The sequence below is a fragment of the Phaseolus vulgaris genome, chromosome 5 (genome assembly GCF_051622355.1).
Source record: "Phaseolus vulgaris cultivar YP4 chromosome 5, ASM5162235v1, whole genome shotgun sequence".
Classification (NCBI taxonomy): Eukaryota; Viridiplantae; Streptophyta; class Magnoliopsida; order Fabales; family Fabaceae; genus Phaseolus; species Phaseolus vulgaris.
In genome coordinates, this window is record NC_143502.1 from 40,387,480 (window position 1) to 40,510,326 (window position 122,847).

General features: G+C 31.0%; 12 protein-coding genes, 1 long non-coding RNA gene and 6 other non-coding genes across 32 annotated transcripts; 15 read left to right on the forward strand and 4 right to left on the reverse strand.

The window, feature by feature from the left end:
* Window positions 1-1,830: 1,830 nt before the first annotated feature.
* On the reverse strand, window positions 1,831-4,680 carry OEP16-1 (outer plastid envelope protein 16-1). Of its 2 annotated transcripts, none has more exons than XM_068620197.2 (6): window positions 4,133-4,680; window positions 3,998-4,049; window positions 3,749-3,780; window positions 3,405-3,438; window positions 3,245-3,312; window positions 1,831-2,086 (listed from the first exon to the last, which is right to left on the reverse strand). In XM_068620197.2, exons 1-6 carry the CDS (start codon window positions 4,235-4,237, stop codon window positions 1,946-1,948), a joined length of 432 nt encoding a protein of 143 aa, XP_068476298.1. In that variant the 5' UTR covers window positions 4,238-4,680; the 3' UTR covers window positions 1,831-1,945. The 2 variants fall into 2 exon arrangements, with proteins under 2 accessions (XP_068476298.1, XP_090159029.1); XM_090302903.1 differs by having other exon boundaries at window positions 3,749-3,818; window positions 4,133-4,529.
* A 3,047-nt stretch (window positions 4,681-7,727) lies between these two features.
* LOC137836250 (U5 spliceosomal RNA) lies at window positions 7,728-7,844 on the forward strand. The gene has a single exon (XR_011085229.2). It is a non-coding gene; the product is annotated as a U5 spliceosomal RNA (small nuclear RNA).
* A 1,182-nt stretch (window positions 7,845-9,026) lies between these two features.
* On the forward strand, window positions 9,027-9,179 carry LOC137836247 (U4 spliceosomal RNA). The gene has a single exon (XR_011085226.2). It is a non-coding gene; the product is annotated as a U4 spliceosomal RNA (small nuclear RNA).
* Window positions 9,180-10,026: 847 nt separating this feature from the next.
* Window positions 10,027-10,143, forward strand: LOC150027639 (U5 spliceosomal RNA). Its single transcript, XR_016521288.1, has one exon. It is a non-coding gene; the product is annotated as a U5 spliceosomal RNA (small nuclear RNA).
* Window positions 10,144-13,598: 3,455 nt separating this feature from the next.
* Window positions 13,599-13,726, forward strand: LOC150027640 (U4 spliceosomal RNA). The gene has a single exon (XR_016521291.1). It is a non-coding gene; the product is annotated as a U4 spliceosomal RNA (small nuclear RNA).
* Window positions 13,727-14,696: 970 nt separating this feature from the next.
* On the forward strand, window positions 14,697-14,814 carry LOC137817092 (U5 spliceosomal RNA). Its single transcript, XR_011081918.2, has one exon. It is a non-coding gene; the product is annotated as a U5 spliceosomal RNA (small nuclear RNA).
* A 3,275-nt stretch (window positions 14,815-18,089) lies between these two features.
* On the forward strand, window positions 18,090-21,278 carry TPI (triosephosphate isomerase). Its single transcript, XM_068620181.2, has 9 exons — window positions 18,090-18,284; window positions 18,801-18,876; window positions 19,367-19,490; window positions 19,721-19,805; window positions 19,913-20,045; window positions 20,214-20,308; window positions 20,568-20,646; window positions 20,764-20,846; window positions 20,935-21,278. The coding sequence occupies exons 1-9, from the start codon at window positions 18,246-18,248 to the stop codon at window positions 20,980-20,982; spliced, it is 762 nt and encodes a 253-aa protein (XP_068476282.1). The 5' UTR covers window positions 18,090-18,245; the 3' UTR covers window positions 20,983-21,278.
* Window positions 21,279-23,707: 2,429 nt separating this feature from the next.
* Window positions 23,708-24,379, forward strand: LOC150027641 (uncharacterized). Its single transcript, XR_016521236.1, has 2 exons — window positions 23,708-23,769; window positions 24,164-24,379. It is a non-coding gene; the product is annotated as an uncharacterized LOC150027641 (long non-coding RNA).
* Window positions 24,380-29,967: 5,588 nt separating this feature from the next.
* On the forward strand, window positions 29,968-33,034 carry LOC137817034 (putative serine/threonine-protein kinase PBL9). The gene is made up of 6 exons (XM_068620246.2): window positions 29,968-30,487; window positions 30,946-31,271; window positions 31,537-31,672; window positions 31,746-31,888; window positions 31,974-32,097; window positions 32,207-33,034. Exons 1-6 carry the CDS (start codon window positions 30,436-30,438, stop codon window positions 32,692-32,694), a joined length of 1,269 nt encoding a protein of 422 aa, XP_068476347.2. The 5' UTR covers window positions 29,968-30,435; the 3' UTR covers window positions 32,695-33,034.
* Window positions 33,035-38,538: 5,504 nt separating this feature from the next.
* Window positions 38,539-39,168, reverse strand: LOC150027642 (flowering-promoting factor 1-like protein 2). The gene has a single exon (XM_090302904.1). The coding sequence runs from the start codon at window positions 39,069-39,071 to the stop codon at window positions 38,682-38,684; it is 390 nt and encodes a 129-aa protein (XP_090159030.1). The 5' UTR covers window positions 39,072-39,168; the 3' UTR covers window positions 38,539-38,681.
* An 8,384-nt stretch (window positions 39,169-47,552) lies between these two features.
* On the forward strand, window positions 47,553-55,838 carry LOC137817063 (factor of DNA methylation 4). Of its 2 annotated transcripts, none has more exons than XR_016520933.1 (8): window positions 47,553-47,775; window positions 47,937-48,003; window positions 48,350-49,538; window positions 49,748-49,950; window positions 50,061-50,129; window positions 50,230-50,511; window positions 51,156-51,394; window positions 55,351-55,838. XR_016520933.1 is itself a non-coding variant. In XM_068620288.2 (8 exons), the coding sequence occupies exons 1-8, from the start codon at window positions 47,654-47,656 to the stop codon at window positions 55,573-55,575; spliced, it is 2,376 nt and encodes a 791-aa protein (XP_068476389.2). In that variant the 5' UTR covers window positions 47,553-47,653; the 3' UTR covers window positions 55,576-55,838. The 2 variants fall into 2 exon arrangements, 1 of the variants encoding a protein (XP_068476389.2); XM_068620288.2 differs by having other exon boundaries at window positions 51,176-51,394.
* Window positions 55,839-57,929: 2,091 nt separating this feature from the next.
* On the reverse strand, window positions 57,930-59,062 carry LOC137816991 (expansin-A6). Its single transcript, XM_068620182.2, has 3 exons — window positions 58,845-59,062; window positions 58,440-58,758; window positions 57,930-58,350 (listed from the first exon to the last, which is right to left on the reverse strand). The coding sequence occupies exons 1-3, from the start codon at window positions 58,984-58,986 to the stop codon at window positions 58,041-58,043; spliced, it is 771 nt and encodes a 256-aa protein (XP_068476283.2). The 5' UTR covers window positions 58,987-59,062; the 3' UTR covers window positions 57,930-58,040.
* Window positions 59,063-69,584: 10,522 nt separating this feature from the next.
* Window positions 69,585-72,557, reverse strand: LOC137816992 (RHOMBOID-like protein 1). Its single transcript, XM_068620183.2, has 6 exons — window positions 71,950-72,557; window positions 71,579-71,742; window positions 71,235-71,398; window positions 70,850-71,118; window positions 70,245-70,371; window positions 69,585-70,021 (listed from the first exon to the last, which is right to left on the reverse strand). Exons 1-6 carry the CDS (start codon window positions 72,270-72,272, stop codon window positions 69,896-69,898), a joined length of 1,173 nt encoding a protein of 390 aa, XP_068476284.2. The 5' UTR covers window positions 72,273-72,557; the 3' UTR covers window positions 69,585-69,895.
* A 1,488-nt stretch (window positions 72,558-74,045) lies between these two features.
* Window positions 74,046-74,117, forward strand: TRNAG-UCC (transfer RNA glycine (anticodon UCC)). Its single transcript has one exon. It is a non-coding gene; the product is annotated as a tRNA-Gly (tRNA).
* LOC137816993 (uncharacterized) lies at window positions 74,062-76,788 on the forward strand. 6 transcript variants are annotated; one of them, XM_090302326.1, is made up of 8 exons: window positions 74,062-74,276; window positions 74,363-74,558; window positions 74,688-74,750; window positions 74,840-74,926; window positions 75,180-75,420; window positions 75,705-75,778; window positions 75,957-76,055; window positions 76,220-76,788. In XM_090302326.1, exons 1-8 carry the CDS (start codon window positions 74,272-74,274, stop codon window positions 76,301-76,303), a joined length of 849 nt encoding a protein of 282 aa, XP_090158452.1. In that variant the 5' UTR covers window positions 74,062-74,271; the 3' UTR covers window positions 76,304-76,788. The 6 variants fall into 6 exon arrangements, 4 of the variants coding, with proteins under 4 accessions (XP_090158452.1, XP_090158453.1, XP_090158451.1 ...); XM_090302327.1 differs by having other exon boundaries at window positions 74,067-74,276; window positions 75,175-75,420; XR_016520971.1 differs by having other exon boundaries at window positions 74,138-74,276; window positions 75,705-75,829.
* A 2,392-nt stretch (window positions 76,789-79,180) lies between these two features.
* LOC137817079 (oxysterol-binding protein-related protein 3C) lies at window positions 79,181-85,133 on the forward strand. The gene is made up of 10 exons (XM_068620309.2): window positions 79,181-79,661; window positions 80,470-80,563; window positions 80,844-80,960; window positions 81,050-81,122; window positions 81,405-81,523; window positions 81,724-81,845; window positions 82,296-82,472; window positions 83,316-83,460; window positions 84,249-84,427; window positions 84,791-85,133. Exons 1-10 carry the CDS (start codon window positions 79,564-79,566, stop codon window positions 85,035-85,037), a joined length of 1,371 nt encoding a protein of 456 aa, XP_068476410.2. The 5' UTR covers window positions 79,181-79,563; the 3' UTR covers window positions 85,038-85,133.
* Window positions 85,134-88,690: 3,557 nt separating this feature from the next.
* Window positions 88,691-94,520, forward strand: LOC137817030 (telomere repeat-binding protein 2). 7 transcript variants are annotated; one of them, XR_011081907.2, is made up of 11 exons: window positions 88,691-88,965; window positions 90,192-90,390; window positions 90,487-91,408; window positions 91,507-91,722; window positions 91,815-91,868; window positions 91,966-92,045; window positions 92,226-92,467; window positions 92,818-93,144; window positions 93,309-93,372; window positions 93,475-93,832; window positions 94,017-94,520. XR_011081907.2 is itself a non-coding variant. In XM_068620243.2 (10 exons), the coding sequence occupies exons 2-10, from the start codon at window positions 90,310-90,312 to the stop codon at window positions 94,108-94,110; spliced, it is 2,085 nt and encodes a 694-aa protein (XP_068476344.2). In that variant the 5' UTR covers window positions 88,691-88,965; window positions 90,192-90,309; the 3' UTR covers window positions 94,111-94,520. The 7 variants fall into 7 exon arrangements, 5 of the variants coding, with proteins under 5 accessions (XP_068476344.2, XP_068476341.2, XP_090158533.1 ...); XR_016521005.1 differs by lacking the exon at window positions 93,475-93,832 and having other exon boundaries at window positions 92,226-92,628; XM_068620243.2 differs by lacking the exon at window positions 93,475-93,832 and having other exon boundaries at window positions 94,012-94,520.
* A 3,774-nt stretch (window positions 94,521-98,294) lies between these two features.
* Window positions 98,295-100,807, forward strand: LOC137817090 (scarecrow-like protein 14). Its single transcript, XM_068620323.2, has 2 exons — window positions 98,295-98,422; window positions 98,571-100,807. Exon 2 carries the CDS (start codon window positions 98,571-98,573, stop codon window positions 100,620-100,622), a length of 2,052 nt encoding a protein of 683 aa, XP_068476424.2. The 5' UTR covers window positions 98,295-98,422; the 3' UTR covers window positions 100,623-100,807.
* Window positions 100,808-112,867: 12,060 nt separating this feature from the next.
* On the forward strand, window positions 112,868-115,767 carry LOC137817089 (scarecrow-like protein 34). The gene is made up of 2 exons (XM_090302201.1): window positions 112,868-115,386; window positions 115,509-115,767. Exon 1 carries the CDS (start codon window positions 113,173-113,175, stop codon window positions 115,339-115,341), a length of 2,169 nt encoding a protein of 722 aa, XP_090158327.1. The 5' UTR covers window positions 112,868-113,172; the 3' UTR covers window positions 115,342-115,386; window positions 115,509-115,767.
* The last annotated feature ends 7,080 nt before the right edge of the window (window positions 115,768-122,847 follow it).

A 122,847-nucleotide genomic window follows, 5' to 3' on the forward strand; every position in this document is an offset into this window, starting at 1 on the left:
CAAAAATTGCTTGAGGGAATTCTGTGTGTTATGAAGCTTCCTAAGTCTGGTAGGTATCTGGCTTCTGCATCTCCATTTCTTGGCCTCGTAACCTGGTAGGGATATACTTATCTGTCTGAGAAGGTCAGAAATTAGTTTTAGCTTTTCTATAATCTCATAGTAGCGTGGTTCTTATTGTGACAATCTGTACAACTCTATTTCTGCCATGTCAAAGTTCTTATTTAAAAAATGTGCCATATATTCATGTTATAAAGTTGTGATATCCAATTAGGAAAATTATACTCTCTCTATTCCAAAATGATAGTCTTTTAAGGTATGACAGGCTGATTCTGAAATACTCAATTATACAAATTTAGTAAAAAATACTCTCAATTTTTCAACTACACTTGTGTTTTTTTTCAATATTGATTACTCTAAATTATATTTAGGGATATTGTTGGCTTTAGGGTTTAGGGTATTTATCCCTGATCTGCAAAGGACGAAAATATGTTGATATAAACAAAATATCCATAAGCTATAGAGGATTGGCAATGCAGTAAACGCCTGCAAATACTGGAGCAGCAATTGCAATGAGATGCAGATACCAACACGAACATCGGGTCTTTTCTGATGCGTTGAAACCCCAGCTAACCACAGATAAGGCCACAACAAAAATTCATGAAGGCTGGCAGGTGCCATTCTTGAGATGTCCATCGGTTTCAACTTGCAAATATGTACAAGATGGTGGAACTGCTTTGGATGCTGAGATAGCATTACTTGATTGTCGAGCTCAAACCATGAGTTCCTTTCTGCCTGATAGTTAAGGATTTCTCTTAACATTCCAATCATATCAATGTTGTTTGTTCCTAAGAGCAACACAAAGTACCCATAAAAAGGGTCATATTCAAATGATGTAATAGCTAGGACTAGTTAAATAAAGTGTTAGATAAAAAAAAAATATATAGAAAATTATAACAGCAAACAAACAATAATATTATCCATGAAAATAAAAAAACACAAATAATACTTGTAATAATTAACATGAATAATAAATACGAAGACTTTTCTCAAGCCACCTATATTTATGTGTATTATCTGGAGTTTCAAACTCTGTTTGTACCTGTGTTTGGGTGAAAGTTTGACAGGTCCAACATCATATCTGTGGAAGAAACTCACTCCTTGTTAAGCGTTGGGGTTTCATAAAAATACGCGTTACGGTAATTTATACAACTACCCAATCATGCATGAGAAAATCTCTCAATTTTCCTTCTTCCACGGCATTTTTTTTGTCAAGTTTTGACGGAACTTAGTTTGACTTACGTATAAACACTTGAGAAATTTGAAGTTTTATAATAACACTTGAGACTGAGGCGAGACTGTTGTGCTCTATGTTTCAATGCATGTTATAATTCATTTTGTAGCTGCTGATTACAGTTAGATTCCCTCATAATCAATACATTTTTTACTGATTATCTTCAAAGGATAAATTGGAAACTGTATTACACTCAGAAAATTTTCTTCTTTGATCTTAAATATACCTCAATTTGATAGATTGACGTGCCTTCCCTTTCACATTGGAAACTGAAGAACTTCGTACCAAAATTGTCTATAACTGCAACTGCTGTTTTTAAGCATACACGAATTTGATTCACCGGTCAGCATAAAAGGGTTAAATTTGAAAACCTCGTCATCCTGAAACCTTCATTATTTTCAAACCCAAAGACTAAGTCCAACTGAACATGCATTGACACAACTGCACGAGGCAAGCTATTACCATGCAGAACAAGTAATTGACCGATATAAGATCAAAACATAGGTTTAACTGAAAGCTAAGTAAATAAATAACACATCTTAGAAATAACTGCATCAATATCAAGATCGAACTGTTACAGATGACAAAAAAAGACAGTGTGCTATCCCTTCCAAAACATGCTAGAAAACTAGTAACACATCCATTTTCATTCATTCAGGTAAGGTAATTTATGAACTCTGCAGCAGTAGCAATTGCTGCCCCCGTAATGGCATCTATCGCAATCTTGTCTTTCTTGTTGTTACTGACTGCAGATACCAGGGCCCCGGTTACTGCCCCCCCAATCATGGCATTCTTCTGCAGTACATCCAATCCAAGTCAAAGAAGTGTTTCAGTAAGAAATTAAGTAAAAAAATAAATTGCAATTGAACAATGGAGCACATCTAAATCAAAAAGTTAAAATCCCTTTGACTTCCAATTTTCACAAATTCCTTTTTTAAATTGTTATGTTTAATTCTGAACTAAGTCAACTTTGGGAAAAGCTAAAGTAAAAGAGGGAACTTTTATAAATAATTTATGGTGAAGGCTACAGTGTACCACTATTATTTAGCATTAGATTATTTAAAATCTCAACACATATCCTACTTCTCCCATTAAATCGTGTCTTTCTACTTCTTCACCGTTCCCTTCCCAACAATTCTTCCGACCACCATTTGCTACTGCCAGAAGCGATTTCTAGGGGCAACAATTCTTCCCTCTTCTTCCACTAATTTATCCCTTGGAATTTATGTAATCTGTACAAGAAACCGACAAAATGGAAACTTGAAAATATAGAATATATTGTGAGAGAAGGTTGAGAAGAGGTCAGGATGCGTATGTGCATAGCGTGAAAGAAGTTGGTTGCAGAGTTGTGGGTGATGGATTTTCTAAAGAACAGGGTGGATGTGGGCTCAATGGGGGAAGAGGAAGAGGAAGAGGTCAGAAAAAGGGAGATGAAAAGTTTTCTGGTTGTGAGGAAAAGAGAGACAGGGATAGGGGAGAGATTCAGTGCAGGTGGTATAGGATGCAAACAAAAAGATCAGATGAATCTAATGATAGATATAATTAGTTCATCATAAACCACATAATGAGATTGTCCACAGTAGTCTTTGCCACAACTTATCTAAAAGTTAATTTTAACTTGCCAGAAGTTTTTACTGAAAAGCTTAGCTAAACATAATCTCTATATATTGTAAATTTCCAGCCACTCAAGCTATACCGAAGTGGGTATTTTTCTAAATCTAATACAATACCCAGAGTATAGTACTAGATTTATTGAGAGCCAAACATGCTGCTTGCTATTGTTAATAAAAGTCGAAATTTTGTTATCAAATTCCTTGCCATCATGCTCAAGGCAACCGCATGAAAAAAATGTGTAACTCCTAGCATGGGGTCTAAAATCTTAACAGGTCTATTTAAACTGTGAAATTAGACTGCTGTACATGGGAAGTTGAACAATGGTGTGGAGAGAGTTACCCAGTCTCTAGTGCCACGGATTCTCTCTACCCCATATTCGGTTCCAACATAAAGGCCAGCTACAGTTCCTGTAAGCATAAAAAAAAGTGCATCAAATGGAGCTATTGCTTTTCCAAAATGAATGTACCCAATTACATAGACCTTGCAACCCAAGTCTTACCCCAATATACACCTTCTTTACACATCTTCTTCAACTGCAACAAAACAACGACACCTCGTGAGCAGGGAATGAAAAATGTCTATTGAATAGGTTTCCCAGGTACCCTTTGGGAGGTTACCCCACTTATCATTTTCCGCAAGGACTACTCGTCCAACACTATATTTTGAAAGAAGATGCACAAGATTGATAGCACGATTGAAAGTTTTGGGAGAAGAGAATCCAATTTGACAACAATATACTAATCTACACAGTGAAATTGGACTGAATGTCTACACATGTGAAAACATCAATTTCACCAAAAAAAAAAACTGATAGCGAATGACAACGTTAAATCGTGAACTTACCGTTTTCTCAAAATCATGACTTGAGATATTCCCTGGAACAGACATGTTGAATTAGTCTCACAGAGGCCTTCTTCACAGACGAAAATAACAATAATAATTCAAAACTAAAGAAGTAGGAACTCTGAAGCGATGCAGCGGAAGAAGCAAAGTAAAATACGAAATTGCCATGGGTGTATAACCATAATCCAAATTCAACAAGGAAAAAACTAAAACCGTGATTATAGATAGAGAAAAAAAAAAGTTACATACTCTTTTGGATAATATGATAGGTATCTTCAACCCCTGAGCGTGTGGCTGCGATCTGGAATACAAAATAAATAAATAGCGAATTAATTAATTAATTAATTAGGTAAGAAAAGAAAGAGAAAAGGAAGAGAAAATTACGGTTCCGATCCTGAGGAAAGCATCAACAGTGAGATTGAGAAATGGATTGCCCATGTCAATGGCTACATCAACCCTAGGAGACCCTGAAACCTTCACCCATGCCATCTTTCACTCTAACTCTTCTCTCAAATTTTTCTGGTTTGGGTTCATTCAATTCACATGCATAGACAGAAACACAGATAGAGTGCAGATTCAACTGTCACTTCATTGCCTCCTACTCAAGTATCCTATCACTTCAAACCTTTTTTTTCTTTTCAAGTTTTTTATTGAATGAATGGAAGAAAAGTGACGAAGAAAAATAGCTTCAAATTAAGCTCACGCCAAAAAGTATGTGTTCCATCTTGAAGCTTATCTCTGCAGTTAAAATTTATTATTGATTTCTCGATTTGAGTACTTCACCTACTTCTTGTTCATTAAATAATTATAAGAGTTTTTAAGTCTGTTTTTTGTTTTTCATTTTTTTAATTTTCAGAATCTTTCTCCGATTCCTGAATGTGTGAAGATGGCCGAGAAGTATCTTCATAATTGTAAAAGTATCACAATTGTATGAATTAACCGTTTCGAGAACAAAACTTTATAGGTCAACAATTCTCACTTTTTTCATTTTAACCATTTAATATATTCATTTCAAAATTATTAAAAGAACTATTTAGTCATTTTATATTTTTTTAAGTAGTTTTTAAATTTTATTTACGTAATTTATTATTTGTATTTATTTGTTACTGTTGAATAATTTTTCAAATTTGATTTACGTAGTTTATTATTCCTATTTGTTTATCACTATTAAAGCAACTTTCAAATTAATTTACATAGCAGTTTTTATTTTTTATATTCTTGAAATCTCTCTCTGATAACTGTGTGAACATAACCGGACGGAAAGTATCACAATTATATTAAGCAGACAAATGAAATAAGTATAATTTTATTAATATTTTTATGTTTTATATATTTGTGTGTGTATTTTTTATGATTTTTTTAAGAAAATTTAAAACAATATATGTATATATATATATATATATCTTTAATGTAACAATATTTATAAAAATAAAATATTTTATATGTATATATCATAAGTATATTTATACTTATCAGCATATGTATCATATTAAAGAATAGCTATCAGCAATGATTTAATGTTTAATGTTTATGTAATTGCCTGTACTAATATAATTCAAGAGACTAAAAATAAAAGTAAATAAATTCAAGAATCTGAAACTAAATAAATAAATAAATAAAACAGAATAAATCTTAAAAAAAATAGAAACAAATAAATTCAAAATAAGAATTAAAAACAATAAAAAAATCTATTTTAAAACAAAATAAAAACAATAACAAATATAAACACAATAATTAAAAAATAAAAACAAATTAAAATATTCACAATATTAAGAAAATTATATTCTAAAAATCAAATTGTTCTCCGGCAACCAACAACATAAAAAAATTGTGACTTTTTACGGCAAGTGCACCGCATTGTCATAAATAATAATGTGTCTCCATATTGAACAGTTGAATATTCGAGTAAGAGATTCGCTAAATATAAAACACAAAATAGTTTGTTGGAATTTGTTGTGATGACAATGATTAATTAAAAAATAAGACAAAGGATTTGTTGCTTAAGTTGGTAAAATAGGGATTGAGTTTCATCTTTCTCACTTTTATGTATTTTGATTAGCATGTTAACATTATGTCCTTTGATTGATATGGATGCTCGTATAAAATTCATTTATATAGATTTCTCACATATAAAATTATTAAGATGCTTCCTAAATATCTATTCTTCGCATATTTATAATAACAATTTATAATCATCCAACTCAAAAGTTGATAGCAATTAAGATTTCAAGTCTATTCCTAACACTCAAATATATTAAGTATTATTGTTTAGGTTAAAACCATAAAAATATTTTTCAGTCAAATTTTAGATTTTAGATCAAGAATTAGAAACAAAACAGCAATATCAATAATCAATCAAGAACATAATATTATATTCAAATATCACCTCAATACACAAGAGTTTGAACAAATTACTCCCAAATTCACAAGGTAAAATTAGTCACACATCTTCTAACACCTTTTATCCTCCCAATTTGGTTACAAGTCATCCAATGGTGTTTTCCTCTCAATCTTGCACACTAGGGTTGAGCCTCAAGTCCCTTATTTAATCTAATTTGCTAGGGTTAACTGACTTCTTGATGAAATCTTTTTGCGTTGATGGGCTCATTTGGGCAAATAAAACATAAAAAATCAATGTCTCTGGCGTTATCCCGCTCGAGAGAGCAAAATGTCGATTTTGTCCAATGCTTCTGGAAGATTCTCGCTCAAGCGAGAATGGACTCGCTTTAGCCCAGTTATCTTCATTATTTTCTAAAAACCTGAAATAAACACTAAATTTGGAAATTGAATAATCTTATTCAAATAAATATTACAAAATATGTAAAAATGTATAAATTTATAAATTAGAGTTTAAGTAGACAAATGATAAGTAAGTTTATTAGTATTTTATGTTTTATATATTTGTGTATCTGTTATGCAATTTTTTAAGAAAATTTAAAACAATATATGTGTATATATATCTTTTATGTAACCATATTTATAAAAAATAAAATATTTTATGTGCCTATAGCATATGTATATTTATATTTATCAGCATATGTATCATATTAAATCGGCAATGATTTAATGTTTAATGTTTATGCAATTGCCTGTATTAGTATATAACATTTCGATATGGTGAAATATCATTCATAATTATACATATTTATCATTCATAATTATACATATTGTAATATGTCGGTATTAATGTTAATACATTAATCTTGTTCTCAGAGGCACGTTTTTTTTTTATCGATACTATATCTATATTTTTATTATTAAAATTAATTATATAATTATATTATAATATTTTATTTTAAAAATTTATGTGTATTTGTATTTTTAAATATTTTGATAAAATTTATTTTTATTACAAAAAAATTATATTAATAAAAACACAACCAATATAATAGTTCTATATATTTTTAAAAATTAATAATTATAAAATTTATTTGAATAAATACGAATAGATGTATAATAATAGAAAAATAAAAAATGTGAATTAGATCGATCACTGACTGTATTTCTGTTAGTATTAAATTATGTAAATTTGGAGTTTCATGAAGGTTACTTATAGTACCTATAGTATTGTATGACAATTTCACTTTATAATATTTTATTATAAAACTATATTTGTGAAGAAAAGTTAAAATTACATTGTAACTATTATGAAAAAAATTATAACATATTTTTCTGTTTGATAATGTTTCATTATAAAATATTTAATAATATCTTTATAAAAAATGTTTTGTAACTTTATATTAATGGAAACTGAAAAATTAATCCAAACTCAAAAACAAAATATTTGATTTACTTGAAAGTTTACATTAAATGAAAATTAAATCATATCAAATCATATCAAATAAGTGCAATCGAACAAAATTGATTTATAAAATGACTAAGTTTACAGTTCTTACCAAAGTCCACATCGAGTATGATATTGTATGAACAATTGTATGATCATAATATAATATCAAATGGCATGTAGTTAATTTCACGGAGTCATGTGATAAACACATAGCGAATTATTCTTTCGCCTTTTACTAAAGAATACCGTGTGTTTATTACTTTAAGTGACATACGCCTATTTTTGAATGAGTTCTTTTAGAGGAACTCTCCATCTATAGTTAAATTTTTGCTTATAGTTAAATTTTTGCTTTCTCTAATATGTGAGGGATTTGAATTTAAGAATGTATAATAAGTAGGTGGAGAGGATATCTCACTCATATTAATCATATTTACATGCTTAATAGTTAAGTATAGGGTGATATTTTGATATGTTAGTGGTTTAATTTTGTTTTTTTATTTTTAATTTGAATGATTTCTCCAAATTTCTCTTATAACTTTTCTTACTGGCAGAAAATACATTTTATGTACACTATAGAAGATCATGAAAGTTCATCTATTTATAAATAGATTTCTCTACAAAACTTCTAAAGTATTTCCCATGTAATAAACTTTTTTTGGCTGAACTTAACTCTTGTTAGTTTCTGTGTGTTTGATCAGAAATGTTCTTTTCCTATATTTCTTTGAGCAATATACGTTTGTAAAATGAATGTCACTGTCCTTCAACAAAGAGAAAAATCTGAAAACCTCATGCACTCTTGCCTTTGCCCTTGATTATATTATAAAACTATTTGAAAACCTTATGACTATCCATTATTGATTGTCTCAGGTTTCATCATCAAAAAGTGTACACCTCTGCATGTTTTCTATGCTTCTAATTGTTAAAGCTTTACTTCATGATGCATTGAGTACATTACTTTATTGTAAACTGAAAAGGAACCTTCCAAAAAATTGTAGTCCAGAAAAACCAATAGTAAAAGTACTATAACAACAAAGAAGTAACCTGCATTTCAAAACTAAAATTGTTTTGTGGGTGTTTCATGTTTTTAATTTTTCTTTAGTAATTCAGAAGAAGACATGTGTCAAGTTTATGTTATTCAGTCGTAACATGAATAGATATTTCATTTCAAGTTCATGTTTTCAGTCTCTCCTGAATAGGTTGATTAAGTGTGTATACGCAAGTGATACTAATTAAGAATTAACTGTTATGAAGGACAACTATGATTTGCTTGTGTTTTTTAATATTGAAAAAACATTCAAATATCTTGAACAGTAGTTTATGGGGATTTGATAAGTGACAAAAACTTAAAAAAGTGAAAAAGAAGGGATAAATGTTGTTGTGGCAGTCACATTCCAAGTAAGCCTCTGGAACTTAAGTCCCACATCAATTACAAAAATTGATGAGAATGACATAAATTGTTATAAAACAACTTGACAGACTCCAGAGATGAGCATCTTTGCGCTTGGGGCAATGACGCAGCTAGTGAGGTTCTAACCGAGGCGCGTCTATTGCTGGTTGAAAACTATTTCCAAACCCCCTCTTTGCCCTAAGTCTATCTTAGGCCTTTGAGAATTTCTGGAAGGGCTTCATTTTTGGAGTTAAGCCCTATAATTGTTAGTTAAAAAGGTTTATTAGTTTTGTAGAGGTTCCCAAGATAATTTTAAAACTAGAAATTTCATAATATTAGAGTTTATAAATATGTTAATAGATTTTATAGGATTTAGTGTTTGTTTAAATAATCTTCAAACTTGACAATACATTATATTAAATTTTTTTTTAAGTTTGGTCATAGAGTTTCATGGGATCAATTGTACACGTAATTTGTAGTGTATTGAAATAATGTTGCAAATACATTTCATAATGAAAAATATTCCTTTTGGCACTCCAAAACTGTGTGTTAAAGTATTATTATCCTTTTATAATATTAAATTTTTGAAGTTTGACTCTCCATACTATTTTTGAAGTTTGACTCTCCATACTAGTAAATTATGTAAGTTTAATAGAGTCTCATGAAGGTCTCCATATAGTATCTTTATTGCACTAGATATTGTAACACGAGGACAATTTCACTTTATAATCTTCTACTATAAAATTAAAATTATATTTGTGAGAAAAAGTTAAAATTACATTGTAACTATTATGCAAAAAGTATATAACATTTTTTTTATGTTTATTAATGCTTCAATATTTAATAATATTTTTATAAAAAATGTTTTGTGAATTTATATTAATGAAAACTGAAAATTTAATCCAAACTCAATAATAATATTTGATTTACTTCAAAAAAGTTTACATTAAATAAAAATTAGATGATATCAAATAACTGAAATAGAACAAAATTGATTTATAAAATGACTAAATTTACATTTTTAACCAAAGTCCACATTGTATAAGATATTGTATGAACAAATGTATGATCATAATATCATATGGTATGTAGTTGATTTCACGGAGTCATGTGATAAACACATAGCGAATTATTCTTTCGCCTTTTACTAAAGAATACCGTGTGTTTGTTACATTGAGTGACATACGCCTATTTTTGAATGAGTTTCTTTTAAAGGACTCTACATTTATAGTTAAATTTTTGAATGAGTTTCTTTTAAAGGACTCTTTAAATTTTTTGTCGTATTTTTTTTATAAAATTGAATTTTTTCTCTTTTAGAAAATATATTATTATTCTAACCCCATTAAGTTTTTAATTAATAAATGTTTATTAATGATAAAACATTATTCATACTAGCGGGCTGTGTATCCGCATTTTTTATTTCTCTTTCTTTAGTATTTTTTTATTCTTCAAAAACAATTTCTCTTAATAACATTAAAATGAGAAGTTAAAGAGTATATTATTAAAGAGTAGGTTAATAAAATAGTGGAGAGCGGTAATTAAAAGTTACATATGGCAAAGAGAGAAAAGAAAGTGAGAAGTATGGTAAAAAAAGAATGTGTTATGTGTAGTGGAGAGAGAAAGTGGGGAGTAGGTACCTATATATGAGAGAGAAAGTGGGGAGTAGGTACCTATATATGAGAGAGAAAGTGGGAAGTAGGATACGTGGATTATGTGTAGTGGAGAATCATAAAATCCGTTTCTTAACTCAATTTTAAAATTCTACAATTTTAATAAAAGAGAATATCAGTTTAAATAAAGAGTACCGTAACAAATCTCCACTCTCGTGCTAAAGTGGTCCACAAAATATTATAAGAGGAATAAGAAATGACACAATGACCATAATACAATAATAAAATTAAATATTAATATAAGGATAAAATAGGAAAAAAATTAAGAGCAGTTAATAGGGGAATCTCCTTTATATATAGGTATAGATTAAAGCATTTTTATATATTTAATCATAGATAATATTTTGATATATTAGTATTGTATTTTTATTTTTTATTTTTAATTTGAGTGAAAGCAGTGTGGATAACCAAATATTTGTTTTTCTAACTACTAATGGATTATTTTTGTTCTTCTGATAACTTTTTTTTTTGCAATGTTCTTAAAAATAGCACTGCAGTAGGAAGTTTATGGGATAATTTGAGTGAGTTATTACAGAAATTGATAAAAATAATATTTTAAATATAGACTTGTCATCATATTCAAATCATGTCAAGTTGAAATAATTTTACTTTTAAAGAGATGATGAAATTGTGTAAGAAAAATATGATTTTAGTTAAACATTAAAGTGGTGCGAGATTAAAGTCACGTAAAATTAAAATGATTTTAATTAATATTTAATTGAAGTGGTAGGATTTCCAAGACTTTAACTTTTAATTTTGTTTGATAAAAATTTCTTAGATGGTGAATCAAATCTTAAAGCAAGTTACTAATAATATTATAATGAGACATTGAAGTTCCTAGGACCCATCTAAGTTATAGGAAGCACGGAACATATGAGGTCATAAGGCTTGTTGGGACTCCATAGTAGTTCTCAATCTGCATCATTTGTCCATTTAAGTAAGACATTGATCTTTGAAGGACTAAGAACAACAATGGAAAAGCCAAAGAGGTGGTTTGATTCACTCTCTTCAACTCTTAACCTTTTCATTATTTGATTAGAATTGAAAGATTATGAAAATACGAGGACAATGGTGGCATCGGTCTAACAACGACAATAAAAGATTGGATCTACGTACGTAAGTTCTACTTTCACTTTTGTTGTAGCTTTCTCAATTTTCTTTTTTTTCTCTCACTCTTCCAATAAATTAAATTTCATCAGTATTAATGATTTTTAAGCACTATTCATATATTTATTGTTAGGTGTTTATTTTATGGGGATTTTTAATTATACAAAAAAAATTCAGTCAAAGTTAAGAATCATCTACGACTTCAATTAAATATTAACTCCATATAGTTGTGTGATGTTATTACGACTTATTTATATTAGAATTAAACTATATTTTTTTTATCCATTTTCGTAATAACTCATCCAAATTACTCTTGTCAAATACATTTTCTCATTGTGGCAGAGAACACATTTTATGCATATCACCGAAAATCCATGAGAGTAGGTACTTGGAACATTAGAAGATCCATGAGAGTAAGTACTTGGAACACTAGTTGAAAATCATATTCTATTAGAAACCAAGAATTGAAAAGAAAAGAAAAAGTAAATTTTTATTGAATAGAATGAAAGAACAAGAAATAAGAGGACATTTTCTCAAAGGATTTCCCTTCCCCAAAGAGCCAATGCTCAAAATAAACATCTTCTTTACTCTAGTATCCTCCTATATCTTTCTAATAAGTAACTACTATAATTTCCTTTATAAACTATCTATAAACAAGACCACAACCACTTTCTCCTAGTATGCTTCTGCATATATTATTGTTTCAGAACTGAAGGACGTTGATCTAGAACCTGTCATGCTCAACACTAGCATGCTTCAAATATATTCAGTTTTATATTTATAATGAATTCTTTCAGGTTAAAGAAGAGAAGATGTCAGGCAACATCCCACCTTCCATTTGCAGCATATATTGGACAGCAGCATGATGCTCACTTCAGAGTTAGAACTTGTGATGCTGTTTCTTCTGCAATATCCATGTCTATGTACATTCTACATGAGTTTAAAAGAGCTCCCCAAATATACTCGTTAGGTTCAATAGACATGTTTCGAACAATATCACTTCCTCTTAGTCCAAAATTTGATGTTCTAAAAATATACATGTGATTGCTATGAAAGAAACCTCTGCGTTTTTAGTGTTTTAAAAAATCTTTTATCAAACTTGGATAAGTAGCAAACACTTAAAAAAGAACAGGACGAATGCTATCTATCATTGGAATAGCTGCGGAAGTCAGCAAGTGGAAACTGGCCCTGCAACCAAGAACATTGGCTGAAGTCCCACACTGAATAATATAACATTTTCTGAGACGGACAAATCCTAGTATATGACTTGACCGACCACATTTAGTAAAATAATAATAATATATATTTCTTACTCAGCGTACCTTAGATAAGGCTACTCACAGTTTCACAATTATTCATTTGTAAAATAACAATTTATCCATAGAAGAAGTGGTACTACAGCACAAATTCAAAAAAGTAAAAGTAATATATAAACTCTAAAAATAAAATAACAAGTAATGTTATAAACTCTGATAAAATAAAATAAAATAAAAAGTAATATACAGTCTAAAAAAACAAGTAGTATATACACTGATAAATAAAAAAACTATACAATCTAGAAAATTCAAAAACTTTTTCAGTCTCTCCTGTATAGGTTGATTAAGTGTGTATATCAAGTGATAACTTTCAGAAACTAATTAAAAATTAACTGCTATGAAGGACAACTATGATTTGCTAGTGTTTTTTAATATTGAAAAAACATTCAAATATTTTGAACAGTAATTTATGGGGATTGGATAAGTGGCATAAACTTAAAAAAGTGGAAAAGAAGGGAGAAATGTTGTTGTGGGAGTTACAGACCAAGTAAGCCTCAGGAACTTAAATCCCACATCAATTACGATAATTGATGGGAATGACAGAAGTTGTCATAAAATAACTTGTCAGACAACAGTGTAAAGTATCTTTGCGCTTGGGGCAATGACGCAGCTAGTGAGGTTCTAACCGAGGCGCGTCTATTGCTGGTTTGAGAATTTCTGGAAGGGCTTCATTGAGTGAAGCCCTATAATTATTAGGTAAATTTTTTTATTAATTTGAGGAATTTGTTAAAATAATTTTGAAACAAGAAATTTCATTATATTAAAGTTTATAAGTTTGTTGATAAAGTTAATGACAAGAAGATTTATTTATTTATTTGTAGTGTTTTTTTAAATGTTAAAAAACATTATTACCAAACTTATAAAAGATTTAATACTATGATATATTAAATTTTATAAGTTTGACTTTTCATGATATTAAATTTTATTTATAGTGTTTGTTTAAATATTACAATTTTTTATCACCAAACTTATAAAAAATTTAATATTATATTATGAAATATTAAATTTTAGAAGTTTGACTTTTCGTAATATTAAATTTTATTGGTAGTGTTTGTTTAAATATTAAATTTTATTATTACCAAACTTATAAAATTTTTAATAATATTGAATGTAAAACCTCTAAATTTAATATTATGAATTATGACTCTTCAAAATATTAAATTTTAGAAGTTTGACTTTCATAATATTAAATTATGTAAGTTTAATATAGTTTTATGAGAGTCTCCATAAAATACCTTTAGTACAGTTGGTATTGTAACCTGAGGACAATTTCACTCTATAATCTTCTACTGTAAAATTAAAATTATATTTGTAAGAAAAAAGTTAAGATTACATTGTAACTATTATGCAAAAAGTATATAACATGTTTTTCTGTTTATTAATGTTTCATTATAAAATATTTAATAATACTTTTATAAAAAAATGTTTTGTAACTTTATAATAGTAAAAATGGAAAAATTAATCCAAACTCAATAACAAAATGTTTGATTTACTTCAAAAATTTATATTAAATAAAAATTAAATCACAGCAAATAATATCCAATAAATAGAATCAAATAAAATTTATTTATAAAACGACTAAGTTTACATTTTTAAACAAAGTCCACATTGAGTGTGATATTGTGTGAACAAGTGTATGATCATAATATAATATCAAATGGTACGTAGTTGATTTTCATGGAGTCATGTGATAAACACATAGCGAATTATTCTTTCGCCTTTTACTAAAGAATACCGTGTGTTTGTCATCTTAAGTGACATACACTTATTTTTGAATGAGTTCCTCCTCTTGAAGGACTCTGTATCTATAGTTAAATTTTTTTAATGTGAAATTTATGTGTGTTTAATGAGGAGGTTTTAATGAATGTAAATTTGGGTCTATTTTTTTACAAAAATTGACATTCTTCTCTTTTGAATTGTTAGTAGAAAATATGTTATTAATCTAATCACTATTTTTTAATTAATAATGGTTTGTTAATATGATAAAAATAGTATTCATATTAAAGATTTTTATATGTTTATAATTAAGCATAAGATGATATTTTGATATTAGAGGTTGATTTGATTTTTTTTTAATTTGAATGAATATTTAATTAGAGTTCCATGATATTACACATTGAAGTTGTGTGAAATTAAAATAATTTTAATTAATATTTAATTAGAGTTCCACAACTTAAACTTTGTCTCATGAAAATTTCTAAAATGGTGAATCAAATCCAGAAGTTGCTAATAATATTATAAAGAGTCATTCAAGTCACTAGGACCCTCTAAGTTTGAGCATAGGAAGCACTGTAAGTTCTAAGATCACAAGGTCTATTGGGGACTCCAATATAGCTCTCAATCTGCGTCATTTGTCCATTTGCCTAACACCTTGATCTTTGAATCTCTTCCATGAAAACTTGGGCAAGAAGGATCAAGAACAACAATGAAAAAGCCAAAGGGGTGGTTTGGTTCACGCTCTTCAACTCTCTACCTTTTCTTTATTTACAAGGACAATGATGACGTGGGGTCTAACAACGAACATAAGAGGTTGGATCTACGGTTTTATTTAAGTTTGATAAAGTTTCTCAATATTTGAAATCAGATAATAGCTTATAATAAGTATCATTGTAAGTAGTTTTGTGTAAAAAGAAACTTGTATTTTGAAAGAATAAGCCTTATTAAAATCTTACCTGAAAAAAGAAACCCTTCTTAGGAATTAAAAAATGAACTAAGAAAAAAAAATATACTTCATCTATCAAAGGATATTTTACATTCCTAAAATGGATGTACGAAATGACTCTAATACTATATTAGTAAGTGGACTTTTAGTATAAGTCAACCCCATAAAATCGACTCATAAGGTCGAGGTTTGCACTCACTTATATACCATGAATTGTCCTCATCTCTAGTCGATGTGGGATCTCCATCACACCCCTCACGCCGAGAGTGATAGATAGAAACTCGTGCGTGAGATAACATATTATGGGTGGTGGCCTGATAAACCCAATAAATACTCACTAGGATAGGATCAAAATGGCTCTAATACCATATTAGAGGGGGGTGTGATGGAGATCCCACATCGACTAGAGATGAGGACAATTCATTGTATATATGTGGGTGCAAACCTTAACCTTATGATTTGATTTTATAGAGTTGAGTTAGGCTTAAAGTTCACTTCGTAATATGTTATCCCCTCGAATTTGAATTTTGCATAAATTTGATAATAAAATCTAAAAGTATGTTTAAAATTTGTTCAAAAACTAAAAGTATTTAACATATATTTTATCCGTAAAACAAAATTAAAAGTATCATGAAAACTTTTTATTTATTTTAAATTTATAAAAAAAATCTCCAACACTTATAATTAAAGAAACTAACTTCTCAACTTTCACTTACTTACATCTCTTAAACAACTTTTGAGCTGCAACTAATTTATCACTTAGTTGTATCAAACATGGCATCACTTAATATATACTTAACTATGTCTTGGCCAAAACAAAACACACTTGTCTTCGAATTTTGTGTGTGTGGCATAATTTAGTGAAACATTTTCCATTGTGAAGGTAACGTCACTTTCTTAGTAATTGAATTTTATTTATAAGAGCCACATAAAATAAAAGTAGTTACAACGACCACAAACCACAAATTGTTGGGACCTTCACCACAACCCTGTGGATTACAGCCAACTCTTAAATGCTTATCTCTCTCCTTTTCTTCCTCACCACAATAATATAAATTCTCCTCAACTTTTTCTTTTACACTTTTTTTCTTTAACACCAACTTAAGGTGATTCTTTTAAAAATTTGATGTTATTAGATATTAGAATGAAATTGATGTAAAATAGAGCTTTTTTTTATCATTTCTTCGCATGTAACTGCGGTTGCATTCAAGTAATGTCCTTTGATTTCACCTATTTTAATCTATGCTTTATAAATCGCTTCAGCACAAAATAAGAAACCATCTCTCCAACACATAAATGGTTGGAAATTCACATTTTCATCATCTTTCGTAAAATCAAGTCCTCCACGAAGACATTCATAAACTGTCTATAAGTCAATTTTATAAAATCCAATTAAATTTAAAATTTACTTTTTAATATAATATTAAAATTATTTTAAATTTATTATAATAAGAGCTTATTATCTTTATAAACCATTATCATCATCTTCACGAACGAACTTTTCTTAATAGATTCAGGTTATTTTTTACATAGTATTTTCTTTTATTAACATTATATATAACTTTTATGTTATCCAGTATTAATATTGGTTCGTGATTTTGATATTTAGAGAAGGAGATAAAAAAAATGAAGGTAAAATAACTCCAAATTAATTCATTTAATAAAAGATGAATGCGACGCTTCTGAAATAATAATAAAAAGACGAATAAAAATACGCAATAGTACATTTTTATTTCAGTGATGGCCAAATCATATATATTTTAAACTATAGTGTCCATTATTTACGTTGACTTTGCAGTTTTGACATTTAATAGCCTTTTTTACCTGTTATAATAATATAGTATACTTTAAATAGATAGTTCATTTGAATTAGTCAAAGTACATAAAAATTATTCGGATACTACATTAGCATAATGTTTAAAAATCTAAATCCTTTTTTGCATATATATTTTTTATAATCCCTTTTCTTTAAAAAAAAAATGCTTTTATCTGATGGGAGCATATACCTGGTGTTTCATTTATGCTGATTATTGTAAGCATTATATATATCTAAGAAAATGTAACAATTTTACCGGCAGAGATTGATTTATGTCATGTTAAATATTAGATTAAAAATTCCGACCATATAAATTAATTTAAATATTAAATATTTTTAAAAAAAAACTTAATACACATGAAGATTTATATTTTATATACCCAATACATAAAAGTAATAATAATTTATATTTGATATTAAAAAAACTGGACTCGTTATTTATGCAATTTGTAAGAACTAGAGTCATGTCTGAAACTTTAAGTGCTACTAAAAATTAATTGAAGCCTAAGATTTTGGTGAGTGTTATATTCAATTTACTTAAACTTTTTAATTAAAAGAATTAGTGTTTAAAAATAGTTTATTAAAAAAAAAGATGAGAGGCAAGGAAAATGCCCTAAAGCATATTCCGTTTGTCCGCATTATAAAGTGATAAGGGTGTGTGGACAGTCACTTTGAGGTGTGCATCGTAGAACAAGGGTTTCTCTCTGTTGCTTCACTTTCTCGTAGAAATCGAAATCAAAACAAACAAAATTATGGGCAGAAAATTCTTCGTCGGTGGAAACTGGAAATGCGTATGTTTCAATCGCCTCTTCACTTTCTTCATCGTTTACCTTTTTTTTTTTGCATGTGTGATTTTGTTTTGATCTTGACAAACGAAATCGTGGTAGTTCTACACGATCAACTTCGAAAGTTGGTCTAATTTAGAAAGGCTGGGCTCTGAAATTACGAGATCGGAAAGTTTTGATTTTGTCTGTGAATCATTTCATGGGTGTTTTCTTTTTTTTTTCCGATCTAGCCAGTATGTAGTAGTGGTGACACTCTTCGCACTAAGATCCTTACTCTCTTTGGGGATTTGTAAAAGAAACATGCACTTTAACATTATGTGATGATCTTAAGAGTATTTGTGTGTGTGAATGCTTTATTTGTAATCTGATGATGGCATTTCTAATTGCTTTGTATACCTTTTTTTATTTTTCGTGGATCTTTCTTGGCAATGCCGTGGGGAAAACTAATTATTGAATCAACGTTTTTTGAAATCTTTAGTGATTAATCGGCGTAACTGATGCTTTGGATTGATTTTGTTGCAGAATGGAACCACTGAGGAGGTGAAGAAGATTGTTACTACTCTGAATGAAGCTAAAGTCCCTGGAGAAGATGTTGTGGGTGAGTCTTGGCTAACTTCTTATGGGATTGTCTCTTTTTCTGCCGAACATTTCATACTTAACACACTCTTGTCAATGATCTATCTTGCTTAAGTTAATTTCACTTTTAGTATGGATCATTTTTTTATATTAAGGATTATTATAATCACAGAACTACTTACTTCTCTAAAGGTTCTAATTCTGTCTCTTTTAATTCAGAACCACTTTTTTATGTAGCGATGAAGCGGGTTGTTATAACGATACCTAAATTGTTTATTTAGATGTTGTTTCTTATACTTGTCAGTTGTAGAGTACGCAATTGCATCATAATTTTTTTTTTTACCAAAGATATCAATCTCCTGACTCCCTTAAACCTATTACAATTCTTCACTGGCTTCATATATCCATTGTTGGTGTCTCCAATTATTTCTTTTGCATATAACATCATCCAATTTTTATTGCGTGATGATGATCTTTTGGCATGTGCTAATAAATCTGTTTCTCTTTTACAGAAGTTGTTGTGAGTCCACCTTTTGTGTTCATTCCTACTGTAAAAACTTTACTGCGCCCTGATTTCCATGTCGCGGCACAGAACTGTTGGGTTCGCAAAGGTGGTGCTTATACTGGAGAAGTTAGGTATGCTACCTCTTTTTTCTTCAATATTTTTCATTTGGTCATGTGCTCTGCGTTTAGTTATTTTGGGCTAATGGCCTAGTTATCTTCATTTGCTTCAGTTGAATTGAACCATGAAATAGAACTGTCTACTCCTCCCCCTTGTGTTAGTGATTTATAAACAGTGAGGCACACATTCTCAAATCTTTTACCCACCTTTTAATGGTTGTACATTTTGTATTTTGCATTAACAGTGCTGAAATGCTTGTTAATTTGGGAGTTCCTTGGGTTATCATTGGTCACTCTGAACGGAGGCAGATCTTACAAGAAACAAATGAGGTACAAAGCGTTCTGTTGTCTCTTATTTACATTCTTTTTATTACAAGTTATTTTTGGAGTTTAATATCATACATTATAACATTACTACGTGCTTGACTGTCTATCAGTTTGTGGGAGATAAAGTTGCATATGCACTTTCACAAGGTCTGAAAGTTATTGCTTGCATTGGAGAGACTCTTGAACAGCGTGAAGCTGGTACAACAGCAGCTGTTGTTGCCGAGCAAACAAAAGCAATTGCAGGTACCTTTTTCCCTCCACATATACAGCTTTAATTTTCCGCATACTCATTAAGTTGTTTTTCTTATTTCTTGTTACAGAACTGTTCTAGTTGCTTTAACATATTATCATTATTCATCACTTACTATTGTTAGCAATCTATATTTTAGTTGACCTTAATTTTATTTGCAGCTAAAGTATCAAACTGGGACAATGTTGTTTTGGCCTACGAGCCAGTTTGGGCCATCGGAACAGGAAAGGTTGCAACTCCTGCTCAGGCTCAAGAGGTATGCTAGCCTATGTTTTGTTAATACCATTGTTTTAGTGAAAACTTGCTTGTCACTGTACTGATTATTTGTTTTATAAATTTTATTATTCTTTAATATTCTAGATTGTGTGACTTTGTCTGATATCTTTTTGTTCTTTGATCTTTTGCCAATTTAGACATTTGGTACCTCATCAATTCTTCCATCTAATTACCCCCTATCTTGTTAATAGTTGTAGATTGTATTATGTTGATGATGTATGTTGGGTGTTTGGCCTTAGGTTCATGTTGATTTGAGGAAATGGGTTCATGATAATGTGAGTGCCGAAGTTGCTGCATCTGTAAGAATTATCTATGGAGGTAATCTTGCATGCATTTTACCCCCCCTCTATTGTATAATATGTAGTTTACTTGTAGTTGCATGTCAAAAAAATAAAGTGAGTTTCTGATCTAATGAACGTTATTCATTAACTACAGGTTCTGTAAATGGAGGAAACTGCAAAGAATTGGCAGGACAGGCCGATGTTGATGGATTTTTGGTTGGTGGTGCCTCCCTCAAGGTAATTCTTTTTACCCATTGTTTTTATTGTGATTGGTTTAAATTACTTTGCATTTAAGCAACTAACTTTTGTTCTTGTCTGTAATTAGGCGGAGTTCGTGGACATCATAAACTCTGCCACCGTGAAGAAGAATTGAAATTCGTAGTTAGGAACTGATATGCTGCTTTTCAAGCTGCTTCGGAAATCACTGTTTGAGTTTTGGTTCTGTGCTTTGTGGCAATTGCTTTGAACTTTGCGTTTATTACTGCCGAATAAACACGCTTTCTGTGATCTCATCCACAGGCGATCGATCCATTGGATTTTGGTTAAATTTCTTAATGCAAATAGTGTTACTACCATAACATTTGGTGGGTAAATAATGTTGAACACTAGTTAACTGTAGTCAATTTGGTTACAAATAATGATGCACGTGCCACCGTAGTTAAGTGTCCATTCTAATTGACCCAGTGATTGGATGAACAAATTAACAGGTTAGAACTGGTATAAAAATGGTAGAACCAGCAAGAACTGTCAGATTTCTAGTTTGCATCGTTCAACATCATTCTCGTTCTGGACCTCATACCTTGTTTCTCTGACGATCTCTGTTATTATATGTTTGTCTCTGGTAAATGTCAATGGTGATCTGTGTCGAATGCTTGTGTTTGTGGTATGTGACTTCACTTTGTTAATGAGAGATTAAGGAAAATGAAATGATATAAAATGGAATGAAATTAACCTGTTGTATGTTTTTTTATCTGAAGATTCTTAAACTGAGCGAGTAGAAAAGAGAGGGTTTATTTCTTATACAAAATCTCTCTCAGACACACTTAAGAGTATTTTAACTTTAATTCTGCAAAATGTTTTGATAAGAGAGGTCATATTAATTTTGTAAACCTAATGTAATTTTCAGAACTTCTAAATTTTCATTTTACATTTGTAATTGTGTGTTAAAAGTTGTTTTTCTCGTATTTATAGCATATGATTTTAGGGAACTCCTAATTTTTGAATGAAAACAGTGAGTCTGAATAAAAAAAGGGTGCTTCTAATTTTGTTTGTTGGTGTTCGGTTGTTGGTTACCTCAAATTGAGAGGAATAGGATTATTAAAATTCTTAGATTTTTTGACAGATTATTTCCTTTATCATTAAATACAATCTTTTAAATATTAAATGATATTTAATAATTCAAAAATGAGTTAGTGACATTTTTTAGCCTATGAGACTTTTTTTTGTTCAATTTCATAAAAAAAAATTATCTAATATTGAGAAAAAAAATAATTCTTATATGACATTAACCAATATTATTTTCAATTACTATTAGTCATAAAATTATTTCAGTACAGGTCAGTTAGAGTTGTTTTTTCAACGTGTTAATTGAAATTATCTTTTAGGGAAAAATTGTTCCTAGTTGATACAGTCTAAAAATAATATTAGAAGCTTGGTTAATAATAGTAGTCTGCATTAAAATAAATTCTAACTACTTTCTTACAAAAATAACACTATCGAAATTTATTGAAAACAATATCTGCAAACATAAGAAAAAATTGTCCAGAAAAATGTCAAAAAAAAAACATGTTGGCTTATATATGTTAAAAACAACTTTTCTATTTGTTGAAAAAATCTTTACTAATGTCATTTTAAAAATAAATTTTGCATATATTGAAAAAAAATCTTGAAATACAACTTCTATAAAAACATTAATTAAACAAACCTTAATTAAATTGAAAAAAAAATAGTATCATTAACACCGCTAAAGAAATCATTAACACCACTAAAGAAATCATAGTTGAGTCAATTGAAAACTAATTTTTTTAAAAAAATATTGAGTAACATTGATCAATAAATACTAACATGTATTTTTGAAAAAGAAAATTGTAATAGATATTAGCAAAACACATTTCTACTAACATTGGTTGACTGATGTTGAAAATACTACCAACATCCAGTACAAAAAATTATAAAAAGAAGAAAATAGATGTAATATACAAAAGTGCGTAAATTATAAAAAAAAATTAGGTAAAATATGAAGTTTTATAATTTTAAGTAATTATGAATTTATAATATTTTTAATTTTCTATTAAAATAACATATTTTATCATTAAGTATTTAAATTCTATAAAAACGAATTATCTTCTAAATTTTTTCTAACTAAATATATAATAAACATTGCATGGGTGGATTTTTTTGAAGGAAGAGATACTATGACACCAAATTTCTAATTTTGTTTAGATTGAACCTTGTCAAATGTTTGAATGATAAGTTTAGAAATACATCTTTATGTTCAAAACCTTATCTTTTTACAGGGAAACCCTTAATTTCTTCTTCTGACTTCAAAAGCAATTAATGGTTTCCCAAGAACATGATGACTTTGTTTTATTAATTCACAAGTTTTGATCCCAATGGGTACACAACACTACACTTAAAAGTTAAAAGCGATTGAAGCATAAAGCAGAGATTAATAATAACATGTTAGAAAGAGAAGTTTAAATTGATTGAATAAGTTTCTTTATGTTCCAATTGTATTCATATATACATGTACTTCTTACCAACTTTGTTTAAGTCTTCAACATTTGTAGCCTAGTTGGTTGAATCATTTACTTGTTTCACGGTTCACAATTTTTTTTTTCATTTTTCTTTTCTTTTCTTCTTTTGATAGCTACAAGTTCTCATCTCTTTTTATCATATTAGTTAATCTCATTATTTGATTTTGGTTTGGTCCCACTCATCAATTTGAGTGAAGTCATTGCTTCAACCACCTATTCACATTTCACAACTCAAAACCACCTTTTTATGTTTAATTAATACTTATATTTATATTTCACTATTGATTAGATTTAATAATATGCGTGTCCTTCGATAGGGTGGTAGATGGGCTCGAAGTATTCGTCTTAGTACAAGTAAAGGTTTGGTCGTGGATTTACGCAAAGTTTCACTGTGCTTCCTTCAGGTACTCTAATTGGATTTTGAACCCAGTGGATTGTATGAGGATGGTAATTTAGTGTTTTCCTGTGGTTAGTTTGGTTGTTCCTTAGATAATCAGGTAGGTATTTCGTGGTAGGAGTATGTGAACCACCCCTGAAGTGGTTTCCATTTATTTATTTTTTATTGTTGATAAAAAAAACATTCAAATTTTTATATTATTGTTCGCTTATTTATTACCAATAGAATAATCAACCATTAATCAAATTAAACTTCAACAAAATATTATTTAATTGTATTTGAAAGTTTTCCTTTAATGTGTGATCTATTTTTTATTTTTATTTTTAAAAAGTTTGCACATCGATTTTTATAATTGGTTGTTTTATCGGAACATTTATTATTCTTTTTTCTGATCCGTGCAGTGAGAGAATGAAAGACGACAAAAGGAAGTGAGAAAATGAAAGACGACAAAAGAAAGTGCAGAGAGTCATTCATTCAATTTATCTTCTCTTTTGACGTCAAACTCCAACTTTTGTTTTCCACTGTTAAGTCACATCACATCCATCTGTTTTGCTTCCGACTTTGCAGTTCCATGTCACGAGCTTCTTTCATTTTTCATAAATTAATACAAATATTTTTTATTTACAAAATTAAATTTAGTTAAATATACTAATTGTATATTACTTATATTCAGTAATAAGATTATCATATAGTAAAAAATTATTAATTTTTACTAATTATTTGAAATGAAAGTTATTGTATATTCACACTGAAAAACTGAACAATTCTAAAATAATTGACAAAATTAAAAACTCCTGACACAAAAGTATTCTTTTTAAAATAACATTATAAAATATTTTAAAAATTTTATCAATTAATAAAATTGTAAAGTCCTAAAAAAATGAAAATAAATCTCTTAGAAATAAGAAGGAAATTATATATTATCTAGGAATTATCTATAATATGATTATTTATATAATTGATATTTTTGAATGATTTAGTTAATTTGAATATAGTTATTTATATAATTGATGTTTTAGAATCATTTACTTATAATAAAAATATTAACTATTAGAATTATTAGTTGTTTGATAATAACTTCATCATGTGATATTTATAGATAATAGTATATCATTTAAATGGTGAGTTATAATTGTATACATTATTTAATATTTTCAGTAATATAAGTTGAAGTGATCAAATTTATATTTCAAGTGTGAAAATTTATATTTTGGGTAAGAGAGAGATTGAGATAAGTTTATATAACACTTAACCAAGAATTTGATTGTGAAGTTTTGTCAATGATTCATGGGTTTTGAAATATGTGAGACTATGAATTATGTATTAGCACTTAAGTGATAATATTGTTAAGAGAACTTATTTATGTTTCTAAAACTTATTTTGTGTGACACAACATGTGCATCACTTAGTTCAAATATTGTGAGAATGCTTAAACATGGAGTGAACATTTTGGTAAGAGAGACAAAATCAATTGTTATTTAGAACTATCTTGCTCAAGTCAAGGAAGAAAGTTTTTCTTAGTTGTTGGAAACAAGGTTAAACAAACTAAACTTATATATATATATATATATTTCCTTTTTATGAATATGTATTTTGAATATACTTTAGATAATATTGGTCCTTAAAATTGTAAAATTAAGTATTGAACTTATTAGAAAATAAAATATTATATGATTTATTAATATAGTTTTATTACATAAAATAGACTTAGTTAGTGAGAAAATGAATGAAGTTTTTGTGTCACTAATACTTATATAACTAACTATCAACACATAAGATAATGAACTAAATGTTAGTCTTTTTGGTATAAAAATGTTTAATATGAATATTTTAAATAAAATATTAAATATGACAAATCATATAAAATATGATTAAAAATTCATTAATTTGATTAAAAATAAGTTCATTGTAGTTTAACAAATATATCTTGATAATAATATTGTGTGAACAATATATATGTAATATATACTCTCATTAATTATTATTTTTACAAATTAGGTCATTTATATACTATTGTATTAAGTAGAAATGAAAACATAAGATATTATGAATATGGTATTGAATGCTAAACAAGAAATATGTTTTTTTATTTATTCACCTATTGTTTGGTATTCTATATATTTATTTGGAACTAGCATTCCAGTGTTTTGTAAAAACACTGTATATGTATATTATTATTATTATTATATATGCTAATATATTAAAATGTATTGCAAACTGTGAAGTAGTTGGCCTGTAGGCAATAGTTTATACTATTTAACTGGACAACAAGTTTTGTTTTTTGTGGAAATGAAATGAACCCATTTTAGCCACATATTTTATGTGAAAAATATTTAAAGAAAAGAAAAAATGTTGATTTGTGTGAAACAGAGAGCAATGATCTAATTCTACAAGCTTGTTGCTGCATTTGTCAATTCACTGAGCATCAAACACCAATCTGTGACCATTCCTTTCTCAAATCAACATACTCTGTTTCTGTGGCCTCTCTGTTTTTCTCTGTAAAATCTTAATTTCTTCTGTTTGAGAAGTTCTTCATATTTATTAATGAGCACGTGATCACTATTAATGAGCACGTGATCACGCCTAGTACCTACCTCTACCTCTGGAACCTACTGTCTCCCTTGATATGGTCGCCAAACATCTTCCTTATTTTTCGCTCTTTTTGGCCAAAAATATTTACACATCATAACTTCTTGCAGTAATAATACGACAAAAAAAAATACAAATATTTTTAATCAAATATGTAATTTGAAAATAATGTTCCTCATTATTCTCCTGATTAGAACTTTATAGGGAATATACCGTTAATATATTAAGGATTTCAAAAGGATGTAAGGAGTTCTGAAATAAAAATAAAAATGCTAAATTATCAAGAAAATGGTTTTTTTTTTAAATGAAAAACACACATTAAAAAATAATTATTTGATTTTGTTAACCTGATTAAGAAAAATTTGCAATGGGATGTGGGACTCCACATGCCACAGTAGTCTAATTTCTTTTGCTAAATTTGGATATATTTTAAAAAGAAAAAGTCCAAGTTATGCCTTTTTGGTAACTAAAAATGGACAGAAAGAGAAATGAATCAGAAAGAGAAAATTGAGTGCCTTTATCCCTTTTCATGTCAAATTTCAATAATATATATATATATATATATATATATTAATTATAAAAATTTATGAAATAAAAAATAATTTTAGAAAAAAAAATTAAATGTTATTGTGATTAAATTAGACATCATTTTAGATATTAAAACATTTTTTTCTAAATTAATTTATATTATTATTAAATAGTTTCTAAATTAATATTTAATTAATTACCAAAGTTTTAACTACCAATTATTTAGATTTTAAATTTAATAACAAAAAAGATTTTAACTTTAATAACAAAAATCTTTATCATTAATTAGATATCAATTTAAAAATTATTTAATAATAATATAAACTAATTAATTTTTATCTTTAAAATTAATTTTTTATTTCATAATTATATATATAAAATAAGGTGGATATGAATCTAACATTTTGAAACATTAAACCAGAGATGTGTTATACTTTTTATAATTGAAAAGAAAGTAAATGGAAAAGTATTCTCTCAATGTTTTCCTCACATTTAAGTATCATTTGATACTCCAATAATAAGGATAATGTAATTAGTTTAATGGAGTCCATGCATTGGAAATATTGATTATTAACTTCGAGTTTCCTTCTCATTGTTATTTATGACTTAAAAAGTGCTAATGAATTATTTTTTGTTAACATATTTATTTACTATGAAATAATTTCATGTCATCAGTAAATAAATGTTTTCAAATGTCTTCTTGTTAGATGCATAAAATTTATCATAGTGATTATGATAAAAAATAACAAAAAAATAAATTTAATGTAATGTTTTATTAATATAATAATTTAGTTTAAAACACCTAAATTATGATAAATTGTATGCTCGTAAATATACTTTAAATAAACTATATTAATTTGGGCACAGTGCTTTTGCTTGTTAAATAATACTTACACCATTTTAATTTTAAAATAAACACACATTCTTTTTTCATTCTTTTTTATCAGCTATTTTTTCATATTTGTAATAAAATAGCATTTGCTTACAGAGCTTAAACAAACGCTTGTATATTTCATAATACATTCATTAACATTCAAATAAATTTTAAATTGTAAAAATTAAAGATTTTTTACAAACAAAAAATTATATTATTTAATTGTAGAGAAATTGTTACAATTTTTTTTAATATCTTCTTAAAGGATGCTTATGAGAACGATGTACCGAAAATTAATTATTCTCACAATTTGTAGGGATCTAGAAAATAACCTTAGTAGAAGTTATATATTTTAAATGACACCTGAATACTTTATCATTAAAATTAAAATAGCATATAAATAGAAAATTCAGTTATTCATATTATATTTTAAGATGATTTTACGCATGACTGTATGGATTCACATTGAGTAGTATGACAGGTGCAGGTCTCTAGATACTAATTTCAATACACGAGTCTTCAGAATTAGAGTCAAGTGTTTGAGTATGTAAGTCAGTAGAAATCTAAAAGGAATAATGTGGATGATAGATGTGATAGACACATGGTGACTTTGAGTAAATTATGAGAATTTGATGAATTATGCTTGTTCTTAAAAGTTAAATTTATATTAAAATTATTTAAAATAGTTAACTTACCCTATGTTTTGTTTTGTATTTATTTTATTTAATGTGTGATGATTGTGTTAAATTATACGGAACATATAAAGTTTCAGGTAGTAGAGCTCCACAGAAAACAAATGTTTTTATATTATAAACTTTTGTATATATATTAAAATTTCAAAAAAATATATATTTTAAAATAAAATATTAGATAATAATATATATTTATATGTTAATTACATATCACATACATAATTTATTATGAAATATGGATAAAATGAGAATGTTACAACCACTATATATATAAAATTGGATAGTTAGAAAAATTCGCTATCACTAAAATAGAAATCACATTTTAACTTTAAAATAAACATTCTCTCAATAAGGTAACAATCATACTTTTTATTTTATTTATATTTATATTTGTATCCAAATAATAGTAAAAATTAATTATATATTTTATAGCTATTTAATCATTTTATATTTTATAAATTTATAATTTAGTAATAATATGATTTTTAATGTAGAATAATTAAACCTTTTTTATAAAAAGAATCTATAAATTTGTATTTTGATATTTAAATTTTAATTAATATATTATTTTTAAACAAAATAAGATAACCGAGTGCCATTTTATTTAAAAAAAATGCAAGGATCAAGCCTAATTTAAAATTAGAATAAATAAAAATATGATTTGTTCTTGTAGACTGTGTTTGAAATTGTTGTCTGTCACTGTAATTATTGGTTAGATGGATAGTGATTATCTTTAGGGTAATAGTAGAAATAGTTTAACATATTCTAATTAGATATTAGTCTCATTCTTAAATAATAGTATTTTTTTTTTTTATATATTTGACATTGTTTTCGCAATCATATCGATTAAGTGAAACTAGATTTTACTTAGATTTTGAAACAAATGTTATTGATATCTCATGTCAGACCTTATATGGCATAAGTAGTCTCTATCATATGCTTTATACTATTTTATAGGAGACAATGTGATTTATTTTATTTCAAAAGAAGAATAATTTAAATGTGACATGTTTGTTATTAAACCTTACCTTAGCTTAGCTGCACCTGCAACAATTTGACAAGCCTTCAATCAATCAAGCCTCCAAGCATTAAATTTTCCAATGCAACAAGAAACATATAACTCAACAAGACTACTCTGATTCATCTTGTAATCTCACAATCACCCGGAGTGTCTTCTGCAGGTACCACCTCGTTTGTGGAGTTAGACGACCGAAAAAAAGAAGGCGAAACAGGAAACTTGGAGAATCGACGACCGACCGAAGATAGAAGCAAAAAGAATCGTTCTCTAGCCACTAACCCGTTTGTGAACATATCTCAAGAGTTTTTTTTGTCTATATTATAAAAAATAACTAAATAAGAAACCTCAAAATTTATTTTTCATAACTAATTCAAAAATACTTTTAAGATGTTTTTTAAAATTATTAATGGTTTACAAATTAATCATAAAAAATTTAATAAATGGTGTAGGATGTTAAAAATCCAGGGACAGCTGGAAAATAGTATTTGTTGTTCTTGATGATAGAGGGTTGAGACAGGAGAGAGATGATGAGGTGTGTGTAAACCATGTATGAGATTGGAACTTAGTATTGTTTGTTTGAGGAACTTATTACAGTTGTGGAACAGTATCTAGGAAAAGGGGGGTCCATGTTTCATGCTTCATACTTCATTTTCATACAATGAATGCCACTGCTTCCTCTCACTCACAATTCACCTCCTTCCTTCCTTTTTCTTTTCAACTTTCTCCTTTTTTTCTGTTCCTATTTATTAATTTTCTACTCTACTTCCATCCATCCATTCTTTTACCCAAATCTCCCTTTTTCTCGTCTTTTCTCTCAGCCAATGTAAACACACACACACGCTTCCACTGCAAACAGTTTCTTAGCCTTCTCCTTTACCAATCTTCTGTCTTTTCAATCTCCTTTCCTTTTCTTCCCTCTGTATTCAATTAAACTTTCATGCTTTCTGCAACATCTTGCGTTCTCTAGCCAACATGGGTGTTTGTTTGAGCGCCCAAATTAAAGCTGAAAGCCCGTATAATACTGGTATGCAACTATGTGTTTGTATCTCAATTTTTTTTCCCTCTTCAACGGGCCCTGTTTTTTCATTCCACTCTGGTTTCGGTCTCTGTTTTTCTATAGTCCAAGTTTAGTCCTTTCCTTCCCCCTTTATTTAAAAAGAAGATTTTTTTTTTTGGTAAATTGATGTTAGGTTTCTTTTCCTTCCTCTTCCAGTTCCTTAATTACACTGTCTTGTTCGCTGCACAAATATCAAATCAATTTCAATTTTTGTTATCTGAATTAATATTTTGTGCTTTCATCTCTTAGTAAGTAGTCTTTAAGCTTAACCTTAACACAGTGAATCGTTCTCTTCACATATACCAATGTGATCCGTGTGTAAACATGATTTCCGAACCAGTTGTATTGTATAGCTAGGTGAATGTTATATTTGGGTTGGCATTGATAAAGTTTAACTAAGTAATGGCTATGGTTTGATTTGGCAGGGTGGAGTTCAAAGAATGGGAGTACAGATGGAAATTATCTTGGCAGCACAAACGATAAGAATTCAGCGAACTCAGTCCCTCAGACTCCTCGGAGTGAGGGTGAGATCTTGCAGTCATCCAATTTGAAGAGCTTTACCTTATCAGAACTTAAGACGGCCACTAGGAATTTCCGTCCAGACAGTGTGTTAGGAGAAGGTGGTTTTGGATCAGTTTTTAAAGGGTGGATTGATGAGAATTCATTGACTGCTACAAAACCAGGCACTGGCATTGTTATTGCTGTGAAAAGACTTAATCAAGATGGCATCCAGGGTCACAGGGAGTGGTTGGTAAGTTTAATCTAATCCTTTCTTCACACTTCATACTAATTAAGAAACAAATGATGCCGACGCTACACCGTAGTTAGTAGTGCAATGCATGGTTAATGATTTAAGAAGCAAGCAAATCTCAATTATCCTTATGTTGTCCATGTTCTGCTAAGCTACATGATGATGTTGCTTCATTGCATTTTTAGACCTGTTACCACTTCAATACAATTATACAGTATTATTTTTGGTGGTTCGGATGTGCTTGCCTTATGTGTTTCACTTTTAGGCTGAAGTCAACTACCTTGGACAACTTTCTCATCCTCATCTGGTGAGATTGATTGGGTTTTGCCTTGAAGATGAACACCGCCTTCTGGTCTATGAATTCATGCCTCGCGGAAGCTTGGAAAACCATTTGTTCAGGAGTAAGTTTCCCATCTTTTCTCATAGTTTTAACTTGAGAAGTCTGTTTAACACTGGCAATATGTACTGTAACAGGAGGCTCATATTTTCAGCCACTTTCTTGGAGCCTCCGTTTGAAAGTTGCTCTTGATGCTGCCAGAGGGCTTGCCTTTCTACACAGTGCTGAAACAAAAGTGATATATAGAGATTTTAAGACTTCAAATATTTTGCTGGATTCAGTATGTGAACTTTTAACTTTTTGTATTCAATATGTAGAAACCGTTTGGCTGTCAGATCTGAAACAAGTATGTTGTTTGATCACAGAATTACAATGCAAAACTTTCTGATTTTGGGCTGGCAAAGGATGGACCAACCGGTGACAAAAGTCATGTCTCCACCAGGGTAATGGGAACCTACGGATATGCAGCTCCTGAATATCTAGCCACAGGTATTGTTGGTTTTATGATACCAGATCATTTCATGACCTTTTCCATTTCTGAGTTTGTTAAGTTATTCTAGTTTCAGCTCTTTGGTTAATGGCTAAATTGTTCCTGTAGGTCATCTCACGTCCAAGAGTGATGTCTATAGTTTTGGAGTTGTCTTGCTGGAAATGTTATCTGGAAAGAGAGCAGTTGACAAGAACAGACCATCTGGACAACACAGTTTGGTGGAATGGGGTAAACCATTTCTAGCAAACAAACGTAAGATATTTCGTGTGTTAGACACCCGACTTGAAGGACAATATTCAACGGATGATGCCTATAAGGTAGCCAACCTTGCCTTGCGGTGCCTGTCAATAGATTCCAAGTTCAGGCCAAACATGGATGAAGTGGTTACAACATTGGAGCAGCTGCAGGTTCCTAATGCAAATGAAGGCAATCAAAATCTTTGTCGTGTTCGAAGAAGAAGTGCTGATGTAAGTAGAGGCTATCAAAATCCTTCTGTTAATGGATCTCGAGCTCGTAGAAGAAGTGCTGATGACTTTAGCCGCATGGAGACTCCCTCAACTTATCCAAGGCCCTCTGCATCCCCTCTCTATACTTGACATTTCAAACACAGCCTTCAAACTTAACATGATGCTTCTTCTCATCTTCTCCATGACCTCAGCCACCTGTGTAGCTATTACACTGTACATATCATATTTCACGCCATATATTATTCAGTACCAAACTACTCTCACCACCATTAGTATTACTCCTATTCTGAGATCTGTCAAAGTGAAAGTGTGTGTAACTACTATTAAACTAGGTGGGAAGGCAGGTAGATTTGTATGATTGTTCATTTTTGTTGTCTATAGATTTCCTAGGCTATTTTGTAACACCTCATTGCCTTATAGGACTTCTACACACGAAATACATTGAAAAGCTTGTGCTATATTCTGTCCATTTTCTTGTCAATGACTCAATTGTATCAATGAAATTTTGCAATGTGTGAGAACACGATTCAAAACTTGCAATGAAAACTGAAGCAGTTTGGTTATAATCAATCAACTGCACCAGAAGACAAAGACATAAATCTAAGCTTTTCCATTTGAAAACGCATGATTATGAAAGCAACTTTTTTCTGGGATGCAGTTTACTGCATGTCGTGTTACTTGTGTTTCATTACAACAAGGGAAGGCAAAACCCTGAATCAATCCTCCTCCTAAAGTCTACAATGGTGGCCCACTGAAGAAGATAACGTTGTAGAATGTTTGAATTTTGAGGAATGCTACACATGTGTTGTACTATAATCCTGTTAGAATTATTATGAAGCCGTACAAGCAAGTACCTTTTCAATTAAGTTCCCACTTGGTAACCAAAATGTCAAAACTGTACTTGATTCATCGTTCCTAATGGTGGATTATAAACAGCATTGACTTGCTTCCAAGAAGCCACCATGTCTATGTCTAGAGTAATTGCTGTGACTACATACTCACTACTGAATGAAATGAATACTCATTGATCACTCTTTCTATCTTTTAAATAAAACATTTTTTGGACATCCTTCAAGCAATGTCCAACTTGGACTTCTTATCTGCCATTCTAGGTAATCAACCTTTTAAAAATGTCTGAATCACATGTTTGGTCCAGTAAAGTGTAATTTCACTTACTAAATAAACTTTTGTTTAAATTTAGAGCTCTTGACTTGTTAAGTCCTTACAAATTTTTCTGATTAATTTCCTTTTTTACATGAAGTTCATACACACATCTTTATTTTATCCTCAACTAATTGAGGTTTTAGTATAAATATAGGATGTGAAATTATTCAAAAATGTTTACAAGTCAAACAAATTAATGATATTTATTGGATTTGTGTACACTACATTAAGATTCTAAAGAATAAATTCTTTTGGAATTTTATAATTTTGGAATTTTATAATTTTAGGTGGAATATAATGTTAGTATTGATAAGTTTTGAATGAAATAATGTTTAAAATAGTTTGGTCCATTTAGTTCATAAATATTTTGATGGAAAAAAAAGGAAAATTTCAATTATACGAAAAAGAATACTGGATAAAGACTTCACTTAATTGTAACAAGGAAATAAGAAATATTTTTTTAAGCAGGTATACACCAAGCAATAATCATAGAAAAAAATTTAATAAAATGAACGTAATGAAGACTTAAAAATCATTGAAAATTATAATGCAACCTAAGTCCTCATGTTATAGTATTCAATTTTTAGCTTCCAAAATTAAATTTAAAAGCAAAACCTGTTTGCATTGAAAATGTTAAATTTGGAAATAAAGAAAAAGAAATTCTTAGCTTTGAGAGCAGCTCTTGGAATGGAGTTGGTTGGTTAGAAGAATCATGTCAGGTGACACAGTTATCCTGGCAATTTTAGGCCAGTTATGATTGCTTAGACCCACCTGATTAAATAATATTAAAATGTGGGTCCAATGTCTTCAACCCTAATGATCTAACGGCTATTAGACATTTTCTGTAGCGGTGTAAGGTGCTGATCACAATTCATCTGGTGCAGGGGAGAATTAGTCTTATCTAACCACATTCTAATATTTTGATACTCTCATAACATTGATAAAATCTAATAATATATATTTAATTTTCAAATTTATTTTAATTTAAAATAGATTAAATCTATTTTGTATGATTTTTTAAAAGTACACTTGTGTCTCAACTCAACTTGACTTGAACTCAACTTGAATTTACATGACTTTTGATCTTTCTTAACTTGGACACAATCTAGGCCAAACATAACTTAGTTAGACTTGTGCTTAAGTCAACTTAGCTCTACTAGAGATGAAATTAGGTTGACTCGACCTAAAGTGGAATTGACTTGACCCGATTTGGGCATGAGTTGTCTTAGCTTATCCTAGGTCAAAATCCCACTCAACTTGACTTGCCATGGTTTGCATTGACTCGGCTTGATATAGATTAGGAAACTTGACTTGGGTTTGGGTTGACTCAACCTAACTAGTTCCAAGCCAATTCAACTTGACATTGACCTCAACAGACTCATCATGACCTAAGAACAACCTAATGTAGACCTTGCCTAACTTGACCTGAGGTAAACCCAGGCTAACTCATCCAGACGTGGACTCAGACTGATTCAACTTGATTTGGGACTGATTTGACCCCAAGTGGACCTAGGATGACTCGACCCGACCTTATCCTGGGCCAACTCGACCCAACTTGTCCGAGTCCTGCCTATACCTAGTTTGACTTTGGTGTGTTCTTCCAGGTTTGTCCTAAACATGCTTAGTCCAACCTTGTATGACTTGACTTCAAGTCGACTCGATCTTATATGAGTTGGGTCAAACCTAACCTAATCTTGCCTTGCCTTAAGCGTGAAACATTATAAAGTGATTAACTCAAGGTTATAGAACACAAAATTTGTCACCTAACATATTCACCTTCAACATAAAAATATCATCTCTATCTGATAGCATTCTATTCCAATTAGAGAGCAATACAAGTACAAAACACACTAATTGTGTATTGTAAAAAAATGTAATTTAGAATTATAAAACAACCTCAAATCTATAGACTAATTTTTCTCTTATGTAAAAATAATAAAATTTCAATTATTTATCTCAGTGGTTGAGATTAGATATAATTAAACTTAAATTGACCAAGTTTATAAATTTTAACAACAGTCCAGTTATACTCTTTTTATGTTTAATGATTGTATGAGAATGATAACCTTCTGCTCTATCTTAAAATCTAATTAAAATATTTTCAAATTCAAACAAAAAGAAGAAAAATTAATTAGGACTAAGGATGTTAATGTAATTAATGATATTTATATCATCTCTTTGGTTATTTGATGATTGTCTAAAATCCTAACTTATTAAATTTACATTATGAAAATATTACTAATTTTATTTGCATTAATTGTATTATATAAATTACTTTATAAAATCCTAAATTATTTTTTAGAGCATTAAAGTTAATAAACGTGATTTTATTACTTGGAAATCTCATAACTCAATTATATTATCACTTGTAAATTTTAATCACCTATTTTTCATAAAAATAATATTTCTTTTATATATATATATATATATATATATATATATATATATATATATATATATAAAAATGAACAAAAGAACCTATTCCAACTCTAACAGATAACATCCACTTTCACTATATACAAAATTTATTTGATCTTTTTTAACAGCGACCATAAAGATGAGGATATAGCTACAAGTTCCAAATCCGTGTCATTACTTTTTCTTTATATAATTTTTGTAGACAGTACATGTATGCACAAATAAATTATATATTATATAAATAAGATTTTATTATCCCATTTTTGTATTAATAATTTTTAAAATATAAGTTAATTATTTTAATAGTTAAATCATTTGTTTAATCTTTTATAATTTTTAGAAATATGAGTTAACTATTTTAATAATTAAATAATTAAAATTATATAATAATTAAACATAAACTTAAAATGATATATTTAACAAAAAATATAATATCACATTTATTTTTTATTTTTTTATGTATTGTGTGAACAAAATAAGTTAAGATTGTCTTTAATCTTTCATATGTCCTTTTAAGTATCACATGTACGCTACTGTGAGGATGAAAGACAATTTTTTAAATTGTATAGATTAACAACATTTTTGTAATTCAAGAAATAGCACATTTTTTTATAAATTTTAGAGATATAATAATGAAATTTAGAATAAAAGGTTCATTTGATTTAATAAAGGTAAGTTGAAAGAGAAAAAAAACACAAATACATCTTATTTAAACTAGTTAATAACAATTAAGTTCCTAAATTTTATAACTTAGTAATAAATTAATTAACTCTATACCTTAATAACAACTTAATCTCAGAACCTTTTATAACTTAATATCAATCTAATCCTAAAAGAATACTACCTTCCATCCCTTATGAGAAACAAAATAGTCTCTTAAATACATAACAAATAAACTTAAATGATTAATTATTAGAGATAATGTAAATAAAATAACTTACTCTCTCTTTCATGTAAGCAGATACATTATTTTTCTATCTAATACATTCACTTTAACAAACAAAAACAAGGGATAAAACTTAACTATAAAGATAATTATCACACACACATCTTACACAACAATGAGATAAAACATGTATCTGATTCTTGTAAATATTAAATTATTTTGGTTTTGCAGAGAAGAGTATCTGGTACGACAACATAGCAGGCAACGATATTATCTAATATCTATGCAAATGCATGTATATGTATGGTTCCTTTGTTACGTCTATTCAGAAGGTGTGATTCTCTTCACTTTCCTTGTATTCTACTCTGTCATTACAAATCTCTCTCGTTCTCCAAAAGCTCTTATCTCCAGTGTGTCATCAACCCACAGAAAACCCTACTCTTCCATTTTATATTATTATTATGATATAATAAGAAATGGGACCACTGAATATCAGTCAGCAACCGTGGTGGATTTGTTTTGACCATACGATATACGTGTCATGAATCTATACACAGTTCATGTAGAAAATAAAAAAATTTCTCTTTCTTTCTCTCTCTGTTGTAGGACCTTCACTCCTTCGTCCTTCCCCACGAAACTTAGCTAGCTCTATGACCATCTACGGTTGCAGGAGAGTTTCTATAGGCTTTATAGACCCAATATGATGGTCCCTCATACAAAGATATATAAGATAGTACAAAAGGACACTTGTGTAGCAGCTTTGAAATTGACAGCTACCAGCTTATCTAAGATATTGCATCATCTAATTCAGCTTTTTACACCAGATAGTCTGATTCACTATCACCAATTAATCACACGCCATGCCCTATGAATCATTCCTCCACATAATTCCACTAAAACGCTCCTCTCTTCTGTTATTTACTCCCGTGCCACTAGTTCATTTTCAACAACACATCTTTCTATAACTAGTTTGCTATCTAGTTATGCAGAACAGTCACAAACCAGTTCTTACTAGTTCCTAGTTCCTCCCCCACATTAATTAATGAACAACATCTTAGGGTTTTAATGGAACTTCTGCATGCAATGCTCAGTCACCGTAATTAATACATAAACCAAAAAGGTGAGAACCTAGCTACCCACCTGAACTCATACCCACAGAATATTACTCAACTATGGTGCAGTCTCTTTCAATACTCGTATCGAACAACTCAATAAACAGATAATTAGTTGACAAACATGAATTTAATATGAATTTAATCCACAGTTAATACAATAATAAAACAGTGATGTAGAGTTTGTTTCAACGTTAAAAAGAGATCTTTATCACGTGCAAGTTTAACGATTACAAGCCTGAGCTCAACCAGCTACTACAACAACTCTACTCTACCAAACCGTGAACCAAGTGAAGAGCAAATAGAAATACATTTAGAAGGAGACAAAGTGAAAAACAAAGAAAGAGGCATGAAAATGCATGCTAGGGTAGGGTAGTAGGGAATGATAAGGACTTTCTGAAGCTAAAGTAGGGAGAAAATAAGAACCGTTAGGGTGGATTTTGTGGTAGGAAAATATGAAAATATAAGTAGTTTGCATGAAGTTTTAGATTCACACTGTTGTCACCCTTATATCCATAACAAGGAGAGATGATGGTCTAGTCTTGGTATAGCGCAGTGGGGTCACGAACCTGAAAGAAAGCGCGATTTTTAACGACGATGTCGTACAAATGGAAGTTCTTAAAGTTCGAAAAGTTTCTGGGGAGGGATATGAGATGTGAAGAGGTGTCAGAACGGTGAAACTGGATGAGGTCTGAGCAGTCTGAGTCATGGTAGCGAGTCCAGCCGAGTTCGGTGAGTCGCTCTTCAAGCTCAGTGTATGAACGAATGACCTGGTTGCTCGGGAGGTAGACCAAAACCCTTGGTCTAGCACCGGGTGCGGTGGCTGTACCAGGATGTTTGGGATCTTTCTGCTCGAAGGATTCCTTTGTAGGGTTTGATATGAGCCTGGCCACTCCGTTCTTGTCGAATACCCACACACCAGACATTGTCACTCTCTCTTTCTCTCTGTTCTACTTTCTAAGCAATAACACTCTCGTGCTGTATGTAACACGTGAACACCTTCTTCTTTGAATGGTTTCACTCCAAGAACCACAATCATACATATATATATATACACATACACAACACCTTATAGGAGAGTTGCACTTTCAATTTAACCTATTTTTACCCTATTATCTTCATTTTAAATACTTACTAAAATAAAATAAAATAAATAAAGACTACCATTAAAACTCTTTCTCTCCTCTGCTCTTTCTTTTCCTAAATGGGCACTGTAGTCTGGAACAGAAACATTATTAAATAAATTATTATTTTAGTCCCAGTTTTTAAAATACACAATCTTTTATATTATTATTTTTCCATTTATTCTTTAATTATGTATTAATGCTTTTTAATATTTGATTAATACATTTAGTAGTAGTATTTAATCTTTTATTTAAAGTGATTGGTATTATGTAATGTTGTTCTGATCCAAATATTAAAAGGTGCTTTATGCATGTTTAATGGGATGATTTATACTATATTAATTTATTATCTTATATGTAATCAAATAAAAATTAGAAAAATAATACTTTCAATGAGTGTGAACGGATATTTATATTTTTAAAACTTTGTAATTTCTTATCATGTATAGTAGATTGTGGCATAACATAAAATTGAATTAACAGTGATTTGATAAGGTTTGTTAATTTGGGTTGTAATGTATTTAATATTATGATTTTTTAATGTGTAAAAAGTAAAGAGTAATTTTTTCTATGATAGACTAAAATGAAAATATAAAAAACAACTTTGAAATTGTCTTTGTTAAATGGATCTTGGTCCTAGATTACAAGCATCTTTTAAGTTGGGTTTGGACTTCCATATATGAGAATCATTAGGGTTTATTAAATAAATTATGATACTAGCAGACAACTAAATTCTATTTGGTAGGTGAAAATACTTTAAAAAATTGTTTTGAAAATTATAATTTTTATAAATAAAGAAATTATATTTCATAATTTTTTTTAGAAATAGTTAAAAATGGGACACAACCTCCTCTTCCCATCACAAGGATGGAAATTTTTCTTAAGTAAAATTCAGAAATCTAATTTACATTTCTCTTAATTTCTCAAGCTGTTTTATTTGAAGAAAATAAGGTTAATGAAAGTGTGTGAATACAAACATTGATACAATTAATTTTCCATTAAAATAAATTAAGATTTGTTGAATAATTAATGAGTTTCACCTGTTGTATTTAATAGGAGATTTAATTTGAAGAAGCATGGTGAGAGAGCATGAAGATGAAGCAGTTAAAGGTCGCTTTAGTGACGAAATGTATCAGGAGTTTATTGTCATAAATGGAAAGATATTGATGTCAAAACTGTATTTTTTGTCACTATTATTATTAGCTGCTCAAGTGGGCATGCTCATGCTGAATCAAACTGTTCACTTTTTTTGTTCTATTACTAGCATTTTGGGATCAGACACACATTTATTTACTCACTACAAAACTCATACTTCTCAATTTTGTTTTTTTTCATGTTTCTTTGTAATGCAATTAAACTAAGTTATGTCTTCACACTACTTTTTATTTATTTATGAAAATTAATTCAGGACTTTTACATCAACACTTTTTAAAATAATTTACTTACTTTATTATTTGACTATTCTTATATTATCTAACTAATTCAATCACACTTCTGTACTTTTTAAAATCAGATTTAAATAGAAGTACAAAATGAATATTATGCATCACAATAATAATTCTTTATTCATTTTTGTTATTTGATTTGATTAGTTAAATTTAATTCAATTTACCATCTACCATTGTTTGATAATTGTCTTGGTAGCACTTACCTTTTAAGGCATAATTTTCTGTTTTTTATATACATTTGCAAGACATCAGTGTATGTTCTTTATATTCATCAATTGTTTATATATTTTTATTATAATATGTATATGTATATATTTTTTTAAAATTTAATCACTTTTTTATAATTATCTTCCGCATATAAAATTTCAATCCATAGACAAGACAAAGGATAATTTTAATAAAATGAAACAAGGAAATATAAAAAAATAATAATATATCTCTCCTATCAAGTGCTCACACTTGAGAAACACCAATATAATTAAACATATATATTTTAGATGTAATTTTATTATATTTGTATGATTCTCTTCTAAAACTTTTTTTTTAATTGTTCTACAACCTATTCTCAACATTCTCGTTATAAAAAAAAAACTTAAAAGAATAACTAAGAAAGGCTTTTATCCTTTAGATCACAACTTTTTTTATCACTATTTCTTTTTTGTGTGATTATGTTCATTCTATATTTTTATCTTCTTTTCTAAGTTTTATCATATAGTCATGGACTTATTTTCTAAATTTTTTCATTAATTTTTTTATGATATTTTTGTCTTGATTGTGAGGAAGTCAAGTGTTAAATTAGGAGTATCACATTTAATTTAGATGAATCAATATATAAGAAGATTTACAAACCTAAAATCTTAAGTTTTTTAGTTTGAGATTATGTCAAATCTCTTATATATAGGTTGACTCATGATTCGAGAGTTGTTATTATCTAAATATTCCAGTTGTGAACTGACTCTCTCTGATATGTCCACTTGAAAAAATCAACAATTGGTGTCAGAAATTTGTGAGAAGTGTTATACGAGTAAGATACTTGTGGGTGAAACACTTGGATGTTGAGGGGAGATTTTGCAATGTGTGCATAACTCACTTAAAGGGGAAGATTGTGAAAAATTTGAGTAAGAGGTCAATAGTCCCACATTGAGTGGGGATGAGCAAAATGAAACAATATATAAAGAGAAGGACCCACAAACCTAATGTTTTAAGGTTTTAGGTTGAATGTGATGTTAAATATCTTATAGATGGGTTGACTCGTGACTCAATAAGATGATTTTAATGGTAAAATAAAAAGGTATGATACTTAAACAAAATTAAAAAATATTTTGATCACTCAATAAAATAAAAATTTCTAATAGAGACTCAATTGAAAATATTCAAATTTATAAGGAGTTAGAACTTAATTAATTCATAAAATAATTATATCAAATTATTTTTACTGAGTGATATATATTACAAATGTTCATTGATGTGATTTAATTGCTTTAATTTCACTATCGTTCTTTGGTTGGTTAAGGAAAGAAAACTACAATTAGAAAATAAGTTTACACATTTGTTTAAATCTATAAGTAATAGCATGTTTAACATATCTTCTTCAACATATCTAGCCGTTAGGTTTTACTTTTATTTTGATTGCAATATTGTATGCTTTACATTTAAAAAATAATTTAATTATTATAGTTGTTTTGCTTTTACCTGGTTGAAACTCTTATGATTATCTAGCTGAAACTATTAATTTTATTTACAAATGTTTGGTTGATGTAAAAAAACAACATTGTATTTAAAATAACTTTACATAGTATATTAGTTATGTAACCGACCTAGAATGCAAGGTTTTTTCTTATCTTACTCAATGCTAAAAAGATCAATTATGTCATTTATCCAAGAATGTAAAATAGTACCTTTTTTTTTATATATCACATGTATCTTTGTCGATTATGAAAATGACTATTTGACCAAAATAACCAACGTGAAAAAGATCGTTTTGCATTAATAGTATGTAGAAGAAAACCATCAAAATAAACATATTTAAAGATATTATATAGTATAGAGTCTCAACTTTAGATAATAATACACTAATTATCTGCACGCTATACTATACATGGTCTACGTCTCGATAATACACTACTGATCTCTATACAATATTTTGTATAAGTTTTATATTAGACAAAACTACATCTACGTTAGGTGATGTATATTCTACATAGAGTAAAATACTTAGTGATTATAAATGTTATTTCATATTATTCTTCAAACATTCATACATTATCCTCTAAAATTTATATAGAAAAAGTTTATTCTGAAAAAGGCATAACACATTCTTGGATGAAGGACCACCCATTTGTGTGTTCTAACCATAAAAACATCAAAAACATCAATCGTAATGCAGTTATAGATAACTACAAACTAAAGATGAATAAGTGAACAACATTAGATTGTCAAAGAATCAATATTGGTGAAGTACATTAAATTTCATTTAATGCACAATGCTAGTCTTGTATGTTCTCACAAGAAAGTATACAATAACCACTCTTAATGTCGCATACAAAAAGTTAATCAACCAATCCTCAACTTACTATTACATAACCCAACAAAGTGCATATTAGAATGTCTATGATTCACATTTTATAGAGGAGTTTGTCTTAACTAACTACTATCTTATTACATAAATCTTCAACTTTCCACGACAAGAAGAAAAGAGAACAAAAGAAAAATGATAACATGGAAGGACTTGTACACACCAAACACCCTTTTGAATTACATTCCTAAGTGACAAATGACGATGATGATGATTAAACAACTCCTGTGGGTTTTGTGGACTCTCTTTGAAAATATTTTTTCAAGTGGTATCCAGCGTCGCATTATAGTGTTATTATTTGTGGTTTTGGCATAAAGTTGATGTTCCCAACATAGTACTTCCCTACAATCATTGCATTTATAATAATTAGCACCAAGTACTAAATCACCATGCATGAAGTATGACAAATCAAATTGAACTAACTCCAGGTTCATGAATAAGGGCATCCCTTATCGAATCAATTGTTGATCATTTCCACCTAGTTATAACATATGTGAATCTCATGTCAAAATCACAAGTTACAAATACATTATGAGTTGAGCAATATTTTCTTTTGTGGAAGCGAGGGCATCTGATCGTGGGACCTTCACACATACATGAGTGTCATATGTGGCTTCTAAACAATCCTAAAGGATAGCAAAATCACAATGTAGTTAAAAATCATGTCATACATCATGTATGTGAAGTAACACTTGTCACTGTTACCTTAAAGTATGGGTATAATCAGTGACACCTCGCTCTTGGGTGGTTGAATTAAAAATTCTTCCTTCGACGCCAAAGTTGCATTATTAAGAGATTGTTTCCCATACCTGTGAAAAAAGAATGAAACACTTTGATTCTTTACCGTGTGCAATGATGTGTAAAAATTTAGCAGCTTATTCCTCAACTGTTAATCAAAATATACCTTTATTAACCCAATTCTTCATAATCGCTGACATAAGTTAATGAATGCTTTTGTTCTCATGCGAATAATGTCACAATATTGTTCAATATGCACCAAACATATGATAACTTCTACCGATGTCGCTCTTTTTTTAGTACAATATCTATGATATTATTTGTCGTACCATTTGATAGACATGATATATTCAATTCACAAGTAACGGTGCAAATGATCATTCTTGTTGTTATTCCGTATATTTTTGTAATATTTTTGTAAGTGTGGAGTTAAATTGAAGTTTACAATAACAAGATTATTGTCCATGTCTCCCTCGTCCAAATATAAAAAAGGTCTTTCATGTGTCATGTCAAATATCTTTCACAAATATATTCATAATATTTAATATTTTATAATTAAGTAAATTTAGATATAAAAATTTCATTTAAATATAAATATGCAAATGATTAGTATAATATTTAATATTTTTCAATTAAATATTTTTTTTCAAAATTCATGTAAATATTTCAAATGTTTATATTGTAACATGAGGAACGGGGTAAAGGAGCTTAATAATTTTTTGTTACGTTTTAATGTTTAATAAAATTAATTTAATCAGAATTTATGTTAAAAAAAATTTGTGTTTGAAAATGGAAAGTAAATACCAATAAGAGTATAATTATAATTTTTTTCAAATAATCCAAATTATAATTAATCATTTTTAATAATTTTTTTGGCAAATGCACTTCTAACTTTTGTCTGTACCTCTATATATATATATTTTTTTTTTATTTTTTTTTTTAATTCTAACCATTAATACTCTTAGGAGTATGGTCACTACAAATTATAATTAATCATTTTTAATATTTTTTTCAAATGCACTTCTAACTTTTGTCTGTACCTCTATATATATATTTTTTTAATTCTAACAATTAATACTCTTAGGAGTATGATCACTACAAGAAAATCATGAAATAGAAACCAATTTTTAGAGACCAAAATAATTAGTTGCAATAGTAACTAAATTATAGATCATTTTAGAAACTAAAAAAAAAATGGTTTCTAAATTAGTTTTTATTATTGATAAATAATTTATAAATTAGTATTTAATTAGCAACTAAGGTTTTAGAAACCAAATTTAGAAACTAAAAAATTGATAGTTAGAACATTGGTTGTTAATTAGATACCAATTTAAAAACTATTTAACAATAATATAAACTAATTTAGCAACTAATTATTTTGGTATCTAAAAATTGGTTTCTATATCATGATTTTCTTATAGTGGGTGAAGATTATGGTATCTTCTTTTTCATTTTCAAGTGGTAGTGGTGGTTGAAGTAAGTTTTGTGGTATTTACAACGATAGTGACTATGTTTTCGTTCATTTTTTTTAAATTACAATTAAAAAAATCCGTGCAAAAATAGAGTACACAACTAAAAAATAAATTATCTTCGTACTGTTGGATAATACAAATCTTCTCACCCACTCAAATAATATAACTACTCTCTCAAATGCTACAACTAAAAAGAATGGAAAATACTCAAAAGAGGGATATAATACAAAGATGCAATTGAGGTTATTTAAAATTTTAAAAAATTAAAATCAAATTTTCACAAATTAATATGAAAGTGAATGGGAAGAAGACATGGAGATGGAGAAAGAATTTCCATAATTCTTTTAAGTCTCCTCACCATTTGATTTAATAGATGAAGTAGATGTGTCAATATTCATTAATATCTAATTTTTTTTGTCTTGGTATATTTTAAATAGATCATAACTTTTTAGTCTATTTTCATCTTTTCTAAAAGAATAAAAAATAGATTATTTTTATAAATTTAAATTGTATTCATAAAATTATTTTTAATTTTAGTTATAATAATTTGATATATAAATGATAATTTATATATTAAAAAAATAACAATTATTAAATTATTTAACGTTATTGTACGTAATTAACTTGTAACAGAAAGTCTCCTATACTATATATTTTCGCAGAGTGATGTAAATAAAAAAAACAAAAGAATAAAAAATTTAACTTTTTTATCATATTTTTATATATAATTTTTTTTTATGTTTTTCATATTTTTTTTACCATTTTTTTATATATAATTCTGTTATGTGTATGTTATAGGAATTTGAATTCACTTTTTCTTATCATACGGTGCCTAATTTTTTGGCACGTTCACTGTGATTTATATTTTGCATTTATTAATTTATTGCAAATTGCACATGCTTTTCTTTTCTAGCAAATGTTAACTTTTTTATGGATAATGGGGTTTGGCATCCAAGAATTGGTTATGGATCACATAGAACACGTTTTTTCTATAAATGATGCACACTAATCACATATGAATAGAAATTATATTATATTGGGCTTACCAAAATAATGAAACACAGAAATACTAAGCTTCAACCTAATTGAATATGGGAGGAAGGAGATTTGTAAGAATCAAATTTCATGATTGAAAATTTGATTACATGTGCTTGAAATAACACTTTGTGTGCACTTTTTTGTCTTCCACTAGTGATGCATGGCTGGGTTAGATATCTGAGATTTAGATTGGTTGATGCAATATGAATATTATTATGGTAAGTTGAAAAATATAGTATCATATTATTTAAGATTTAAGTTAGAACAATTTAAATATATTTTTTTTAATTTGATGTTTTTTAAAAATAAAACTACAATAAAATTTAAAAACTCCAAAATAAATAAATATAATGATTGATGCTTTGTTTCTATTCCTTGTAATGAAATTACCATTCTCTCCGTAATTTATTGCCTGCGAAATACTTTTTTTTATTATGTTTCTAACATTTCTATTTTAATTGTTTTTAATCTTTTACTATTATGAAATTGACCGTTTAAGAAATTATCAACACTTCACATTAATGTAATTAAAATTTTTATTTGTTTCAAAATTACCCAATCTTTGATTATAAGAAGAAATGAGAGAAAATAAAAATAAAAAAGAGCAATTTTTTTAAATATTAACTTTAAGGTTTAATATTTTAGTTATGGTAAAATTATAATTGAATAAATATTAATAAAATTTCAATAATAGTACAATAACATTAAGTAAATATAATATCATAATTCACTATATTAAAATTATAAATAAAATACCCTTTTATTATAAGTTTGTAACATTAAATAAACATAATGATTAGAATCAATTATATCATGTACTAAAATTATAATTAAACATAGGAATACTAATTAATATATTTACATATATAATCTATAATAAAAAAATATAAATTAATATCATACAAAAAAAAGTTGTAAATTAATAGTGTAAATGGGTAAATTAACGTTTTCTAAAAGTATCATAATAATTGATAAAATAGTTTATACGTCTCGTCTACTGTATATTTGAAGTAGTTTATGGTATTCACTTATCAGTCTTTTCAACTACAACTCAGAGATTAAAAATTACTGTAAAATGGAGCGTAGTTGAAAAAGAACACCCAATCGGAGTGCATGCGCTTTTCCTGCAACTACTCAGAACGGAAAACCGCTTTCTCCCTCTCACAACCTCTCCTCTCTAACTTCCATTTTCAACTACAAACCCTAACATTTCTGTGCTTGTGGTCGAGCCAAGGGTAACAATGTTTCCGCCTCTACTGTGTTGTCGATTAATGATTTCTTTAGTTTTTTTCTATTCTGCAAAATTTTGTTTGTCATGAAAGGGTTAAGGGTTTCATCGTCCATTTCTGCAATTCTATTCTAACATCGTTTCTTGATTTTCTCATCTGGTCTTCAGGTTTGGTCCACGTCAGAGTTCGTCACTCCTCCGTTGCCAAACACTATTGCGATTCTTCCTGCCCAAGGTATTGCATTCTAGGCTTTCGTCTTGCTCAGAAAATTCTGCTAGTTTAGTTTTAAGCGTGACATGTGTTATTCGTACTCTGCGAGTTGGCCACCTGCAACATGGGAAGTATATTGATGAATAGACAAACTCAAAATTTCGTTCAGGAAAATAATCGCCTTGCCTTTTTTCCATTGTATGTTTTTTTTTATACATATGGTGTTGATTTTAATTTTAATCCTCTCTTGTGTTGTGTACATTATGCGGAAGATGTGTGGGCGGACTTATTTTCAGAATAAGCTATTATTTGTTTTTTTAAGTTTAATCGGCACCAAGCTTGCGGTTAATCTTAAATTTCTCATTTGCAGATGTCCGGTAAACCAGGACGAGTCCGGGAGTCTGACTTCGACTACTATGAACGCGAGTATTATAAAGATTTGAAGAATGGTTACTATAAACTCGAAATCTCCAAGGCATCATATAGGTGTCCCTTTTGCCGGGACAATGATTACTCGTTGAGTGAACTTTTGAAGCATGCAGTGAGATTTGAAAGGTACTCACGGACCATGAGGATTAAAGAGTTAGCCAAGCACTCTGCTCTTCAATTATACATTGAAAGATATCTTGGTGTCAATAATAGATCTGAAAAAGTTGCCCATGATAGGCCAAAGAATGCCGTCATTGATAGACCAAAGAATGCTGATAGACCAAAGAATGCCGTCATTGATAGACCAAAGAATACTGATAGACCAAAGAATGCCGTCATTGATAGACCAAAGAATGCTGATAGACCAAAGAATGCCGTCATTGATAGACCAAAGAATGCTGATAGACCAGAAAATGCTGTCATTGATAGACCAGAGAATGCTATCATTGATAGACCAGGAAACGTTGTGCATGATAAATTAAGAAATGTTGTCAATGATAGACAACTAAACATTGCCAGCAATAGACTTGGAAATGTCAATGATATATCTGAAAATGTTTCCAAAGAACATATATTTGTCTGGCCTTGGATTGGTGTTGTTGGAAACATTGCCACTGAATTTAAAAACGGAAAGCGTATTGGTGATAGTGGTGCCAATCTAAGGGATGAGTTTACTCGGAAAGGATTTCATCCCACGAAAGTTCAGCCATTATGGAACCGTTATGGACATTCAGGCTATGCGATTGTAGAGTTCACCAAAGACTGGGAGGGTTTCACCAATGCAATGAACTTTGAAAGAAGTTTTGAGGCTGAACACTGTGGTAAGAGAGATTACTACATTTCGCGAAACCGAGGGAATAAACTGTATGGATGGGTCGCCCGTGATGATGACTACCTCTCCAAGACTATAATCGGTGATTACCTTCAGAAGAATGGAGATTTGCAATCTGTTTCTGGAAAACAGGCAGAGGAGAAAAGGAAAACTTCACTGCTTTACTCTGATTTAGCTAATACCTTGAAAGTGAAAAATGAGAAATTGGAACGAGTATGCAGCGAATATGATGATGTTAATGTGTCCCTGAACAGGGTTATGAATGAGAAAGAAGTAATGATTGAATCATATAATAATGGTACGTTGAAGTTTGAAGTGAATTGTTTGCATTCCTATTTTTTGCTTCTGCTTTTTTCCTCATAGCTTATTTGTTGTTTCTGTGTTGAAAGGTGAAACAATCTGGTTGTGATCATATCTATACTTTCCAGATAGCCTACCTTTTGTTTTACTTTGAAGTGAAAATTTTCTAATCTTTCTTGGTATCTTCGTGTTTCACTGTTCAATTAGAAATGAAAAAAATGCAGCAAGAAACCCGAAAAGTTTGGGAGAAAATTTATGTGGCCCATGAAAAGGCCGGATTGGATCTGCGTGCTCAGGGGAAAATATTAGAGGACCGTGAGAAGGAACTTCAGAGATTTGAGAAGGATCTTCAGAGATGTCAAGTGCAAAATGAGAATGAGAGAAAAAAACTTTACCTTGAAAAGAAAAACGTAATCATTTTTGGCTGCTTAAAAATTATGGATATTGCCATTTTTTTATTTGAAGTGCAAATAATGCTGCATTTATTTAAATAATTCGAAGAGTGATTAATTTATCGCAGAATGGTATGGCAATGATGGAGCAAAAAAAGGCGGATGAGAGAGTATTGCATTTGGCAGAAGAACACAAGGCACTGATTGCATGTCCTTCTTTGTCCAGTGATTAATTTAATTCCTTTGTATGTAACCAAATAAAGTTTTGACAGAGTCATTTTTGTGTTTTAAATGCAGAAAGAAAAGGAGAAAATGCATAAAAAAATTCTTGAACTACAAAAAAAACTTGATGCCAAACAAACATTGGAATTGGACATTCAACAGTTGAAGGGATCTCTTCAAGTAATGAAACACATAGGAGAGGGTGACGAGGAGAAAAAAAAATTGGATGCAATTAAAGTGGAGCTTGAAAATAAGGAAGAGGACTTAGAAGGACTCGAAGATCTTCTACAAACTCTTGTTGTCAAAGAACGTAAAACCAATGACGAGTTGCAAGATGCTCGCAAGCAGTTAATACATGTATGTGTATTTTTCTAAGCTTAAATGTATTGTTTGATGTTATTTCAACTTTAGTCATTTGATTAAAAGGTCTCTTCCAATTAATCATTTTAGTCACTGGGAGGGAGGGCTTTTATTTGTCTAGGTAAAATTGTGAACAAAAGTTAGGTTTGTCTTGATTTTTTTAATTGACATACAACTGGTTGTATATTAATCGCAGCATACTGTTCATGTTTAGCCGTCTACCTATTATCAATGTCATCATAGTCTAATAATTTGTATCATTTTCAGAATATGATATTGGTGATTAGCTGCAATAACTTGAACTCATCTGTTATCTATGTTGCACAAGCTACACATACCGTGCTTTAACCTTTATCTCAATACTTCAGAATTGCAGTTTTGCAATGGTATCATCTTCTTTGAATCATGTGGTTGCTTACTGGCCCTTTGTCAAATGGCTATGTATTTGTTGGTGTCTACTGGATATGATTGAAATCCGTGTTTAACATTTTTGAAAAAAAATGGCAGAATTAGGTCAAATCCATTGTCTATAAAACTGCTATGATGCTTAAGCTTGTAGCAAATATGTTCTATAGTTCGGCTAGTTTGTTGTGTTACTTATTGCTACAGTTGTCTTTCTGTTTGTATTTTTCTGTATGTAGTATAATTTCCTTGTTCACAGTGGCTGGGGAAGACAAACAGTTACCGGGCTATTATTTGTGTTAAAAGAATGGGTGAGCTTGATGGAAAGCCCTTTGTGAGAGCAGCCAGGAGAAAGTTTTCTGCTGATGAAGCGGATGTCAGAGCAGTGGAGTTGTGCTCACAGTTCGAGGCTTATCTTAGAGATCCAAGCTGGTTTCCATTTAAAGTTTTAACAGATAAGGAAGGAGAAAAGGCCAAGGTACACTGATTTCCAGAATTACTTGTTCAAATTGAAGCCATCTTTTTTTATCCCTAGAACTGTTCATGTGGTCATTTTAATTGCGAAAACTACCTGATTTCCTTATTAGCCTAGCTAGAAGTACTTTAAAATTTCATTGCATCATTTCATAATAGCTAAAACTGTGGGGAAAAGGTTTGATACCTTCGTTCATTGTTTTTCGTCTAGTAAATAATGATTGGATTATTTACATATAATTACTATTCATAATTACAAATATCCTATTGTTTGATTTGTTTGTAGTCTATCTTAGGAATAGTATTAAATAGAATTGAAGTGAACCAATATCAATTATTGATCAGTCTGGCTTATTTTTAAGAGAACAAAATCATAAAATTAAGGTGACATATTTCCTTCTTCACATCCACCCTCAAATTGATGTGTCTGGTCAAAGAACATTAATTTGCTAACAAGAAACTTATGTCGTGGGTGAGGAATAGCTTTGGTGAGATTATTTGCACTGAAACTAAGTATTGATGTGAGAGATTGATATAATATGGTTCTCACAATTCTCGTGAATAAAGTGACAATCTACTTTAATATGCTTGATTCGTTCATGGAACATTGGATTTGCAAGCCTAAAGAGGCGTTGGATCTACTTGAGGAAATCCAAGTTCAGCCAAAAGACCACAAAGCCAAATTACTTTAGAACAAGTAGTAGACATGACACAATACGCTGATTAAGTAGATAATTTGGTGATTCGTGCTTGCTTTCTTATTTTTTTGTGAGATCAACAAGTTGTTAAGAAACATGCACCAACCAATAATCCACTGTCGAGTATCAGAACTCCTAGCCCCATCAACATCACTATAAGCAATCAATTCAAAAGTTGTCTCAATGGGAAAGAAGAAATCGCTTCAAGAGGTTTCTTTCAAGTAGTGAATTATACAAAGTATTACCTGCTGAACAACAAACGATATGTCTGGTCGTGTAAAAGTCAAACAATTAAGACTACCCATAAGTTGTTGATATATTAAAGGTTTTGACAAAGGACCACCTTCACCATAGTGATATTTGACATTAACTTCAAGAGGAGTATTCGTTGGATTAGCTGATTGGAGGCCAACCATAGAGATTAAAATTGTGGTATATTTATGCTAATGGAGAAATGTACCTTTAGAGGTAGAATGAATCTCAAGGCCAATAAAATAATGCTAGTGACCTAGGTCTTTCATATGAAATCTGGTTTGTATTTTTTGTTAAAGTTCTTGGATGAATGCCTGATCTATGCCAATGATAATTATATCATGAACATGAAGTAGAAGCACAATGCTTGTAGGTATGTGATAGATGAATAAAGAGGAGTCATATTGACAATGAGTAAAGGAGAACTCACAAAGAGGAGAACGAGACCTGCCAAACATGCTTTGGGAGCTTGTTTCGGACCATATAAGGATCATTTGAGCTTGCACACACTACTGAGAAGCACAAACGTTGAGGAGGAGTCATGTAAATATCTTTAGTTAGGTCACCATGTAGAAAGACATTTTTTACATCCATTTGATGAAGAGACCATCCATTAGTGGTAGACAAAGAAAGGATAGTTCTAGTAGTTGTCATTTTGGCAACGGGTGTAAATGTTGTTGCAGGGTGTATCGGTTGTCTCGTGGGTGAGTCAAGTCACATTTGAATCGTGACACTTAGGAAGCTACACTCTTTAGTAGAAAGAGTTGCTTTAACTATTACCTATAACTTTTGGCCTAGTGATAAATGTTCGATCCAACAATTGGTATTAAAGCTAAGGTCACGAGTTTTACTTCCAATGAGATAATTGTTGAGACGGAGATTGTTACAAGTTTCATTGATTGCTCTATGGCGGAGGCTAGATGGGTGAAATCACAATCAAAGAGTTCGATTCCTAAGAGGGCAATTGCTTGAATGAGAGATTATTGCAAGGTGTATCAAATGTCTTGTGACAGATTTTGTGGGTTAAGTTACAATCGAATCGTGGTGTTTAGACTGCTATGCTCATAACTAGAAAGTGTTGTTTCTTGATTATTACCTATAGCTTTTGGCTTAGTGGTAAGTGCTCGATCTAACAAATGTCTCGTCTTAATCAATTTTGTACTTTTGCTTGTTACCTAAGGCAACTAATTGAGCCTTGTAATGAAGAGAACCATTAGAATTTAGTTTCACAAAATACACCCATTTACAAACTATGGGTTTTATATTAGGAGGTCAAGAGACAATATCCATGTGAAATTTTCTTGAAGGGCCTGAGGTTCATCATTCATTGCTTTTACCCAGTGTACGTCTTCAACAACATGTGAGTAACAAGTACGAATAAATGTGTTAGAGAGAGAAATAGTCAAGGAAGTATGGGAGGAATCAAACCTGTATGGTGAATATTTATTATGTGCTTGAGACATTCTACTAGATTGTTGTGGTGCGACTAATATTAGGTTGTATAACACCATTATTGGTTCATCATGGTTAGGAGGACAAATCTTGTCACTGGTACCCAATGAAATGCTTGTTCTGTCCTTTTTCGATTTTCATGGGGGACGAGGGGAAAGTCAGAGATATGATGACTGTACTGTTTGCAATAATGACAACTTCTTACTCTAGTTACAAGCGATGCCCAAACTGTTTGCAGGAAAAATATTGGACCTGTCACAAATCTAGTCCTTTGTCTTTACTTTGGGCAACATATGCTATTGTCATGGATTCTAGAAGGACAACATCATGAGAAATGAATCCTTGGGTAAGTCTCATAAGTTCACCAATGCATGCATCCAAAGAACGAACAAGATTCCTATTAAGCAAAGCGCCGGAATAAAGTTGGAGAAATTGATCTCCCTCAGCCTAAAGTTGGAGAATGACAACATATAATATGGTAGATTGATCTGTGCACAAATTCAAAAAGAGCCGGAATAATGCTCTTGAATGGACAAATTACTTTCCAGGCCATCTAGTTGACCCCATAATTCTTTTCTTTTGATGTACATTTTGAATTGAAATTCCCCAGTTGTATAATTCTTCCCATTGAATCACATTGTTTTTAACTAAAGTTGTCATGATGATCGAGTAGCACGGTTACAACAAAACAAGGAAAACTATGAAAAAGTAATGTGAAAATGAAACAAACTTGGTTGAAGAACTGTGAGCGAGAACAGAAATACACGGACACAAGCAAAACTGCAAGCACAGACAAAAACAATGACTGAACAAAAATCACGATCAAGAACCACGAGTGAGAATGGAAACTACAAGAACAGACACAAAACCGACGTGAGCGGGATCCATGAATCACTATTGAGAATAGGGACTATGAGCACAAACAGAAACTGCCACGCTAATGAGAACCATGAATCAAGATCGAGATCAAGGATCGCGAGCACAAACAGAAACCGCAACGTTGACGAGAATCTCAAATCATGAATGAGAATAGAAACTACAAACAGAAACCGCAGCGTGAACAGGAACCACAAATCAAGTGTTGAGAATAGGTCACAACGAGAAACCGTGAGCCTCACTGAAAATGTGGAAAAAGGAGTGAGCAAACTAGCAAACAATTCTGGATTTGAACCTTATACAATGTCAAAAAAAAGGAGGTTTGATACCTTTGTTCATTGCTATTCGTTCTATAAGTAATGATCGGGAACATTTACATATAATTGCTAGTTATAATTGCTGATATTATATTGTAGCTTATTTTTTAAATATCTTTGTATACGATTGAAGAGGACAAATCAAGTCATGATTTGTCTAACTTATTCGTAAGGGAACAAAACAGTATAATTAACAAGATAAAATATTTACTAATTTTAAAAAAAATGGTATGATGTAGATATTGTACGAAGATCAATTGGCAGGGTAAGGTGCCACTCATGTTTTTGTGCTCATGCTTGGCACTTTTTTTTTCTGATGCTCGAACATGGAACACGATCTAACATATGTTGGATATATTATGCAGGAAATTTTAGATGAAGAAGATGAAAAACTGAGAAGCTTAAAGGAGGAGTTTGGTGATGAGGTGTATCGAGCTGTGACTACAGCTCTGCTGGAGTTGAATGAGTACAATCCTAGTGGTAGATACCCAATACCCGAGATATGGAATTCAAAGGAAGGAAGGAGGGCTTCGTTAAAGGAGGGTGTTTCATATTTATTCAGGCAATTGAAATTAAAGCGAAAGAGGTAGGATCCCATGCTGAACTTCAATTCTAGGTTCTTTCTATAGTCGTCGAGGTTCATGTCGTGACGTGACAAAACAGGATTTAGTTACAGTGACAAATTAGTATAATACTGATATCATACTAAATACCTTTTTCCTCTTGAAATCGGGTTTCTATTTTTAGTTCAGCCCATTTTAGTTAAGAATTTATTTGAAATCTTATCAGACCTTGGTTGAAAGTGAAGCTGCACATTATATTGTTTAAATTTGAGAATTTATGTTGTTATTCATGTGGTGCTTCTAATTTGATAGTTTATTATCTTGTTAATTCAAAAATTAAAAATGGTGAAAATATAACCATGCATATCATGTGTTGTGATTTCAATCAAAGGTGTACGTACTTTAGCATTACAATACAAATGAGTCCCAATACGTTGACAAGTATTTTATTTCATGTAACTATTCTATAATTCTTTATTAACTAATTTAATTTATATCTTAATTGAATGTTTTTTCTATTAAACTTGTTTGTTATTTATTTTTTTAGAAGTTGTTAATTCATTACCTAAATTAGTTGTGAATACATTAATAAGTTAAATTGTAATACTCAATTAAAATAAAAGTTAAATCATTTGATAAAAAGTTAATAAAAACAGTTCTAAGTGATTGTAAGCATTAACAGTTGTCAACGTTTGGTGACTTTTTTTTCTTTATATTCTCTGGAGAGCCATTCTTACCAATTTAAAAAATAGTTTTTTTTTTTTTTTTTTTTAATTTTCAGAAGTAAAGAGGCCGATCAAAGCTGTGTACTGCATTTCATGAATGTATCATTTATTGTTCTTAATATAATTAAAGGTATGATAATATCCTTTCTATTACTATGTGTTGTAATCCGAGTTAAAATGAAGCTATAAAAATCTTAAAACAAATCTTAGTTATAGGAATTTTGTTAAAAGAGATATAACCTTCTTAGAAACTAAATTTGAAATCAGAAATGGATTAGATTTAAGAAAGATATTAATACTCCTAACGATTATCTGTAATTAAATATATAAAATAATAGAATTAAATTATATTTAGTTATTCTCTTAAACTATTCAAAATACTATTCATTATAATTTTATATATATATATATATATGTGTGTGTGTGTGTGAATATGACAAGGATTGATTTTTTTATATATTTCTATTTGCAATAAAAAAGTAAAGTTACTTACAGTCAACATCTTTCTAATATTAATTTTAAATTTGAAAACGTTTTATATATTTAAAGACAATTATTTTAATAAATATTTTTAAGTTAAATAAATATAAGACTGAACATAATAATCAATAATTTTAATATTATTATAGGAGTGTAACTTTTAATTATTAAATAATTCAATAATTTTTATCCCCTCTCCATGTAGTAGGGAAATGCTTGTTTAAGATAAAAAGAGAACCAAAAGCACTCAATATAGGACGAAGCTAGTAGAAAGATTCATTTTCAATTTATTTTCACTTTAACATGTTTGTTTAATTATAAACATTAAATCTGAACAGGGGCATAAAAGTAGGACAGTTCGTCACAAATTTGATGGGATGACTAGTGTTTTTAGCTCGTTAATTCATTTTAGCTCACATACCAGTTTTATTTAATTAAAAACTAAAATACAATAATTATTTTTATATTAAATTATTTGAAGATACAAATATATTAGTATGATAATTTAAATTATTTACACTAAAAAATTAAATTATAATTATTAATCAGAATAAAACAATTTAATGTTAAAGGAATTTTTTTAATTTATTCGATTAGAAATATTAATCAATAGATTAAATATTTATAAATGTTTACATAATTAAATTTGCTTATATGTATAAAAGTGAGCATCAAATGTAAAAAATAAAAAGTTACAAGTTCTGGCTTCAGCGTTGGAAGTGAGAATGACTTGCTTTTGGTATTAGATGTTCCATAGATACATGGAACAATACAATAGATACATGGAACAATACAATAATCTATATATTGAATTAATAAATACTAATATAATTCCAACATTTTATAAAATAAAAATGCTAATTAGCCGCGGGCTACCTTCTTTTCCCTAGCCGCTTCAGCATTTCCTACACTAATCGGAGCGTACAATTCACGCGCACACCCCAACATTAATTAATTAAAAAATAAAACAGTATGAAACAAGAAACAAAAGTCAAACGCTTGTGCTACAAAAGCTGTCACTCACTCTCTCATTCATAATCACTAACCACTAACCACTAATCACTAATCACTAATCAACTTCCCCTTGCACTCCATCACAGTCTCCCAAACATGCAGTCAAAAAAGATCAAGAAGGGTAAAAATGGAAATACATAAATGTTGGTGGGACTTGGAAGCTGAACAAAAAGAAAACGAACTTTCACTTTTTATATATATATTTATATATATTAAGAAAATAAAATAAAAATAGAAAAAAAAAAGAAAGAAAGTAAAGGTGTGTGGTGAGAGTCAGACACGAAAGTTTTTTCCAGTGAAAGTTTGACCAAATTGCCAATGCGGCGGAGCAATGTTCCAAGAGGTGGAAGAGCGACGGTCACTGGCGGTGACTCTGAAGGACAAAGCCTGTCCCACCAAAACGGCGTTTGACTGCCAGTTTTGACCCCAGTTCCGGCTCATCGGCATCCAACCGCTTCTCGTCCCTTTAACGTATGCGTGCACCAGATCCCCTGCACCCGCCACGTTGCTGATCAGCACCAAGTTGAAGTAACGGAAACCGTTGATCGTGAACCTTATTCCCCCATGCTTCATACATGCCACCCTAAACAAAACACCAAACCACATTAACCACCAACTAACTAATAAAACCAGTTATAACTAACTTTTTAATAATATTTAACATGTGCGTACCTGCGGTACGCCACAGGTACGATGCCGGCGCGGTATTCGGCGATTTTGAGGAACATGGGCATGGCGAGGTCGAAGTGAGGGCGAGGAGGGTTGCACCAGCCGCCATTGTCGTTGGGAAGAGCGTAGTTCGGGGGACAGAAGTTGGTGGCAGTGATGAAGATGGAAGGGCTTCCGGAGTGACACCACTCCTTGTCGTTCGCGCATTTTATCTCAAAACACGCTCCGCAGCTCAGCCCATTGTTGAACAGTGCCGTGCTCAACGCCGCCGTGTTCACTCCGTACCCTTGGCTGTACAGGTTTCCGTACCCGCAAGCTCCCCCTGAACACACACATTGTTAGAGAAAATGATAAACGTTTAAAAACACATGTTACATGTTAGATATGTTAACATTACACATTACACACCCATTGTGCCGGAAGCATCGGATCCTCCGTAGAAGGTGGCGTGAGCACTTTGCCACGCGCCGCCGGTATAAACGCCTGGAATTCGAGCGTCCACCATCCACATTATGGACGCAAGGCACAGTGCTATACCGAGCACAGCCATTTTTGTGTTGAAAGTGAAGAGAAAGCGAAGAGCAGAGCAGAGAGAGATAATGAAGATGAGTATTGAGTGGGTAGCGAGTAGGGGTGGAGTACTTATGGACGAGAAGTGAGAACTCAAACCCTCTTCACTGTGGGGGCCACATTTCCAATTCTCAATCTTCTCTCTACTTATTCAATGCCACCTTTTTTCTTCAAAATTTGTAAAAAAGAAAAAAAAAACATTTTTCTTTGTTTTAATTTATTTTATATTACATGATAAGTAAATCTGTTCTCACCAAAGCTGAACTGCACTATCTGTAGGTGACACTTCAAAATTCTACTGCGACTGTCACCAGTGTGGGCTCCATGCACTGTGCAATAAGTAATGTCTGTTGGGAAGTGTTGAATTGAAATCCGTTTCTTTAATTTCTTTGGATCTTGCTTTCTTTTTGTATAATTATTTTGCATTTTGAAGGAGGGACCTGAATCATCATCATCCAACAGACAATGTGAAAAGGACAAGCAAACGAACCAAATCCTTGGGAAATTCGATTTTCACTTTCTCACCTTAATATTAGTTGGAATCAAACCTACTATGTTACCAGAGCGCAAATGAATGCAGTAACCATTCTCTGTTCAGATCATAACATGTTTCCAGCTCATTTCCTATGTACTACTAATGGTAAACTTCTGCAAAAACCATGGTCTCCAAATAAGGTTGTTTTTCTTTCATTCATCTTTTACAATAAAAGTTAGTAATAAGAAAAAATGTGAAGAACACAGCGTGACAGTGGTGTTCAAAGAAAGAAGCGGAGATTAGTGGGTGGCGTGATGTGCGGGCTTGATTAGAGTAGGTGAATCCTCCAACGACATAATTTATTATATAAGAATCACCAAAATCAAAATACTTTTATTTTTAGGCTAGTTTAGTTTTTAGTCAACTAATCTAAAAAACTTGATAATAAAATTTTATAAATTTATAATGTAGGATAAGTTTACTAACTTGGTAAGTTGTTAAATTTTTTTTTATTGATTATCACTTTTGATTTATTGACAAAATATAGAAATTAAATTCGTTTTTATTACATGTTATAGTAATGCTTTATGAAGTTTTTGTTAACATGTGTTAATACATATACACACTAGCACTAAAAGTAAATTGAGATTAATGAGTAACATGCTTAAAAAGCAAAGTTGTTTAACAACTATATTTGACTTAGCTATTTTCTCTTTCTCTCTGAAATCGCTTAATTGAAAGAGATTGTAAATGGGGAAGGGGAGAAAAGAGAGAAGAAATTCAAGAAAAGCAAAAACACAATACACACTTAAGAAGAGTGGATGGTGGACCCTCTCCTCCCTTAATCATCGCTTCTCTCTGTGCCCTTTAACTATGCGAACATGGTCCACACAAACCCAATGCACATGCATGCATAAAATAGCTGCTTTTAACTAATCACAATATGTTATGAACTAACTTTAAATACTTCTTTTAAATGAACTAACCTTAAATACTTTTTAAATGGTGTGTTGGTTATCGGACACCGATACTTGTATGACATTTGTAGGATGAAGTGTCTAATTCAAAAAGTATTAGTTGGATTTTTGACAATTCTAGTATGGTTCTAACACAATTTTAAAAAAGAAAAATACATTAATTTTCTAAAAACTCAAACTTATTGTATAAATTTTTATTATGATTATAAAAATAAGAAACAAATTCTTTTGAACCAGTCATGAAAAACATTTTTCTGCTCCAAAAAATAATCTGGAACATACTTGTGTACATAAATCTTTATTGTCAATTTATATAATTTATAATCATATAATATATAGATTTGTGTCTCCGTGTCCTATATTTTAGTTATTATATGTATCTTCATGTCCGTGTGTCCGTGTCGTATCAGTGTCTGTGTTTGTGCTACATAACTTATGACTAAATATACAATTTATTTTCATCACAGCTTAATTCTTCTAGGTTTGTTTTGTTGTGTTAAGAGCTTGTAGATAATTGTTTAACTAATCTATAATAAGTACGCGCTTTTTTGTTAATCATAAAGTTTGTTTTATATCAACACCAGCTAATTAATATTTGCAATAAACTAGCTTTCATGTCACCAGCACTGTTATGGATCCTTTCTACTTTCGAAGAAAACTATTATTAGCTATGCAAAGTATAGGAATAGGGAGGGTTGTTTAAAATAGCTACATTTTTGTTATTAACGAAATAAATTGTATAGTTAGTAGCATTGGATACCCCAAATATGAAAAGCTGATTGATGATGAACAGTTTATTGTTTATACCCTATATTTCGTTAGTTCATCATTTGATTCCTCTTTTTGGAACATTCTTGTAAAACTTATATCTCACTTCAAAAGGGAGGGAAATTTTGTTCGGATGAGCAAAACCAGCAAATTCAAGTGAAGCTCAAACTGAAAAGGCTCAAGTTTAAGATGCATCACATTTGCAGAACCAAGTACGACACATTCATTTAGAACCCTAGCAAATGTCATATTTTACAAGCCTCATCACGCTGTGAATAACAAAAGTAGGTTATGCTTTTCTCTTTTTCAATCGGTCAACAGTCAATTTTTTGTTGTTTACTAATAATAATTTGGAGGAAAAACATGCATGCACCTAAATTCAAATTGTGTAAGTGAAATTTGGTCATGTGGAAATATGATTAGTGGGTAATTAATTAAGTGAAAGTGAAAAGAAATAGTAGAGTCACTACGTTTAGCACCACCTGTAGACTTGTGTTTGGTCAATCGTGAATGATCAAGCATCATGGTGTAGGGCACATATAGCAATATGATATAGAGTCATCAACTTTATAGTCAGTTAATGTAACCTAAAATTGTGACTACAATTGTCTACAATCACGGCAATCCGAAGGTGTATGTGGAAGCTGACGTCCATGTAGAGTTGTGGAGGGACAGTATGCCCATATAAAAAAAATAAAAAAAAATATATATATATATATATATATATATATATTTTACATGTAATATATATTAAAGATGTTCAATAAATAACAAATTTCCTAATATCCTATCAAATTTAGGTGATATCAATATACCTTCTTATAAATCAAAATCCACATGTAAAATAAATAAATAAATAAATATATATATATATATATATATATATATAATTCATGATATTATGGAGATGGGTTGGGACTATCCCGCAAATTTTTATGAGTCAGTTTTGTAAAGTTGATTAGACTTAAAGTTTATATTTTAATATGATATTAAAGTCATTTAAAATTTATCCTACCAAAAATTTATTAGCTTATCAAACCACACACTATCATATTACATATAAATATTAGTCTCAGCTCGAGAATTTTGGTACAAGAATTTATTGAAAATCCCTCTATAACATATAAATATCTACAAATCTCATTTATAAGTTAATTTTATAAAGTTGAAATACACTTAAATTTTGTTTTTAAGATACATATTTATTATTCTTTCTTTATGCACACTCGGATGCTTTTTAGCAAGAAGTTAATAAATTCCTAAACAAAACAAATGACATTGTAAGTTGACCTTGGTAATATGAGATCTTCTCGTTATTCCCTTCCTTTTGTTTTTACTATATTTGTCAGCAATACTTACTACTATATTTTACTTGTCCCAATGCAATTTTTTTTAACTATTAAATTATGGCTGCAAATGAAGCAGTGTACCGTGTACGACGAGAATCGATTTGTTAATATGTTTTTTTTAGTGTTTTGATTGGACATTATCATGAATGATTCATATTAACTTGTTGGGTTTAATTAGCAACTTGGTAATTATGTAAACTGTGTCTGAGTTTAAAACCAAGAGGAAAAACTGTTTAGTCTCGTGTCTCTGATTCCTTTCCCGTATGGAAAGTACAGCATGAGGACAAAACACATTCATATAAAATTATAAAAAACAGTTTGATGCACTGCATTTTAAAATGCAAACTGAACTCATTCTTAATGCTTTTGAATTGTTTTTGTATTCTAAACCAAACTAGTAAATAAAATACCTATTTGGAGAGAAAAAGGAACCCAATTGAAAAGTAATTTGTTGGAATCAAACAACCCTAATACTGGTATATATGAACATGTATCTAAATTTAAAATTAAATTAACTTAACATGCAGAGATGGAGTTAACTATAATATGAAAAAGAAAGGAGTAACAAGTAAGTTGGTCAGTGAATGCTTGGTCATTCTTGAGCTTGGTTAGTTTGAGGAGGGATCAAGCAAAGTTATAACTCAGAGGTGTTAACTACAATCCAACGCAGAGCAAAAAAATGCAATGTAGACAACTCTTTTCCAGCATTATGCAGGTTCTTTGATCTCACAGTTTTTTTGTGAATTTTTTATCATTGTTTCACTTTGTGCTTAGATTGATGTTATCTTTTATATATATACTATTATATTATGTAGTGTGAACAATATCTAAGTATTCTAAGAAATTAGCAGTAGTTTAGAGGCTGCTGTTTGCTGTTAGGTGATAGTGTATTTATCTTTTGCGGAATGGTTTATTTTTGGAATTATAAAGGAATCATAATCTTTAGATTTTTTTTTATCAGCAAGTATTTCTAATAGAGTTGAAGTATTTCTAAAATTCTCTATATTTATCTATTTTTTTTTTATAAACAAAGATGAATACTTTATATGGTTGTGTTTTCAATTAATACAAGGACTTATTTGATTTGGATAGCGTGGGAAATAGGGTTTATATGATACCTGACCACTTTTATTTGTTGACTTTAATTTGTTTTTGAGTTTTAGAAGTATTTTTCACGTCTTGGTGGTGATCTTTTTGGCCTTCACTTTCACACCATATTTTCATTAGACTAGAGAACGGGGAACATTTGGTGCCACCATTTTAGGCTTAATTGCTGGTTTTGATTTATTGGGTCATCGATGACCAAATCAGCTTTCTCCTTTTTGATGGTTGTAAATAGATTCATTCCCTTCAACTAAAATATGACATATTTAAATGCTTGGAATAAAGGTAGTCAACAAGTCTCCATTTCCCATAAGCATCTTGACCTAAAGTTCCTTAAATTAACATAAATTTAGACCCCTAATCTAACACCTTCTTCATATATTTCCCTTGCAATGGTGTGGATGCAACTCAGAATGCAGCACTAGTATTGTCTTGCACATGCTCTCTGTGACCGAAGGCAAAGACAGTCCACAAAAGATTGCATGTGGTGATTGGTGTGAATGTGTGAAGAAAACTACACCAAAATCCACAACATTCAGTAACGTAGAGAAGATGGGGTGCCCCCACCAAGTTGCAAATATTGAGTTACTCACTACAACTTTATCCATTTCCATCCCTATCAATCATCTTCCTTCCATGTGATATTTAATATAGACCTAAGAATGCATTCACATTCTTGTCAATATTTGTGCCTCAAGGATAATATCACCTACTTATATTATAAGTTAATTCATTTACCATTAACTTTAACTTCAAAAGATAACTTTCATTTAATACTAAATATTTTTTGCTCTTATACTCTTGTACTGCTAGACCGAAAGACTGAAAGGTTACGAAGTCATCATTATAACAAAAAAATTAAATTAAATAAATAAATAATAAAATTAGAAAACACTTTATCAAAATATATTTAATATTGTAAGGTGTAAAAAGGTAAAAGTTTAATTAAGTCAAAAATCTAATAAATAAGCGCTATAAATAGGTAGTATGCTTCAAAAATATGTAGAGTGAATTTTATTTGATAATTAAACATATAGATTCTGACTTTATAATCGAAGTCCCTTGTAATCCATCCCAAAGCTGATTTTGAGCCTAGATGTCGAGAGTTGAACCTGACAAAGCCAGACAAGCAAGAGTCCATATTCCATACCCGATAGCCAACGTAAACCTAAACCAGTGAAGTTTATAACCGAAAATCCAGAATAGTAGTGAGAGTCCGAAATACCGAAAAGATGAGTACTAATTGTCTCCGTCATTGACTTGAGTAAATTTCAAAATTTTGCTGACCAATTATAAAACTTGGCCACAGTGAAAAATACACATAATAAACCACATTATGGGATTGTTCTTGCTTTAGTTTAGAAGAGCCCACCTTGTTCGTCTGGAATGATTTCCTGCACTTGGAATGAATGTACAGTAGGAGGGAAGGATAGACAAGAGATAGAGGGGATCAACACCGGTTTCACAATAAAGAGGAGACAACATTAATGGACAAACTCATTCATTACACCTTAAATTAAGTAAATAACGTTTTTCTACAATGCATGTGTCATGTTACCGTTTCACTCAAAAAATACACTAAATTTGCTGAGAAATAAAATAATGTATATAATGTGCCTGCCTCTAATATCTATCATAAACCTATACTCTTGTGAGAAGGTGTTACGTGTAAGAAATGTGTCATGATTCATAAATAACTCTTTCTTTTTGAACGTTATGAGAAGTTTAATATCTAGTGAAAGTTCTTTAATTGAAAAAACATTAATATGAATTTATTTTAAAATTTTCAAATAAGTTAACCATAAACTTTTATATTCTGTGATTACATGGTTTTTAAAAATTGGAACATATATGACACTAATTTATTGTATATTGTGATATACTGACTAACATATATTAGATTGACTAATTGTCTAACACATCTTATATTAAGACTATTTAGTGTATAGAAGATGAGATCGTCTAATATATGAAAGAAAAAGACCATTTAATACGCATTAGACGAGGATCATCCAACATATTAGATGAGGATTGTCTAGTGTGTATAAAAAGAGACTGTTTAACACCTAAAAAATGAGACCCTTTTTTACTAGTATCAGTTTGTTTCGGTTAGAGTTTTCAAAGCCTATATAAATCGGTTTTGTGTTGTAAATCAGGCTATGCTTTTAGAGTGTAAAGTTTTCAATAACAAAAATATTAATTTTTCATTTTTTCTTACCTAGACCATGGTGTTCTTGTTCTTCGGTCACAACTTCTCCCTCTCCATGGTTATCGATAGAACCTTCCATTGCACATAACAATAGAAGTCTTCGAGAGACTTCTTCCTTTTATGGTTTTCTGCTTTTCAGAAACAATGTAACTTTTACGATTTTGTCCTTCAACTCTTTTAAGTTTTACCCTTCTTTAATGAGTTACCAAGATTTTAGCTACCAACTTTAGAATATAAATAATTGGTAACTAAAACTTTGGTAGCTAATTAGATACCAATTTAGAAAATAATTTAGATACCAATAATTTTTTTAGACTCTAAAATAATATCTAATTTAGTCGATGTATCAATTAATTATTTTTTGTCTCTAAAATTAGTTTTTATTTAATAAGTTTTTTTAATAGTGAAAATTGAACAATTCACTACGAATCAAGATAAAGTTAGTAATCTAAATATAAAGAATGATTCTTTACAACATAGTCACGGTTGGGAAGAGAAACTAGAAAGAAATTCTTTCATTGCATAACAGATACATAAACTCTTACAACTTTTAGAACCATCAACATCAAGTCATTATATCAACTAGATTCAAAGTAGTGAAACTTTTACACCAAAGACATAGACAAAGGGTTCAATTTTGTAGATTCTTGACACTGGTGTTAGTCATCAGTGACTCATTTTAAAGAACATTTTATTACCTTTTACAAAATTAAACCTATCAATATAAAATTACCTAATGAATCTTTCAGTGTTGCTTATCATGCTAGAACTATTCAATTTTCCAAAATTGTCATATTTAATGTTTTGTATATACATAAGTTTTCTTTTTTAATATCATTTTTATTTAGACACTCATTGAAGATTCAACCTGCAAACTAATTTTTTCTCATAAGAAAAGTTAGATTTAGGAGAATATTTCATCCAAGATGATTGGACAAGCTAAATCTATGTCAGGGATTATACTATCTCTTATCTTAATCTTAAGAAGAATGATTTTTCGGTTCTTAATTGTAAAAACCACAATATTGATCTTTGGCTATACAAAATAGGACATCATGGTAGTAGAACCATTCAGTACATTTACAAAAAAAAATTCTATGTGCATTTTGTTTCTATAACTGCTTGTGATATATGTCACTTTGCCAAACAACATAAACTACCTTTTCAACAAAGTAATACATATTTTTTAAATACCTTTAATTTGATTCATATTGATATATGAGATCATATTAGTAGTATTCATTTTCTTCATGGACATAAATATTTTTTAACCATTGTTGATGATCATGCTAGACACACTTTAATATATTTTATGAAATCAAAAGGTGAAACTAGAGTTCTTCCATACAATTTTGTCATGTATGTTAAAATTAGTTTAAACATGAAATTCAGATTAAGAAGTTTAAAACCGTCTAGTGTATAGAAGACTAAGATTATCTAACACACTAAACGAGGATTGTCTAACACATGTTAGACAAGATCGTTCAACACCTAAAAGATGAGGTCATTCTTTACTAGTATCAATTTCTTTCAATTTGGGTTTTTAAAACCTATATAAAGAAGTTTTGTATTTTATATTCGGTTATATCTTTAAAGTGTAAAGTTTTCAATAACATAAATAATAATTTTTTGTTTTTTCTTATTGGACTATGGTGTTCTTCTTCTCTAGTCACAACTTCTCCCTCTCCATGATTCTCGATGTAACCTTCCATTTAAGTCTTCGAGATGCTTCTTCCTTTTTTTTAAGCTTTTCATAATCATGCTTACTTTTACAGTTTTGCCCTTCAACTCTTTTATATTCTTACCTTCTTTAATGGGTTACACCATCTTCTATGTACATCAAATCTTTGCAACAATAAATAAATAAAAATACAATTTAAAGATTCACATTTGTATATTTTGAAAAAGGCATCATTTGATCTTGAAGGACATTGATGATGCAAGATGAATCCTTCCAAGTTCCACACCATCTTTTGGATCGGTGCTATGTCAATTCCCATCCAACAAATTATAGTTGGGAGGAAACAACTTGTCCCTAGCAATTTCATCTGCCAAGATTTGCCTTCAAAAAGAATTTATATTGAAACCAGAAGAAGGTTGAAAACGTATTATGAGGAACAATGATGATGTCGTGGAGTAGATGTACTGAATTTGGCATGCATGCAGATGCAGCAATCATATTCCCAAGACTTGCTCTGCGTTCAACTTTGGACCATTTTATTGCCTCAATGGACAACTTTAACTTCAGTGAAAAGCTAAGTTTTCTCTTAAAGCTCACTGCGATAATTGAAAAGCTTCATGTTCTAATCCCACAGGAACACATTGTCTACACTTTTTCCTTTGTTTCTCCTTTTGGTGTTCCTAAGATTATGGCGCAACTAACATCCTTCTTTATTGTCTTATCCGTATTCATAACTACCATGTCCAAAGTACCAACTACCATACCATCATATTTAACTGCCGGTTACAACATGCAGAGGGGGGCCACAGAATTAGGAATGAAAATTTGAGGTGATGTGAACAAGAAAAAGCATTTACCATTACCATCTACCTTACAAACCATCAATGGTTCTTTCTTCTTACCAGGAATCACAAATTCTCTCAATCCAACCGTAAAAAATTAGGTGGCACATCACAAACTCTTAAAGAACCTACCCTATTAAGACAACAGTGTTGAACTACTAATAATTGTTTTCATTCATAGCACTTCATTTACTCAAGGCATCTACCAGGAACCCTGCAATACTCTCACACTTCTAAATGGTCTTTTATAACCTATCAGAAATCTACCCTTTTTAACTTGATTTTTTTTTAAAAAACTGTATAAGATAAAAACATAAATTTGATATTTTTTCTGTTTAAAAAATTAAAACTTTATAAAAATTAAAAAAATATAGTTTATTTATTTTTCCTCCAAGTGATAAAGAAAATAAATCTTCATTTCTTTCCAAAACGATGTTTAGAATCGCTTAACACAGAACAATGTTAAAAAACACAACTGTGCAAAGTAGGATCTTTAGTTGATTTCAACTCTGTCAACTTTTTTTCAGAATTGAGTAAGTGAATTTTAATTAAGGATGACAAAAGTCAACATTATTCCATCTTCAATAAATTCAAAAGATTCAAAACACAAGGGAGGAAGTAAATAGTGGGAACTAAATATGTACCCAAGAAATTGAAGGCTATATTGGGATGTTTCTTTCTGCAACCCAAGACTATTTTACCAACTTCCATTTATTTAAGAATAAACTAGTCGAAATTTAACTCTTACATTCTAGAAATTTATTTTGAAATGAATAGGAGGTGATTGAAAAAAATTGAGTAATGTCGGAAATTAGTGGGGCAAAATATAGATCATCAAGCTTTGACCACTTTTACCCCCCACCAAAAAGAAATAGTACCAATTCAGTGGTCTTGTGTAGAAGCTAGAGAAAACACATGAGAAACAATTCAGCTTCATTTGTCAATTATCATTTTCATGATTTGGTCAGTATACTGGATTTGCTCTCACCAGTGTTGAACCGTTGATGCCTTAGCCTCTTAAGGAAACAAAAATTAGAGATATCACAGCACCAACTGTCAAAGGATAATTTTTTTTTTATCAGAACCAAGTGTAACAGGTTATGAAAATTTGAAGATTTCGGATGTTTAGCAAATAATAGAATCGTTGGATTAGCACTGTATAACAAAAAGAACTGACCTGAAACAAAAGCCAAAGCTATAAATTATGCATCTTTTTTTTTTACAATCAATCCATTTGACAACATTTACTATATTTGACAAGTATTTTTGCTTCTTTAATCAAATATAACTTCATCTCTTTATGTTACAAAAGAATTCTAACTAAGATGGAAAAACAGTGGTAAGAATATACTAGTAATGGCGGTCATAACAACCCTTGTTCCCTATCCAGAAGAAATAATATCTCTGTATCAGCAAGTATGATCATATACACAAGTTGCTGAAGGCATTTGCCTTGAGAAATGTTGCACGAGTGATCTATGATATCAGTTGCAAAGTTGAGAACATATCTGTTGTTGAGCATCCGTCGAGCTGGTTCTTGAAAGAGGAAAAATCTCACTTTTCCTATTGCTCAAGCATGTTATGTTAAGCTGATTTCCCATTTGGATTGACTGCAGCATTGCATCAGAAAACATCCGTATCAAAACCAATCAACTTAGATATCGAAAAAACATTGTAAGCAAACTTCTTAAGATAATGTGGTTGAATTCTCGGGCATTAAATTTTGGCAACAAAATCATATAATTTCTTTCAACACAGCCACATAATTAATTCCATTAGCTTCTGCTATAGGAAGCTGCATGGATGCCAAGTACACCAAGAAAGGCCACTAACCTCACAATAAAACTGTTGTGCTTTGCAGCTCCATTTTGATGTAGGGACACAACTTAAGTAATGACACCATGAGCAGTGGTCATTCAGGTTAACACTTCGAAGAAGCAAAACCAGCCCAGTAACCAACCTGTCAAAATATAGAACGCTCAGATTTGGGGGCGTAGTGTGATAAATCAAATTGCAGAACACACCAAAAGAGATAAAATCCTAAAGTTAAACAATAAGAAAAAGTAGTACTTCTCAAGCCATAAGATTTAATTAATATACCATTGTAGCATGAATTTATAAATCTTGCCATGGAAGAAAAACATAGGCAATATACAAAGAACTCAGAGCTAGGAGGATCAAGAACCATCCTAAAGGGAGAAAAGCCAGGATAAACAAAACCACTGAGAGACCAGTTAAAGAGAGCTTTCCAACACCAATGCTTCTAACAGAGCCTTTGTAAGCAGACATTCAGAAACTTAATTACCATGGCTACAAACTTTTTTAACGAAGCTGTTAGAATCTTCCAATTTGTGGTTCAAACAGTGTAATTTGATAGAATTTGGCTAGCCAAAAAGTCGAATGTGACCAATTGTAGTCGTAAATAAAAGAGAACTTACCAAGCAATCAGTAATACGAAGGATATGACCCACAGTACATACTGATAAGGTTTGTGCTTGTATTTCACCGGAGGTCCAGCAGGTCCAGAGCTAGACTTCCTACAATATCTACTACTAACCCATTTGAACTGGGGGCGAATCAAAAAGATAAACCCAAGAAGAAAGCCAGAGACAAATCCTCCAATATGAGCAAAATTATCCACGTGTGGAAGAATTCCAACAGCTAAATTGATTACAACGATGACTATAAGAGTCAATAAAGCTGCCAACTGCAAAAGAATACAAACATAGAATGCAGAAGAAATAAAATGTCAGTTACACGAAGAGCAGGGCGGATTGTTTATCAGAAAGCAAGCACTATTGAATAGAACACATAATCATTCACCTTGTTGGCATATATTGTCCAATTTATGAACAGCTCTGATAGCATGCCCCCTAGTAAACCAAATAATGCACCAGAAGCACCAACAGATATACTTTCTGGTATGAACAGAGCAGACAGCAAACTCCCTCCAAAACCGGATATCACATACAGAAATCCAATTCTAACTGCCAAGGACGAGCAAAGTATATATTACAATCTGAAACTGAGATAGTTGCTAAACTCTGCTAAATTTCTTGACTTCAAGAACATTAAGGCAATATAATAATGTGATTTTTGTTTTTGTTGTCATGAAAAAAAGGAAATGATATAATGGGACAATGCAAAGATAATTACCAGAACCATACCAAATCCAAATTCTTGCTCAAGGCGAATTCCAATAAAAACAAGACTTAACATGTTGGCAAGCACATGAACAACCCCACCGTGCAACCATATACAAGAGAAGAGGCGCCAAACCTGGTGTCTGTGAACAACTTTATCCACTTCAAGAGCACCCATCTTCCCTAATCTAAACATTTGTTTTCAAAATAAATAAAAAACTGTCAATAGCAGAATTAAAACAGCTCCAACCCAACAAATATGGATATCTACCTACACAGTAACATTAACATAACTGGTTATACTATCCATTAGTAGTTGTAAAAATGTATGACAGATGATAAAAGTAAAAAAAAAAAAAAAAGTGTTTTTAGAGATGAAAGAAACAAGAACTGACGTGGAGGAAGAAGGGCCTAAGAGAGGGTTCTCTTTAAGAGGCTGAAAAGAGAATCTTCCAAGGAAAGGGGCAACGCATGAAGAGCTACCAGTGAAGGAATGCTTAGGGCAATCGTTTACATACATGGTGAGGATGAAGAGGACAATGTTGGCCCCGACGAACGTGGGCACGAGCCAGGGTAACCAGCGCCTGAAGAGGCTGAAGTTGCGATCGTTCACGGCGGGGGGATCCGACGGCGACGACATGTGTCTCTGGGAGGTGGCATCCCGGCGCGGATGGACCTTGACCTCGAAGTTTGCAGACGATGGGTCGCTCCCCATCATGTTCCTCCTCGTCGACCCTTTGACAAAAGATTGAAACTTTTAATCTAATTCATTGGAGTGATTACGATTTGGGGGTTTGGGAGTTAGTGAACGGAAAATCCAACAAAGGGCAACGAGGCAAGTTATGAAATGGGTGGTTGGGTGTTCTTCATTCGCATGCTCTTGCTTCTTGTTTCGTTTCTTTTACACCAATCTTCTAACCAATGCCACCAACCATCTCTTCCTCATTTCTTCTACCTTTTATATTTTTCATTATTATTTTTCGCGTTTACCAAGGTATACTACGTTATACTCTACTGCAAAATTGTTTATATCATATGCTCTCAGTGGTCTTTTTTTTTTCTTCTTTTTAATTGATTAATTGATGTAACACTTGTTTTTAATTCCACACTATGGGTATTACTGTAAAAAGGAAAATTATTTTTAATTATTTCATATTTTTATTTTAGGACACCTTGCTTTAGAGCCATAGATTAAGGGCTAAAAAAGATTTATCTTATCTTAGAAGTTATTTAGTAGAGTAAAACTCAAGTAAATTAAAACCTTATAAAGATGTAATAAATATAATCTAAGTATATCTATAATTTAGAAAGTAATGAAAAAATTATAATCCAAACAAAATATTAATATTTCTTAAATATAATATTTCGCATTTCTTCAAAGAAACAAAAGTTGGCACAATACGACAAATGGGAAGGATTATAATTAGGTGAGATGTTGACTCAAGTCCAAACGTTTTTCTTAGAAGATTAGGCAACAAAACATAATCGTTTTCATACTTAAATATTTAAAAAAAGTCATGTTTCTCACGCTAATTTATATATACTTAACAATTTATTCATTAGTATTTTGATATAATGAATATTTAAATCTTCAAAGCAAGATCGAAGGAATGTCTGAAACATAATACTAATTGTACCGATTGATATAGGACAATCGAAAGCACGAATTAATAATATAACGTAATAAGTATGTGGCAAACAGTTATAACTAACGTTGAAAGAGTCAAAGACACACTGCGAAAGACACTTTCGTGATATTAGGAAGTCACTACATACGACTTGGTGACCACTACACACGTCTTAGTGAACCGATTATCTGGCACACGCGTGAAGAGACCAAAGTCAACATATAAATAAGATTTCTAAACGGGAAAATGTACGTTTTTAATATCCTAAAAGAACAGACTAAGCACTAGCACTGACTTGAGTGTCGGAGTGCAATCGTAGGTACCCCACCGACTGGCAGAGCACACGCGAAGGAGAGGAAAAACTTTGAAGAATTCAGAAACTATCATCACGACAACGAATTGTGTATCAAGTGGATTAACATTACTCCGGTCTCGTCATCTACACAGATACAAACACTAATTATTGATGAATAAAATACAACTCTAAAAAATTATTAAAATAAATCTAGTGATATTTTATCCACATATAAAATCTGGAACGTACATAAAGAAAAGCAGAATTTTGATTGGACGAACCATGATTCCATGAAGATGTTTTTTAGTTATCCACAGAACACATACTTTGTTAGAGCTTATGTTGTTGTTGCAAAGACATGTTTACAGTTACGTTACGGAAAAGAAAGGGTGAAGAGTGTTCATTGGAGCATTCTAATTTCAAAAGCAATCCCTGCATTGCATTGGAAGCAATAGGTTCAGTTCCAGTGTTCCATTAACTCCTCAAACACAACACTCATTCTTTTCTTTTCAGCTTAATTATGTATTTTTATAATACATATCAAATGTTTAAAACAAATAGCATGAAAGCGTTTGTAGTCCAACGGTTAGGATAATTGCCTTCCAAGCAATAGACCCGGGTTCGACTCCCGGCAAACGCAATTTTGTTTTTTTATTTTCATTTTTTTGGTGTTTTCTACAGAGAAAAGACAAAGAACGAAAGAGGACGAACGAGATTCATAGCTTTGGGGGCGAAACCAAATCCAAGTAGTGACGCAGTCTCATGAATTCGGATCTCTGTCTCTATATTTATTTATGTGGTTGGCCTCTCTCTGTTCTGTTCTGTTCTGTTCCATTTCCATTTTCAATTTTCAATTTTAAAGCGTAACGAAGTGAAGGGTGATAGGGTGATGGGAGGCGCGTGTAGCAGCAACGCCTTCAGCGCGGTGCAGTCAACCATATCCAGCAGATTCAGAAGCCACCGTGCCGTTTCTTTGTTCTCCGTTCGAGCCTGCGTCGACCCTCCTCGTGCGCCGTCCTGCATATACGTTGGCCCCCTTCACACCGCCACCAAAGAAACCCTCGAAGCTCTTTACTCTCAGGTCACGCGTCTTTTCAATTCACCATTTTTCATCCTCAATTTTACTTACCCGTTAATATAATCACCACAAAAAAATCATTAACTCTGCACTCATTCAAGGGCTAACGCAACGAACGTGGATTGTTTATAGGCGCGGGATGCGTATTACAGTGGAGATCCTTTGATACTCGATGACATGTTTGATAGAATAGAGGTGTTTATCTACTTTCTTGAATTCACCACTCAACATTTCGTTACACCTTAAGTCTCTTAATTATATATTAACTCCTCTTATGGAAACAGTTGAAGCTTAAGTGGTATGGTTCTAAGTCGGTTGTCAAGTACCCTCGATGCAGTATCCGGAGGCACTCCACATATGCTGATTCTGATGTAACTTTCTTCTCCAATTTCCTCGTTTGAATTATCAAGTTTTGGTTTTCAATGTGTTCTTAATGAAATTAAGAATTGGACAGTTACATTTGTGTGTGGTGTGATGTATTTCAGTTGAATGTTCCTAGTGTCTTCTGCATGTTTTGGATATAAGGACAATTTTTGTGTGGTGTTGAGGTTCCCATGCCTTCCTTTTTTTGTTCTATTGGTTTCTCCACTTGAATTATACTGAGTGACTGTGGATGTAGGGCAGGAAGATCTTTCTATGGCTTTTGCACTAGCAAGCTTATGGTCCCTGTTTCTTGCACTTGGCTGTTCAGCTTGTGTTTGGCCTATATTGTACACTGTTACCACAGCTTATCAAAAAGCATTTGACTCGGGAGGATTATCATATGTTAGTCAAGCATCAGGAGTAGGGTTTCTTTTTGTGGTCAACAGCGTTATCCTCACGGCACTCGGTTTGGTTATTGGCTACCCTGTTGCTTCAGCTTCAGGTAAAAATCATTTCCGAATTTGAACTCCAAACACTAGTTCAAACTAAATGACAAACCCTTTAGTTTAGTTAAATTGAGTGGTTCCTTGTGTACTTTTAGCATTTTCCCTAATTGGAATTAGACTTTCACTTTCAAAAACTTTTCTGATTTTAATGTAAACATTTATTACATGAATTGTTAAACACCTTAGGAAGGAATCGAGTGTAAGTTTTACCCTTTTGCTAACACCGTTATTTCAGCGTGGCTGCTTCTGTATTTATGTTACTAATTGCGTATTTCCACAGTTAAGGTGCTTCAGGGCCTATGGAGAGTGGATTTAGCGGCATTAAAGGGTTCATGTCCAAATTGTGGAGAAGAGGTCAGTCACTGAGTTATATACAAAGACTCCCACAGTGACAGTGTCATATAGGTGTCTAGTTTCTTTTCCCATCTCATTGGTCGACTGAGAGGTCCTATTTGTCAAGCTAGAGAAGCACAATTTAATGTTCATACTTCACTTGAATCATTCTCACGGTGTTGAATTCATTTTCTTTAAGGTATTTGCATTTGTGAGAACGGACAAGGGTAACAACTCACCTCATAGAGCAGATTGTCATGTGTGTGAATGCTTATTGGAATTTCGTACCAAAGCTGAGGTAATAAAATATGTTTTTTTTACTTCTTGCATAAGACAGTTTGTAAAACTAGACCGCGATCTAATTCTCATTTTTTGAGTAGAGAAAATAGAAACTTGACAATGTAAACAAGAGTTGCAAGTATTTTGCTCTTTGCATGACAAATGATGTTATTATTTTTGCAGCAATCGGATTTAAGATTAGGTAGACAGTGGGTTTATGGGCGTATTTACCTTGTTCGAAGATCCCGACGGCAGAGAGAGCCGTAAATTTTCTTCCCATCAGGGGCTTGTATGATTGTGAATATGAATTAGCTAGTAAGGAATGGATAAAACCAAATTCTGTTCAATTCTTCTTAGTCCAGAACAGTTTTGTTAGAACTCAGAAGCCATCTTGTAACACTTTCATACAGGAAATAGTTGACATGTCAATGGGTGGACATCTAATTTCTTTTATTTGAGGGCGTGTGAAAGTTAAAGATTTTTTTTCAAGCTGTTATAGATGTTAAGTGTAACTTTAGTTTTAATAATTGTTCTTATCAATGGAGACAATCTGGACAAGCTGTGGGGAAGGTGAAGAGCCTTTACTTACTATGAGAGGAGTTCTTCCGAGAGGAGGTCCTATTGGAAAATATTCTTCAATGTTCAAGTCAGAGCATTATAGAATGAAAATGTAAATATGAGTTAGTATGAGTTGAACATGAAACTTGTATACTTAGAAGAACTATTCTGAATGATAAAATAATTATCTTTAATGACTATCTTTTCAATTATGTATGACTAATATAACATTGAAGATAATAATTGAGCATATATATTTGATAAAATTCCCCACTGATTTGGTTTGTAATTAATTTAAGTTTAAGTTTAGAAATATAAATAAAATACATATAATTTTAATTACATAGGAAACTATAGCCTGAGATCCGTGCATACTGACGACTTTTCTTTTAAATTTGATTAGGAATTTAATTTAATTTATCATCAAATTTAATAGCTAATTTTAGGTATAATAATTTTTTGATAAATTTTGAAATAATAAAACATATGTATTATTGTTGAAAAATTGTGTACAAAAAGTTTGTTAGAGTAAAGTTTATTGTTAAATGAAGAATACTGTAATTTGTATTAAAAAAGCTTTATATTTTGAAAGTTATTGTATTTACGTAATTACAACCACAAGAAATATATATTCATGCCTAAAACTAACACTTCAACATATTTTTAATGTAATTAATATTGGTTAAAATATTTTCTATATTAATGAATTATACACTTCATGTCAGTTGTTTAAATTCATTACCCTTTCAAATTATTATAGTTAATAAAATTGATAAATTATTCCTAAATTTAAATTACTATTACAACCCTTTTCAATATAGTATATTTTTGTCTATATCATTTTAAATACGTTCATAATAATTTATATTATTCTTCTCTATAAGTACATTAAACACAATTCTTACAATTAAAAAAACACAAACAACTATGAAACCTAATATCACATTACAAAAACTTTAATTCTTCTTAGTAGCTAACAAATATAAATTAATTGATATATCTATCTGCATGTAAGAAACAAAGACAAACCAAAACTTAAATCTAAATACTTCTAATATTATTTATCAATAATAGAATGCTTACTATCTACACATAACTTTGTCATTATATTAGTATTGAGATTTTCTATGAGAAAAATGTCTTAAAGATAATGAGTATATGAATCTTCTTTCTTATATACAGTTTCTCAGTCTTATTTCTATTCAATGTTGGACAAACTTTTACTTGTAATTCTAATACTTAGAATGATAATTTTGAATATCTTCACCTTAACTACATTCATTCTTGTCACTCAATTATGTACTTTGATTTCACTAAAATAACTAAAAAATTGTAAATAACATTCAAATTATAAACAATAATCAAATATGTATGAGACCATAAGAGAGAGAAAAAATGGTACAATAAAAAAAATCATATTTGATTTGATATATGAAAGTGTAATTTACACGATGTATATCTCAAGATAAATATTTGAGATTCAAGTTAGAGGTGATTTGTAGATTTTAACTTAGGAAATTTGATATTTATATATGTAGTTGAAAATAATTAGTTGTGTGATTTTCTTTTATATATTGAATTGTTTAAAATAATAAATTTTTGTGTAATTGAATGGTGTACTTGTGTGTGAAATGAAATATGAATAATGTGAAAATGTGATCGAGACAAAATATTTTCAGGAAATGAAATCATTTTAGAATGAGTTATCATAACTCTAGTGGTATATTGAAATCATATAGATGAGGAATATTAGGTGGTGAGAGTCGAAGAATTGTTCATATGAATGATTTTACTATTTGAAAGATAATTGGTTTAAATTGTTAACCCTATCACATGAGATGATTTGGTACTAGGATATTATGTATATGACTATATGATTTCACAATAGGGAAGTGTGATAGATGTAGATATCTAAATTTAAGTCAATGCATGAATCTTTTAGAGATATAGTCAAATGTATTTGTATGTTGGTCAATGAACTTCTAACTTGAGAAATATTGATTATAAATTAATTATAGACATTGACTCCTTTGTTAACTCCTTTGTTAAAATGTAATATATGAAGAATGATGAATTACAAATTTGTGTTGAAAGCTGCATTGATATTGAAAGTTTTAAAACACTAAATTACCTTACTTTTTTTATGTTATGTTGAGGAGATTGTGTTGTAGATGATAAAATTTTACATGGAATAGAATAAAGTGTTCTATATCTCTTTTTGTTCATTTGTTATATATATATAATTATATAATTGTCTGATATATTGTTATGTAACTAGGATTTAAACTAGATAAACTTTCAAACTTTTGTAATCAATAAATAATAGTGTTTATTTCTGAACTTACTAAAAATTCTAGTTTGGAAGATAAAGTGTGGAGATCTATTTGAGGAATTTTTTTATTTGAAAACAATCATATACCTCAATAAATGATCGATGAAAAATTAACATTACTATTTGAATAAATTAATTAGTTATGTTAAATTAGAAGGGCATTTGATCATATTAAAGGAAAGTCAAAGCATTTGATCATATTAAAGGAAAGTCAAATAATATTATATTAAGGATGACCGTTAAACATAATCTCTGTTTCAGTTTCCCTCCATGCCATACGCACGCGCCATAAAAGTAGCGTAAGAGTCACTGTTTCTACGTTCATTCGTTCATCCACACTTCCTTCGGACTCTCTAAACTCCAAAAAAACACACACAAATCCAAACACCAAACACAACCGTTACCTACGCAATCCGAACAAACCAAATTTTCCTGTTTCTTTCTCAACGTTTCAATTCATTCCTCAAATCACTATTCCATTTTCTCTTTCTACCTCCCACTCCTTTCTTTCTTCATTCCAAGTTTTTCTTTTTTTTTCTTTTGTTTTCATTTCGAACAACAAAATTTGACAATTCCAAGAGCCATCGTGGATTTCTTTCCCTTCTTTCTAATCTTTTAAATTAGGGTTTCAAACGAGATGGGTAGCCCCGAGAAGAATGATAACAAGGGCTTTTTTTCCGCCATGACTTCCGGCTTCTCCGTCTTCAGCAATGCTATGCACCGATCTGTAAACGGGTATTTTTTCTCAAGCAAAATTTCATTTTTGGATTCTCCTATTGCATTCATTTATATATATATATATATATAATCGTATTCGTATGTGTTGTGTCTTCGTAATCTAGACCCATGTGTGTGTTCTTATCTTGTAGTTTAAAGTGTCATTGACAATACCGAATGATTATTTAATATTTGTTGGGTTATAAACTTAGATTTTCCTGTGTTCTTCAATATTCATTCATATTGTGAGACAAGCAGGCAACTTGTATTTCCCACCTTAGATTTTTGTAATCAAGTGCACATATGATCATAGCTTTTGAGGACAAGAGATAGGATTTTTAATTATTACAAAGTATTAGCTACGGCAAAAACATGTTATTATAGTGTTATCATCATCATTCAAATCACTATAACGGTTAGAAGAGAGAATTGCCGTTCCATGTACTTGTTCGTAGTTCCTAGCTCTCATATCTCAACGTGGTACTGGAAAGATTTATCGAGTAGTGTTCCATCAAGGATCTGCAGTCCACTGTAATTTTCAACTGTTCTATATATCAAGAATGTGAGCTACTAGTAATTATTAAAGTAAACTTCTGTTTATCTAATTGGAATCTCTTTAATCACATTCACATTATCAAGAAATGAAGTAAGCTTGTGGAAATTTTACCCCAAACGTTTTGGTCCTTGAACTTATATTATAATAACACGCCCATCCATTTTAGTTTCATATTTTACATTTTTTTCAGGGGAACTTATCAGTTTCATCACTAAGAAATGTAGATATTCGGGGGAATGTAAGCTTACTCATGTTCTATTTTGATTCTAGTTTGCTGGGATATGAAGGGGTAGAAGTTATAAATCCGGAGGGTGGTAAAGAGGATGCAGAGGAGGAAGCCCAGAGAGGAAGATGGAAACCTGAGGTGCTTATTTTGCTTGTTTATTTCGCAAATGTTATTTTTGGTTCCAACCTTTTTCAGCATTACCTTATTTTTTACTTTCTGCTTAGACTTTGAAAATGCTCTTGGGTTATCTTTAAATTATCTGCTCGAATTGCCTTTTAGTTTTATTGATTGTTGATCATATGGATTCCACCCATTCTTCTGGTTTTACTTATTTTCTTTTTCTCTTTTCAGCACATATCTGATGCATACTTTGACGTGATATTATTGTTTTTTCCCTATGTTTGACTTTTGTATACAGGAAAGAGATGGTTACTGGAAGATGATGCATAAATATATTGGCTCAGATATAACATCAATGGTAACGCTACCTGTTATTATTTTTGAACCAATGACTATGCTTCAGAAAATGGCAGAGGTTTGCATACCATTACTTCTTTTGGCTTTGTTAAATTGCTTTATTTGTTTGTACTAGCACTTGATTGAACTTTGAATTGTTTGAACTAGTTGATGGAGTACTCCTACTTGTTAGATCAGGCAGATACATGTGAGGACCCTTGCATGAGGATGGTGTATGCATGTGAGTTATTTGTTTCCCTCTTATTCTCTGCTATTTTTTTAATTGTTTTGATAAAGTGAATTGCAATCTTAAAGGCATGGAGGGTTGAGTTAAAAATAAGAGTGACTAACATTCTATCTAGTTTTGACACGTGATGAAGGCTGTACCTGAATATTTTATTTGGAGTAAAGGATTATGTGATTTAATTGACCCAAAAAAATCTCCGCTGGAGCATATCGTGTTAGTTCTTGTTCATGTACTTCCTGATTATTTCATTACTTTCATAACTCATCATCATTGCAGCATCGTGGGCTATATCTGTGTACTTTGCATACCAACGGACCTGGAAGCCTTTTAACCCTATCCTTGGAGAGACTTATGAGATGGCTAACCATGGTGGAATTACATTTCTTGCAGAACAGGTACCTTTTAAGTATGTGACTCATAAGAACTCTGTCTCCCCGCACCTTTTATATATGTTTCCTCGGAAATTTATACCAGCATTTGCAAGAACTGTTAAGTTCTTCGCACTACTTTCTTTTGCATTGTTGGGTGAAAACATTTATGGGATTTTTATCTTCTCCCTTATATTGGATATTTGTTGCTGTATTTTTAATTTCAGGTGAGTCACCATCCCCCGATGAGTGCTGGCCATGCTGAGAATGAGCATTTTACATATGATGTGACTTCAAAGTTAAAGACTAAGTTTTTGGGAAATTCTGTTGATGTTTACCCCGTTGGAAGGTGATCAATACATTGCACTTATTTAGTACATCACATTGTTATATTCTTATTGTCACTCATTGTCTATATACTTCCAACTTCCTATTGCTCCATTCATATGCCACACTCTACTTTCCAGAGTTATTTATTCTGCGTTGAAAAGATACAGTTATGAGTATTTTCTAGCTGGATAACAGACATATAATATAACAGTATTTTGGGCTCATTTAATTTGTTATGCTTTTTCCAATCTAATTAAAATTCTCTTGAATCTGGAAAGAAGTTTTCCTCTTTCAGTTTTATAAAGAATCTTCATAAACTATTGCTATGAGACGCAGTATGTATATAGTATTATATAATTATACAACAAATTTTGTCTTTGCTTTACTTTTCTAGTTCCCAGCAGAATTGTCATTTTACATAATTTGCTAGCAAGGAAGTAATTATAGGTTTTGCAATCATTATTTGCAGAACACGTGTAACCCTCAAGAAGGATGCTGTAGTCATAGATTTGGTTCCCCCTCCAACCAAGGTTAATAATTTGATATTTGGACGAACATGGATTGATTCACCTGGGGAGATGATAATGACAAACATGACAACGGGGGACAAAGTTGTACTCTACTTTCAACCATGTGGATGGTTTGGGTATGTAACATCATTTTATTTTATTGTATTGTTTTCCAATTAAAGCTTTTTTTATTGGTTTGTATTGGTATTATATTGGATTTAGACTCAACTGGTTGGCAATTATGTCGATATCATTATAGTTGGACTTCAATGTATATTGAAATTAAAATGCTCCATTCCAGTAGTATTTTAAGAAAGAGAATTTAAATCTAATTCAACCTTACAAAATTGGAAATTGGTTTGTAAGATGAGGTTTGCATCTACTTTACTATGATGGTTTTGATACCATATTAGAAAGTTGGTTTAGGTTTAACTCAACCCTACAAAATTGGATTGAGTGGTGAGGTTTACGTCCAAATTTATATATCATAATTTGCCGATATCTCTAGAAGATATGAGATCTCTTACATACTATCTTATCCTGAGGACTGAAAACCTCAAATATGAAACTTAACATTTGTGGGTGGTTTGTTAGGCGTCCGATGATGATGGGTGGTACGATTTGCCCAATAAACTTTATAAGGATAGACTTTTATACAATCTTAGTCTAGTTCAACTTATAAAACTGAGTTGTAAAATGAAATTTAAATAAATTTATGTATTATAATTGGACTATATCTCTAATTGATATGGGATTTACAACAAGTGTCATGACATTGAATCTTCGGGTAATACCTGACTATTTAATCTGGTTCTTCAATTGCATTAAAATTTGTATCCTTTGTTTGTTAAAATTGTGGTTCATTTTAAGGAGAATTAAATGAATTAAATCCCTTTCATTTTCTGTTTTCTATTTCTTTTATCGTTCTCCATTCAGATATTGATTATTTAAATAGCTTTTTGTTTCTTGATATCTTGCAGGGCTGGTCGCTATGAAGTAGATGGATATGTTTATAATTCTGCCGAGGAGCCTAAAATATTGATGACTGGGAAGTGGAATGAGTCAATGAGTTATCAACCTTGTGATTTGGAAGGAGAGCCTCTTCCAGACACAGAATTGTTAGAGGTGTGTTTTCTTTTTTGTTTGAAAAAAAGTATACAAAATGATCATGACCAGTTATATATACTAAGGGGCTATAACTTTGTTTTTACATTAGATTTTTGCTGTTTTCTTGGTCTATCAATTGCCATGCTTTGTAAAATACAGTTCTACTGAGTACTCATTAGTGGAGATGGCAAACCCTATTTCCAATGGAAAAAAATTATGGGAAAAGAATTCAGGATGACCCTTGTGAATATTTCCATCCATAAATACGCTACCTAGCCAATTCTCGCCATCCCCCCCTCTTTGTTATCCAGTTTTTCTGTGTCCATCTCTTCCATTGAAAAGAGGAAAGGTTTTTCTCTTTTCATTTCCTATCTAATATGGGAGCTGGGATTCTGTGACATTGCAATTCTTTCAAATTTCCTACCATCATTATTTATGAGTCCATTTTTGTAGATCAAACATTCAATTTACAAATATGATTATAAACTTCATTTGGATTTGACTCACACACCATGCAAGTCTATTTTGATGATTTATGATGCACATGTCTTTCTGTTTGAAAATAAATTAACTGCGAACAAGTTGACAACAGACACATTTGTAATCCTTTCATTTTGAGTGTTACTGGTGAGTTCTTTTATTAGATGTTTGAACAGGTGCTATCAAGTATCAATTTAATATGCTACTTTAAAACAGGAAGTACTTTTAGTTTAATAATTTTTTTGCTGACACAACAACTGGTGCAAGCACTAGCAAAGTTATTTATCATTTTTATTGGTATTTTCTCTTCAAAATTTATTCTGCAGGTTTGGCATGTTGCTGATATTCCAACAAATGATAAATTCGACTATACATTCTTTGCGCATAAATTAAACAGCTTTGACACTGCTCCTAGAAATTTGTTAGCATCAGACTCCCGTTTACGCCCAGATAGATTTGCACTTGAGATGGGTGATCTATCCAAATCAGGGACAGAAAAGAGCAGGTTGCTGACCTTTACTTTCATTCCTTTTAGGCTTGAAAATGTGTTGTTAGTGTGCATTCTAAAAGTGTAATACAAATATAATTTAACAGTTTTGCATGTTCAGTCTTGTCTTCTACGCTTACAATACTATTTAAGTACAACAATTTGGATTAGAAGGATGAAATTACTTACTTTTATACTTTTAAGGATGTGTTGATCTAATACTCTAATGCCCAGTGATTGCAGAGTGACGTTAGCCAGAAATCAGATTTTTTTTTCTTACTTTGGATCTTTTAGGCATCTCAGCCACTCTGCCAATTTTGCCTACTGAGTTTTCCACTGGCATAACTACACTCTAAGATATTGTGTTGGTTTCCCTTACAGTTTGGAGGAGAGGCAACGAGCTGAAAAGAAAATCAGAGAAGCCAAAGAGCATAAATTTGCACCAAGATGGTTTGATTTGACTGAAGAAGTCACATCAACTCCATGGGGTGATTTGGAGATCTACCACTACAATGGTAAATACAGTGAGTATCGAACTGCTATTGGTAACCCAGACAACATTGATCATGTTGATAACAAAGAAATTCCATTCAATCCATGGCAGTATGTTAATTTGTCCACAGAATGAGTAGTTTCTATGTGTTTTTGGGTTTTTTTTATGCCAATTAGATCATGTAACTTCTTTTATTCATTGATGATACGTGGAAGAATTTTGTTTCTAGCTCACGGTTGCCTTGTGTACATTATAGCTGCAGTTCATTATCCTGTCATCATTAATTTTTTATAATTGATTACAAAACCGCAGTCTCTTGTGATTGATTCTGGGAGTGTTTTAAAATTGAAATATTGAACACTAATAATAATAATAATTATAATGTAGTGTTTGTCCCGTTTTTTCTCTTATTTTATTGGAAGAAAAAAATTTATGTGGGGCCCATCATCAAACTTTTGCCAAGCAAAATTCTCAATATATTAAAGTAACAATTTATCCTATGTGTCTGAAAAGAATAATATAACATCTTAACAAATAATGTGTTTTGGAAAGAAAGATGCAAGACCTTACGAAAGAACATGTTTCGTAGACATAATAAAAGTGTGACAAAATGTGTTTTGTTTGTTACAGTTGGGAAATATTATAGTTGAGAGAATAAGAATGATGGTTTTTTTTCTCAACTTCTATTTGTATGTAAATTTACAATAATTTGAAAGATATTTGGATTTAGGATTATTATTATGAATTCTACGATCTAAGCGCAACCTTTTAATCTCAATCAATATTTTGAGCTCAAATTTGTTAATATATATTTATCAGGATTACATATAAGATATTATATATTTTTTTAAATAAAAGCTTTCATGTTAGACATTATTATGCAACTTAAGATCTCAACTAGACTGAAGTGACAACAATCATTTACTATTACATGAAAAAAATATTATTAAAAAAATACAAAAATACGGGAGAGTAGACCAAAATTCATATGTTAACAAAAACGATACATAGGTAGACTATACCTATTCCTAAAGAATTCTAAGAACAAACAAGATGGAAGGAAGTCTATTATACCAATGAATGTAAAATAAATTTTTAGTAGTTTTATCTTTAAAAATTTATATATCACATCATGTTATATGTATTGTCAAACATTTTCTTTTAATTTGAAGCAATACACAACTAAGAAGATGAAGAATCTAATACCAATTTTTATTTCACTTTGTAAATCATTGAATATCTTAGCAAAAACTGCATATTGAAGGTAAAATATAAATTAGTTTAATTTTAATTAATTACGAGTTTTTACCTAACTTGTTCATCTTATATAATATATTCTTTTATTTCATGTGTACTAACCGTAGCTTATAAAGCTAAATTCACTAACCATATAAATTTATTAAGTATTTTTTTCATAACAATGAACTATTTTGTCATATTTATTGAATTTGTGAGTAATTGCATATGCTCAAATTTCTTTGTAATTGTATAAGAAATATGATAAATTTTGTGTGTAATTTGAACATCTTTCGTTCCGATTATTAGTAAAATTCTTACTGCTCGCACTTATATCATAAAAATTTGATTGATGATAAAACTTCGTATAGTTTACAAGTCTTCAATTAAATAAAATGTAGTGAAGTTATTACCAAAGAAAATATAATTTTTATTCAATATTGCTATCTTATGAGTAATCTCGTGGTTGTATCTGATTTTATTTTTTTTATAAATGACGTCTTTAATAAATGACTAATATTATGGGTTTTGACAATATGAGTAATATTTTTTTGGTTTGGTCTTGGAAACGTTTTATTATGTTTGATGACGTTATTAAAAAGTTACTTAAAATGTACTGATAATTGAGTTAGAAACTACATATATTTATTAGGTTTAATTACCTTTTTCGTCCCTATATTTATAGTCAATAGTCAATTTTGGTACAGTGGTTTTTAAAAAATTCAATTTGGTCCCTAAGTTTTTTAAAATGTATTCAAAATGGTCCTTTCTTTAAATATCACCAAACGGCATTAAGTGGTGCTTATGTGGCAGACACATGTAAGTTACGTGGATGGTGCTTACATTACTTTAGTGAATACTGAATTAGGATTTAGGTTATTCAAATTGGGAATTTCGAATTTCTAATTTAGGGTTTCTAATACGAGGATTGCTCCCCTGGTTGGATTCTATGGTGCGCTTCCGGCTTCGATTCCATTCGGAGGTGTGCTCCCCTCATTCGCAGTGGCTGCCCCTTCACCACCTCTGGACCGCACCACATAATCGCTCCTCCAAATCGACCATGGGAACATAGCTCACCATCGTAACTCACGATCGCACCACAGAATCGAATGAGTGGAGCACACCTCCGAATGGAATCGAAGCAGGGAAGCGTACTACAAAATCCAACCAGGGGAGCAATCCTCGTATCAGAAACCCTAAATCAAAAATTCGAAATCCCTAATTCAGAATTCACCAAAGTAATGTAATCACAATCCACGTAACTTACACGTGTCTGCCACATAAGCACCACTTAACGCCGTTTGATGATATTTAACAGAAAGGACCATTTTGAATACATTTTAAAAAACTTAGGGACCAAATTAAATTTTTTAAAAACCACTGTACCAAATTGACTATTGACTATAAATATAAGGACAAAAAGGTAATTAAACCTATTTATTATTAAAAAGTTACTTGAAATGTATTGATAATTAAGTTAGAAATTATATATATTTCTTATTATGCAGTGATTTTAAATTTAATCAATTCTTATTAAATTCGTCTATAATTTCTTTTGTATATTTGTATCTTATAAATTAATTTTATTTTTAGGTTAATAGAGGAGGTGACAGATTTCTTAAAGTCAAGACATGAACAGTTTATGTGTGAGATAAAATATTTATTTATAGATAGTCTAATTATATAAAGTTAAAAAAATTATTTAAATAAATGTTGATATTATATTAATAGGTGAATTTAAGTTTAATATATTATTATAAAATTGATTTATAAGATAAAAAATTAAGATATATAGTGAATTTTCGGGAACATTCCAAGTGATGAGGTTTGCTATAAATGAAGTATAAAATAGCAATTTCCATGTTGAAATCGGATGCAGTGAATGTTCTTGCTCCAAAATTTAAATTGGTCATTAAGAAAGAATAATGCTGATAAAAAAAATTAAGAAAGAATAATTGCATTTACGTATTATTTATTTCACCATAGATTGCAACTGTACCCTAAAAGTTGTAAACACTTCACTATTTGTTTTTTGTAAAGTAGAATAATGAAGTTTGAGAATTTTAGCAAAAAATAACAAAATATTAAATATTTAACATTTTAATAACAGAAATATTATTGATTAAAATATTGAGATGAGAAAAGAAAATATAATTATAATTTGTGAGTGCATCGCATTCTCCACCTACTAGTGTGCATGATGAAGACGTAATGAAGTGATAAGACACACAAATAATGCCCCAAATTAGATACAAATGAAATTCAAATGCAAAGTAAGTAAAATTAATTAATAATTATAGCAGTAGCAGTAGTGAGAGATGAAATGTGAGGAGCCAGCGTGTTTTACGATGGTTCAGACCAGAAGCGACCACATGATCGAAAGAGTACCACGTGTCGGAATCTGGTTGTGCGTTGGCCCATCCAATTGCGTGGAACCGGTCTTTAGGTGCCTTAGCATCCACCTACTATATCCAGTGCCCTTCCTTGCAATCACCGAGAGCTCCGGTCACACTGACGCACGGTCAATGCTATAAACTCTTGGGGTTTAAGCCATTGCCTTGGTGGTTTTCACAGGGTTTTACTTTTAGCCATTCACAATTTCTTTCACATTCACATTTCACATTTCAGATTCACCATGATCACAGAAAAACACAAATTTCTAAATCCCCACCCTCTTAAACCAACATTTCCTGCCTAATTCAGACTCTCTTTTTTTCATCATTTTTACTCTGAATTCTCTCTCACAATTCCCCATCTCGAAATTTAAATTTTTTGCCGTTCTGGGAGTTAAAGTTTTCGTCTTTGAACCACAATCTTTGCCAAAGAGGTGATGATCATGTTGAGCTTTGATGGGTTTTGTTTCTCAAGAGTATGCTAAGTTTATTTATTTTTTACTTCTTAAATATCGAGCTTATCCTTGGGGTTTGACTTGTGGTTCTGGAAGAAAAAGTTGGAATATTGACCTGTGATCTTATATGGGAACTGTTTTGTTTCATGGTTTATGGACATGGATTTTCAGTTTCCAAGACCAGCGTCTCCTCTTTTACTTCAATTAATGAATTCGAGCTTGTGATGATTTGATCGCTGTGTTTCGGGCATCACGTGATGGCTTTTGGTTGTAAATTGGTTGTTTTCCGACTTCAATATTATTCCATGATTTAAGATCTATTTTGGTCTGAATTTAGCTTAGTTCTCTTCGTGAACATGACTGGAATCTAGCCTCGTCCTTGTATCCCTTTCGTGTTTTCTCGCTTAACCTTTATCTCTCAATTTTTTTTTTCTCCCTTTGCTTTTAAATTTCACATTTGGACTTTTGAGGTAGCTGTTGCTTTATGGGATTTGTTTTTGCAAATTGTATCTTGCACCCTGCTTACTTATTGTGTCTTCATCTAAGTCTATTTTCATTGTTTACTTCTCCGTGCAAAGGTTTTGGTTTTTAGTTTAGGCACTAATTTTCCCATTTGGTAAAATGATTAGGTACAAATATTAATATACATATATGTAATCAATGACCTTTATCCTCAAGGTACTTTGATCCAATGGAAGTGACAGAATTGGCTTTCCTAAGGTACCAGGATTGAGACTGTGGATGTGAGCGTCCAATTTGGTTTCATGTATCTGAACTAGAGAACATACAAGTTGGAGTTTGTTGGATAACAATATTTAAATTGTGAAAGTTTGATTCTGCAAATGGAAAAAACCCACTTGATTTTCTTTTGAAATATTGATGTGTATGTGAGTTTTTTATTTCAAAAATATTACCGTGATATTTGCTTTCAGTGTAGCAGCTTCTGAATTTAGTCCCTATTTTAAACATAGACACTGGAAAGACCAGACTTAGTTGGGCCTTTATTTGAGCTAAACTCGTTCTCCATCTAGTTTACGCTATGCCCTTACTAGATAAATTAAGGGCCATGCATATAGGGGAAGATCGGATCAGTTTCTGTATCAGACAATATGTTTTGGCATTCACAACTTTAGTAGCATAAACCTTGGTTTATTCTAGTTCACTATAATGCATCTGGGCCATCACTAACGAGTATTTATTGTCAGGCTTTCTATTGAGACCGGTGGGATCAAGCAACGTGTAAGGTTCAAGTTTTTTATGAGTGTTGGACGGCTGATGTTTTGGGTTTGATCAATCTTTCTATTGGCATGGTTCCTCTGAGATATGGTGCTGCAGAAGAGGTTATATTATAGCTTTAATGGATATCAGGTGCCAACCAAGCGCCGAGCTACTAGATCAGCTAGGGTAAATGAGTTATATTTCTCATTTGAAGCTAATTACTATTTTCTATTTAGTTTCAGAGCATGAAATCAATCCATATTTTATTTTAATATTTCCCAGAGAAACGCTACATTTCAAAGAAGGTTGGAAGACAATCAAATGTGTGCATTTGACTTATTGGCCACCGTAGCTGACAATTTATTGCAAGAGAAACAGAATCCGACCACATATAGTGATAGGTCATTGGGAAAAGATAGGGATGGATTTGTAAAGGAGGAGTGCCAGAATGCAAATAAACCACTAAAAACTGAGCTTTCTGATGAAGCAAGTTGTGACAGAAGATGTCAGCATGAATTTGTTAAAGAAGGATGCACAGATGCAAATAAACCATTAAAACCTGAGCTTTCAGACGAAGGAAGTAGTGATAGAAAAGGTTTCTCTAATATTTCTTCCCAAGTATACAATCAAAATTGTTGTTTGAAGGAATTCCCCATTCATGAAATTGAAGGCCATTCATGCATTGCTTCTATAGTAACAAGTTCTAGTTGCTCAGAGAAGTTTGTTGCTGAAAAACTGGTGGATGGGAAAGGCCAAAATGGAACGGAAAATTTAGCTAGCAAAGTTGAATTAGGTTCCTCTGGAAGTCCAGAGAGTATTGGTTGCAAGTTAGACGGTGATGATGTAAGTAAAGTAAAAGATGTTAAGTTTGGGAAGGTTCCCATGGATACTGGAACTGGGTTGTGCTGTTCTGAGGATCCCTTGGATGAAAAACCTCCAGCACTGGTAAGTTCTTGTGGCAATGCCAAGTTGTCTGGGTATGATGACAGCATGCCTCATAGCTCATTGTCCAAAGGCTGTGACAATGTGCTAGTAGATAGTAGAGATGATGACGAAAACTTTTCTGGGTGTGCTCACCCTAGTAACAAAATAAAGTCCACTAGACCAATTACTTGTATAGATGATAGAAAAATAAAGAAAAGATTGGCTTCAAAATATCATAAAGCTGCTCAAGAATCCAAGCCTGATAAGTTATCTAATAGTGGTGAGTTCATACTTATCGAATTACTGGCTTTCTTGTTTCTTCACTCATCACGCTTCTTGCTTGTTCACTAATCTATTTTTCAATTGAAAACCTGTTAGTTTTGGATGGAAATTTGAAGCCAGTTTACAGCAGTAGGAAGAACTACTATAAAAGCCAAAGATCTCAAATGAACATTCCTTTCAAAAAGAGGAAGCTTTTTAAATGTGACTCTGATACAAATTCTAACGGATATATCAGAAGTGGTGACACTTATTTTTCACTCAAGAATGAAACAAATCAAAGTGTTTCATATTCATCTTCTGGAATGAGCAAAGGTTTTACCCTAAATAACTTCATTCCATTAAAATTGAATTTATTTGGCCACTCGGGAAATCTTCACTAAATAAATTCCAAATCTTTGATGCAGATCATGGAACATCATCCTTGGGACACTCTGCCTTACGATCTAGAGATTCTCACGGTATAGGAAGATTAAGAGAGTTATTCTTGATATACTCTTTGATTTTACTGATGTCTTCAAAGGGGTTCTTACATGAAGATGTATTTCTTTTAATCAGTGAAGCTTAGGATCAAATCATTTAGAGTGCCCGAGCTTTTAATTGAGATTCCAGAAACTGCAACCATTGGGTCCTTAAAGGTATGATAAAATTCTGTTATGCCATACACACTATCATCTTCTTTTGTATTTGGATGTTAATGATGTATGGCATCTGTTTCTGTATATGTGTATGCTTGGCATGCTGCATCATGTGGTATGATCATAATTGCATCTTGCAAATAAGTTGGGCTGCAACTCTTATGACAATCTGCTCTACAGAGGACAGTGATGGAGGCAGTGACTGCAGTACTTGGAGGTGGATTACGTGTGGGAGTGATTCTCCATGGAAAGAAGGTTAGAGATGACAATAAAACTCTACTCCAGACTGGAATTTCTCATGATAACCACTTGGATGCTTTGGGATTCGCCCTGGAGCCTAATTTTTCACAAAATCTACCACCTGCATGTGCAACTAGTTCTCTTCGCATTCCTAGTGCGGATATGCCTCAACCTTTTATAGGGTAATGATTAACTTGCAATTGAATGCATTAGTGCGTTACTTGGGCTAATGCTTTGGCTTTCTCTGCCTGTCCATTTTTGTTGACGTTTCATCTTTCCTTGGAGATGTTTGTTTTCATGGAAATGTTGCTTGCAAATAATATTTTCCTACCATAACCTAGCAGTAAGCAACTTTCCTTCTCTCTCTCCTTGTTTCTTTATCAAAATTAATGACCCACTTCACTATATATGAATTATATAAGTTGCAGAATATTTACATCTAACATAATAGTTTTCATATATTGCATTAAATGTCTTTTTTTATTCTATAATTGTCGTTCTAGTTTTTATCTAAGAGATAATTGATATTCAGGTATCCTTCAAGTCCTGCTGTAATTCATCAAAGGATTCAGGGCTTTTCTAACACGTTAGCTGAGCATCAAGCAACAGGTTTAGGTAACCTTGTCGAAAGTGATCATGATTCAGCTCCTTCTCCCATCAACACATCAGGTGAAAAAAAATTGTCAGATTCTAAAGAACTTATTACTGTTCCTGAAATGGGTATGGAGGCACTAGCCGTGCTACCTGGGCATCAAAAGTCAAAGCGAACTGAGATTGCACAGCGCCGAATTCGTAGGCCTTTTTCCGTTGCTGAAGTGGAAGCATTGGTCCAAGCAGTTGAGAAACTTGGAACTGGAAGGTAAAGTTTATTTTGGTCTGTGTCTGGTCCAACTAAGTGATTGAGAGTTTAGCAGTTACTATTAAGTCAGCTTTGTGCATAATTCAAAAAGTATGCAACACTTTAGCCTTTGCATTCCTTTAGACAACCCCTTATATAGTTTCTTTTCGGTGGATGGAAATCAGGTGGCGTGATGTTAAGCTTCGTGCTTTTGATAATGCAAAGCATCGAACATACGTGGATTTGAAGGTAAAAGCTTTTGTGAACCGTATGCTTAGCACGTTTTTTTGGTATTGGATTTTATTCTTTCTCCAATGGACTGTCAAGAGAAACGTGGCTATAACACCACAGGTTTTGGGTGGCACGCTTTCTTCTTCAGCATTCGTTAGCTTCTATTGAAAACCATCTAGTTGTTGTTTCTAGTCAAGTAATTCCCTGCATGTTAGTAAGCTATTTATTGCTTCATTTATGATCTCTTGCTTGGTTTCCAAAATTAACTGGCCAGACACAGACATCAAAAGGAATCTGATAATTGATATTTAATTACCATGCTTTATATCCATTTTTTGGAAAGACACTGATGAGATTTAAATGAAAAGAACAAGATCACTTTCATTAGCATGACGCCCTCATTCAGCAATGTTTGGCATTGGAGATTCTACATACATCAGTTAAAGATAAAACCAATTTACAGTTTGTTGAGCCAGATGTAAGATGAGTTTCATTATTACTCAAAATAAGTTTAAGTTTGTGTTATTTAATGATTCTTTTACAGTTTGGAGTAAATTTTAGTCAAGAGTATAATATGTATAAGAAAGATTATATTAAAGAACATGTTGGTAGCAATCTTTGGAAAGGTATTTGGCATATGATTTAGGTATGGGATAGTGCAGGATAAATGGAAAACACTGGTGCACACAGCAAGAATATCCCCTCAGCAAAGGAGGGGAGAGCCTGTTCCTCAAGAACTCTTGGATAGGGTCCTAACTGCCCATGCATATTGGTCCCAGCAGCAGACTAAGCAACAGCTCAAGCACCACTCAAAACCTTGCCTTCTCCTTTAATTAGGCCTTGACTGCACCACCTGGTTTCATCATTTGTATTTATTGGTCAAAAATGTGTTTATCACTTTCATTTTCAGTAATATGCCACACTTCATCTGTCATGTAAACCCTTATAACAAGTGATTCCTGTAGAGAATTTGCGTAACAGGTTGTCCACTCCTAAGTCAATGTTCGGTGCGTAACTGGAGGGGCACGTGTTGATGATACAAGTTTATCTGCAAATTCAATTATGGATCCACAGAAGCTAATAATGTTAATCACTGTAGTTAGAGCTTTATCCATGTGCTAATCGCTGTATAGTGCTCATACATAATAAAAGTTGACTTATGACTACTCTTCACATAATTTACTTTTAAACTGAAACTATATTTTTTTTCCTTCTTAAATAAGTTGAAAAACTTGGTATTTTTTCCTTTTGAGAATCATATAATCAACCAATTTTCATACAAAGATGGAATTTTGGGCTACATTTGTGAAAGTTGTTTTATTTTTTAATTTGTATTAATAATTGTAATTATATTATTTATTTTCATTTCTTCTTTTGTTTTTGAATATCTGTATAAATACAGTATAAATGCGATTCTTTTTATCATTCGTGTAAATGTTAAAGACAAATTTTACAATTATCATTAAAAATGAAAATAAATCATGAGTTCCAAATAAAATGGACATTAAACTAATAGCGTCCATTAAGCCTTATTTTTCTATTATTATCACACTGGTCGGATTTGTAGTGATATAAATAGTAACGAGTGTCTAATAAAAAAAATTCATTTACCTTACATTTGATAAATTTTATTTTGAATCATTTAAATTTTAAACTTAAGTTTGGGCATTTCTTCCTCAAGTCGGTACACATATTTTGTATCTTATAAATATTTTATTTTTTACTTTACCTTTTTCGGAAGTTAAAAGTATCTCACAGTTCAGAAATTTTTTTAAAGTAATTTTTTACTTACGGATTACATAATTTAAAAGTTATTTTAGGCTTATAAATTGCACAATCCAGATAACTTTTACCATCTTAATTGTCTTCTTCAAGAGTACTTTTCACTAAGAAGAAACTACCAACAACAACATTAAACTCGTCAACGACGTCACTATCTCCCTCACAATTGTGACTTTCAGCCAAGGAATTGTGAGCACTAAGCGCGATCTCAGTCACTACTTGCATATTTTTCGACAAAGAATATCATATGACTTTTGGATTGTAAAATTCAAAAGTTATTTTTGATTTCTAGATTACATAATCCGAAAATCATGTTTGGCTTTCATATTGCACAATCTTTAAGTCATTTTTTGGAAAGTCAAAAATGACTTTTGAATTGTGCAATTGATAAACTTTTCTAGATTATGCAATCTAGAAGACATTTTTTACTTCCGAATTATACAATTTGAGAAGGATAAAATGAAAATTCTCATATTTATAAGATACAGAAAAAATGTATGGAAGTGAGAAGAAATGTCTCTTAAGTTTTATTCTCGATTTACTTTATAGTCAATTTGAGAAGGATAAAATAAAAATTCTCATATTTATAAGATACAGAAAAAATGGAAGTGATAAGAAATGTCTCTTAAGTTTTATTTTCGATTTACTTTATAGTCAAATACTCTCTTTCGTCTATATTTATATATTGATTTTAGCTTTGTGAATATGAAATTTGAAAAAAATAGAGTTTAAGAAAGATTTAGGGTGTGAAATTATTATAAAACTTCCCTATGTCATAATAACAGTAAAAAAAATGGTTGGAGACATTGATTCTAACAAATTCATTTGATAAAGTTCGTAGGGAAATTTGTGACTCAACAATAAATATGGTAAGGGTGTGTAGCATTGTCTGCTAGAGAGACAAATTTAATTACCATTACCATTACCATTAAAAGTATCTGTCTTCTTTTTATGATTATTACTACCCTTTTTATTTTTTTATTATTGTTGTTTCTCACAAATTCTTTGTTCTTTAATGATATCCTACATAGTTGGTGCTTTTGGTTGTTGTGTTATTGTTCTCTTGTGATTAATTTACATAACTTAAAAAATATCTCATCCTTCAAATCTTTAGTTAACCTAATCTTAGTTTAGCTTTTATCGAATCACGTGATTTGGAAAAGGGAAATGTGAAACCAAAAATGATTGGTAGAAAGGAAGAAGGAAAGGTTTGATTTAGAAGAAAAGAATGAAAATATCTGCAGAGATATTTGCTCCGTCCAGGGACTGTATAGTGAGTAAGACACATTTGTGTTCTCGAATTGAATCAGCTTGAAACTGCAAATGAGTCAACCACCATGAGTCTCATCACCAAAGAAAGACATGACACGACCATGTGTAAAACGAACTACCAGGTGGCCGGTGTGTTTGATCGTCAAAGATTCATTGTAGGGTGGCCAAGACCGAAGTACGATTTCGCCTGAATCTTAGGTTGCCGACTGGTCGGTGAGTTTCTTGCGGCTTCTTCTGTAACAATTTCATCCTTCTACACTCTCCACATTCATTTCAACTTTCTTTTTACACATTCCAAATCTTTCTCATTCCCTATTTTTATTTTTTTGACTAATCATCATGCAATAGTTCATGTGTAAGTTTTCTGTTTGTTTATTGGTCAAAAAAGGTACCCAACGAACTAAAGTTTTTTTTATTGAGTTTTTTTTATTGGGATGACTGAGACACACGCTGACGTGACTCGGTTTATCTGGTCGAGCTAACCAAGACATTACGCACAGTCAGACCGACTGACACATAGCCATTAACGCTCAAACCAAGGTCAGTGAAATTAAACTACCATTAAGGATTAGGTAATGCAACCTAAGTGTGATTCATTTCATTTATCAGATCTAATAAGGTAAGTTTATTTAAATAATATAAATAACACACATTCCAAGGAACAAGGGACGTCATTTATTACTGTGCAGCTATCCGAGTGTCGATCACTCGCTTTACTGATTTGACTGTCGGAGTGTCTTCTGCAGGTACCTCCCCCATTTGACATTCTTCCGAGACTGAGAGCTGAAGGAGAAGCACGGAGGCGAGAAGGATTATAGAAAAACCCTAACAACCTGCCCGATCGAAAGAAGACGAAGACTTCAATAATTTTTTTGGTCTCATCTCCTTAGTAATCCTTAGTAATGAAAGTTATACAAGAATCTTAAAGATAATGCATCTCCTTGTCTCAAGTTAAAAAAGGAATTTGTATTAAAATTGTATAATATTATATACTTGACTGGAATACATATTAACAAAGTAGTGATTAAAATTATCATTATCACTATCTAATTTAAAATTAAATATTTTAACTATAAATGTAATATATGAAAACTATGTTTAATACACAATATTTGATTATATTTAATATTATATTTTATTTTAAATGTTTTTCAATACTGTTAATAATTTATATTGTTATTAAATGTTAAACTTAATATTTAATAATCAATATGATAAGTATGTAAAAGCATTTATGTTGATGTTTTTCAGATATTATATCACCTTGTTACGTATTTTTTTTTTTATATTAGGTGGTGATATTTTGATATCTATATAAAACAGATCATAACTTAATATACTAATACTTTATTTTATTTTATTTTTTTAACTTAAAGGAAAAAGTTTTGTTGACATTGCACATAGTAAATAATACTATTCAACAACCCTTTATAATAATATTATAATATTTTAAATTAAAAATTAAAATGAAAATAATTAAAATATTAATTTAATTATTTGTTAAGTATATGTATGTACTGTTTACCTTTTCATATATCTGGAATATATGTGATTGAATTGTTGTGCATTGTCTCGTGAACCACACTCTCAAGTAAAGAAGTGGAATGTGACGTGGCAAAGTCAGGTGCACTTGTGGTGCCTCCAAAACTACAAAATTCTTCATTTTTTTTTCTAAAAATATTTTTAAATTGATAAAATTATACAACTTTTAAATATTCAATATGTATTAATATAATTTTTTAATATTTAAATAGTGATTTAATTCAATATTTAACAGATGATTTAATACAAGTTCCAATACTAAAAGAATTAGTTTCTAAAATTTGTTTATTATAAGAATTATTTAAGAGAAAGAAAATGAAATTGATGACATGCTGAAAAAAAATTAAATTTGCAGCATTGAACAGTGGTGTTATCTTCTAACTCTGCAGATTCCACAGCCACATTTAAAAGCCAGCAAACAGATTGAATCTGCCTCTCAGTGTCCTTCATTTCTTCTATTGCTTTGCTCTTGGTATGCAATTTTCTTTCATTTCCTCTCTATAGTCAATTTTACTTCATCAAAACTCCTCCTTTGGCCTTAGTTTCATATTCCACTGCACTTTTTGCCTATGATCATAATCATAATCTATATATAAAATTTTTCTCCTTGCAATCTATAGATGGATAGAAGAGTTTCCTCCACAATGAATATTGCTAATGATGAAGAAGAGTCTTGCTTTGATGAGGGTGATGTCTCTGCTGTCCTTGACTACATAAAGCAAATGCTGATGGAAGAGGACACAGAAGAAAAGTACAGTATGTTCCATGATTCCTTGGCTCTTCAATATACAGAGAGATCATTTTATGAGGTTATCACTCACCACAACCCTTCTTCCTCCTCCTCCTCTTCCACACACCATCATGCTCACAGTTGCACCAGTTCTAGTGAGGAGAGCTCTGAGCAAAATGTCTCTGGTAGCTCCTCTGATAATAGTACTGGTAGTAGCACTGATAACAGTACTTCCATCTCTGCTGAGTCTCAGTGGAGAAGCGTTGACCACAACACCCCGGCACTGCCAAACACTTTTACCTTTCCAGATAACTTTGTTTTCCCCTCAAATTCGACCTCCACCACTCAATCTTCCATGAATACTGTATTTGGATTCTTAGATAATTCCCTTCTTGATTCTGCTTTTCAAGAGCATTTCAAGAGGGGTCTAGAGCAAGGTACCAGGTTCCTTCCTAAACATACTCCATTCATTGTTGACACGGACAGCACGGCCTTTTCCCCTTCTTTCACAATGGTTCCAAGTGTTGTAGTTAAGACAGAACCAGAAGAAAGTGTTGAAGGGGACCATTTTCTGTCTGTGTCAAGAAGGAGAAATCGGGATGAGGAAGAGTATGAAGCAGATGGGAGAATCACGAAGACTTCAGCAGCATACGTGGATGAGAGTGAGCTATCTGAGTTGCTTGATAAAGTGGTTCTAGGCACTGGATTAGGAAAAGGGGTTCCTCCAGACACAGCCCTTTACCAAAACGATGAAACATTATTAACAAACATGTTTGGTGGGGAGGTAAGGAAAAGTGGCGAGGAAGTTGTGGATCTGAGGACACTATTGATACATTGTGCACAAGCTGTTGCTTCTGATAGTCCTTCATTTGCAAAGCAACTAGTAAAGCAGATCAAGCAGCATTCTTCTCCAACAGGGGATACTGCTCAAAGGCTTGCACATTACTTTGGAAATGCCCTTGAAGCATGCTTGGATGGAACCGGTTTCCACGTTTATAGTGTTGCATCCTCCAAAAGAATCTCTGCCAAAGACATGATAAAAGCTTACCATGTATATGCTTCAGTGTGCCCGTTTGAAATGATTGCAATCATGTTTGCCAACAAATCAATTTATAGTCTTGCTGAGAATGCAAAAACAATTCATATCATAGACTTTGGTATCCGCTATGGCTTCAAATGGCCTTCACTTATCAGCGAGATTTCAAGACGTCCTGGTGGACCACCCAAGCTACGCTTCACGGGGATAGATCAGCCACAGCCAGGTTTCAGGCCAGAGGAGAGGGTGCTGGAGACGGGGCGTAGACTTGAAAATTATTGCAAGCGTTTCAATGTTCCCTTTGAGTTCAATGCTATTGCAAGAAAATGGGAAACTATCAGAATTGAGGACCTCAAGATAGAGAAAAACGAATTTGTAGCTGTGAACTGCATGTTTCAGTTGGAGCGTCTACTTGACGAGTCTGTGGTGTTGGACAATCCAAGGGATGGTGTTTTGAGGTTGATTAAGAAGGCAAATCCTGACATATTTGTGCACAGCATTGTGAACGGCTCCCATGATGTTCCATTCTTTGTGTCACGGTTCAGAGAGGCTCTCTTTCACTACTCTGCAGTGTTTGATATGCTAGACAGCAACCTTGATCGTGAAGATCCCAGCAGGTTGATGTTTGAGAAGGAGTTGTTTGGACAGGCGATCATGAACATCATAGCTTGTGAAGGTTGTGAGAGGGTTGAGAGGCCACAAACATACAAGCAATGGCAGCTTCATAACATGAGAATTGGATTTCGGTTGCTTCCTTTGAATCAAAAAGTCATTGACAAATTAAAGAAAAGGTGGAGAGATGATGCATACAACACGAATTTCATGCTTGAGGTGGATGGTGATTGGGTGCTACAAGGTTGGAAGGGTCGAATTCTACATGCTTCTTCTTGTTGGATTCCTGCATAGTGTAGTCCTTGCACAACTACAAAATATACTCTTACACATAACTATTACTTTCTTTGCATTTCACTACCTAATTTCTTGTTTCATATGAAGAAAAACAAGATTATAAACCTTCAGCCAATATGTAGTTTGTTTACTACTTCCATATATTGATAAATTTTCAATATTATTTTATTTATTAAGTCATGTTACTATCTCTTTTCTTTTCAATATGTTGGCAAATTTTTACTCTACAACATCGTCTATCCAACCATGTATGTTATAAAGCAAGCATTTATTGTGCAGAACCAAGTGTTTTGCATCGAGTTATAGAAAATATAAGAAAATGATAAAAAATATAAGAAAAAGAGATGTTTCTTATTATCTTATGTGTATATTACAACACTCATGTATAGAAAATATATAGGGAGTTCTCCCCCAAATTACAATCTAATTAGGTAGGATACTAATAATGAGATTCTATAATTATTAAATTAATTGCATATAATTGGGTACAATATCGTCAAATATTGCATACAATAATTGCATATAATTTGATAATTATTATTTCCTTAATACTCCCCTCAAGTTGGTAGGTGAAGATCAAGAACCCCCAACTTGTGTCGTAGCGTCAAAAATCGTTCCTTGCCCAATGCCTTCGTAAAAATATCTGTGAGCTGATACTGTGTCGGTACAACTGATTATCCCAGCTTGTAATTTTTCTCGCACAATGTGGCAGTCTATCTCAATGTGTTTTGTGCGTTCATGAAATACTGGGTTTGCTACTATATGTAATGCCGCTTGATTGTCACAGAAAAGTTGAGCTGGCAAGTTACATCACCTTTAAATCTTGCAATAGATATCGCAACCAAACTATCTCCAAACAAGTATTGGCCATTGCGCGGTATTCTGCTTCTGCTGATGATCTTGATATGTTTGTCTGTTTTTTTGACTTCCATGAGATAATAGAGGAACCAAGAAAAATGCAATATCCAGATACTGATCTCCGAGTTGTCTGACCAGTCTGAGTCGCAATAAGCTGTCAATGTCAGATTGTTTTCGGATGGCAATAGCAATCCTTGTCCTGGTGATCCTTTGATGTACTTTAGGACTCGAATTGCAGCATCCCAATGAGGTTTCCGTGGATCCTATATATATTGACTTAGGGTCCGAACCGAAAATGCTATGTCAGGCCGAGTAACCGTGAGGTATATCAGTCGTCCCACGAGTCGCCTGTATTTGACTGGATCCTTTAATAACTCTCCATCGTCTGGTGTGAGTTTTAGGTATTGTTCCATTGGAAATTTGTCTGGACGAGCACCTGTGAGTCCCGCATCCTGCAAAATATCAAGCGCATATTTTCTTTGGGACATGTAAATACCAGCTTTGGAACGGGAAAATTCAATCCCTATAAAATATTTTAGGTCTCCAAGATCTTTAATGCGAAATTGTTGTAATAAACAATCTTTAACATGCTGAATTTCTGTCAAATCATTTCCTGTCAAAAGAATATCATCCACATAAATCAAAAGGGCAGTAAATGATGAGTTATTCTGTCTTGTGAATAGAGAGTAATCTGTCTTGGACTGTTGAAATCCTACAGATTTAATCACATGAGAAAATGTTGAAAACCATGTTCGAGATGCTTGTTTGAGACCATAAAGGGATTTGTTGAGTCGACATACAATGTTCTCCCCTGTCGATGATGTCCGGGTGGCAACTCCATGTAAATAATTTCATGCAATGTGCCATGTAAGAAGGCATTTTGCACATCTAGCTGGTGAGTAAACCAATTTCTGGCTGCTGCAATGGTGAGGAGACACCTCAAAGTTGTTAATTTTGCTGTTGGTAAAAAAGTTTCAGAATAGTCAACCCCTTCAATCTGAGTTACCCTTTGCGACAAGGCGCGCCTTATATCTGTCGACGCTACCATCTGAGTTGTACTTTATTTTATATACCCATTTGCATCTGATGGGTTTCTGCCTAGCGGGTAACGGTGTCAAGGTCCACGTTTGATTTAGCTGCAAGGCGGAAAGCTCTTCGTCCATTGCTTTTTGCCAATTTGAATCAAGGATAGCTTGAGCATAAGTGTGAGGTTCTTTAGTGGCTGTGATATTAGCAAGATATGCACTATGTGTAGAAGAAAATCGTGAATTAGAAAGAAAATGATGCATAGGATACCTGGTTCCATTCGGTCGGTCTTGGGCAGTGGTCGAATGATGGGCTTGGGATCCCGTTACGTAGTCTTGAAGCCAGGAAGGTTGGGTTGATGTGCGACTGGATCGTTTGGAAAAGGTTTGGTAATGGGTGCTAAACTTCTTGGCATGGGAGAAGAAGGTTGGTCTACTGGAGATTCAGGTGTATTATGACAAGTAGAAGAAGAAGGTTGGTTTGATGGAGGTTCAGGTGCATTGTGACGAGTAGGAGAAGAGAGTTGGTTTGATGGAGGTTCAGGTGTATTGTGACGAGTAGGAGAAAAATGTTGGTTTGATGGAGGTTCATAGAGTGAATGTTGGACAGGAGTGGGTAAGTCAATGTCAATAGTGGGCAAAATACCTTGTAATGGAGGTGAGGATTGTGTCTGTGACTGTTGGCAGAATGGGAAAACACTTTCATGGAAGATGACATCCCGACTTGTAAAAAAAGTGTCTGCATCTATATCAAATAATTTGTATGCTTTTTGACTGTGAGGATAACCAATGAAGATGCATTGTCGGGCACGCGGATCAAATTTTTGCTTAGGTGAAACAACAGTTGCGTAACCGAGGCAACCAAAAGTTTTTAGGTGAGAAAGTGAAGGTGGTTGATTATATAGTAGCTCAAAAGGTGATTTATTTTTTAGTAAAGGTGATGGCAAGCGATTAATGATATATGTGGCGGTTAAAACGCATTCTCCCCAAAATTCTAATGGTAAATTGGACTGAAATAGGAGGGCTCGTGCTGTGTTTAAAACATGTCTATGTTTGCGTTCTACTACTCCATTTTGTTGAGGAGTGTAAACGCAAGTGCGTTGACATTCAATACCTTTTTTGAGAAAAAAATCATACATTGAAATAAATTTCAGTCCGTTGTCAACGCGGATGGTTTTAATAGATGCCTGAAATTGATTTTGTGCAAATGTAATGAATGACTCTAAGAGATGTTGGGTTTCAGATTTGTGATTTATAAGAAATAGCCAAGTACATCTAGTATAGTCATCGACTATAGTGAGAAAAAAACGTTTTCCAAAATGAGTTGGGGTTTTATGAGAACCCCAAATGTCACAATGCAATAGATTAAATGGAGAATGAGATTTTATTGTGCTTAAAGGAAGGGGTAGCCTTGTCTGTTTAGCTTTGGGACAAATACTACAATGATTATGAATGGGAATGAGATTTTTACTGATAGGGATAGGTAGTAAGGAAGATACAAGTTGTAGACACGCCGGAGAAGGATGTCCAAGGCGCTTGTGCCATAAATCAGGATCGGTCGATATTTGAGAAGCGTGAGCTTGGTTTGGAAGAGGGGACATGTAGTATAAGCCTACGTGTTGTTTACCCGAGCCAATCATCCTCCCCGTAGCCAAGTCCTGTAAAACGCAACCATGTGGAGTAAAAACGACACAACAATTTAGTGAACTGATTATCTTACTAATGGATATGTGATTTAAATTAAAAGAAGGAACACAAAGAACATGAGTAATTTTGTCATTGAATTTAATTGTGCCTGTAGATGAGATGGGCGCAGTTGAGCCTGTGGGCAGATTAACATTTGAAATAAATGATGATGAAGTGTGTGTGAAAAATTGTGAATCAGATGCAATGTGATAGGTTGCTCCGCTATCCAAAATCCATGGTTTTGTAAAAGCAGAATTAGAAGAGGAGTTATGGGCAAGCAGACCTGCATAGCTAACAAACGTGTCACTTTTACCGTTATTGTTGAGCGAGTAAATAGCCCTTGCCAATTGCTGAATTTGCTCAGCACTGAAGCGTTGTACGAGGTTTCTATCGGACTCGTTACTGGTGCCTTCTTTGCCAGACATGATTTTGTATTTAGGGGATAAAAATGGAGAGGCTGTTAGGGCACCAAGATCGGTGCTCTGATACCATATAAGAAAATGATAAAAAATGATAAGAAGAAGAAATGTTTCTTATTCTCTTATGTGTATATTACATCACTTCATGTATAGTATAGGAAATATATAGGATGATGTTTCTTATTATTTATGTGTATATTACATCACTCATGTATAGGAAATATATAGGATGATGTTTCTTATTATGGTATATTACATCACTCATGTATAGGAAATATATAGGGAGTTCTCTCCCCCAAATTACAATCTAATTAGGTAGGATACTAATAATGAGATTCTATAATTATTAAATTAATTGCATATAATTGGGTACAATATCGTCAAATATTGCATATAATAATTGCATATAATTTGATAATTATTATTTTCTTAATAGAAAAATCATGATCAAAATGGTCTCAAAAACACTACAGTTGTCTGTCCAAAATGGTTTCAGAAATTACTAAGAAATATGTTCCATAACTAAATCATTACTAGTTGTGCATGAAGTTATAGAAAAACCATATAACAAAAAGTTCTCATAAGACACTATAAGATGTTCGTTGAGCTTTAGAAAAAAAACATAAACAATTTTTTCTCAGAAAACACTATAAGATATGCGTTGAGTTTTGGAGAGAAAAAAAACATAAACAAAATGGTTGTTTGAAGAAGTAAACCATTGCATATGTATGATTTTATTTTCTCTTGAGGTCTTGAAGGTTGAACTGGTCATTGGTCAAAAGTGTTCTACCTGCAATAGAATATACAAAGAAGTCACCCTTTAAATATTACTTTTGAAATGATTACTCATAAATAACAACATATATTAGGTTGTCACTAGATGAGCTCAAATAAAAAAGTTATATTATAAAAACACTTCAAAATCACAAAAATAACGGATTATGAGCTAAGTTACTTTAAACTTGAGTGTTACGCAAAGTCATATTTCAACTTGTAACATGTTAAGTCTTTTTAAAAACCTGAACTTCTTATTGAGTCATATCTCCATAAATTTTAAAGCTTAATAAAAAAAATTCTTCTTCATAAGTAAGGGACATAAGAGGAATCATCTATCTACTTAATTAATGTTAAATTCTAAATTTGATAAAGTTATATGCCTATCTTATATTCTAATATCTTGAAAATTAATTATTTTCAAGAATATAAGTTAGCAATCTTATAAAAAAAAAATTAACAAGTTAATATGTATTAATCATAACAAAACCACCAAAATACAAAATACAATTATTATGTAATTGTGTATATAATTTATCGTATAAATAAGACTCTAATTTATATATTGACATTTCTATCGTAATAAAAAAAAACACTTTGTAATCTATACCTATATATAAATGAGATTTACATTTTAACCGTTTTCTATTGTATACAAATTTATTCTTATTTTATCTTTATATTAATATTTTATTATTTTATTTTGGTTATTTCATCGTTTTATAATTACTTAAATTTAAAACTAAGAAAAATGAGTTAATATTAAATTTGAAAGAAATTGTTTGAGAGACGTGCAATTAATAGGAGAAGTGTGAGAAGAAGAGACGGAAAATGATCAAAGAACAAAAAGAAACATAAAAAAGGGAATGTAAACCACAAAAACTTAGTTTGTTTTTTTTATTCTCGCTAATCTAAAGGTATTTCTATTATCGTTTATTTTTTTCTGATCAATCAATACAAGTTGTATAGATTCTGATTGTTGTTAATGCTCCTCATTTTTTTTTTACTCTACTTTTCATTTTTGTACAGCAAGTCAAGGCGAAAGAAAAGAAAAAGATAGAGAAGCATAATATTCCAAACCGTTACTTAAATACAAAGCATCCAGATTTTTTTTCACAGGTAGTCGATAGGGAGGATGGATGGTTCTGAATACAAAATTCTTGCGGAGAAGAGGAAATAGATTAGAAAATAGATATTTTCTTAGGATTTCTTAGTGGAGTTTCCCATCTTATTTTTATTTTCATTATTATATTCCTCTTTTTTAGTTTTATATTAGTAACAAATCAAAAGGACATTGTTGCGGAGAAGATGAAATGGATTAAAATATATATATTTTCTTAGGGTTTGTTATTAAAGTTTCTCATCTTATTATTCTTCTTCTTTTCATTATTATGTTCATCTTTTTTAATTTTATATTAGTAACAAATCAAAATGATATTCTTAAGAGTAGAGGAAAGAGATTAAAAAATAAATATTTTCTTAGATTTTGTTACTAGAATTTCTCTTCTTATTATTTTTCTTTTTATTATTATATTCCTCTTTTTTAGTTTTATATTAGTAAAAATCAAAATTAATGATTTACAAGTATTGAGATTGAAATAAATAACATAATTGTTTTAATATAATTATGTTCATTGTGTTATAAATTTAAATTTTTTTAATATTTTTTTTACTGTAAAAATAATATATATATATATAATAAAAAAAATATAAATACACAAATGCAAAGAAAACACCAATTTTCGTGTTTAACTAAAAAAAAACATATACACCACATTGATAGACAACTAACTCATTGTATTAAATTCAAAATGAGCAATGATATATTGACACTTTGCTCCACTATACAACTTCTAATTGATGATATAAAAAAGGATATTTTTGTCATTTTATACAAAAAAAAATTGAATTTTTTATAAAAAAAAAGAAAATTATATCCTAGAACAAGATTATCAATATATCATTTTTCAAATTCAATAAAGAAGTTGACGATACTACTAGTTATAGTCAATGACCACATAAACATAACCAAACTTTACAAAATAAAAATAAAAATGAAAAAAGATTTTAGTATCAGTGTAAAGAAAGAATTTATGAAAAAAGAGAGTAAAATTCATAAATTTATTAGACACTGAAAAGTTATTTAATATATATATATATATATATATATATATATATATTAGATTTAAATTTAATATGATAATATTATGAGGAATTTAAATTTGAAGTGAATGTGTTAATATTAGGAATAGTAATAAAAATAATATATTAGGCAAATACTTTTTATTTGAATTAAACCAAACAAGATCTAAATAAAAGAAAGAAAGAAATTGAGTGGGATTTATAAAACTCGCATGAATATTCAGTAATAAACTATAGTGATAGCTTTTAGTTTGATAAATATTTTAAATAAGATTTGTAAGAACATAAAAAATAATCATAAATAATGATATAGCATAGAGTTATATTAGTTACAGTAAGATATAAAAACAGTGAAGAGGAATTTACTATTGGATTGGTTATGATATGACACCTGTCTCTTTTTATGAGAAAGAAAACCTGAGAAAAGGGCCCAACAACACCCTAAGCAACAAACCCCTACAGACAGAAAATTGCTAATTATAGTTGGGTCCATATTTTTTATACAATTATATTATAATTCTTAATATTATTTAATTTTAAAATTATTTTTTATTTTGCTAATTATAGTTGGGTCCATATTAATATTATTATTTTAAAATTATTTTTTATTATATATTTATTTTAAAATTCATCATATAAAAAATTAGATACAATTTTTAAAAAAAATAAACTATCACTTTCCATTATAGTTGGATCTCAAACCAAACAAACAAAAGTTGAGAAGCCAATTATTGCAGTCTCTTGGATCAATGGGACCTCATAACAACATTACTATTGATTTTATAGTTGGAAACATTATTTGAGAGTCTCACATGAGATTCAGTATTTATTTATGAGATCAATTTGACAAATGAGAATTCAGCTGCAAACTCCATTCTCCCAATAAATTGGAGAGATAAGGCACTAATTGCACATTACTATTCTTCCTACCATTCATTCACTTTCAACATATTTTCCTCAACCACACCTCACATGCCTCATGCCACATCTACCTTTTCTACACCATCAATCCAACATCTTTAGACTAGACTACTCATTAATTTTCAACATTCAAATTCACATGATATTAAATTATATTTGGATTCACAAGTGAACGTGTAAGGATTTAGGAGGATGAATATATGACGATGAGTGAAAAAGTATGAAGAAAGTGAGTATGTTTGGATTGAGATATATTAGAGTGGATTAATGAGAAATGTTTATTGAAGTTTGAGAATCATTTAATGGTTGGGAGTGTATTTTATTTAATTTAAAAATGTAAAGTGTAAGATTACAAATTTACCTTTGTCTTTATAAAAATTAGAATAATTAAATATTATGGATTTTTGTCTCAATTTAGATGAATTAAAATTATTAGTAGTATAATCTAATATAGTTGAATAATTAATTTCAAAAAATAAAATGAGTTATTTGACGAAAAATAATTTACATCTAAAATTTTAAATATATATAAAATTTGTAAATTGCTATATTAAAATAAATAATTTTAATATTCATAAATGTATAAATTATGTTTTATTGAATGTAAATAATATTATTGTATTCAAATAATAATAATTATTATTAAATAATTTGTTTATTATAAATAATTATATATTTTTTGTATTTAAATTTTATTTTATTTTATTAAAATATTTGTGTTAGTTAAATTTATTTAATAACTAATATTTATAATGAAGTCTATTTTTAATTAATGAAAAATATAAAAGAAAAACCTGAAATTCTAAAATAAAAAAAGGTAAATTTGGAAGAAGACAAACAAATGTTAAATTTTCCTTTGGTTCTCTTCATTTTAAGAGGAGAAAAGATTTATTGTTCACACTTATATTCACTCTTTCTTTTCTCCACAAAATCATGAATCCAAATAAGGGATATATCTCTACATCTTTATTTGTGAAGAGTTTTTTATCAGCAAGAAATAATTAATAAATAGAACTACGGGTGATCAAACCCTTATACAAATCATGAAAATAAAAAACATTTTCCCTTTCAACCCACCCCACCCTAGAAAGGAAATTCAACACCTAACAAAAGAAACCAAAGAACTAAAAGAAACCAACGTACTAAACCAACTTGTGACTACATAAACCATCAGGTTCAACACTCCACACAAATAAAACAAGGATTATCAAAGCATAAAATCCGACCCAACTTCACCGACAGACAACACACCACCCAACCCAAACCGTCCAACAAAAGATAAAGTTATGCCTACCTAAAACAGAAACAGACAACGTAAATCGAATTCAGACAAGATAAGGGAGCAAGACACCAGTCAGAGAAAGAGAAGCAAGCAAAGGAAACTTTAGAAGTAATCCAAGACCAAGCCTTCAATTGAGTCAGAGAGAAGATTTCAGAATGATCCACCACACCGCCATTGAAGATAACCTTATTCCTATGACACCAAATCTCTCTAACCACCGAGATCCACACACTCCCCATAACAAAGTTGATAGACTCAAGTGCATTACGAAAAGAAAACTGAATGAAATGTGCAAAGGGATCAATGGGACGAGAAGCATTGAATTCACACTAACCATGTTATTCTATAGTCGAAAAACAAATGATTAGTAGACTCCTCTTTTAATCCACACAAACAACAAATAATACTTTCGAGCACCACCCCACGTCGTGCCAAATTAACTTTAGTAGCAATTTTGTTTTCCAACACTCTCCAAGTCATAACCTAGGTCGCAGGCAAAGCCTTAATGTTCCACACAAATATTGTAAAAACTCGAAAGCGCCCCATCACTTTCTCCCCTGAACACACCGTAAGCAAAATTAATCGAAAACTCAATAGATTTACCACTTTTTCAAGACCACTTATCATCAAAATCCGAAACAAGACTTATCCCTTGAATCTCCACAAAAAGTTGTCAAACCTGAGTCTTCTCCCACTCAAACAAACTTAAAAAACAAACAAAATTTATTGATACATTCCGTCAATCATTGATTTACCTTGACTGCGAGTTATGAAGAACAGATTTAAATGGATCAACGAAACAAAATACAATTCACTCTGAATTATCACCATTTTTACCTACCATCAATGAATGTCAGGGGTGGGTACTTACATGGTTGAGTATCATAAATTAAATTTTATATTTTATAAAATTAAATTAGATCTAAAATCTATTTTTATAAAATAAGATTTCCACATAATATAAACTAAACTGAATTTTTTTGTCTCTGGTAGATGGATTCCCAACAAAACTCTGAAAAAATTCTAACATTATAACATAAAAATTTACATGTCTGATCTTAAATCAAGACTTGCTTTCTTGTCAAGGTTTATCGATTATTTTTTGAGGGTTAAGAAAGTTTGAAACCTTAACAACCAAGTAAAATTGAACAATTCAGTGACTCCTTGATGATGCCATCTAATAAAACAACAGTAACTCGATTAACTGTTCATGCTACACATGCTTAATTGGAATTAACAAGGGTTTATTAGCGAAGTTGACTAGGAGAATTTCAACATTTATCTTATATTTGTCACTCTTTATCTTAGGTACGTCTCTTTTTGCTGTTTCAACTTCTAAAACAGCTAATTATATTAAGATATCACTTTCGTTTTCCTAATTAAAAATATTACAGTCATTGAGGACCAAAATAACTCAACTCAACACATGGATTGGCTGAGATTATATTTGTTTTCCTGTTTTGATGATTTTGTGATTGGAGATAGGGTTAGGAACTTCAGATTCCTTTCAGACATTGACAATGACATATACATAAGACACGTTTGTTATTAGGTGTGATAATACCTCATTAGCTACATAATAGCCACCTTCCATTAACACAACACAATCATTAATGGAAGACTCAATAATCATACCATTAACAGCATCAAGCAAGATGGGGGCAAACAACACCTTCCTTCATTTTATTAACAACTACCTTTTTTTTTAATGTTTAAGTTTAGGACAATGAAAAATACTTTGCTTTCAAAAGAAAAGGTGTAATGCTATTATTTTATTCATATAATAATCTTATATTATATAACTTAAGAGTCGAAGATAAGAACAATTTAAATACACATTCATCTTTTAATATATTAATAGGTCTTTTAAAAATAAAAACGTGATGGAGTTCTGAGTTTTAAAAGAAACAATACTTAAAATATAATGATTGATCTGGTGGTATTATCTCTATAAATTTGAAACAATTATAATGTTATTTTTTTTAAATGAATCTCAATTTTTTATTGTGAGCACTCATAAGTATTGTTATATTTATTAACTATTTAATTTCTTTAAAAAAAATAAAATATTAGTTATTAAAACAAGTAAATAATACACTTTGAAAATGAGTCATTTAAAATCTCTTTTATTCTCAATATATATTCTTCTAACACCAAATTAATATTTATTATGAGAGTACGTATACACTCTTTAAAACGCACTCTTACCCGAGTTTTCAATGTTAGGATTTTTTTTTATTGTTATTAAAACCGTACATATTGAGATTAAAACATTACACGTTTAAGTAAAAATGGCGCAGAAGATCAATTTGAACCTACGACACTCTCTCTCTCCTCTTAAATAGTGTGTTCATGTCGGACACATGTATTGAACACCGACACTAGTAGGATATGTATCGGTAAAGTGTTTAATTCAAAAAATATTTATTAAATTTTTAATAATTCTAGCACTATTCTAACACAATTTTTTTAAAAAAATATATTAATTTTTTACCAACTCAAATTTATTATATAAATATTTAGTGTGATTATAATCTTTTTGAACCAATCATGAAAAAAAACATTTCTGTTAAAAAAAATTGAAACATACTAATACACATAAATCTTTATTATCAATTTATATAATTTATAATTATATAATATATAGATTCGTATAATCGTGTAGTATATTTTAAATATCATATAAATTGTACAATTAAATTTATAGATAGGATGTTACTAAATACATATTTTTAATTAAAAATCACTTTTCCGACATTTTTTTAATTTCAAATTAATTGGAAATATCAAAGGAAAAGACAAAATAGAAAACACTAAAATTTTTCGGTGGTTGAAATATCAACGGATTTAATTTGTCCTATATTTTTGAGCAGAATGAGAATTTAAATTATAAACTACTCACAGTGAAAATATTTTTAATTATAAACTATCATATACCATGAAATTATTAAATATCATTTATCGTCCCACACTAACATAAAAGGCATAATTAAGATATTAACGACTAATCAATGTACTAATTTTTGGAATTGTTGAAATAAAGACATGCATTTTTATATTTGCTTACATAATTGTCTTTTCAACGTATAATATTTTGGTTTAAGAGTTTAATAATGGGAATTTAGGTCTGAAATTAAAATTGATTATTTTTTTATTATTTATAGTTGAGAGTATATAAACACCACTTCACCGAAAACTGCTGAGTTTGTTTTCTTATGCCAGCTTCCATCTCCTTTTTCTCTTCTCCCAGTTTCTCCCCAAGAGTTGCAACGTTCATAATTCATGCTCTGTCACAATCTCTCTCTTTCAGGGGTTTGTGTTTTTTATTCTCTTATGTTATAGTATTTTCCATGCGCATAATTCATGTTATAGTTTTTGTTTGCTCCGTTTAAAATTCCGGCGGCTTCTTCTGCGTTTCTGTTATCCTTTAAGAAGCTTCTATGGATCCAAACACCGTCATGAGCGGCTACGACTTTGATGAGTGGGATCTCAATGGACACTACACCAACCTCGTCACTGATCCTTTTTCCTTTCAGTCCGATGTGGGCCCACCTGGGTTTTTTCCGAACACAATCCTAGACTCCGACCCGCTTGTTTCATCCTCCTCCGCCTCCGCCGCTGTGGCGGCTACGGTTGAGGAAGACACTGACTTTTCAGAAACCTTCAAGTTCATAAGTCAAATTCTCATGGAAGAGAACTTTGAACAGAAACCGTGCATGTGCTATGACCCTTTGACTCTGCAACACACCGAGAAATCCTTCTATGATGCTTTGGAATTGGAACCGCCGCTGCCTCTTTCCCCGAATCAGCACCCGCTTGAGAGCCCCGATGGTAATTCTTCCAATTCCACTACTGATTCAGCCAATTCTCACGACTTTAAGCCTTCTTCGCCCAATACACCTGTTTCTGGCGGTGGCGGTGGCGGTGGCGATGCTTTGCATTCCTCTACCCACGCGCCCTCTTTCTTTGTTCCTCCGTCTGCTTTGACTAAAATTAACGAGGGAACCCTGGATTTGGATTCTTCTGTGAGCAAGCTCTTGGCTGAAAATATTTTCAGCGATGCAGAGTCTATGTTGCAGTTTAGGAGAGGGTTGGAGGAGGCTAGTAAGTTTCTTCCTCAGAGAGCTCAGCTTTTCACTGGGTTCGAGAGCACCACGGTTTCTGCGGAACCAAAGGTAGGAGGGGACTTAACTGTGAAGCGGGAGAATTTAATTGGGGAGAAGAGTAGAAAGAATCACGCGCGCCAAGATGAAGAAGAAGGAAGAAGCAACAAACACTCCGAGGTTTGTGTTGATGAGGAGAATGAAATATCTGAAATATTTGATAAGGTGTTGCTTAGTGTTGAAAATGTTCCACTGTGTGCTGAGAAGAATGTATCTGTGGCAGTGGGAGATAGTAACGCAAAGCTGAGAGATCAACCGGTTGATGGAGGGAAGGTTCGTTCCAAGAGGCAAGGGAAGAAGAAGGAAACAGTGGATTTGAGGACCCTTTTGGTTCTGTGTGCGCAAGCTGTGTCTGCCAGTAACAACAGGACTGCTAATGAACTATTGAAGCAGATTAGGCAGCATTCTTCTGCCTTGGGTGATGCCTCACAAAGGTTGGCTCATTATGTGGCCAATGCTTTGGAGGCTCGCTTGGTTGGTGCTGGAACTGGCACACAGATATTTTATATGAGCCACAAGAAATTCACTACTACTGATTACCTGAAAGCTTACCAAGTTTTCATATCTGCCTGCCCTTTCAAGAAATTTGCACATTTCTTTGCAAACAAAATGATTATTAAAACAGCAGAAAAGGCAGAAACTCTTCATATTATTGACTTTGGTATCTTGTATGGTTTCCAGTGGCCAATTCTTATCAAGTTTTTATCAAGTAGAGTTGGAGGGCCTCCCAAGCTGCGGATCACAGGAATAGAGTATCCCCAACCCGGCTTTCGCCCATCTGACAGAATCGAGGAGACTGGTCGTCGTCTAGCTAAGTATTGCAAGCGATTCAATGTTCCTTTTGAGTACAAGGCGATACCATCTAGAAACTGGGAAACCATTCAAATTGAAGACCTTAAGATTGAGAGCAATGAGGTGCTTGCTGTGAACTGTCTGGTAAGGTTTAAGAATTTGCTTGATGAATCAATTGAAGTGAGCAGTCCCAAAAATGCTGTTCTGAAATTAATCAGGAAGATGAATCCGCATATTTTTGTTGACGCCGTGGTAAATGGATCTTATAATGCCCCTTTCTTTGTCACGCGCTTCAAGGAGGCACTGTTCCATTATTCTTCAATTTATGATATGTTTGATACTCTCATATCCCGTGAAAATGAATGGAGGTTGATGCTTGAGAGAGAATTTTTTGGTCGGGAGATCATGAATGTTGTAGCATGTGAAGCTCTTGAGAGGGTTGAGAGGCCAGAGACATACAAACAATGGCAGGTTAGGAATACTAGAGCTGGTTTTAGGCAGCTCCCACTGGACAAGGAGTTAATGGCCAAATTTAGAGGCAAGTTAAGGGAATGGTACCACAAGGATTTTGTCTTTGATGAAGATGGCGGCTGGATGCTTCAAGGTTGGAAGGGTCGCATTTTGTATGCTTCAAGTTGTTGGGTGCCAGCATAAAATATGTCACCCAACTCTTGTTTCAGAACTCATACTGGATACAAGGTACGATTCTAAGATCACTCGCAGATCTCTAATCTTTTCACTTTCATCATAATCCGAGCTATGCCTAGCATATATGATGTAACAATGAAAAGCTAATGGTGTTCTTTTTTTTATGATTTCAGGCCACCTTCAGCTGTTCTGAAATTTGATGAATAATATTCTTCACAGGTTTGCACCCAGTGACCCTGTATAATAGTGGCAGAATTTCCTCCCAGATTAGCATAAGATCCTACAAGGATTAGGACAAGAACATTAGTTGTAAAAATGTTCTTTATGATGTTTTTCTTTTCTGTTCTTTCTCTGACCATCACGATATCTTGTACCGTGAGATAAACTAGCGACTGATTTGATTGTTTATTAATGGATGACTGTTTCATTTAATTCTCCAGTTACAATTTTTGCTTCTTGTTTTCCATTGAAGTTTGATTTTAATTCAGCATTTAAGAAGCTCTCTCAGTAGTTTACACTTAACGTGTCCTATGAAAAACTGGTTTGCACTTTGCTCCATTGGAAGGGAATTTCTTATCTAATATAGTTTTACTTGAACAAATGCTGACTTATTTCAACTTCTCAAAACGCTTAAATTTGCAGTAATTAAAACACAGTTGGGACATCCTTAGAGAAAGTTCAATTGAATACCAACTTTTATTGAAAGCTGCTGTAACTTTCTTTGAATGCCTTTCGGTTGACTAATCTCAAATATTTTTCAACTGAGAGAAACTATATTGTTGAGTATAGGTAGACCTATGAAGCTTGTCCCACTGTAAATGCTTATTTCCTTTCGAAAGAAAAATTTCTATAGTTTCTATTTATGAAGCTTTTTACCCATTAATTCCGAGCTATTCTAGAAATCACTCTGTTTGTAGACATTGTACACCACGCGTTATTTGTTCTATTTTTGGTCACCAAATAACGTGGGAGCTGGAGGTGCAGGAAAAAGAGAGAGAAGCTTCTACATTTAACGCAGAAACGACATGATTTTGCGATTTTGAAAACAATTTCAATTTGGAAAGTTTGAGCAAGCGACAGTTGTTGCTTCCCATTACAAGGAATTTATAATGGCTGGGGTATTTATTGTTTTTATTCATAACATTTTTTTTCTCATGTGTTTGTCTGTTTGTTTTTAATGTATGATGCATTGTCTTATTTAAAGAAAATGTTTTGTGCACAATAAAGAAGTTATTCCCATTAATTTAAGGTATATTTTTAATGGGTATGGTACGAATACTCAATAAATCTTGATTACTCAAAATATATCACTGATTTTTTTAATTAAGATTCAAATGTTTGATTAATTAAATAGGTAGTTAGGTTGACATTAGGGTCACAAACAAACTCATTCAAATAAAAAGTTAACTTGTAGTAATATAAATAACTTTAAAACATTTTAGCAGACACTCCTTAACAGTCAAAGACATTTTGACTTTAAAAGAATTTCATCTCATCCTTTGTAAAAATATTGAGCACCCACCCTGAAGTTGAGTAAAATTTTCAAGAAAGACCAGTGATATGAAAAAAAACATAACGAAGAACAAGTGACAACAACTAAAAGAAACACTAAAGAACCATGTCTAGGAAACAACCTTGTTGTTTGAGCCCTTAAAAGGAAGAGTGTTGAGCCCTAGGGTCATTTGGCGATAGTATATGTAAGAAAACTTAGATGAGTTAAAGTGCAAAATCGTCAAGTTTATGTTAATGGAGGAACTAAAGGACTTCTGAAACCAAGTCCAAGGATGTTGTAAAAGAAAGTAGCTAATCAAAGTTACTTTTGAAAACCTTCCTCATGTTGATTTAAGGCATTTATTTGATCTTCCAACATTTTGGCTTCTAACTTCTCTCTTTACTCATCCTACTCAACATCCTACTCGCCATGATAAGTAAGGGAAGTCATCTAGTTTTGCTCAAGAGATTCATTATCAAACTTAAGTCTTTTCTATGCCTCTTTAAAAAAAATGTCACCTCTCTACAATCAACAAGTCTGTGAAAATTGTTCACACTTCCACTCCAATTCTTTATTTTTATTATTGAGGAGGGTATTAACATCAACGACTTCTCTTAAAGAGCTACCTAAATTCAATGACTCTTTTTTTTAGCTTTTTCAACTTGATCAATGTGCCTTAATTAACGAATATTGATCTCATCCCCTTACTAAGTAGCTGATAAATACCATAATCCAGTAATATTCCATACAAAAAGATAGGCACTTATGGACTTTAATTGACAAAATAATTATAATTTAACCTCTAATTTAGGAATTTTAACCTTTTTACATATTTTTGAATTATAAGATGAATATGGGCGATTTATTTCCAAATTTGTGTTAATTTCATGAATCTAGGAGAAAATGAAGGTAAATGGGCTAAAGGAGAATGGACAAATTGAAGACAAGAAGAAAAGACAAAGTGGAGCATTGAAAATTCGCTCAAGGCTCGCTTAAGCAAGTTCACTCTAGTAAAGTTGAGCTTTTTCTCGTAAAACTTGCTGAAGCGAGATATCACTTAGCCCAAGTCCAATTAGGTTAAATAGAAAGTGTGATGCATAATCCTAGACAACATTGGAAGAATAGAAAGGAAGGAAACGCTAAAGGAGTTAGTCGTCAAGGAGAAAGGCTTAGGATATTCTTTTCTTGTTGTCCATGCTTGTAATAGCCACCATGAGTGACTAACCCTTTTCTTTGGTCTCTCTCGGTTGGGTGGATGTACCTGTAAGGTTATCTGATGATAAAGTCAAAATCAGTTGGATTAAGTTATAATTCATAAAAAAGACTCTAGTTACGTGTTAATCATGTCACCTATTTATAGTGCTCGTTATTGGACTTTATTCATTTTATTGGGTTTTTACTTTTTATACCTTACAATTACTAAATGTATTTTTTAATGTTTTGAGCTTATTCATTAGACTTGATACAATATTAAAATTGTTTTATTTTATTTTTTTTAATTTTACTATCTTTAATATGATAACGGTCTTTCGAACTCTCTATCTTTCATCCTCTCGACCTTTTGAGCATGTATTTTTCTAACCAATACATATTTATATTACACATTTATGATTTCTTTTACTCCTTAACTAATTTTAGCAAAGAGTATATTTGGAGAAATCCTTCATTGGTCAAAGACAAATACACCTTAAAAGAAAATGAGGAAAAGGCATTTCAACCTAAGAAACAAAATACTCTAAGATCTTCTAGAGGTTGTATTGATTATGTATATGCTAAAAAATTATGATAAATTTATTTATAATTATTATTTTAAAAATTAGATCTAACATCATTTTTCATTGATAATATAGAATCTTTATATTTATAGTATACAAAAATATACTCATAAAAAATATAAACTAAAAATAAGTATACATAATTTGCTTTGTTAACAAAACTAATATTTGGCATATGGTGCTTAATTAAGACTATCAAAAGCATGGGTAGGTGAATGTGATTTGGTACCCGTGTATTCATAGTTTCCTACATGTGCAATTTGTTCTTTTTCTCTTGTATTCTCTACTTTATACATATTCTTATTATAAAAAATTTTAAAAAATGTTGATTTTTTTACCAATACTTCAATTATTTATGACCTATTCGATCTCCTGAATCAGCAGACACAGTACTAGTTCCATCAAAACGGTTTATTTTTCATGTAAAATATAAACAATTAATGTTTTTAAGCTAATTAGTTTTTTTTCATTCTTTATTTAATTGATTCTTAATTTTAATATTTCATAATTTAAAAATAAAATAATAAAACAATTATTACGAAATAGACTTTAATCCTAACCCAACCCCCATAAAATCGGTTGATGAATTTGAGGTTTGCACCCACTTATATACAATGAATTGTCCTCATCTCTAGTCAATGTGAGATCTCCAACACACCCCTCACGCCGAGAGTGTGACAGCAGCTTGTGTGTTGGAGATCCCACATCGACTAAAAATTAGGACAATTCATTGTATATAAGTGGGTGCAAACCTCATCCCATTGAGTTGAGTTAAGTTTAAAGTTCACTTTATAATAACAATCTTTCATCTAATTAGCTCTAAAGTTATTAAAAACAAATGTCAATAATTTTAATTTTAATTTTAATTTAATTTAGGTAGAACATAATCTATAATTATCATCTGTAAATCAATATTTCCATAGGATTACCAAAGCTCATTAAAATAAATATTAATAAGTTGTAATAGTATTTTATAAAAATAAAATTTAAATTTAATTCAATTTAACAGATTGAGAAAATTTGCATCTCATCTCATTTATACATTATAAGTTAGTCATACATGTGATATTTGATGCCCGTATAAAAATCATTTATATCGATTCCTCGCATATAAAATCCTTAAGAATGTTCCCTAACTATCGGTCCGAACCCTAAAAATACCTCCCGGTCAGATTTAAGATTCTCAATTTGTCACGGAGAATTAAAAGTAAAACAACAATACCAATAATCAATCAAGAACTGAATATTAATATATCAAATATCACCTCAATGCATAAGAGTTTGAGCAGATTACTCCCAATCCCAAAGGGTAGAATTAGCCACGCATACTTCTATCACCTTCCATTCTCCCAATTGGGTTACAATTCACTCTATGGTGTTTTCCTCTCAATCTGACACACTAAGGTTGAGCCTCTAGCCCTCTATTTATCCTAGTTTTCTAGGGTTAGGTTGTTTATTGTGTCGCGCTAATGGGCTAAATGATAAAAAAGGCCCAATCTTTCTTTCTTTCTTTTTTTCTTTCATTCTGGGACCTTCTATCTTTATCTTTTTGGCTCAAATCATTCATCTTTAATCCAAATCTCCAATCTTCCTCAGAAATCTGCAATTAACACCAAATTTGGGAATAAAATACTCTTATTCAAATAAAGATAAAAAAATGTAAAAAGGTATAAATTCATAAATTAGGGATTATTTTATATGTAAATTAGCAATAAATCCTCATAAGTGCCTATATTTTAATATGAAATATTACTGAAATTAGACACTTATCAACAACTGATTTGTTATTAATGATTAAAATTTTCTACATCAACTAATACAGAATAATGTACAGGAGTTAAGTTGCAGAGATTTTTTTCCAAATTCCTAGGATATGATTCTTAATATGCAAACATGTTTTTGCTTTGCTTTTTGTTGGTCATTGTTCATTGGGTGTTACTTTCTGGCGTCCCATAATTGTTAAGATTGATATTTTGTTTCCACTTTCTTAGTGCTGGACGACACATTCTGATCTCATGCGATGCATGCATGTGAAGCTTTTGAAAATCCTATGAAATTTGAATTACGATTTTATACAACATATTCAACCAAAAATTAATATAATTTGTTATTTTTTTATTTAAATTAACAATAATAAGGATTTTCAATATGGGTGAATTAAAATGAAAAATAACTTCTAAAACTTAATGAAAGTAATAAATTTTAATAAAATAACTAGATCCTAAGAAGCATATTTATATATTCACCCTTATAGAGAAATTTTAATTGTTGATAGAGAGTCTATTTGAAAAAAAAAACTAGTTTTTAACTGATAAATAGTGTTAACTTATAAGTTTGTCATTTATAATGTGAGTTGCTAAACTACTTGATTGACTTAAAATATTTAGTAAAATTAGTAGATAAACTAATTAATAAATATAAAATTATATAAGAAAATAATTCTATTTTTTTTTTTTAAAATGTATATTATTTTTGTAATTATAATTTAGATTTTTTAAATAATTAAATAAGTTCTTATTAAAATTTAATGTTTCAAGTTCTTTTTTACAACTTTTATTACTTATAATGTTTATATATCATCATGTAATAAAACATTGATTACTTCAATTTGTAATGTTAGATTTTTTTTTAATTTAGATTATGTAAAAAATTAAAAATCAACTCAATAAATACTAAAAGTAGTGCATTAATTTTCTTTATAAAATTAAAAACACATAATAATGGGTAAAAAAAATTAAAAATCATATATTAAAATATAAAGATAATAATGAAAGAAAATTAAATAAGTTATAAAGTATAAGCTAGTTAAACAAGTTTGTAGCTTTTTATGAAATATGTTTGTGTTGGTCAAACTAGCTTATAAACTAACCAAATAAGCTAGCTAACTAGTACTGATAGTTTATTAGTCGTATTGAAGTAAATATATAATTAAGATTAAATGTATTATTTTTTTCAAAATAATTTGAGTTTAAAATTAATTAAAATGAACGATTGTCAAAAAACTTTAATGAACAACAAACAAAAAAAAAAGACGTAATTATTCATTCATAAATAGAAATGGCGCAATAAAAATAAACAAAAGAGACAAATTTATAAGGAACTATTAAGAACGAGAAAAGATTGACAATTAGATTTGACTTGTACTATTAACGAGGTTTTAATTAGTTTTTCTACCTTATAATTATTTTTAAATTGATATTTCTTATCTAAATAAAACATTATACTGGAAAAACCAAACATTGAATTTTAACACGTCTCATGTTAATACCATTTTAAAAATTTTAAAAAAAAACTATTTTCATCCACCATCCATAATATAACCCTTTTACTTTAAGAATAAAGGATTTTATATATTTTGTGAATTGTTAAAGTGAGTGTTGTTAGGTGCAGTCCATGTTCACATTATTTGAGTTCTTGATTGTCTCATTCCACTTTTAAGAATATAAATTATTAGTCAAGATCGACTCTGTCCAGATTCTTAGGTTATACCATTAAAAAGCAACATATTATAAAGTGGATTTCATTCATTTCTCAAAATAAATGAAGATTCGAATCATTTGTCATGAATGTAGATTTCACTCATTGCAAAAATAAAACAAAGGGTAAAGGAGAAAAATATTATAATGTAGATTTGATTCTTGTCATAAATGAAGATATACCAAATCAATTTTAGAGAAAAAAATAAGTAGTTGTTAATAAATTAGAAACCATTTTAGGAATTAAATAATTTTTTTTAAATTAGTTTTTATTATTGTTAAATGGTTTATAAAATGGTATTGTACCGGTCAACACCGGACGATCGAGGGTTACACATTAAATAAATTTAATTAAATAAAGAACGTAGTTACACGTGGAACGAGCAGTTATAACCCCCGCTGAATAAGTCAAACACGTTCTCATGGAACACTCCTTGGATTCCAGGAAACCACCAAACACGACCCAAAGACCACTAGGTCTGTCTCTAACCACCAACTGACCAGTTGGTTGGCCCACATGACCAAGGTCCAAGTCAACCTACTAAAGGGACTTCTGAAAGGGGAAAAAATGTATGTTTTTCATAAGATCAGATAATTCTCATTGAGCACCATCGCTAACTTGAGCGTCGGAGTGCAATCGCAGGTACCCCACCGGCCGACCAAGGCACGCGAAGAGAGAAGAAAACTTGAAACATAGGACAGCTAAGAGCGAAGTAAGTATTGTGTATCGACGTGGATCAACATTGCTCAGCTCCCAATATCCATACAG

Excerpts from the sequence above, each read along its gene's own strand:
- OEP16-1 (XM_068620197.2), bottom strand. The coding sequence starts at position 4,237 with ATGGCATGGGTGAAGGTTTCAGGGTCTCCTAGGGTTGATGTAGCCATT. Across the intron at positions 3,439-3,748 it reads GTCATGATTTTGAGAAAACG|TTGAAGAAGATGTGTAAAGA; the intron begins GTAAGTTCACGA and ends GTTTTGTTGCAG. Across the intron at positions 2,087-3,244 it reads TCCGTGGCACTAGAGACTGG|AAGAATGCCATGATTGGGGG; the intron begins GTAACTCTCTCC and ends GATGTACTGCAG.
- TPI (XM_068620181.2), top strand. The coding sequence starts at position 18,246 with ATGGGCAGAAAATTCTTCGTCGGTGGAAACTGGAAATGC. Across the intron at positions 20,046-20,213 it reads GCAAACAAAAGCAATTGCAG|CTAAAGTATCAAACTGGGAC; the intron begins GTACCTTTTTCC and ends TTTTATTTGCAG. Across the intron at positions 20,847-20,934 it reads TTGGTGGTGCCTCCCTCAAG|GCGGAGTTCGTGGACATCAT; the intron begins GTAATTCTTTTT and ends GTCTGTAATTAG.
- LOC137817034 (XM_068620246.2), top strand. The coding sequence starts at position 30,436 with ATGGGTGTTTGTTTGAGCGCCCAAATTAAAGCTGAAAGCCCGTATAAT. Across the intron at positions 30,488-30,945 it reads TGAAAGCCCGTATAATACTG|GGTGGAGTTCAAAGAATGGG; the intron begins GTATGCAACTAT and ends TTGATTTGGCAG. Across the intron at positions 32,098-32,206 it reads TCCTGAATATCTAGCCACAG|GTCATCTCACGTCCAAGAGT; the intron begins GTATTGTTGGTT and ends TTGTTCCTGTAG.
- LOC150027642 (XM_090302904.1), bottom strand. The coding sequence starts at position 39,071 with ATGTCTGGTGTGTGGGTATTCGACAAGAACGGAGTGGCCAGGCTCATA.
- LOC137817063 (XM_068620288.2), top strand. The coding sequence starts at position 47,654 with ATGCGCTTTTCCTGCAACTACTCAGAACGGAAAACCGCTTTCTCCCTC. Across the intron at positions 48,004-48,349 it reads TGCGATTCTTCCTGCCCAAG|ATGTCCGGTAAACCAGGACG; the intron begins GTATTGCATTCT and ends TCTCATTTGCAG. Across the intron at positions 51,395-55,350 it reads AGGAAGGAGAAAAGGCCAAG|GAAATTTTAGATGAAGAAGA; the intron begins GTACACTGATTT and ends TATATTATGCAG.
- LOC137816991 (XM_068620182.2), bottom strand. The coding sequence starts at position 58,986 with ATGGCTGTGCTCGGTATAGCACTGTGCCTTGCGTCCATAATGTGGATG. Across the intron at positions 58,759-58,844 it reads CGATGCTTCCGGCACAATGG|GGGGAGCTTGCGGGTACGGA; the intron begins GTGTGTAATGTG and ends GTGTGTGTTCAG. Across the intron at positions 58,351-58,439 it reads GTACCTGTGGCGTACCGCAG|GGTGGCATGTATGAAGCATG; the intron begins GTACGCACATGT and ends TGTTTTGTTTAG.
- LOC137816992 (XM_068620183.2), bottom strand. The coding sequence starts at position 72,272 with ATGATGGGGAGCGACCCATCGTCTGCAAACTTCGAGGTCAAGGTCCAT. Across the intron at positions 71,743-71,949 it reads TTAGGCCCTTCTTCCTCCAC|ATTAGGGAAGATGGGTGCTC; the intron begins GTCAGTTCTTGT and ends ACAAATGTTTAG. Across the intron at positions 70,022-70,244 it reads CACAACAGTTTTATTGTGAG|TCAATCCAAATGGGAAATCA; the intron begins GTTAGTGGCCTT and ends GCAATGCTGCAG.
- LOC137816993 (XM_090302326.1), top strand. Across the intron at positions 74,559-74,687 it reads TCGAAGCTCTTTACTCTCAG|GCGCGGGATGCGTATTACAG; the intron begins GTCACGCGTCTT and ends GATTGTTTATAG. Across the intron at positions 74,927-75,179 it reads CCACATATGCTGATTCTGAT|GAAGATCTTTCTATGGCTTT; the intron begins GTAACTTTCTTC and ends GATGTAGGGCAG.
- LOC137817079 (XM_068620309.2), top strand. The coding sequence starts at position 79,564 with ATGGGTAGCCCCGAGAAGAATGATAACAAGGGCTTTTTTTCCGCCATG. Across the intron at positions 81,524-81,723 it reads TTACATTTCTTGCAGAACAG|GTGAGTCACCATCCCCCGAT; the intron begins GTACCTTTTAAG and ends TTTTAATTTCAG. Across the intron at positions 81,846-82,295 it reads GATGTTTACCCCGTTGGAAG|AACACGTGTAACCCTCAAGA; the intron begins GTGATCAATACA and ends CATTATTTGCAG.
- LOC137817030 (XM_068620240.2), top strand. The coding sequence starts at position 90,310 with ATGGTGCTGCAGAAGAGGTTATATTATAGCTTTAATGGATATCAGGTG. Across the intron at positions 91,723-91,814 it reads ATCTTCTGGAATGAGCAAAG|ATCATGGAACATCATCCTTG; the intron begins GTTTTACCCTAA and ends TCTTTGATGCAG. Across the intron at positions 91,869-91,965 it reads ACGATCTAGAGATTCTCACG|TGAAGCTTAGGATCAAATCA; the intron begins GTATAGGAAGAT and ends TCTTTTAATCAG.
- LOC137817090 (XM_068620323.2), top strand. The coding sequence starts at position 98,571 with ATGGATAGAAGAGTTTCCTCCACAATGAATATTGCTAATGATGAAGAA.
- LOC137817089 (XM_090302201.1), top strand. The coding sequence starts at position 113,173 with ATGGATCCAAACACCGTCATGAGCGGCTACGACTTTGATGAGTGGGAT.